We start from the raw sequence: 119,339 nt of genomic DNA, 5'->3' as shown, positions 1-119,339 counted from the left end.
ATGAAATATGCATTGTATGAAAAATGGAGGGACCCACTAAAAAGACAAAGCTTGTGAAGTGCGGTCCCTTCTCCGATTGAAAAAAAAAATCGATGCAAAGATTGATTGAAAACAGCAACAAAGAAACTCTTGAAAAATCTGACTATTCTTTAGCGGAGCGGATCCAGGAATTCCGTAAATGGGGGGGGGGGGGGGGAGGGATCTGTCATGGTGCCACTTCCGGAATTAAAGGGGGCACACACGCCCATTTTCATTTTGTTTTCTTGTTATTTATTTATTTTTATCTTATCAAAAATTAAAGAAGGGGCCCCCTGGAGCTATCACTGCTGTAACATTAATCACTGCGATTGATTGATCTTATGCTAATTATGGTATAAAAGTTGTCAATGAGAATCTCCAATAAGAAAACAAAGGAAAAAATTAAAAAACAAAGAAATACATTTGAAACTCCAAAAACAATTATATACATTAAAAAAATGGCTTTTGGAAGTCCTTTAATGTGTGATGCATATACAGTCTTTAAACATGTAAAAACAGACTTACAAATAATTAAGAAATAGACTCTTAATGCTTTTAATTGGGCTAAAATAAGATGTTGGGCCTAATTTGCACAAATGATTAATTGATGAATTAAAATTAGAAATTGACAATCAAAAAAAATTCTTAAGACATATAAGACATGATTTCGTAGATTACAATGTGGTTGGAACACGTGCCAAATTTCGCTATAACGATCGTAATACTAATGGTCAAGATCGTAATACTAATGGTCAAGATCTTGTGTGTGTGTGTGGGGGGGGGGGGTGAGGCAAAATTCCCTCCCAAAATGCAAATTTTAGCATTTATAGCCAAATAAGCCCGGCCCGTTAAAAATAAGCAAACTAATTAATTCTTTATATATAACAGTTCATTTGTTTTGGAACTAATTCACATTGTGTGTTATCTCATACAAATTCCAAGTACGACCCAAAATATTATACCAGTACGTTCATGTAATAAATGTACAGCCTGTATTTAGTATATGTGTGAATGTGTGTGCTTGTGTGTGTGTGGGTGTGGGTGAGTGCAAACACCCGGTTAGTACTAATACATGTACAATGTATATCCACGAACACAACTGACTTCTTCCCATGCAGTTTAAACCTCATCTACCCAACTGGAAAATGTAACACAAGTTGATTCAAGTTGCACGATCCTTGTTTTGACTTGGTTTCTGTATCGCTCATGAATATTCATGAGAGAGCATCTAACATGCAAAATGAGAGAAAATTGATAAAAGACATAAAAACCCAAAGTATATAGTCTGGGTTTAAACTTTGAAGTATGTTGGGAAATTTCTCTTTTGTTACCAACTATTCTAACTTGCGTTATAACAATGCATATTCATATTTTGATAGGACTAATATTATGTATGACATGTAGTTAGTAACCATGCCTTAAACCTTTTCAGATATCAGCCCATATATAAAGAACTGATACACTAGCAATGTATCTAGGAATACTTGTAGGAAGTATTGACCGATTCTGTGACGCGCTATGTGTATTTTTGGCATGGGCAGCGCCATACTGGGTGTATCAGCCGACCCCCCCTCCGCACTCCCCCCCTCCGCACTCCCCCACCCCTCTCCCTACATTAGCACGCGCGCAGAATGAAAAACTGCTTCAGCCAATGGGCGTCTCGTACTGAGTGCGCGAATGCTTGCTTAGTGCGCGAACCTTTGTTACAAGTGCGTGATAAACATATTGCCCCGGGGTGGGGGAGAGCAGGGGGGGTCGGCTGATACACACCATGGCTGCGCCCTGTGCCGTAAAATGTCTGCTGCCCTCAACGAACCCGAATCGGTCAATACTCTAGGGTACTAGTATACAGATAGGTAGACCTGTGTAGGATGTAGGTCTCGACAATAGTGTAGAAACAGGTGTATGCGATTCGAGGCCATGTTAAGTAGGTAACATACTATTACAGCATGTTGGAAATACACAATCATTAATGTTATTTTTCTTTTCAAATTGTAATATCATGGTAATTTTACCATGGTAATACCATGGTAAAACCATGGTCAAATCACCACAGTACATGGTAAATTCACCTCAGAAATACCATGGTATTGTACCATGGTACCGGTACCATGGTATTTGGTAAGCACAGTAATACCATGGTAATATACCATAGTACATGGTAAGAGCAGTAATACCATGGTATTTTGCCATGGTAATACCATGGTAATGTACCATGGTTTTACTAGGGCAAAATTACCAGGTTTCCATGGTTCATTACCATACCATGGTATTACCATGGTAAAGCCATGGTACTTTTTTGTAAGGGTAGACATAAAGTTTTCGGGTAAAGGATCCGGATGCCTAATTTGCCTAAGTACCACCTCCAATTGTTTCTTGGGAAGAAATGATTATTCAAATAACCATTTTCTTCACAGTTGGCAAATAAAATGAGCAATTGTTAAAAACAGAAGAAGAAAATCATCTATATACCAGAATTGATGAGAACAACTCTTTATTTCGCTCATCAGAACTTATACGGGGTTCAAATAGGGTAATTACCAAGGACCCTTCCCCTGACCCTAATCTTAATCAGTGGCGGATCCGAGAGGGGAGCGCACCGGGCGCGTGCCCCCTCTTTAGGAATAAATATAAAAATGGGGGGGGGGGGGGGCATGTGCGCCTCCCCTTTACGGAATTCCTGAATCCGCCCCTGTTCATCCTAATCCTAACCCTAGCCCAAACTCTATACCCTAAACCTAACCCTAATCTTTACTCTAACATGTATCACTAACTAGTATTTAGCCGGGGGTAATTGCCGTGATGCAGTTCCCGATTGTGTGCCCACCCTATCTTCTTTATGAAAAAAAAAAAATATCAGTAACGACTGGAATCAATGCTAAGTTTCTAACATCGTTCATTATTGATCGTGTTTATGCTGTGCATTCGATGGCTTCAAGGGGATGACCTGTCATGCGTCGGCCAAAGACATTGAAATTGGACGTTAAATCATAGGGATTATGCTTTCGTTGGCAGCTGCTGTACCCCTCACACAGAGACACCCACTATTGATGGAACAAACTGAACTATCGACGGAGTATTTTGACGATCTCAACGCCATTTTAGTCTTGCCTTCGTCTTTAGGCCTTCTCTGATCTACGTGGTGTCCTTCTGCGAATGAGCGTGATATCCGCAGCCGATGGTTCTGGCCCAATCCAGTTTACCAAACCCGTTGCATCAGCCTGACGCTCCAAAACAAGTTGTCCATAAGCCCCTTGCGTGCTACTACGGCCCTGCCCTGCTTGCTAGCTCAGCTGCCTTGAACTGAAGCGTGATTTTATTCGGTCAGATTCGATCGATAGAACCCTTCATTTTAGAATCAGGAGTTTGCCCGCATTTTTAAACGTTTTTGGGCTGATCCTTGACCATGTTGGCGCCGAGATTAATGTTGACAAGGTACGTCGGTTCTATTTAGGTATTTCTACTCGTGTCATGTCAATGGGTCAGGTATCGCGTGCAGCGTGTTGCGTGTGTGCACAGATGCACTTGACCTTGATAAGCTTGCCTTGTGAGCCCTGATACACTAATAAAGTAGTATTATTGTAGTAGTAATGAGGACAAACCCTGGCCTGCGTGGGTTGTGTTCGAATCGCCTTCAATTTGAACAAGTCCCTGTTACCCTGGTGGAATGAGTATAGATTCTACCAATTCTACTTACTTGTTCGATTATAAGAGTAGCCGTAGGCTCATGAGAAATTGTAGCCTGACCAGACACTGTGCTGCGCACAGGGTCTGACATGTGTTAGTGTTTCAACGTTGTAAACGACCGTCACTATTGACGGCAAAATCACATAAAATACCTTTTATTTTGTATGATTTTAAGAGTAATATAATTTGCAACACTTACCTACAGCGTATTTTCCTGATGGTTGAGTTGAATTCGGCGTTTTGTTGGTATCCAGACCTTATTGTTGAATTTTTCGGAGTAGATCGTGCGGTGGCATCTTTTCCTTCGAGAGCTTCACAAAAGCAACAAACTACCACGCATGCGCATTCAGAAGTGGTTGCTTTTTACGTACGCCCGTGCGCCCGTGCGTTTCATGTGTTACGTAAAGCTTGTAGTAGATCCGCGCGTGCTGCACCAGCAATGATTTGAACTTTTTTAGTCGGGGTCATCCGACTATCTCATCACTTCCGCCCCGACTACCTACGTTGTAGTATACGAGAGTGAATGCCATTCATATAACACGCAGATGAGGAGTGAAGCAGTAAGGACGTTTACAGACCTGATTTCAGCCATAGATTTCGGTAAGTTTTAGACGTAATTAAACAAAAAATCGCATACCGGTTATTGAATGATGGTCATAGATTACGATAATTCCTTATATTTTAGTTTTCCACGATTAATAAAGATATTCATGAAGGAAACAGTGAACGATAACAACGTCCGCGAAGGAATAGAGGTGCAGCGCTGTCGCCAGCGCTGCGTGTAGTTAGAGAAATTGTAGATTCACATAAGTTGTTTTGTGTTTAAGAACCTAGTGGCGTTTTCCATTCTCTTTAGATGATTCACCCCAGCTATTAATGAATAAGCCAGTCGATTAATTATCTAAGACAAGTTGTTTTTTTTGGCGCTTCTCAGTCAAACATGACTATCATGACTATTGTGTGCTGAAGTTGTGGTGTAGCTGATGAGATACCCAAAAGCCGAATTATCACTTTACACTTTACACAAAAGCCGAATGATCACTTTAGCTTACACTACAGCTCACAGTAGGCTCTACTGCTGGAGAGATTTTTTTTTTTTGTGTGTGTTTTTTTTTTGCAGATTATGTTTCAAGATTAAAGGACAAGTTCACCTTCATAAACATAAGGATTGAGAGAATGCAACAATATTAGTAGAACACATCAGTGAAAGTTTGAGGAAAATTGGACAATCGATGCAAAAGTTATGAATTTTTAAAATTTTTGTGTTGGAACCGCTGGATGAGGAGACTACTACAGCTTGTGAGTCATATGCGTACAACAGTATAAAGAAAATGTAAAGAAAATTCAACATATTTTCACTTTTTTCGCATAATAAAAGAGCACTTGACTTGCCTCTTTCTGAAGGCAGGGGGAATAATATTACCCATAACATTTGTCGATAACGAGTCTGGGGAATGTGTACTTTTTTCAAAAGATGAAATTTTGTGAAATTCTCTTTATATTTTCCTTATATTGTTGTACGCATGTGACATCTAAGTTATTCACACATTGCAGTAGTCTTCTCATCTAGCGGTTACTGCACAAAAACTTCAAAAATGCATAACTTTTGAACGGATTGTCCGATTTTCCTCAAACTTTCAATGATGTGTTCTACTAATATCGCTACATTCTCTCAATCCTTATGTTTATGAAGGTGAACTTGTCCTTTAAGAGGGACAGTTGACTATTTTTATACAAAAAAATAAAATGTTTAGGGGGCCTAGAGTAAGGGAGGGAGTATTTGGCCACGTAAGCATTTTTTATGATTTAGGTAAAAAGTAAATGACTGAACCAAAGTGATGAATACACAAATAAATAGTGTATAAAATCCCCAAACATAACGTATACTAAACTGAACCTGTGGTAAGATATTACTATGGCAACAGTCTGAATGTGACAAACTTCTTTTGAGGGAGTTTTCGGCCACTATCTACTACTAGTGTATGATAAATTACCTTTCATAGTGACAGTAACAAAATGGCTGTATTTGTTATAAAAAGTTGTATATATTCAATCAATATTCCTCTCTTCTTAATTCATCCACAATTTTTTTTTTTCTGCCAATCTTTTCGTAATGTTGTATTTTTCTTGAGGCTACAACATGTACCCTTTCACACTGTAATACAGCGAAAGTCAAATTGTTTCTCCCTTCTCTCTAACGTTTCTCATATAGTGATGTGGTGATGGTCATTTTCTCTTTTCTGCTTGTGTGTATAATCATTGAAATTCCTGAGATCTATTCCTCATTTATGATAATTTCCCCCTTTTATTTGTCTGATTAGATAATATAGGTCTACTATTCAATAAATTCTATTATTATTATTGATGTCAAAACTTCACTGTTCATATGGGGGGGGGGGCAAAACTCCACCCTCACCCTCTAGAGGCGGGATTGCAGGTTCAAATCCCTGCCACAAAGCTAGCGATAGGTCATGTGCACAATGGTTGTGAGAAAGTTAATATGTGGATCCTAGAGCTTTAGTTTACATTAATTTTTGCCTTAATCCTTATGTATCTCACACATAAATTGTCGCAAGTTTGCACAGTGATTTTTGTTGCTTACATGTCCACTCTCTGTGATGAAGAGAAGAAAAATTCTGTCTGCGCTTTTTGACAGAAATCACATTCTGTTCAAATCATTCGATGTGCAGTGACTCACTGAAGCATGAGTACCAGTGGGTTCGCTGTGGGTTCAATGCAGGGCTGCTGCCACCTATCCGACTCGGCCTGATCCAACTACATTGTCCACAACGCAAATTTATATGAAAGATTTCTGTCAGCGCATTTCTCGCCCGACACATTGTCATGCCTTGATGTATCATCAAAGTGTCTCTAAATTGAATATTTCTTGCACATTGGTTTGATGATATTGTGGACAATGTAGTCATACCGGCTACAAATTCTTATCAAAGCAGCTTGAGAAAAATGTCTGATTGAGAGTTGTTTTTATGATAAATCCGAGCCATGAAATGTGTCTGGCGAGAAAATTCACTGACAGAAATATTTCATATTTGCCTTGTGGACGGTGTATTCATACCCTACATGGAAATAATTGTAAAATGATGTCAGACTTCAGTTTCATGGGGCCGATTCGTGCTTGGAGAGGCGAGAGGCTCAGAAAACAAGGACTGAAAATTTCAAGTCAAATCAGGCCGATAGCTGCGCAGCAACCCTGCATTGAGTGAACCTGCTGGCGCTTGTGCTTAGGGTGGTTGCTGCACATCAGTTGATTAAAACGCAATTTTGTCAAAAAGCGCATACAGATTTTTTTTTCTTCTTTTCATCATGTAGAGTGGACATGTGTGTAGATGTTGTGGATCGAGGGATCATATGACAATTAGAAATCTACTGACCGTACAAAGTGCCAGACAATTAATGCCTAGTTATTGTCAAAGTATTCCTCATAATGAGGTGTATGAAATGAAAGAAACGCTCTCTATTTATACCCCCACTGGTCTTTATTTCTACAAACCATTACCATACCAGGTACTCAAACCTAACTCTGTCCGTAATACCCAGGACTTGGGGTTGCTTACTCAAGAGTAATATCTTCCACAATTTGATAAGGTACAATGTAACTTCTAGTACAGGTGTACATAGGGCCTACGTACAATGTTAAGCAGTGTGTGCAACATGCATGACATATATTTTTTCTTTAATATGTGAATGTACATTTAGAACTCTTACCAAAAAGGTAAGTACTGTAAAAGTTGAAATTTTCGCACATTTCGTGCAACTAGAAACTAGCACGAAAAAGGAAAGAATGCAAATATTTCAGCTTGCCATATATATATTTCAGTAGTTGATGTCTTGATTCCGCGGAATCAAAAACATGCAAAACTCTTCTTACCGGGCCCAGCGCGAAAAATTAGTCGCGCGAAAATATCCACTTTTACAGTAACCCTTTGTCAGTTAGCTGTGGTGAGTGTATGTATTCAAAACTATATAAACAGTGAATGAAGTTATCCTTCAATATGGCATTGGCATGTGTAATCATTGTATCTATGGCATATGTTTATTCATTGTGTCTAGGACATGGCAAACAGGGGTATTACCAATACAGTTTGTTCATGTTAAAGAGGAATTGACAGACTTATAGCCGGTTACTCGTAACCTAGAGTCAACAGTCTATCGGGCAGGAAACGGAAAGTGAGGCAGTAGGAAGATACAGGGTGATTGCTTGTTCAAATGTCAGTGATTAGATTCAGAGTGACTGCATTGTGTTAAAGACAAGGGGTGGTATTCTGAGGTCGTAATTAAGTCTGTAATTAACTTCGTGATTAAGTCGTGAAGTTAATAGGCCCTTAATCATGGACAAAATCGGTATTCTGAGGACGTAATTAAGGTATGATTAAGTCCCCTGTAATTATCTTAGGCCCCTCCCATCTAATTGTTATTCCATCCAATCAGACGCGTTGTTAGAAGCCAAAATGATGACTACACGCGCAAATATGCCCTCAATGCGCGCTCCTGCATGCCCCCTGTAATTACAACCCAAGAGCTCCGTGCGCACACTCCGGTATTTGATTACAACCCCTCACCTACGCACGCGAAGATCTCAACCTCTTTGCTCACATAAAATGACAAAATTCCTCGAAGATCGGCTATATTTCTTTTTTCTCTGAATTCTACGGATACCATGATAACAAGATTCAACCGCTCCTCGGTTACCGAAGACGGTAAGCATCGTTGTGGCAGAGAAAACACGATGTAATGCGTGATATCGGAGTAGTTAATGACTCTCTTTGGTATCATTAAGTTTTCCATTAACTTTCATACTTAATTACACCCTCAGAATACCGATTCGTAATTAACTCTGTGATTAAGTCCTCTCAGATATGCACGCGCATTGATACGCGCAAACGCGCAGGTCCTTCCCGCCAAAACGCTTGTTGTCATGGTAGTTAATAAACCCCCTACTTAATCATGCTCTCAGAATACCAATTCGGTAATTAAGTGCTAATCAGACACTTAATTAGCTCTCAGAATACGGCCCAAGGTATTTGTATCTGTAAGGTGTTCAGCTTATCGAGAATTTCAGTGCTTCAAAATGGAGAAAGCTATAAAATAGAAGCCAGTATAGCACATACATCTGCTGATACATTTCCCCCCCCCCCAATATTGCCAAAGGTCAATTCTTTACTGATGAAGGGAGAAAAATAATACTAAGTATCAACAGTAAAATAACTGATATGCAGTAATGTACAAGACATACAGCCTGTACTATTGTACTGTACGGTAATTATTTGGGAAAAGAGAACAATAGGAATGAGAGTCCTTTGAATAGGAATGAGACAACAGAAGGATACAGTACAACCTTATCAATGCACTTGTATTTGATATCTATTCATTCCATGCAATTCTATGAAGTACAGCTTTTAATTTTTTTTTATACCCCCGCCAAACGAAGTTTGAAGGGGGTATATAGGAATCAGCGGGCGGTCGGGCGGTCGGGCGGTCGGGCGGTCGGTCCGTTGCAAATCTTGCGTCGCGAACTACTTCCTCAGTTTTCAACCGATTCCCATAAAACTTGGCACAGATGTGTGCCTTGGGTTGTAGATGTGCAAGACATATTTTTTGACAGTACCCAAAAGTACGTTGCCATGGTAACGGCATATTATGGGCAAAAATGGGTACAAATCTTGCGTCGCAAACTCCTCCCACAGTTTTTGATCAATTTTTATGAAATTAGGTACAGATGTTCATCTGAATATGTTAATGTGCAAGACACATATTTCCGCAGTGGCAAAAAGTGCGTTGCCATGGTAACGGCATGTTATTGGTAAAATATAGGGCAAAATGCTTCATGGCAAAACTGCTTCTAGTGTTCTTCCAATTCTCATGGAATTCATATTGAATGTTTGTCTTAGGATATAGGTCAGCATGACACATTTCTTGACAGTGACAAAAAGTATGTTGCCATGGTAACAGCTCATATTATGAGCCAAAATGATGGAAAATTTTGTGTTGCAAACTACTTCCTCAGTTTTGCCCAATTTCCATGAAACTTGGTACAGATGTGTGCCTTTGGTTGTAGATGTGCAAGACGCATTTTTCGACAGTACCTGAAAGTACGTTGCCATGGTAACGGCATATTAATGGCAGAAGATCAAGGAAAGATCTTGCGGATTTAATTACTTCCTCAGTTTTTTGACCAAAGCTTATGAAATGTTGTTTGGCGGGGGTATAACCAGTCGCTGTAGCGACATTTCTAGTTTTTTTTTATATATGGTCACCGTATTGGGATATTAAATAACCTGTTAGCAAGTGTTGGGTACTTGGCAAAAAGAGTTTTGAGCAAATTTATACGACAGAAAAGAAGTTATGACTGGAAAAAACTGAAATTAATCCCCCCTAAAAAAAAAAAAAAAAAAAAAAAAAAAAAAAAAAAAAACGTCCTTACTGCACAAATGAGGCTCTTTGATACATCTGTCCAAAAATGTAGAAGGTGGCTAAATGTAACTTGCACTTTGTTACATGTATATTAAATGCAGTTGCTACAACTGTCATGTCGGACCAGATATGTTGCCTACATGTGTTACAGGCTGCACATCCAGGCAGCTACTTTTAAAGGGTGTGTACAGTTCTGGGAGAGGTGTAGATTTAGCATTTAGCGTTTTGCGAGGTATTCAGAAACCACTCTATGAGATGTCAAAGAGCATTCAATTCTAGGGGGTATCAAAAGTTTATTTGATGAAAATCGGTTTTGAAATGGATGAGATATCCAAAAACAAAGTGAAACAAAGAGATCCTAATAAAGTTGTGGCATGTCGCCTTTTACTATTAGCACTTTTTTGGATATCTCAGCCATTTGAAAACCAATTTTCATCAAATAAATGTTGAATCCTTCTCAAAATAAGATGCTCTTTCGTATTTCGTAAGAGGCTTTTCATTATCTCACTTAGGAATGTTCAAAACGAGAATCTCTACTGGTACCTCAACCAGTACTGTACAATCCCTTTAAGCTCGGCATGTTATACAATTTAGAACTGAATATCAGATTATTTGCATCACTTTGTTTGAAATCCCCTGCTGCAGTATTTGTCAGGCCAAAATGGTGAGTCAACATGGCAATTGATAACGGGATGTGCAATGCTGGTGTGAGGGCTGTGGGATGACCATATCACTTGCTAAGCTATTTTGGGCTCAAGATAGTCTCTTCATTGTTCTTTCCATACTGGAGAGTGTATGTAGGGCCTACATTTATGCATTCTCATCTTGTCTGTTGCCCTGTGTGTATCTCTTGCCTAAAGAGCTCATGACATGGTGGGGGCCTAGGAGAGCAAATTTATCCTCAAATATTTTTTCAACCCAGGGTACTTTCACAGATTTATACTTGAATATCCCACCTTATATTGAATGGTTTTATGTTTTAGTATTTATATAAAATGGGGTGGGGGGCTCATGCAGGCATTTAGATAGGTAAACAATGTTCTTTTTTTTTCAGAGAAATACATGAGCCTTGTTTGAACTTAAGCATCAATAGCATTTGTTGTTTATAGCTGTGAGGCCACAGACTTACCTGGGAGGTTCTGCGGTACATCAATGTTTACCCAAACGCCAAAGTGAACACAGATCCACTTATACTGTTGTGTAGTACAGTAATTCATGACTGCTCTTAGAACATATGGTACATGTAGGTGCTGTAGATATAGTACTGAATGTAAAAAGTTAAGTATCGGTACGTCTGGCAGAAGATGTTTAGTTGTATTGAGCAGCTAATCAAAATAATGATAACAACAACAAAGTGTTTAAGTCATCTAAGTGCTGGTACGCCTATAATGTACAGAGGTTATAGTCCAAGTGTGCATTTCAGCTGGAATTTGATACAACCATCGCAGTAATATGGATGAATGGCTTGCAGTAGAGGAATTCACTGCACAAGGTATACAAAACTATCCCCGCTGGCACACTAAATGATACTAAACCTGCTTTAGATATGGCTCATGAGACTGGGTAAGAGAACTCATTAGAACTCTCATTTTCTATCCCCGCTGGCACACTAAATGATACTAAACCTGCTTTAGATATGGCTCATGAGACTGGGTAAGAGAACTCATTTTCATTATTGTATCTTAAGGGAAGCTATACATAGCAGTAATATATGACTTTTTATGTAGACTGCAGTGAAAGATACTTAGTTCATGCACGTCCTCACTGCATTTGTCTGGACTTAGTGTATGGAACAATGTACACCATGTTGGTACACTATCATAGGATGGGTCAAGAAAATTCTGCGATCTCATTGGTAGAGAGCTGTGTTTTGATTTGTATCGGCTGCACGTTGCCCCACTAGCAATAGACACTAGTTACGTTCAGACGACAAGCCTTAACCTCGAGGTTAGAGCTTGTAGTTAGGGCCCGTGAATACGCACTCGTAGTTAGCTAACCTCAAGGTTAGCTTGATGTTTAGAGCCACAAGAAATCTTATGGTTAGTGCTCTAACCACGAGCCGCGGGGGTCCCCACTCGTAGTTAAGCACCGTGTGGACACAAAAATCAACGCACTCAAAGGGGTAGGAATTTAACCTTGAGGTCTCGTAACCTCGAGGTTAAGATTCGTCGTGTGGCCACATGTCGAAGTTAGGGGGCAAGAGCTTAACCTCAAGGTGTCCTAACCTCGAGGTTAGGGCTTGTCGTCTGAACATAACTACTATTATACAAATAATGCACAGGATACACGCCACGAAATAATCCTGTGCATCATTTGTTTTATAGAATGGGTCGAAAATTCGAAAACTAACAGCATTTTTCAGCGTTTTTCACGTACCTTTGTGGGTCAAGATGTCCGAAGATGTTCGTCCCAAACATTTACGCACGTCACACTCGGAAATCCCGCACATACAGTATAAGTATGATGGGGGGTTGGGTTTCCGGACACTTAAGTTCCCGCATGAAAACTTCATACTTGCCAACATTTTGAAATCCTGAAGAGGTAGGTTTTGTGAGGGAGCGAAGTGACCAAGCCCGAGCGCGCTTGCGCGCGAGGGGGGGGGGAGTGTGGGAGGGGAGTGTTCCCCCTCCCGCGGTGTGGACTTTTTTTATTTTTCAATATCAAAATATGAGATTTGGTGCATGATTTTTTACCTTTTTAAAGGGTTCTTGGTATTGATAAAAAACATATAATCCATGTAAATCTATGAACTATTTTGTAGACTATGCATATAAAAATAAAATCAGACATATTGGTAAATAATTTTTGTAGGCTAAGCATATGTGAAAAAGTAATCAAACATATTGGCAAATGATTTATCCCCTTATAGTGTACTTTCCATTGTGGAGCTAGTTTGATGAATAAGACATAATGTTGCCCTCACCAAATCTAAATTAATTAGCAGATGACCTGGCTGTGAGATTCCTGTACGTGGCAGATTTTGCTCTCTTCTGCAGTGTTTGGGAGGGTTTCCATTCGTAGCATTCACTCTTGCAGAACGTGAGCTACCAAAACATTACTATTATGCGTGGTTCTAGCTACACGTACACGTGTACAGTACATTAAGTCTTGCACGCACGTTATGATAGAGACTTGTGCGCCACTGCAGTGTGCATAGTCATGTGTGCATATTAGAAGGCTGAATACGACGTTTTTGAGGAACGAGTTCCTTGACATTATTATCAGTATTCTAATTACTAGCTTATTTTAGGGAATCAACGCACAATGAAGGGAAAATATGACTTCCATTTAATTTTATGGTAGGTTTGCTACAAAATCGGTAGATCAGAAGAGAAAATCGGTAGCCGGTCAAAACCTCTAAAAAGCGGTAGTCTACCGCCCAAAGCGGTAGAGTTGGCAAGTATGAAACTTACTTATTTTACATAGAATATGCACCCTTTACCTTAAAGACTTGATATAGACTCCTCATATAGGCCTACTAGACAACATACTCTGAAAACGGCGTGAGAATTAACCTGCTAAATCGTTGGATTTGCCCTTCAAAGTGACTCCATGTACGCGTCCGGTCCCACAACGCTTGGTCTACTGTACTGTACAAAATGTACGTACATTGTATATAAGAGTATACGTACGCCACACATGTTATGCACAAGGGAAGAAAGGCCGGCCGGCCGGCAGCCCAAACTAAAAGTTGTTTACAGGATTGACAGCGCGTATGCATGCAATTCAAAGGAGCCGCCGCTCGCACAGACGATCGGCAATAGGATTTAACACGCAGTGCAATGGGACTAGAATAAAGGAAGCACATGTGACTCATTTCAGCGCTTCCTATTGGCTACATTCTTGAACACATTTTATAAATACATGTTATTGCACAATAATTGTAGCAAGACTTTGCACACAAAGCAAGCTTTTACCATCTCAGTAAGAAATGCCTACCGGTATTTGCCGTGCAACCGGTAATTATTGGATGCATGGCTTGAAGTACTACATGTACATGCGGTATGTGTCTGTTGTCGAGACAAAATGAAATACATCCTGTAAATTTGCCATCAGGTTGCATAATCAAAAAATGGATTTCTAGCAAGAAAATGATAATAAAAAATAAAAAATGACCCCCTCTCTTTAAAACAGATGATGCACATGTCTTTGTGCATCAGTAGGAAATGTCAGTAGCGTGCAGTAACTATGGAATTTGGTCTACACCCAACTTGGGTTTGCCTTGTGGTCGAACTTTCTTTAGTAACTTTAATAAATGCACACAATTCCTACTGATGCATTCAGACCTATGATGCATCATTAGTACACCAAGACACTCTTTCAGCTTTCAAAGCCTTTGCTACAGTATATTGTTCGTTGTCCATATCTGATGGACTGTTCTTCTCCTTACTTTACACAGCGGCAACACTTAGGCCGTGAGTCATTGGACAGATCACCAGTGCATAGTGCCTACCTGTTAGACAACTGTTTTGCTTCATTACTGAGGGTATTTATTACCAAAGCAGCTTAACTTTCATGCCTACATAATGGTCATATAGGGATGCCATTCCTATTTGATATCTTACTATTTCTTCTTCTTTTTTTTCTTGTTTTTTGTTTGTTTGTTTGTTTGTTTGTTTGTTTGTTTTTAACCTCCTGAGGAGTAGTCCCGAGTATACTTGGGTAGGTGTCAGATGGGAAATCAAATGCGTGTTGTAGCAAAGTCCGTCCGTCTTCAACGGGTTAAGATCTTCAAAATCAAGAATACAAATTTGTTTCTAATACAGTATTTGTGAGAAAGGCAATGAGGGAGGACCTAAACCTTTTTGCTACCTGGTATATCCAATACGAAATTATATCACATGTATCACTATGGTAGATGCATTATAAGAGACCAGATCAGTGGTGTAAATAAATGAATCCCATGTTTTTGTTCTTCTGCTTGGCCTGACACGTATTTGATGAAACAAGACGTTAAAGCTGCATTGTTTGAAGTTCAAGATTCTCATTTAGAAGCATAACTTAAAAAGCCAGGAGCAAAGATTTTGTTTTAACAACTCACATTTGGTTTTGATCACTGATCAGTGAATGGTGCAGGACTAAGAAAACCCAACTATTCCAGGTTTTTAAATACTTCCTCCTCATTCTGGATAAGATTTAACAGGTGAATGATTGGAGTTAAAAATTACTCAGTATGCTAGTGAGCTTGCTGCTATTGTGGATTGAGCATTACACTGCCATAGCCTATTAAGTCTCTGCATGGCTTTACTTGATAGATCATGCATTAAGTTACAAGTGTACTCATAACTCGTGAGGCCTGCACAAAACTCACACGTAACTGAGAGCTTTGTTGAACAGGATACAATTGCATATAGTTATGCATGATTTGGGAACTTACGCATGACTTCAATCTGAACTGATTTCTTTGTAAAAACACCCCCATCAGTGCCTGGTCAAACATCAATCATGCAATCATGCATGAAGCATGCATGGGGGAGATATAGACAATAGTATGATGTAGGCCAAGGCATTCTCTGTGGGCTTTCACCCCATCAGAATTTACTTGACCTGAGAATATTCACACTGATTTAGCAGTTACTGTATAAGCTGTTATTTTCGCATACAGATATTTTTGTGGATGAGAAGGTGACAAGCACATGAGATGTTCTTTTCATGAATTGACTGCGACGCACTCTCCCAAATGGATGTACCTGATGCTTCTGGTAAACGCATCTCCCCTAGCTCAAGGCGACATTTTTTGCAATCCAACTGTGATTCATGAAATGCATGAAAATTAAACCCTTCCCAAAATAACAGCTTATAGAGTGCTGTGACGATGACAACACTTGCCATGGTACTTTGATGATGTTCTACAAATTTGGTTACTCGCTGGGAAGCTTTTTAAAAAACTGCCGATCCATGATGAGGTTGGGTATCTTCAAATTTGACTAGTCTCTCCTGAGAGAGTATGTATTGAGATCAAAGTGCTCAGGTTACTGTAAAAGTGGATATTTTCGCGTGACTAATTTTTCGCGCTTGGCCAAGTAAGAAGAGTTTCACATGTTTTTAATTCCGCGGAATCAAGACATCAACTACTGGGACATATGGCACGCTAAAATTTTCGCGTGTTTTTATTTTCGCGCTAGCTTCTGGTTACGCGAAATGCGCCAAAATTTCAACACTGTGAAAATTTCAACTTTTACAGTAGTGCACATGAGCTGTTCACCTGGGACTGCCTCACATCCCTACAATATGTGCTTGTGCACAGTAGCAACATGGCTTCACACTGTCAGATGTGTAGAACTATACACAACTTACGTATACTTTATCAAACGCTTTCATTAGTCTCTTCTGAAACAAACAATAATTTGACAAATTTACTCAAATGAGAGAAGGACTGTTTTAGTTAAATCACTCAAAACTAAAAAGAGTTGGTATCAAAAAATTTATACGACAACTCAGAAAGGATGCAGGTGGGGTCAAGAAACACAAATTTTGTATATTTACGTCAGTAATGTGAATAGACAATATAGTAAGCACTTTTACCATTTCTTTTGTTTTTAACTTGGCCTGACGTGTAGTTCAAGTTGATGGAAAGAAAACAGTTAAATTGCATAATAAGGAAGGGATATTGAAATAAGTAGAAGGATATATCACCAACATTTGAATCCTGTGAACACAATTTTGATTATTCCTGAAAGTTAAAATAATTACATTTGTGAATTAAAATGAGCAAATGCATGAGGTCAGCTCTGTTTTTTTATTTTGCTTGACATATTACCATGTACTTTCATACGAGGTTGCATTAGATCCACTGTCAGATGCAATGCTGTCATCATTTATCCTTTCAGGTCAAGTTGCAAATGATATATGATAATTTATTTTTATTACAATCTTATGAAACTGAACCTTTCTTCATGAATAGTACTATCTACCAGTATGGGTTTATTGCAACTCCTCTTGATTTGTTGAAATACTGAGAAATTAGAACAATATCTCCTACCTGTTGTGACACCCGAAAGCCTCCAGAAGACAAAATAGAATTGATATGTGTATCTGACAATACATGATGTGTAATATGCAAGGTTAATAATCACACTCATGTGTTATAACTCTTTATCTTGGTGAAGGGCTTCTGTTCAGAGAACTGCCGTTGTCTTACGGCACGTCAGGATGTCGTCGACCACGAGTGCAGAGGAAGATGTCGTTCTGGAGAGAGTGGATTCAGCAGGAGTCATCACACTAAACAGACCAAAGGCCCTCAATGCCCTCAACCTTTCCATGGTGATGAAGATAACTCCAAAACTGAGGGTGAGTCAATTTCCACTGCACTCAAAGGCATAGACCTTGGAGAACTGCTGTGGCTTTGGTGCATCATTGGGTCCTTGATTCAAGTCCCCCTGGCTGCAATGGTTGTGACACCAAGCAAGGCACTTTCTCGTCATTACCCAAATTTGGTCCCCCTATAGGGTTCCCAGAGGGGACTTTTGTTAGTCCTGTGGCTGCTCACATATGAGCATTCATTGCTCATTTAGGAGCTGCATAGAAACAAATAAATTCAATTCCTTTGATTTCAATTCAATTCTTTCTCCATCAGCCCTTTACTCCCCCATTACCACCTCTACTAAATACACTGTATGTTTCCTTTAGACATTACTTGTGTTTAAGATATGTTCCAGTTCTAAATCCTCTTCTCCCACGCTGAGAGCTAGTCAGGTGCTACTGATAACTATCAGTTACGGTATTCATGCTACCTCTGGGACAACCAGATGCTACCTCTGGGACAACCAACGTTTGAAAACTTTCTTTGTCCCCTTCCCAATGGCCTTTATATAGAAATGAACCAATGTTTATCTACAGAATGTGGAGCTGTTGTCTCGGGAAAGTACAAAAGTTTATAACGTATTCAAGTGTGTGCATGTTTCATCCTTACAAACCAACCATTAACCATTTTTCTCACCTGTTGCATATAGATTCAAAGTGATGTTCTTTTGAGCTTTATATCGCTAGGAATGCACTCTTCATGTAGTTGTTATTAGGTCCAGCAAGCCTTCAGCAAGCTGTAGGGTTGTCAGAGGTAAACTTTGTGATGGAAATGTGCATGGAATTTGAAAGCAATTACGAATTTGAAAACAATAGTAATCTGGTCTATTGTATACTTTATAGAATCATCCTTATGCACATTTTTCCAACAATAGAAGTCAATATAGTTAGTAAAGTTAACTGCAGATATGTATGTCTCGTGTAATTTTACATCATAAATATGCTGACATGTATTTGTGTAATATTCCTTCATTTGTTAGGAGTGGTGTGCTGACCCCACAGTGTCTATGGTCATTATGAAGGGGACAGGGGACAAGGCATTCTGTGCAGGAGGAGACATCAAAGGTACTAGTCTTCTTACCTCTACTGTTGACATGCTCCATTCTGAAGTCAAAATGTCACTTTTGTGATGTGTGAACAGAATTGTATGGAAACCAAAGGGTTGTGATAAATAGCAATTTTGCAGTCACCCGTGTACAATCAAGTGTTATTAGTACTTGATTGCTCTTGAATTTAGTCTGGTTTTTTTATGGACAGTGCAATTTTTTTTTCTCCCTCAATCAAATCTGAATGAGAAGAACTGTGTATGTGCTATATTTGTCATGAAAACAGACTTAGCATTAGTACTACAGTTGAGACAACTGACTAGATCAAAGGCACAGGGATACAACACTCCCAGGCTTTAATAGGACAATTCAATACTGGTATCCATTTAAGGATGTTACATGATGCAAATTCAGTGCTGTTACTAATGCATTCTCCAGCATTCCTATGGAGACACATGTTTTGACAGACTTACACCTTCACTTTTGATATTCATTGTGGTGTGGTAGCTCTTTCCTTATAACTGGTGCTGGAAGCAATAACCAAAGAGCAGTCCAGACATGACCATTAAAACATAAGCTGTATATTGAATCAACAATGGATGTTAAAGCATTGCATATCTTCCGTTTGTTTGTTTTTTAATCATAATGTCCATTTTGCACATGAATGTGGACATTTACAGCCTGGCTAGCTTTTGTGTTGAGATAGCAGGATGTATTGACTCTCTTATGATGAAGAAAAAACTTGATTACCTATTCTAAAGTTGTCTCGTGAATGATTTTCTGTGAAAATCTAAACAGCTTCACTTTTGAGTGTTTTCATTTCCATTCATGCACAGCTGTGACAGACGCAGGCAAGGTTGGCGATCCATCAGCTGGCAGCTTCTTCAAGAACGAATATATCTTGAACCACGCCATCGGCACGATGCGGATTCCATACATCGCATTCATCCACGGAATCACAATGGGTGGGGTGAGGGCAGCCTTTCATTGTCAAGCTTCTGATGCAAACATTCTACCCCAAAGTGAATACCAAGTTGTGTCGTATCTCATACCAGAGAATATTTTCTTTACTTTGAAGAAAAATTCACATTGGCTTGTGAGGAAACTTGCGAAGCATTGCAATAGACAACCAAGACCAGGAATGCCCCCAAACTCCACCAACAGACAAGTCTTCTCAAAGCCTTCATCCCAACATGCCAAGTTCATGTTTAAATGTTCATACTTAAGTGCAGTGTTTGTGTAACTCACAACCTGTACATAGTTGTTCCATGCCAGCAGCACTTCTTGTATGTACCCAAACTGAATAGTGTATTCATCTTGCTGGACCTAATGATGGTGAGGAAAAGTAGGAATTAGTCTACTGCCAATGAAATGGAATGAAGACATATTTTAGAATAACAAGTCTGTGTAATTAGCAAGTTTCCTAAAGCAGTGGTCTACGCCTTTCCATCTTTTTTTTTTTTTTTTTTTTTTTTGGGGGGGGGGGAGGAATATAGTCATTATATGTAAAAGGAGAGGAGCACAGTTTCGCCTGTTCACACATTATATAACTTTTGGCATAGATTTAGGCAATGGAAGCCTCCCTGTATAATGTGTTATTGATGGTATTTTCTATGAACAGTATTTCCAGAAGGCACGTGTCGCTTTGTCTTGTCATACACTGCAGTAGATTAGTCTAGATTTATATGTCTACCTCTTGACTTTCTTTTTCCACCATATCTCAAGGGTGTTGGGCTGTCAGTCCACGGCAGGTATCGTGTGGCCACAGAGAAGACACTGTTTGCCATGCCTGAAACTGCCATCGGTCTCTTCCCCGATGTCGGGGGTGGCTACTTCCTCCCCCGCCTGAGTGGCAAGCTGGGGCTCTACCTCTCGCTGACCGGTTACAGGTTGAAAGGCCGTGATGTCTTCCACGCCGGAATCGCCACCCACTTTATAGAAGCTCAGAAGGTGAGGGTTGAATGGGATGGAGACAAGTCTACAAGGTTTTTATAGTCAGCTGAAAGCCAGTGGGTGTGGGCAGGTTTCTCTAAGAAACTGAAAGGCTTTGCTAGCCAAAAAGATATATTCTGCCACCAAAAGACAGGGCACCATACTCAGCTAGCCAGCCCCGGGAACTTTGATTGTGTATACTGATCGGCTCTGATGTGGAATTTATATAAACACACTCAAATAGACCATATTATAGGAGAAAATTTACTATCTGATGTGATGATAGTATTAGGTGGAGTAATATATGCATTGTGATTAGTTAGATGGTATCACTTTTTTGTGAAAAAACTTTGGTATAGTGGCACGGTCATGCCAATGCTTACATCACGCCCACACTGTGTTTATGCAGAGATTCGTGCAGCGAGGAACATAGTAGGACAAGGCCAAACGACATATGCGCGCATAGAGCACTGGACGCAGAAAGCAACAGTTCATTATACGCAAGTCTGCTCAGCAATACGCATATGCAGATGTGCTAGCTGTACGTAAACAAGGTTATCGTTACTCTGCGTGCAACAGTACGGTGAGTTTAATGTTAGATCTAGTACTTCTAAAGCCTAGACCTACATAAAGTCCATGTAGATTGAGGGGCCTGTTTACTGTAACAATTAGGGCATGTTCTATTGATGCATCAGTACTGGACTATAGAACTCCAAATACAGTACTCTCCGCATAATCGGGTAGGCTCGGGCAGAGCGTTTCTTACCCGATTAAGCGGAGTACCCGATTAACAGAAGAACATGTCTCATTCACAATTGACACACACAATGTGTATTTACATGCATTGTACACTGCACCAAACACCACTGTATGCTTAACACGCGTGCTTGCACGGCACATTATACATACCTTACACTTGCTCAGTCACGAGCACTAATTTACACTCTTTTTACGGACAAATTTGTCTTCAGAAAACTTTGTCATTTGACGTATAGACTCCTCGCTAACACGCAGGCGTTTTCCGAAATGAACACGTCTCTTTGCGTGCACTAGTAACGTAGAACGTCGGGTTACTTTTTGAGAAGTGACTGGGGAAAAGCAAAATTATGCATGGAGCTGGTGCATGGCCTAATTTTCGTTTTAAACTTCTCGTATGGTGAATGTTGTTGCGGAGCGAGGGAGGAGCGCAAGTGTGTTCAACTCCTGTCTGTCTATGCAATTGGGAGTGCCCAGGTACATGTATAATGTTCGTTTTCGTGTGGCAAGTCGGTACGTGTACATGTGTTTTCATGTTTAATCACTTCCCAAATGGTCGGTCTTTGCAAATTAAGCAGAGAATGCGATTAGCCGTGGAAATTTTGACACGCATGAATCCTTAAAGTGTTATATCTGCGATAAAATGTGGGTAAAAATTAGATTAGAAGAATATTATTTACCCATTTATGCGGAGAGGAATTTCAATGTGCATTGGAACTGACTCTGACATAACTACCCAATTAAACGGAGTACCCGTTTAAGCGATACCCGATTACGCGGAGAGTACTGTACTAAGTTATCCCTCATACAGTTTTATTTGCCTCGGCCTGCTGTGGCCTTGTTGAAACAAAACAGCACTTTGGATGATTTAGCATTTATCATTCTACAATCTTGCATAGTGCATCATAGAGTGTGCCCTATTTGTATAATGTAAAGAGCATTTTGCTCTGTGGTCAAGTTGACTGTCATGAAGAGAATGAAATCAGAGCAATAAGATGGTTGCAAAATGGTTGCAATGCCATCAAAATTGTACGTGATGGAAGAAAGATATGACATTTTCAGATTTCACATACTTTCATTAATTAGCCATTTTTGTTGCATCAACTTGTGCAAAGTAGCTGGAATGATAACATTTTACTATCACCTCAGAATATTCTACTTGTGTGTGTAAAGAAAAATGTGTCATGAAATCAGTTCCCATTTTTATGATTGCGCAACTCCAACCCATCCCCGTGCCCATTGTCATTGCAAGGTTAAAGTAATACAGCCAAATTATGAAGCAAGGGATGTGAATATTTAGTTTGAGTTCACTTGTAATGGAAATTTATTAAACATTCATTTTTTTTTTCAGCTGTCTGACTTGGAACAAGAGCTACTTAAACTGCCATCACCTCAGGATGCCCAGATCCAAGAAGTTCTACAACGTTATCACCAAGAGGTATTGTCTGTTACTATGAACATAGAATATTTTGTGGTATGAAAATCTTCTCAAGTCATAGGCTCAATGAATCATCAGTAGCATATCAACATTAGTAGAGATATTGAATAAGGTACAAAACTACATATACAGTCCTGACTTCAATTATGTGGCCCACTCTTATCTGGATTTCTCTATCCGGATGCCTTCAAGCACTGAAGACAAAAAAATAAAAATAAAAAAATAAGAAAGTAAGAAAGTAAGAAAAATTTTGATTTTCAAACACAATTGAAATGTCTACAAAACTCAGACAATTTCAGGGTTCGAAATTGGCGATGGTCTGCTGGCCATTGGCCACCCAAAATCACGTCGGACTAGCCAAAAATCATAAAATTCTGAAGTTACTAGTCCGTCTGGCTAGCCAAAATATTGCTTTAGTGTCAAAATTGATTCTAAGTAGTCCGCCTGGCTAGTTAAAAAAAAAGTTAAGTGCGACCCCTGCAATTTACCCATAATGTCCCCTACAGGAGCATGTTATGAATCTTACAGTAAAATGTTTCAATTTCAGGACTATGATTGCAAGTATGCTAGCATAAATTACTCTACTCTTGCAGTGTACATTACGTACATATAGCTACCACCGGGTCAGCCGCCTACTTGTACTTATATATACATAAACATTGTTTCTCCCATATACAGCCACATCGCTCAACCGGACGAGCACCAGTCCCGACATGGCTGGATAACAGGGGGCTAACTGTATAAGCAAAATATTTTTGCATGCAAAGTTAACTGAAATTGGCCTAACACAAAAAATTGAGGGTGCTTAAGTTTCCAATTACAACAGTTTACAGAAGCAGGTTTGACTTTTACTTACCTGTTTGCCTTGGGCAAGTAAAATTGTATTTGGGCAAATGAAAATATTTAAAGGCTTAAGGTCATTTACTTGCCCATATGAGCAAGTCAGATTTTGACTTTGATATGAAAATCAGAAGCTCCTCAAGTCAATGTATACATTGCCGCTTTATTTATTTATTTATTTTTTTTTGGGGGGGGGAAGGGGGGTTAATACTTTTTCTTTTAAGCAAGTAAGAATTTGAAAATTGATGATTTTACTTGGTTGACACACAAGTAGAGGAAAAAGTTGATGTCGGCCCTGTGGAAGTTATGAGTTGGCTCACATAATAGAATGTCTGGCTAACACTGGCGTGTCTTTTGGTGCTAGGCTCAGTAAAACCTCAGTAATCCCTCTGTCACAAGGCAAGATGCTCTTTCTGTTTTTAGAAAGTAAAAGAGCATTTTCTCACTTTATTTCTTGCATATTCTGCATCTTAAAGCTATAATGCTGGCACCACGATGTAGTTCTTGCAATCAATTATTTAGATATAGGAATGCAGGCAGCTAACCATCTTCACTGTAACTCCAGTCGATTTCTCTCAATAAAGTTTCATGGCCAAAACTGCACTGAGCTTTCATTCGTTTGCATGTTCCCTGCAGTGCACAATTGACGTCGACAAGCCATTTTCCCTGGAGCCCCATAGAGAACACATAGATAGGCTGTTTGACGGGGAGTCATTGGAGGAGATCTTTCAGAAATTGGAGCAAGATGGGTCGGAGTGGGCCACAAAACAACTGGAGGTAAGTTTCAGTCACACCCTCAGACTACTGGTGTCATGAATTTTATTTAAAGAAATAGATGTTCAGACATGTCTAATGTGACAGGCCTATCCAATGTATGCATCGTGCAGCAGGTCATTTCAAAGTGAAGCCCACATAGATATTGATTCAAAGAATTTTGAACAGGAAAACTATGGTTCATAAAGAAACGTGATTAGCATTTATATGTAGTTTTTGAAAGCAGTCCCAAATCACACACACAATGAAATTTCACAAGTTTAGCTCATACCTGGTAGTAGAGTTTAGAGTTCATATTATCATTATTATACCCCCGCCAAACGAAGTATGAAGGGGGTATATAGGAATCAGCGGACGGTCGGTCGGGCGGTCGGTCGGGCGGTCGGTCGGGCGGTCGGTCCGTTGCAAATCTTGCGTCGCGAACTACTTCCTCAGTTTTCAACCGATTCCCATAAAACTTGGCACAGATGTGTGCCTTGGGTTGTAGATGTGCAAGACGTATTTTTTGACAGTACCCAAAAGTACGTTGCCATGGTAACGGCATATTATGGGCAAAAATGGGTACAAATCTTGCGTCGCGAACTCCTCCCACAGTTTTTGATCAATTTTTATGAAATTAGGTACAGATGTTCATCTGAGAATATGTTAATGTGCAAGACACATATTTCCGCAGTGGCAAAAAGTGCGTTGCCATGGTAACGGCATGTTATTGGTAAAATATATGGCAAAATGCTTCATGGCAAAACTTCTTCATCAGTGTTCTTCCAATTCTCATGGAATTCATATTGAATGTTTGTCTTAGGATATAGGTCAGCATGACACATTTCTTGACAGTGACAAAAAGTATGTTGCCATGGTAACAGCTCACATATTATGAGCCAAAATGATGGAAAATTTTGTGTTGCAAACTACTTCCTCAGTTTTTGCCCAATTTCCATGAAACTTGGTACAGATGTGTGCCTTTGGTTGTAGATGTGCAAGACGCATTTTTCGACAGTACCCGAAAGTACGTTGCCATGGTAACGGCATATTAATGGCAGAAGATCAAGGAAAGATCTTGCGGATTTAACTACTTCCTCAGTTTTTTGACCAAAGCTTATGAAATGTTGTTTGGGGGGGGGGGGGGGGGGTATAACCAGTCGCTGTAGCGACATTTCTAGTATATCAATGTTGGAGGTCTAGATAACAAAAAATGTTTTTACTAGCATGTGCTGCACATGCTTCCCTTCTTTCAGTATCAGTAGGATTCTCCTGCCTTGTTTGACATAATCCAATATTATTGTGACATTAGTAAGATTTCCTCTCTTTATGCGTGTATGTGTGCATTACTTTTGGAACCATTTGTTGTTGACTATGAAATCCCAATATTTTGTCACACAGCCATAAGGTTATACATCATAGAAAGTCCTCTTATATAGGATTTCAGACAATAATAGCAGAAATAAAAACAAGTCAATTTAATATCAGTCTTAGACGATGACTTCATGGAATTATTGAAGTGAATGTATATGTTGTTGTTGCTTTTTTTAGAGGGATAAGTGCAAATGAGTGAACAGTGAATACTGTATGAACTCATTCTTGGTATAATGTAAACTTGCAGACACTGAAAAAGATGTCACCTACGTCGATGAAGATTACCCACAGACAGCTGATAGAGGGCGGCAAACTCTCCCTGGCTGATGTCCTGTCAATGGAGTACAGAATGGCAGAGGGATGCATTGTAAGTCTTACATGTTAACTCCCTTCCCCTGGTTGGTTTGTATCAGACTCCCACTATCGTGGATTAGTAGGATTGATCATGAGAATTTCATGGTTAAAGCTTCAAAACGATATCTTTTTCTTCCATCAAAAGTCATTTTTGCTGTGTAGCTGTAAAGCTCTTTCCACCCTTAGAGCCTCATAATAATTTCAGTCTTGTTTCTTTTCTTCTTCTTTTTTTTTGGGGCGGGGGGGATGGGATGGGGATGAGAAAGAGTCTTTAGAAGTGAAGTCGGTTTAACAAAAATTTAATGTAATCACAATTTCCCTTCTGGAGATCCTCAATTTTGAATGCGAAGGTAGGAAAGGAGAAAAGAAACACAATTAGCAGTTTTGTGGCAAATTTTGACACTTAAAACCCCCTTGCGAACATTTGCAGATACGAAAAACAAAAACAAATAATAGCTTCAGTGCTTCAAAATGAAGCATAAAATGAGGCTTGAAAATGTTAGTCAGAATAGTCAATGTTATACCCCCGTCACACTAGTTCGGAATCAGCCCGAATCAAGCAGAACCAGCTGGAATTAAGGATTTTCAAAATTCGCGCCACATTCGGGAGAAAAATTCAAATTCTGACAGCTTGGTAGGGAATGCTATTCGAATGCTTGGAATGCACTTCGAACCCTTTTCGAATCATTCTTGCACATTCTGAATGAATTAGCTCTCGAATGCTGCTCGAATGTACTTGGAATGTTGTAGGAATATTCAGAATACTGTTAGAATGCGGTCAGAATTTTTAGAAAGCACTTTGAATGCCGCACGTGCGCGGTTCGATTGCTGCTCGAAGTCTGATGGTCGGAAAGCGCCTCGAATGCAGTACAAACTCGGAAAGCGCCTCGAATGCAGTACAAACTCATTTCGAATGCATTCAGAGCATTCCCGGAATGACTACCAAATATACTTTGAATTTTCACAAATTCAAACAGAATGCAGCCCACAAAATTAGAATACACTTAGAATATACTTAGAATGCAACACGAATGTCCCGTTTGTGTCAAGAATGGTCTCCAATAGCATATAAAATGGTGATTTTCACCAGTCTCAACCCGATCATCCTTGGACCATGTTGCTTTGCTACAGATTGCTGTCCTCCAGCAAGACCTCCTTGACCGAGAGGGCAATTACCCCACACCCTTCCCGTGACGCTAACCCTACTCCTAATCCTAACCCTAAGGGTGGGATTTCACGGAGCACGCGAACGATTTGCGAAGGACGCGAATGACAAAATCCAACATTCGGAAAAGTTTTTCTCCGAATGTTTTCCGACAATGAAGCCGAAAACTATTCTTGCGCAATTTGTGCGAAGTTTCCACGACGTATGTGCGAATGTCGTGTGTATCATTGCTAAAGTACAGCATGTTACGTACACGAAGAACACGCGACGGAAATGCGAACAACGAAAATTTTTCAATAATCATGGGAGAAAATGTACCCAAGGAGAGGTGGAAGCTGTCTTGAGTTGAATTTTTTTCTTTCCTCTATTTCTCCTTTCTTTTTCTTTCATTTTTCTATTGTGTGCTTGCCTATATTTTTTCCTAGGACGTATCTCCACAAGTAAAGCATATGATCTTTTTTTTTTTGCAGTTCCTCCAACACATAATCTCTATACTTTAAATGAAATTTTACATACTTTAGATTAATTCTAACTGTATTTTGCGATTTTTTTTTTTGTAAAACAAACATTTCTTTCTCTTTGCTAGTCTTTAATTTCTTTTGTTACTATAGTTGTTAATAATTGTTTGATGTTTAGGTGTATGCTACGATTTTTATTTGTAGAAAAGTATAGGTCATACATCCCCCAAACGTGCGCTAAACGTTCGCGAGAATGTCTCAAAAGGTACGCGAACAGTTTGCGATTACGTCGTAAAATGATCGGAAAAACTTCGCAAATTTCGCGTAACATACGCGAGACATTCTCCAAAGTTTCGGAGTCTGTTTGGGGTTTCACGAACATTTTGCGAACATCGCGCGTGTCCTGCGAAGGTCTTGCGCATATGACGAGGCTTTAAAGACACTTTCGAGAACAATTCACGAGCAAATCACGACCAAGTGTGCGGAAAAGGTTCGCAGAAAATTTCAAACTTTTTTGAAATTCTCGCCGAAGTAAAAACGACATTCGCGAACATTTGACGACGCTTCCGAACCCTCACGTTCGTTTGGCGATCTTTTGCAGACCAAAATGCGAATGCTGGATTTTGCCATTCGCGTCCTTCGCAAAACGTTCGCGTGCTCCGTGAAATCCCACCCTAACCCAAACTCTAACTCCAAACCTAACCCAACTCTAATCTTTACTCTAGCCTTTTCACTGACCAGTATTTAACTGGAAGTAAATGTACAAGCATTTGAGCATTTGAGATGTTTTGGCAGAATTTGAGGTGCAACACCGTTCCGAAATGAAGTCAGATTGTTTAAAATGCTGTTAGAATGCAGTAGGAATATTTAGAATGTCGTAGGAATATTTAGAATGCCGTAGGAATATTTAGAATGCAATCAGAATCCAATTAGAATACCCTTCGAATGCAGATCGATATTTCTCCACTTCGAATGCTCCTCGAATGTTTTAAGCATGGGTAAAACATTCGGGCTGGCCATAAGAATGGGCCCGAATGTTTGGAACGCACTCAGAAGGTCGTCAGAAATATTAGAATGCACTTCGAATATGCAGGAATGCAGGAAGAATTTTCATTCTAACAGCATTCCGGCTCATTCCGCCTTTAGTGTGACGGGGGTATTAAGTATTGTCAAATATACGAAATGTTAACAATAGTTTTATTAAAAACCATTTCTAGAATAAACCATCTCCATGACGGCTTGTTGAGATGATTAGTGATATCTCCTTATGTTGTGGCTTTATTGCGAAGTTTTTGTACGGTAAGGTGTTTTGTGATGTAGCTGAACTATACATATGTATAAAATGTGATAATTCTTACTTTTGTTTAATCACTCCTTCCAGTGTTAAATAGTGGCTTTAATGGTTCACACCTCTGTCCTTTGAATCCCCAGAGGGGCCACGATTTCTATGAGGGCGTGCGTGCCGTCCTCATCGACAAGGACCACAGCCCAAAGTGGGCCCCCGACACGCTGGAGGGCGTGAAGGAGCAGATTGTAATGAGTCACTTTCAACCGCTTGATGACGAGCTTATTCTTTGATGACCAACGAGGGCGCTGCGCGGTGCCAAAACATTGACAACAATTTATTGTGAATGCTGTGGTGTGCATGGAGCTGGATGGAATTTAAAGTCCAATGTTATGAAGAAAGCTTCTATTTTTTATGTGGTGGCATCAAATTAGCCTGAAATTAATGTCGGTGAATTACAGTGTAGGGACACAAAAGGTGAAATGAAGGAGACATGGTTTGTAAATAAATGTTGATAAAATTTACAGTTATCAAGGTTTTCTATTATGTTGAATAATGAATGACGTACCAGCTTGAGCCTGGCATTGTTCAGACATCCCTTTGTTTCATATTGGGTGAATGCTTGTTTACAGGCATGGGAAGCAAGGGATACTATGATATGAAGTCTGGAAGAGGTTTGATGAGAACATTATTTGTGTCAGTTCATGAGTAAGGTACCATTCAGATTTTTGCTAGTAAAGACTTTTTATCTCTTTCCATTTAATCATGATGTGAAAATCTTCTGTGACAAAGCAATAATGTGATATTGTGCAAGCCGTATCGACCCTACACCATCTCATTCACACCATAGGCACATTTGGTCGTTCAACAAACTCTGGGTCCTGTGTTTATACTGCATGCTCTCCAAGCCAGGGAAAACACTGGAATGTTCATGATTGATGGTCGTATTCAGCGAACAGAGCTTTAGTTTTCAGAAATCGAGAAGTTCAGCTCCCTACCCCTGCCAGGGCATGTTGCTCTACTCTTTCTTTCTTCCACACCTGCACTCTCTCTTGCAGCTGTAGACTATAGAATTCCTTTTAGGACTTCAAAGATGCTGTTTGAATGACTTGCCATCCCCGTAGTTACCCATTCATTTATCTTGTGTCAAGAATTTTCATGACTACCTCTCAAAGCACAACTCGGGACAGAGTGTTCAGGTAACTATGAAAATAAAATGCAATTCAGTCCAGCGATTGGGTTTTTGACAGAAATGCACTGAATTTTTGTGAGGTTCCAAATTTTTGAAAATATTTGGAGTTTCTTGTTACTGTGGACCCCATACTTGGCATCAGAAATGATCCGCTACAACATATATGGGAAGCTCAAGTCTGTTTGTTTGTTTGTTTGTTTGTCTGCTAGTGTGAGTAGTATTTGCAGATGTTCTTGTGCTGTTGTCCTTGTATTGCGCTTATTTGTCACAATAAACGATTTTTGTTCTCTGTCATCATGTCAACAACATGAACAACAACAAAAAAGCTTCTAGTAGCATGTGGTAACCATGTCCAGTCGGCCAAACAGGAAAGCAGATCAGGGGCGTGTAGATTGGAGATTGACTTAAAGTTTTTGTGGTAGTGGTAAGATATGATGCAGGTAATTGGTGAGTCGCTGAGAAGTTGCAGGCAATTTGGAGATTTAGTGTAAGTACTGTCAATTAGTCAATAGGCTGCTGCAGAGAGGATGTTTCCAAGGCAAAATGGAACTGTGCAAGTACAAGTAATATGTCTAATTTTCAGACATTGTTAGGGTAATTAAGCCTCCAACACCATCTATTTCTTGTTCAACCTCGTATTGATGGAGAAGTGTATTATCACTGGTGATGAACACAGAGAACAGTATTGAATGATTGACTCACACTGTAAGAGGAAACAAAATGGTAGGTATTAGGTTTTACATTTTGCTATTTTGGGATCAATTTGTTAATTTGCCAAAGGTCCTTGATGAATTGTGCCAAAAGTTGAACAGTAAAGCATGCACAGACAGCAATGCAACCGCATGGTACATTTTCTAGTATTTATGGGAATGTGACGTGGGAAATCGTGCATCCTGTATGCAGGACATGTGTGGTCAAACAGAGGTGATTTTTTTTTGCCAGGAATATTAAAGGAGTTGACCAAAGATTGAATTTGTATGTGTGGAAACTTGTGTCTATCTCTTTTCAATTTTTTTTTTTAAAATTGAATCGAAAACTATAACAGATGTGACACCAGTGCTAGACAGGTGCGTTTACAGCTTTTTAGATAATGTGGATATTGTAATTCATTCTCGATGTTTAAAAAAAAAAATGTCTGACCGTCACCATATGGTATTTCTTAATTGTTCATACCTGTACATGGCAATATATTGCTGTTCTAGAACTGACTATTCTGGCAACAACAATCTTTGTTCTCTTGTGAGTTCTTAGTGATGTCTGCCAGAAAACTCTTTCCTAAAGGGAGTGCCCAAGTTTGTTTGAACACTGCTTGTAAGTGCGTACATGGGAATAGTCCAAGCGGGTAAAGGGGCAAATCTTGCATAGAAAGAGAATCGTGTTAGTAGTGGTAGCAGAAAGTATATTGATTAGGATGTGAGCTAGATCAGACCAATCTCAACTGGTGTACTGTGAGCTGTATTTCTCGATGGCTGTCTTGAATGTGTAGTACTTGCAAAGCACTGTCCATGGGCTTTACAGTGCGCTATTATCTGCTCAATTACATCAGGTAAGTGGAAGCAGATTTTGCCCAACATGTGAATAAAATTTGAACAATTCTATTCCATCCATTGAAGGTATTTATGAGATCTTTATGACCGTTTATTCAGCTGGAGTAAACCATTGAATGAAACTGCAATATGAGACTACTGTGTACGCAAAATAGGCAAAACAGGACTTTTGATATAATACTCCTTATGGAGAGACTGACTTCTTCAATTCAGGAAGAAAGCGTAAAGACATATTGTCCATAGTATTTGAAATGGTCATAGTGAAGCATATTTCCTGAATGTCAATGCACCAGTGATATAAGACAAAGGAGTACTGTTTCAGCAGAATTACAATTATATGAACTAGTTTTCGGATGTCAAAGAGACACTGTGTTCATTGGCTAATCAAAATGATAAATGTCCATGATCTAAGTATTTTGCCCAGATTTCAGTGAGCTATTAAATGTTGATACACTGCCCTCGTTCAAATGGCATTCTTGTCGGTAAATTCTTCTGTGATGTGGCCGATTACCAGTATTTTTTTCCCCTTATTAAACCTGTTGAAGACGAGTCCCGAGTATACTCGGGCAGGTGTCTATGGGAAATGCATGTTGTAGCAATATCAGCCCGTCCTCAAAGGGTTAATCTCCGTGGAGGCACTTAATTGAATATTAAGGCATGCCTTGTGCTTGTGCATGTCATTGAGCTGTAGCATTTTATTTCTACTTTCTGCTTTCCATTAAAGACAATTTTCTTGTTGGTATCCATTCCTTCATATTATGGCTTTAAAACGATGCCATAGGGGAAAAAACAACAACAAACAAACTCAATGGGAATGTTTTGAATTTGCATGTTCAGTATGCCATAGGGCAAATGCTTTACCTTTTTCAATAAGCTTATGCATATTTATACCTCATAGTGATATTTTTTCTTGTTTGTGATGGTTGCAATGGCAGCAAAGTCCCTTTGGAAGGACATACAGCTTTTAAGTGTGATGCATACAGTGTCAATGCTTTGTTATTTCTGTCATGATCTTGTGGTGTAAGTGTTGACAGTAATTCACCTCTTCTTTGTGAAGCCCTCCAATTTTTGACATATCGTCATATGGAGAGGACATTTACTGCCAAAACAGCACTTTTCTAAGTTGAGTTCAAACTGGCTTCACCAAGAGTGATACCATTACCCGTCTTTCTTTTTTTGTATAACTTGATTGCCTGGTATGTCTTCCGTTTACCCAAAGGCTAGATTTTGACTTCCAATTGACTGTTTTATAGACATATTTACATTGGTGATTGTCGTATTCAGGCTACTCAGAACTTGATCATAATTTCAATTCCCCTCCTCCTCCCCCATTAAAAAAAAAAGAAAAGAAAAAAGAATGCCTTGTAAATTGTGACAACTACATGAAGGCTTTCCTTGCCGTTTATTTGATTTTAAATTGTGTGTGTGTGTGTTCTGATGCAGTGATTTGGATATGGACTAAGATAGCAATCAGTGTGAAAAGGTTAATGTGCTTGTAACACATATCGTCGCTGGGGTGACAAGACCTCGTATCTACAAAATGTCAAATATTCAGGAGAGCAAAAAAACATGGCAGCGAAAGCACTGTATCAAATGGGAGAGCCTTTCCTTTGACATGCCATGGTGGCTTCAGTTTTGGGGTAAGACAGCTAGGATTTGGACAGGACATAACTTAACTGATTATCTGACCAGTAATAAAAAAAAGTCATTTTCACCAAAATGTCAGATACGAGGTCTTGTTGCCCCAGCAACGATATCCTTTGATAAGAAATTATTTCTTATATTAATAATATCTAATATTTCAAATATTAGAAGTGTCTTCATCCATGGGTCCAGTCTATCATTCTACTTTATTGTCAGTTGCATAACTACTGTAGAACAGTCCTTGTGAATCAAGTCAATTTACAGTCCATGCCTCCTTAAATGTGGACATTAAAGGGATGGTATAGTATTGGTGGAGGTAAGGATTGGGCTTATAACTTTTTGTGAGTTACCAGGGAACTACTTTTGAAATAATACAGAGCATACCATTCTATGAGGAATTTAAAGTTTATTAGATGAAAATTGGTTTTGGAATGGCTAAGACATCAAAAAAAAAAAAAAAAAAAAAAAAACCAAAGTAAAACAAAGCGATCCTAATAAAAGGTGGGTCCCACCTTCAACCTTTTATTAGAATTGCTCTGTTTTGGATATCTCAGCCATTTCAAAACCAATTTTTATCAAATAAATGTTGAATCCCTCTCGGATTTACACACTCTTTCATATTTCATGAGAGGTTTCTCATTATTTCACCTAAAATTGTTAGAAAGCTGAAGTTAGGTCTCAACCAAAACTATACAATCCCTTTAAAAAGTTGTACAAAACCTTATTCCTGGTAGAGTTAACTTCTGGGATACTGATCGTATGAAACCATGCTGAAGAATGGATTGCATTTAGTACTGTCACACATTAGCAACTTGATGAGACAGAAGCATGTTCCAAGTATGAAGATGTGTGTATTCTTGTGTTTACTTTTGAGAAACGAGGGTTATAACAAAGTTGTTTTTTTTTCCATGAAAAAGGCAGTCAATCTCTCTAATGCTGCAAGTTTCACAACCAGTGGTTTGGAGATTGGATTTATTTTCATGTGGGCAATAGAAGAGTAGTAAAATGTTATGAGCAAGCAACCATGTTACCTTAGAAATGAGATTGATTTCCTTTTGTAGTGCTACATAGGTTGAAGTGTAAATTTTTTTGTTCTTTGTCAGTATCAGTTGTTCCTCAACAAGCTTGAATATATGCATTCTAATTGTGGTAATTGTCGAAGGGATCAACCATGCAATGTTATAGAGAGCACTCCCATTATAACAAACACTCTTTTAACAAAAGTCTTGCTGCAATGAAGTAAAAATTCAAGTTCCAAAATTATCATTCACATATTTTTGTATAATTTGTTGTTCGGCCATGTGAAAAATAAAAATGTAAAAAAATTCTATGAACCAAAGAAAACTGCTGGTCCAGAGGACTTTGTTATAATGGGAATCTCCTGTACTGTCACTGATTTGGGATCACTCACTGAACAGTGAAGAAAATGTCATTTGTGCTTGGGTATGAATTGAGAAATCCCTCTCAAATACTTTCTCCTCACAGACACATAACCTTGTCTGTATCCCCCTTTTTTTTCCAGTCTTTCATGGTTGATATGTCATCGATTTGTTCTTGCAAAGATCACTGAAATATTACTAATGTGCTCAATCAATTATGTGATTGCAAAAAATAAGGAGTTCATGTCATGATTAATGATTGCATTCTGAATGCATCAAACTGTCACGGAGTGTGAGAGTGTACGCACATTGGTCTTGAATCCTATGATAATAACAATGCATGTTCTTCAATAGCGCCAAGTTACATCTTTGTATGTCGAAACGTGTTCAGCTAACAAAAGGGGACAAAATTGTGTGACAGCATTTCCAGTGGCTGCATGTATGTCCTCACACATCTTGAATATATGTTGATTGTAAAGAATTTACTTGAAGAATGAAATCAAAGAAAGATTTTGTGTTTATATTAAAGAAAACAAGACACTCGAGTCTTCATCACAAAAAGAGTCTTGGTTTGCAGCATTCTTCTTTCATAAGCATATCTCTTAGTTTATTATTTTAGCATTTTGTGAACAATATTTTTTTGTTTACTTTACAATTACGTGGCACAACCAGCATGAGACTGACTACAAAAATAATATCTTATCATGCTAATACAATCTTCCCTGTGTTGAGTTCAATAACTTCAATTTTTTTCCTTCACAATCCTACTGCCCCTGTATCTTCATGCAAATGATCATACCTAGGCTACTTTTAGTCCGAAATAAGTTGAGATCAGTGCACCCATTTATCATACTTCTGGATAATCGCTCTTCTGGAGTGTCTGCATGCAGTCTTGAAAATAACTTTCATTTTCTTTCTCTGATGTCCAGTTAAATTAAACACAGCACATCCTTTGGGTCTCCATGGCAACTACACCTTGCCTACATGATGGCTGATCAGAGGCAGACACAAACACACCAGTCACATGATTGGCCACATCCAATAGTTGTGCTCACGTTGTCATCTTGCCTGGACAAAAACCTCACCTCTGACTCTCACAACTCGTGCTGTTCCGCTGTTAACCTCCACCCATATTGCATTGGTTTCACAGGGCACACCAACATGCCAAACCTTCCACGTCCCCTTCCCCTCCACGAGACTCTCTACTCGCAGAACATAATTACACATACAGTATAAAAAAAAAACGAGCATGCATGTTGCTTCAAACTACATTATTAGCAGCAGGCAAGACTTATTAGGATGGTGCCTTTAAAATATCACATAATTTACAAAATGTGTCATCTTCTCAGCTACTGTCTGTAGACTTTGTATAAAATTCACAACTCGTACAAACTTCATAGAAATTCATTTCATGCACCCGGTAGTGTGAATACATACTTCTTACCATGTGCATACTAATCTGTGCCCATCCTACTTTCCTTTTTGTTCATTCTCTACCTTTGTTCGATTGAAAGAATATACCTTTTCATAGTCTCATTGCCTTTCGGTGTAAAAATATCTTTTTTTTGAAAGCCACATAAATTAAGAAAGAGATTTCAGCATGAAGTCGATGCAAAACATCAATAACAAAATGTTAAAAAGACAGAAGATGTACACTGTTTGAAAAACTCATTGCATAAAATTACATTTGGGTAATTATACAACGGAGAATAATCACAGCAAGACATATAAATAAAACCACTCTGATTACCACAGAAAGCGTGTTATCTTCCAGCCAGCTTTATATCAACCTGACTCCCTGGAATGTGCTAACTCAAGTGTTCAGTAACAGGGACTGTATTCTTATCTCCCTTCTGTTTGCACTTTGGCTCTTTCATTTTTAATCCTGTCTATTTTCACCTGGTCTTTACTTTTTGCCCCCTGTAACTCTGTACCAAATTCTAAGAAATACAAACTGTTACTCAATGACCACAAAAGGTAATCTCATATCCGTGCAGTAGTATTTACTGAATTTAGCCATAATCACCCAGCTGCACTTTGAATATTACTCCAACATGTCAAATTACTCACTACCTACTAAATTACATTTGATGTGACTTTGACGCAAGTATGTGTATCTTCCAAATGTGTTCAGTAATTTATACCACTAACCTAATTTCATAGAAAAATTTGCAATTACTGTTTTGAGTTGCAAAGTTACCAAGGCAACAGTCAGAATGCTCAAGGATGATTGGCTGGTGCCAGGCTACAACCATGGTTACTGTTGCTAAGTGTCATATGGTATGAAGACCTGGATGACAAAGTGGACGCACTAAACAAGGGAGGAGGGGGTCACACTCATGGTGTGGGGACAACATGTCGGAAGACTGGGCCAAGGAGAAGGATTTTTGGAAGAGGACTTCAGAAAAACCAAGACGGAAAGTAATGAATAAATTTTAAAAAAAAAAGATTAAAGAAGATCTTACTTGATTCACACACAGGATTCCTGACCCACATATCATAGAAGCAATTCAGTTGGTGGTAAGATGTTAGATACCAAAATCATTATGCCAATATGTTTAAGCTCTCTACAGGATCTGACAATCTTCCATGATGAATAGTCCATGTGAAAAATAATGTGAGGTGCATATATATATATAAATACACATCCCTATTCCACATGTGCAGTTAGACCCAAAATTTCTCTATTGAAGTGCACCTAACTTTGGATGTTTGAGTGTATGGGATGGTTGGTACATGCTTATCACCCACAGCACCACATCATGCGCCATGGGGCAGCAACGATTAATTACCCACACTGACCTAATACAGCATCTCAGAGAGCCGCCGCCTCTAAAGAAGAAGCACATCGTATGTACAGCCAAAACTGCTACCATGACATAATCTGCATCTTTAGCTGAGATACATTCCATAGGAGTACGGGTAATTGAAGACACAATGGCAAAACCAAACTATTGGTACAAGTCAAGTGTCTCTACACACAAACCTGTGCTGTGTATGCCTGCACTGTGCCCTACTGCCTGTACAAGAAACAATCAACAATATTACCTCTACAACTTAAAAGGAACACTACTCCATACCATGGGTCAAAAAGAGATTGTGAAATGAAAAACCACAATAATTAATCCTCGGAACCTTGGAACTCACACAAAAACTTTAAGTAGAAAATGGAGACATGAAGAAAAAAAAAAGAGGATAAAATGGAGAAACAAAATGGAGGATTTCTTATGTGGAAACACCGTCTTAAAGATTTACTACATTCTGGAAGTTACAGTTTCCACAAAGTGACCTAAAAATTTCAGATGAAAAAGGAAGAGTACACAGTAAACAGAGCTATGACATGAGTTTTCTTGACAACTTTCTTAAGACATTCACAGCAATACAGGGTAAGTTGGCTTGCGCACAACAAATGTACAGCATATTACATGCATAGGTGAGATGCTTGCACTGCACAGCATCTTGTGGACATTTCTTGATTAACGTGATGTAACTATGCACTTTAAAACATTGCCAAATGGTATGATGCTGAGTGTTTGGAACATGTTCATGGTAATGTCTCTCTACGTGCATAACACTCCCCCAAAATGGCACTCAATATGATCTGATTGTGAAAAAAAAAAGGAAGCAAATTGCACCTCTGTTATGTACGGAAATACAGCAGGAATATAAACAGCAAGGATGGTTTTCCTGTTCTATCCTTGGTCGGTCAGGAATGTGTACAATGCCACTTTTATTGAGAGCTATTACAGGGGAAGAATAAACCTTGGAAAAAAGAAAGAATAAAAATTTCCCCACAATGCTGTCAGCACAGGGAATTGGTGTACATATTGTATCTATCAACGATGATAAGGGCTCACATTATTTACTCTATACACATTTCCACCTGGCATTACACAGCATGTGCTTCAAAGGCAACTTTTTTTTTTTCAGCCTGTAGAAATCCATAAAATCTATCGATTACAAACCAAAGAGATATTATATACAATTACTTCAGGACACGTCATGCAAGTAGCTTTACGCCATATTTCCAGTATGTAGAAGCCGAATATAATCACGCATGCTGAACTATACTGTAACAGTAGCACTGGTACTGGATACCACACCACAACAAAAAAACAGATGCCTGGCAAGAGAGAAATTACTGTTACTTGTACACAGATAGAATATATATATTTATATATATATATGACATCTTACACTGATGTAGGTGAGTGCATCAACATATACCACATTAATCAAGTTACCGTATATTTTCACAGTTTGGTAGACACTTGAAATTACAAAACTTGTACCCAGAGTATTTACTTAGAAAGAATTACCACTTTCATGTGACGAATAGACCTTCTCATAATCGAACAAGACAGCGGAACATTACCATTCATCTAAAATCTAACCTTTGACAAATACAGGGGCCTTCTCAAATATCTTCCTATAGCATTATATTCATCTGCAGCCAAATTTGATTTTTCACTTCACATACTTTGTTGAGTTGATAACATTCTATAGTGCATATAAAAAGATATATCAATATGTCTTGTACGAGAAGCAATAAATACGACCTGCCCCAAGAATATATGATCATCCGAAATGGCAAAATAATACATGCACCATACATTTGTATAGAAAATTATATTCTTTCCCAATATAAATAAAATATATACGTTTGTATGTGTGTTCTGGTATACAACAGAGTGCAAATTACATACAGTATACAAGTGCATGGTAGAATGCACTACAATTATGCACATACAATGCACTACAATCATGACTTTTATACTTTCCACAAATGTTATCTACAGCATGTACAATACAAAGTGTATAACAGGTACATTGTACATACAGCATAGACAATGATAAGCATGATTAGGTATGTAGAATATGAACTGCGAGAGACATCAATCGGTTACAGTACAGTTTACATCAACAGCATGAAGATTTTCAGTCAAGAAATACTGTCTCCTTTACTCTATACAAGAGTTCATGAAATGCTGCTGTGTTTGTTTGCGTACAAAATTATCTTAAAAACTGACCAACTACACAAAACATGTAGCTGGAATTTTGTATCGACTTAAACATTTAGAACTTCCTTACATTTCTTTTTTTCCCCCCATTAAATAGTAATTTGAAAATTCGTGAAGCAGAGAGATCAGTCTCTCTGTCGGCATATAAAGGTAAAATATTTTTGTTCTTTTCAAGACTTTCACACGACAAATAGAAGAGGATATCAAATATTTCCTCTACAAGTAGACCCATTAACTATACATGTTGCAGAAGAAATCCTGCATTAAGACGTGCCGTATTCTCAGTTACAGGTGCCGTCAAAATGTCTCTCATCAGCAGCACCCCTGTTGTATAACAACACCCTTTGCCATCATGGATCAATCACACCATTTCACGTTTGTTATTTTCATAAAATCACTGCTAACGGATAAAAGCAATGACTCCCATCCTGATAATCTTAATCTCTGCTCCTGTGTCTGAAACGAACTGAACCCCTTTGCAATATCAAAGCAGAAGATGCCTTCCATACTTGTAGACATCTAGAGTTGGTGTTGGTGTCAACATCCATCAAAAGCCTTCTGGGTGTTCATTACAATTTGTCTGAAGATGTTGTAGGGTACCACAGCAGTGTATTTAAACTTTTACATCGAACATATTTTGGCAGCCCAATATAAAACCATTTATTGCAGCATCTTCTATTTTCTTTGACTGCTTGATAGATCTATTCTTTTTTTAAAGTCCCTTTCACTCGGAATGTCTTAACCCATTACTTATTGCATGATGAGACTACTCCCTTTAAGAATGAGGTTGTCATATTTGTTTTAACCCTTTACAACACCCCCAAATCATAAGAGAGAGTGCCTTTTGTGACTCATATATATACTGTTTGAATTTGACAGGAAATTGTAAACAATCCTTCAGAGATCAAATTGATTATTTGCATTCACTAATCATATTTACACATTCTGTATGCATTCCAACTGACAACTGACCAATGACAGCAAATGTAAATTGCCCTGCTTCATGTTTAGTGCTCCAGAGCAATGTGATAATGTATTCTGCTAATGCCTCTGGGCTAATAGTAATTTACCTGTATATTTATGTTTTTGTTCTCTTGCAATGTTATTGCAATTCAACACCCAAGATTTTTTTTCTAAGCAGTATCTAGTAAGAAAATGTTTTGCATTTCTTGCACTGTACCACAGTTAGAAAAAAAAAAAAAGAATTAAACCCATCATTCCCAAAGTACAGGCTGGCCTTAAATATTAATTTTGGAGAAAATGTAGACAACATTCTGTTTTCCTCCACACAGACAGGACAAACTTGACCATCATCCAGAACTGAGAACATAACTTTGTTACCACTCACTCACACACACACTAAAAACAGCATGCTCACCACAACCTGTAAAACAAACTAACACAAATGCTTAGTCTTTAACATTTGCGTTCACTCTTCCCACTGTCCAAACTCTAGTGTTTAAAACTTCTTGACAGAAAAAAAAAAAAAATGTGAAGAAACAGAAAAATATTTCAAACATTTTTTGCTCTCTCACTCAAGTTAATTGCTCTATGAAATGGAATATGATCTGTCAAACTTGAGTGTCCCTGCAAACTTGTCAACAATTGAAAGCCAATCAGAAAGGGGATCGGCCAACAAGGGCCACAATGAAGAATGTGACCTCGGCGACAAAGACATTGTTGGAATGCCGATACTGTTGGTCTTTAGTGGCTCAACCACTTGAGAGGTATTGGATCTCGGGTGCAATGCCCTTTAGCCTTTAACAGTTGGGAACATAGATGGAACAAATGAAAGGTTTTGATCGCAAAACGAGTTAAGTGTCATATTTAAAAATTTTAAAGAAAGTCCATCATCAGATAGAGCAAAATGAAATATTTCCAATGATACCTCACTTGTCACAGAACAAGGAATAAATATTGTTAATGTTATAATGAACAATATCCCATACTTTCCTATTATTTTCTTTGTTTTTTAGTAGGATTAATCTCAAATACAACAAATTAACAAGAATGGAGTTAACTCCTTTTGCCATTAACTTCTTAAAATATATCGCACACAAAATACGCTTCCCAGAAAACGTGCAGACAGTTAGAACTTTAAAGAGATTATCAGGAAGGAGAGATCGGCACTCCCCCACGGTTGAGTCAGACCAAATAAGGTCTGATGTAATAATGACAAGAAGAAATTGCCTTCATTACAGAATTATCTCCCTGTGTGTCATTATCGGCACAAGGATATCATAGCTAACATATTAATTTGAAGTGCATCAAAAAAACGGATGAACCATGTGGGATTCAAGGTCTAGATAGGAATGTTTGCATGACTCTTTTCTATACTCTGTGATGAAGCTTTGCTGGTTTGGAGTTTTGTTTTGTTTGTTTTGTTTTGTTTTGTTTTGTTTTTTTTGGGGGGTCATTCCACTTCATTTTTGCTTCTGTATTTCTCACAGTTTCTTAATTCAAAGGACGAAACTTTGGCACACATTTACTACAAATTCTCCTGTCACTTTTTCACATCAACTCCATCGAAGAACAAGAGAGGAGATGTAACATTGGGATGACATGAAACAGAGTAGAGTATCTCGATGAAAACTGGGACGGCTTGACAAATAGCGTGTTTGGTCTGGTTGTGTTCCTGTCACACATACACATACTCACACACAAAGAACTGCTTTGGACCCACTTTGTGCATCTTCCGACTGCAATGATTGGCAAAGCACAGGAAGGAATGTCAATGATTACATGGCTATGGGGGGGGGGGGGGGCGTGGTGGAGGAGGGAAGGAGACAGACGGACAGACTGACAGACAGAGAGTGACAGACACAGACAGACAGAGCTCCATGTGTGCTGACTCTGCTCAAAATATGTCCTCTCCCACAATCTGATCCCTGACTCACATCGAAATTCGGAAATATGTCTGTCCCAGTTTTAGTAATTTTTGTGTTCCCGATTGAATTTTGACGGCCAGAATTGCCATTAATCCAATTGAATACCGGTAAGCCTGAATTCGTAGTTCCGATGTCCTCTGTTCATGTAGGTGTTCATTCTTACAAGCTTGTGACCTACTGCAATCATACAGGACTGTTTGACTGGCAAATAAGAAGTGTTAGATGGGGAAAGTCTTTCCTTTATCTAAATAACAGAGGCCACACAAAGCACCAAAAAGAGTGATTCCTATCCAAACAATAAACTGATGTCCTTGGGACTTACTTCCTTCCCAATGAGGCCAAGTCAAAAGAGATTAACTGTCGTCCAACGTTCAAAAATAGCGTTGGCCTTCGCAATATTGAGTGGAGAGCGTAAGCGTCATGTGCTCTCATGAACCCATTCTATGTCACAGACTTATGGACAGTGTGTACAGCGTAATGTGGTTTTCTGTGCTAACCAGCACTTACAACACACACAGGGTTAAGGAACATTACCAAATGGAGCCTAAGATTGTCAATGCAGTTACCATACTCTGTTGCAACCCATCTTCCCTGATTAAAGAAGATCACATTACCGCTATTTTTCCTCTTCTTCATAATCCCTACTCCCAACAGCACATACTGATATTCTAATGAACTTTGTTCTCTGGCCGTGACAGGCAGAGCCTCCAAAACGTTAAATTCCTGTGGACCCACAGAAACAGAAATGTGGTCTCCCCCTAGCAGTAGTGGCGACACATTCCCAACAAGAATCCTCGCCAGGGATGTGTGTGTTTTGACACGTGGCAGCCAACAAAGCATGACTCTGATGCTTGACTGGTTTGAGCCGTCTTGAAGGGTATTATTGCCTTGCGGTCCGAGGGCCAGAATATTGGATGAACTAAACAAGAGTGTGGGTAAGAGGATGTCAGTGTAATACTGTTTTCTCTCGCATATATTGCTATGTCACATAGACATATTATAACACTGTCATGATATTGATTTCTACATCATTCTTACTTTGTATGAAAGGTTATCATATGGTATATGTCACCCCCTCCCCTCATACACCTGAACATACAAAATGTATTATACTTTCCAAGAGATTGTAGATATCCCTTGTCTCTGGTCCAAAATATCATCCCAGCACACAAAACTCCCAGATATCCTAATAACTACAAAGATGAGTAGAAATCTGCGATTGCATACTGCACTTTCCATCTAGCAAAGAGCAGGAGGCACAGCAATACTTTAAAATACTGTTAATGCTACTCATTATCACAGAGCAGACAATGGTACTGGATCAAGGACTTACTCAATTTTACCCTCTTTTGTGTGTATGTGTGTGAGTGTACGTGTGCGATTGTGATAGACATCTTTATCCACTGGTAATATCACTTGCCAGGAAGAGTGTTTTGTGACAGCTTAAGTGGCAAGCATGAATTTAATCTCAACCTACACTTTATCCCATTGGGATAGTTAAGAATGATTGAGCTCAAAGCCATTTTGAGCTTTTACTATATGCAGGACATCACTGCATCAGCAACCAGTTATATGAGGAAATGTAATTTTATCCCTACTACGCTTCTGGAAAAGACTAATTTTAGCACATTTCCGTCTCCCCGTAACATCAAGAAAGTGCCTAGTGACGCAACTCTGTGAAGTAGCGCTGGTGGGATGTGACAATACTCGGGTCCCCTGATGGCCTGCGATGTTGGCAAGCAGCTTCAGGAGTATCCCAGTTAACTGGTCCACCAATCCAAACGGAGGAGCAGCTACCCATCACTGCTGCTGCCCGCTGGCCGTGAAGATCTCCACCTCCGTCTCGCTGGAGTTGGAGAGGATGCGTTGCCGTGCTGCCTGCTTCTTGGCGGCGATGAGCCTCTTGCGGGCCTCCTCCCTCGCCGCCCGCATCTTGGCCGCTCGGCTCTCCTTCGCCTCGTTCTTGTTGGAGTCCTTACCGTCCTTCTCGTCCTTGTCGCGGCTGACCTGGCGACCGTAGGCACGCTTGGCCGGTGTCTTCCTGGGTGCCGTCTGAAAGAATCAATACCAATAGACGAAAAACAAAAGTTGAGTGAAGCTGTTTTCGTGGATCATTCTCATTTACATACCGTTTGAAAAAAAAAAGTGTAGTTTGAGGTTCTTTCCAACACATTGAAACTTTGGGGATTCAAAACATTGATATCAAGACGTTTACCTAGTTTACATTTTCTCAGCTGCTGCAAGATGAAGGATCTTGAGATCACCTAGCGGTGTATGCATCACAATCCAAGAAGAGAAAACACTCCAAGGAATATGCAAAGTCACCATCCCCACTTTGAACAGTTCAGATAGGAGAGAATCTGCATAAATTATATGTGACCTGCTGTCACTTTACCCCCATCAAACTAGCTCACTTCAAGGCTGAGAAAGCCGGTAAGTAAGAAATTTACAGTTTCTCCAAAGGTGAGATTATTTGTCATCTAAATTCCTTCTAAATTCCCCACATCTATGAAGGTTTTGAAATATGAATAAAAAAATTAATTCTTGAGAATGACTTCTCAATTATGGTGAGGTAGAAATAAATGATTTATGGTTTGGCTGCTAAGTAACACAAGTTATGAAAGTTATCTTTTGCATTTACACAGAAATATCTGACTGGCAGTGATGCTATTTGTAAGTTCATCTGTTAAAATGAAAATCTCCAACATTCTCCATTAGACATATTTCACTTGATTTCAGGTTACCAAATATTAAAGACACAAGATTTGAAATCAGTCGGTAGTCAGTCAACGAAATGACACAGATGACAGAACTCTGCCTTTACAGCATGTACCACAGTAAAAAAACCCACTTCTCTTTTCTTTCCCAGTGCAATTTTCATAGCATTCCATTTATTCTTTGGCAATGATGGTTGATGGATGCCCACATTACCGTCTCATGACTCGATAACCAGTAACAGTCAACGCATTATCATTATCAAATACCTGCGGGGACGAGCAAGAAAATGTGGAGAATGCTTAGAACGTGTGAAGTATGTTCCCTGTCAAACCCATCAGGGTAATATGTGCTGAATTCCATTCCAGACACAAGAATCACACCCCCTCCTGGCATTTAAGTAAAGGGTCCTAAGTGTTAGTTGAGAGCTATTAGCCATCTCTCATTCAGACCCAGCCATCAATCTACATCTGGTCCCCCCGCCTCTGCTCTACTCCGAGGAGCTCGACGCAATTTAAAACGGCATCATCAAAAGTGTACATAATGAAGTCAATTATAGAGGTGGGGTGGGATGGGGCGAGGGGGGTGGGGGTGGGTAGCGAAGGAGGCAGATTCACAGGGAATGTTTGAGCTGGATTGGAAGCAATAAGTCACAACATATACTGTGTGAATGGCATGGTACGAAAAGTCACAACATATAAACTGACTGGTGTTCAGAGTGAATGACTTTGTACCTCAGTTGCAACCTACTGATGCAAAGTGTGAATGGCATTGCAAGGGACAAGCACATGCCTGTTCCGTCTTTGCTGTTCTACATCATATCATGAAAGACAAATAATTAAAAATCTGCTGTTTTCAAGTGGTACTGACACTGAAGGTATGATGTGAAAATTACAATTATTAAATGAGCATTCCACTTCTTTTTGTGTAGTATCTGCAGCGGGGAAATATGGTCGACCTGCGACTTCCTCATCGTTCAGTGCATTCACACAACTGCACACAAGTGTGTTATAAGCTGGCTGGGATCAGTTTGTTTCATATTGAGAGTCCATGAAGTTTTCATTACTGTTGTGTTGGCAGCATGCAAGGATGCTCCTTCCAGCATAAAATGTAATTTCTCCAGTGTAACCATGTGATCTGATACAGTGTCTCAGAGTTACTAAGTACTCTCAAACATATGTTTGGGGGAAAAAAAATCATCTCTTCCTTCTGTCTACATAGTTACTCATCAAATGGTTTGACTGTACAGGGGCAGATCCAGGATTTCCGTACAGGGGAGGCGCCTTTACAAAATTAAAGTGGGCGCAAGAGCCCCCACCATTTTTTTAAAAATTTCTTTTGTTTTAACAAAAAATAAAGAGGGGGCACGCGCCCAGGGCACCCCCTCTGGATCCGCCACTGACTGTAGCGATGCTCACAGAACATTAAAGGACAAGTTCACCTTCATAAACATAAGGATTGAGAGAATGTAGCAATATTAGTAGAACACATCATTGAAAGTTTGAGGAAAATCAGACAATCCGTTCAAAAGTTATGAATTTTTGAAGTTTTTGTGCAGTACCCGCTGGATGAGAAGACTACTGCAGTGTATGAATAACTTAGATGTCACATGCGTACAACAATATAAGGAAAATATAAAGAGAATTTCACAAAATTCCATCTTTTGAAAAAAGTACACATTCCCCTGACTCGTAACTGATAAATGTTATGGGTAATATTATTCCCCCTGCCTTTAGAAAGAGGCAAGTCAATTGCTCTTTTATTATGCGAAAAAAGTGAAAATATGTTGAATTTTCTTTTATATTTTCTTTATACTGTTGTACGCATATGACTCACAAGCTGTAGTAGTCTCCTCATCCAGCGGTTCCAACACAAAAATTAAAAAAAATCATAACTTTTGCATTGATTGTCCAATTTTCCTCAAACTTTCACTGATGTGTTCTACTAATATTGTTGCATTTTCTCAATCCTTATGTTTATGAAGGTGAACTTGTCCTTTAAGGAATAGCCATGAGCGGACTGCCATGGCAGCAGATGTTTGATGCGACATATGCCGTCCTAATAATGACAGTCATCATCACTGTGTGAAGGATCAAAGAACTTGAGAGGGGCTCAATGTGGCCATGTACAGCTGTATGTGCAGTATGTATGCACATCCCTGAACCACAGATTTACATTATCTGTGTGTAGACAGGCATCCAAGGCTATCACTGGCCCGAGAGACATCATGATCCACACACGCACATTCATGCACTGCCAAGGGATTCACATGCGTCCTCTCCAATTACAGCAAGCTCTATCACTGCCTACAGTGTAGCTCTATGGCTGTCAACACAGTGCATCCTTCCACACAAACTCATTACAGTCATTAAAAAGCAGGTGATTGTGCATGCGACAGTATTACAGCACATATCCACTCTCAATGTTTCTGATGAAGCGGATTGATTGAGTATCCCTCCTGACACTATCCAGGCAAGTGATGTAATGTATAGATCCCCCAAAAGGGGAAGGGAAAAAATAACAGGAAAATTGTCTTTTATCAGAGGGTTTGCCAAAACACATTTTTTCTTTTTTCTTTATGGGAATGAAAGAATTTATCCAAACATACAAGACCATGCATGATGAAGGCAAGCATATTTTTCTGCGTAAAAAAAAAGAGAGAAAAAGTTTGTTGTTTGAATGTGAGGATTCGTATGGTGAGGTGTGTATTGTATGAGTGTGAAGGAAGTTTGCGGCATCACCTCATGAAAGTCCTCCTGGGGAATGTTGGAATTCTTTCTGGGTACAAACAGCTCTAACAAGAGCTAAGCAAGCTTGAATAAGCTTGACTTATTCTAGGAACCAAGTAGCTGCTCACAGGTTTGTGTTTCAGAGCAGACTGAGTTTTAGAATTTGTGAGACCATTACTGAATTCATTACTTGCTGAGCAGCAGTCATTGCACAGTAGTGTTACTCTACCTATTATTTTCCTCCTTGTTTCTAAAAAAATATAAAATCTCTTTTCTGGACGATTCTGCCCTATTCCATCACTATGTAGGGGTCCTCATCCTCTGGCACCACTCACCACTGTACTCCGCATATTCCACAATACCCTTCTACAAGGAGCTACTATACACCCTTCAACCGGAGAGTTGAAATAGACTATCATCCTGTTTCGGCCTATCCATCTATGTTTCTCTTGCTCGGCATAGAAGGACAGACAGACAGACTGACAACCAAACAGAGACAGACGGAGACAGACAGATTGAATGTTATGCTGATGCATACAGAATATCTGCCATTATGTAGAAGTGAGAACACTAGACAATGCAATCGGTAAGCACTGCACTTGGCTATGTGTGACCTCAATTCTTCTTTCTTTCTTTCTTTTTTTCCCCTTGGCTTGACTTCTTCATTCAGGCAAGTGGGGAGAGTTAACCATTTATAAGGAGAGGCATCAATTTTTCCCTGGAGTGCATGGCTGAAAGAGGGCAAGCAAGGACAACGGACACAGTTGAGTGGACATAAGATAAACTGATCTATCCTCAATACAGTCATCACTGCTTTGTCGGGATGAGTATTCAAGACTTCTACCCCTTTCATAAACTCACATGGGTGGCATCATAAATATGTAGCAGGACCAGAGTAATCTGCACTACACCAATTCCACACTATTATCTGCATCGTGACCAGACTTGGAGTTTGCAGTTGACAAAGACGATTTTACCATTTAACCATCATCTTGTCCTAGCTATGCATTAAAGATAACAAGCCTCAGAGAAATGCCACTGCGATATTGTCCCTTTAAAGCAGTGTTCCTGTCTATCCAAGTTCCGATCAAGCGGCAGGGACTGTACCCTAAAAGTTGCTGGTACATGTAATGCCTATCAAATGTAACTGTTCCAGGTAGGGCCTTTTAAGACAGTGACTTCCGTAAAAAAAAAAAATCCACAAATGAATACATCGAGTCCTTGCCCTGTCTGACTGACAACTCCTGTCTCCTTTATCTACTGTATGACCCCTCGGTGACTTGCTACAGCAGTCATACCTCATTATCATTTTAAATGTCATTTTTCCGCTGGCAAGAAACGTGTCACACAAAGTTCAAATATTATATGACTGCAAAGTGGCATTAAGCATTTGTAACAGTTGAGTGAAATTAGCAGGAATTCTTGTAAAACGGTCCAATGAAAAGTCGCACGGGGTGCGCCACAAACGTGACATTAACTGCACTTGTAGCAGGCACTTGCCTGCATTCTGCGTTGAAATATGCATGGTTAATACTGAAATTGCACTTTCTACCTCAAAAAAACTAACAGCACTTTGATCAAGGGCAACAGTGAGAGATTAGAAAAGCATTAAAAAAAGAAAGAAAGAGAGAGAAAAGAAGAGAGAGACTCTGATGCCAGGAATATACAGCAGTGCTACATGTAGCAAACACCACAACTGTGATCATGTGATCAGCAGTTGGACTGCTCAGTTTTACTCCAGAGCACACACTCTCCTGCTGCACACATAGTTCACATATTCTGCATCTACCGGTGCATACATGCTGTACATCAAGTATTATTGTCTTAATGTGCCAACACTGTAAAAGTTTTCTATTTTACATCCTTATGTAAATAACTTGGTAGCCTAACAAGATTTATTTGGCAAGGCAGGCCAGATGACTACATGCAGACATCCAAAGAAGACTAGACCCGGAATTTGTCAAGACTGACAAATTAGGTGATCCGATCAATGATTCGAGTTTTCACCTGAGATTAGGGACATTGGTCGTGTGATGTTTGGATTCTCATTTTGAAAAGGGAGTCAGACCTGCCATCTTGGGTGCCGAATTCCGTATACACTATCAAAGATGCAGAATGAAGTATATTTGACCTTTGACCCCACTTTGCACCCCCAAGATGGCATCTGAGCAAAAAGTGGTTATTTTGTGAAATGATTCTTGCAACATGGTCTTTGCGTGTGCAAAATATGGGAAAGATAAGACATGTATTCACCAAGATACAGGATGAAACATTTATGACCTTTGACCCTAGTTTACATACCCAAGATGGTGTCTGATCAAGTAGTTGTTATTTTATGAAATAATATACGTAACATTAACTAAACATGTGCAAAATATGGGGTTGATAGGGGCTATTTTTCTTGAGTTATTACAAAGAAAATTGAAAAAAAAAGAAATATGAAAATACATCGAAGATAACCTTTAATTTCAACCACGTTTTTGGACATGATCCCGACACCATATGAAAAACAAAGGGAACACGTACGATAGCGCAAAGTCTCAGCTACAACATATTAAAATCTGGGAGAAATTCACCGAAGGGTAAGTGAGCTAGTGCTCGATAAAGACAATCATGTCAATTTTCACATCTAGAAAAATTCCCTCCCATAGAGATAACACGTCATAACGAAGATAAAGAAAGAAGTACATATGACCTTTGACCCCGATCTGCACAGACAAGATGGCATCTGAGCAAAAAGTGGTTATTTTGTGAAATAATCCTTGTAACACGGTCTTTACGTGCGCAAAATATGGGGAAGATAGAACATGTATTCACCAAGATACAGGATGAAACATTTATGACCTTTGACCCTAATTTACATACCCAAGATGGCGTCTGATGAAGTAGTTGTTATTTTATGAAATAATGTATGTGACATGAACTAAACATGTGCAAAATATGGTGGTGATAGAGTATGTTTTTCTTGAGTTATTGCAAAGAAAGTTGAAAAAGAAAGAAATATGAAAATACATCGAAGATAGGCTTTGATTTCAACCAAGTTTTTGGACGTGATCCAGATACCGTATGAAAAAATAAAGGGCACACTTACGATAGCCCAAAGTCTCAGCTACAACATATTAAAATCTTAGAGAAATTCACCGAAGCATAGGTGAGCTAGTGCTCGAAAAAGATAGTCATGTCAATTTTCATTTCCAGAAAAACTGCACTCCCATTAAGATAACTCGTAAACTGGTCAAATTTGACAAGATTACTTTCAATCCAATATTACGAGGTGATGCTGTCATCTAATCAAAATGTTGTTATTATATTAATGAAAGAGCATTTAGTAAGCTACAACATACTGAAATTTGGGTGTAAATTGGCCAAGGATAAGTGAGATACGCTCGAGTGAACTTGTAATTTGATGACGTCATTTTGAAAATTTACTCTTTTTATTTTATTAAGAAATTTGATATCTTTTAATCATTTTTCCAGCATCGCTAACCCATGAAATGATATGTACAACTCATCAGCTTTCAGAATGTGTAAAGAAAATGGGGGGTCATCGTCCATCCTGACGAGTAAAATCGGATTTAAAATTGGCAGTTTTTTGGCATTGTTGCACTGTATATCGCCATTGACGCGCGCGCGGAATTTCAACTTTGACGGGCCCGTATGACGTCATATTGAGTCGGATTGACTTGAAACTTGGTAGACATATTCCCTGACATTTCAGGCAGGCGATAATTGTGAAAAAACGGGAAATTTCTATTGCATATGAGCTGTGCTTGCGTATATGCGCGTGCGCGTACGCGTTCGTAAAATTTTTTCAATTTTTCAAAAAATGCTCTAAATGGTCTGAAACGTGTGCAAAAAAAATTTGAGCTAGATTTGAGCATACAAATATTTCAACGCGCGCGTACGCGCACGTTTTAGGGTATGGATGAATTCTGAGAATATAAGTAGAATGCGCTTGACTTGAAATATATGTGACGTAAATTTCATTGAAAAATTTCATTCCATTAATGAGATATGATCGAGAATGTGTTTTCATATAATGACGTCATAGTGACGTCACGGTCGACTGATCACTTTGATTTTAGTTCGATTGCCGTCTTTGGGAGACGATATATATATGGTATAAGTTTGAAATTGATAGGAAGAGGACTTTCTGAGCTAATCGATGCACAACTTTTGGGGAGAAATAAGAAGAAAAAGAAGAAGAAGAAGAAGAAAGAATCCGTACAAAAACAGAAGGTGATCCGAGAGGATACTCGGATCACCTAAATATCCTTAAGACGAATTTCCTATTCACTACACACATTGATCTATCCTCACTCTATTTCTAATAAGATGTCTCAATTTTGCCACAACACCAGCTACTGCTACTGCGCAAATTGTCATCATGCTTTGCATGTTCGAGAGTAATGAAATGTATGAAAGAAACCGGTAAACTGATTGAGATAAAACTGGTCAAAGCATTCCCTGTTTCTGGCAATCCTACAAAATAACACCAGGAAATGGCTCCAACACATTCTCAGAAATTGAGCCTGAGCCATTACAGTCAGAACTTCGTCCAAAATCAGCAACATTCCAAGCAACTTCAGCATGTACATGATGAGTCATTTGGCATTGACTCCAGTTTTAAGGTCAGGTAACTGTGTCTGGAAAGAAAAAGTATTTCAGACAAAGCGGGAGAAAACAGCTTGGCGTGATGTATCTGATCTCATTTCTAAAGAGCCCTGTATTACATACTCCAGCAAAGTCAATGTCTTGTTGAGTTTACACTGTTTATCACTCGGTCAATAAAAGCACTCAAAGCAGTGTTTGGTATTTTATTTGCGAGAGACTCAGTCATGTGTCACTAAACAATTCCAATTACTTTGTTACTAATAGTGTACATCACACTTCAGGCAATGGAGCAAATCTGACAGGACAAAGCTATCACGGCCTTGAAGTTGAATTTCACAACAAACCACAGGAAGATGACATGGCTGAAGGCACACAGCACTGTTCTATTTGCAACAGCAAATACACAAACTACGGCAGGAAAGTGAAGGGTAAAAAGTGATCAGGCTTTACATCTGATATACCTGTATATAAATGCTATCTCAGATTTAAAAAGGCTATCAGAACAAACAACCACGAGGATGAGTATACAAAATGAAAATAAAAGGCTATATATCGTTTCCTCTATGTCTGGTAGATCAGTAAGTTCAGTCTCTCTGGACAGCAACATGCTTCATGCACCAAAACAGATTTGCCAGACAGGAGGTTACACAGACAACTCCTTCACAATTGAATGTATATCAGCCACCATTATAATATTAATGAATAGTTGAAGTAGCTACCCCCCCCCCCCAAAAAAAAAGGAATCAAATGAAAAGGCAAAACATAGTAAGGAACTACAAGGGAAACAAGAGAGCAAAACATCAACAAGCTAACCCTGAGCAGCTGTTGTTTACAGACATGAAGGATGGTCCATCAGGGATAACTGCATGTAGTGTGTTCTGGTTAGCACATTTCAAAGGAAGCATTCATACTGAAAAACATTTTGTGTAAATAGGATATCATCATTCATCATTAAACAGTGGCATCAGTATAGGTTAGAAATAGGAAATGACGAACATGCATTTTTAATTCAGGAAATGTCACTTGCCCATGCTTTCAAGTAATACCAATTTCACTGAAATACATTTTGATATGAAATTTATGAGCTTGAATTCACAGACAAAAATATAAAATCTACGAATCACAGATGAACATGTTTCACAGCTTTTTGTTGAATTTGATATGAATAATTCTATCAGAGGTTCTTCGGGAATGTCTACTAATAATGCATGCATTATCCATAAGGCATAATTGTCATGTAACTTCTGTTCCACTGCAATGACATCCCCTAATTGTTGACAGGCCGAAGGACAAGGAATTGATCTCCCCATTGATATACTTTACTGGATTTCTCTTTATTGCGCATCGGACACAATGACGACGGACGGAAAACACTTAGAATGCTCCATAAACTTTCAGACACCCAGGTGATAGAATCCAAGCTAGGATCACCTTTCACAACTCAGTTACTCTAGTTCATTCCCTCTGTGTCCTCAACCGGTGTCAGTGGTAATAGTAGAACCAACCCGCATTTCAGGATATCCCATTTAAGAATGCCAGGAATTCGTCATCGCCTTGTCCATCCATACCTGGATGGCTGAGTGATTTCTACAGGTATCTTGATGGGGGAGGAAGAACCAAGAACTCACGTCGACACGTACCTCACGTATCTACTCAGCAGATCAAAAAGTTGTGGCTAGCTCACTCTCTGGATGCCATTCCCTGACTGTCCATAACATTGATTACTGGCATGATCATGTTTTATTTGAATATCACTGACATCTCTTACCTTTTCTATCTTTATGTCAACCAAAACATCTCTACATCTTTCCCAATTTAAGGGTGTATAGATATCAATTCGCAAATGTCACAAAATTGTGTGTGGTTTAAGAATAATGTCTCCAAACATTGTGTATGAAATCTAAATCTACAATATTCATTGCCCTTCCAAATGTCATGTCATACAATTTGTAAGCTGAATACATTTTTTTTCCCATCAAATCTGAAGATCTGGAGTGTAATTTCAGGAAAAATGAGCAGTAAACCAGCGCCTGCTGACAATTTTTCCCCTCTGCTCAAATTGATGTGTGAAAAAGATCTAAAGCTAAACATGAAAGTCAGTATCAAAAAGTGCTACCCGCACATCCCTGGACAATGGCAAACTTTGAAGGGCTTTAATTGCTATACCACAACGTGTAATGCCAATGGTCTGACTCCAGTAGAGAACACCATTTTACAGAAGGCTTAATTAATGACTTGTACTTTTGCCAAGAAGGAAAAGGATCTGTTCAAAGTCTGGGTTCTGATATCATTTCAATAGATCCGGCTTTCTGTCTGGAACATGAGCTGTTTGCCAGAGTTCAGCCAGATGTGTGTGCTAGCTTCTACATCTGGCTGTGACACGCCCCAGCAATGGCATCTAAACTTAACGATATACACGTTCTATCCCACCCAAATGAAAGAATTGACAAAGAAAATATCAGCAGTTAGGTAGAAACACCTACACACTTTCTCACATGGGGCGATATTCTCAAAAGACTTTCTTCAAAAACCAACCACAAATTACAGTTCTATTCAATATCATCTTGCCAATACTGACTGCATGTCGTGTAATGAGCACCTAAGTACACATTAACATATGATCACTAACCAAGCAATGCTACAATACTTTCTCCTTGAAATACTAGCACTTTAGAAGTGTTATGTTTCCCTCAGTCCAGGAGATGGAGTCTCTTCCATCCTTCATTTAATGAAACATGCTTCTCTTATAAGTCAAAAATCTCCCTCTGTGACCCAATGAAGAGATTTAACGTGAATGTTGTGGATTGCAAATAACCCACACTCAAGAGCCTACGTTCCCAACACTCATACTCCTAGACATCATAATTACTCCTACAGAAATAAACATTTAGAATGCACTGTCCAGAATTCCCTGAGCCATGTCAGACAAACCACAAATCATAATGGCATTGACATCCCAATTAATCTGACTGCCTGAAACTATTATGCATACAATAACTGATCACTGTATGTCCAACAAACAATGTATGTTTGCTTTACTTCAGATGCAAATTATATTATCTAAACATTTGGCAGGGGTAGAACATATTAGCTGATTGGTACTGTCGGTAATTGGTAAGTTTTCGCAGATTACTCTAAGTGCAGTATGCACACACATTTTCCTCTGCTCTAGGGGCCTTGTCAATCTGTAGACTGAATATGATTGCTATTCCTACGGAGCAATGGACTTTCAATGGCCAGTGGCACAAGCAATGGATAAAAAACATGCAGCTCATGCCTTGTAAATTTTTAAGCTAACAAATGCCCGTGACATTTAAAAGAGTTGTCCTAATCGTGAACATTGTCCACTTTAATGCACTGTTACGTGCCAGAATTCTGGCAGTCTCCCTAAAACCCTTTTTTTTCCCATTCGGCCTCTGGTATTATTCATCACTCCGCCCACTTCTCTTCTTCAACTGTCCCCTCAGATCAGAGCAGCATCATCCAGCTCAAGACGTGGATCTCTGGAGCATCTTAGAGCTACATCATCCCTCATCATGCCAACACTACATCACTGGGAGGCATTCTGGGGCATCCAGCTTGCACTTCATGCCAGGGTCTACAATGGACTATCAAAACATATTTGTCAAATCTCAACATAGGGCGGTCACACTAACAGTAAAACAATAAAACAAAACAAAAACACCTAACATTATGGTGTATTAGTGGCTGCCTAATTGTGCCAAGAGCAACTCCAGACATTTTCAATGAAATCACATCCCAGATTGTGATCTTCCAATGTCCCATGACGTTTCCTTCGATAATTTGCAATGTAAAACCTCCTGACGGAAAATTCATCATTACATTACTGTACGTGACTTCCACTTGCAGTTTTACATTACATCTCCTGTTGTCTTCTGTCACTCATGTGCATGAGACTGCAAAGCTAACTGCACATTTGCATAACGGTGGCAAAATGTCCAAATTTTGCCTCATGTGCTCTAACATTGCACTATTTCGTCGTACCAGCACTGCAATATCTCATTTCAAGAAATTTCTGCATGAGAAAGGGACCCTTACACTCACCTCTTTGCCTCCCTAACCCTCCCCCTCCTCCCCCCCCCAAAAAAAAATATCATCTCAAAAAAAAAAAAAAATATCATCAAGAGATGAGCTATATATTCGCACAACCTGATGGCTGAAGTGTAATCTACCAAACAAGCACCTTCCTCTACAAGAATTGTATCTCAGCATGGACACTTTAAATTTCTCCATCTCAAATACACATTATTTGTAGGAAGGTCAAAACATTCAGTACTAGAATTCATCAACAACAAGATTACTACTCTCATTTATCTTTCTTGTTATTTTTTTCTCTTACGCATTACAAAACTGATGCGCATCCATGTTGAATACACAGTCATTCAAGACACAATGTCTGGGAAATTTTTAGTAAACTACCTGGTGTATTCATCACTATCAAATTTATACTGGGCCTTTAAATGCAATATTCAAACCACTGTTTATCAAATATCCTGCCATATGCTCCGTTCAAGGACATAGTCATTTTGGTGGATGTCCACAATATATATTTTGCACTTGAATTTCCATGGGGTGAAAATGATAGCTAGCGCTACAACCAGCAGAAATACAAAATCATCATATCACGAGGTGAAGATCAAAAGGAAACAAAAAACAAAGTATGCCACTGTCTAGGCCTGCCCTGGGAGACGTGGCATCAGCTAGAGGGAATACATCAATACTAGAATACACAACAGAAATATTTGTATCACATTGCACATGAGTGGCAATATTACTCTCGCGTGAAACTCCTGGCGTAAAACTACAGGCGTATAGTGTATACTTCATCATTTTAAAACAATATCATGGTGATCTACATTTCCATTTATCTGCAATGAATAAAGTTGTTTGACTGTCCCTCTCAAACATCTCCCTTTAACCATCCCTCCCCCTAAAAAAAAAAAAAAAAAAAAAAAAAAAAAATATATATATATATATATATATATATATATATATATATATAATAAATGAATTTATGTAATGCTCCTGTATACTAAATTGGCAGAAGTAGCTCTTTGTTCTACCCCTATGGATCTTCAAAAATCATAGCCCAAGCCACTCATGTTTGGTGTAACATGGCCATTACATGCATTACAATACATGCCAGCTAAAAAGCAAATGGACAGCAGCCAAGCCATGGTTTCATCAGGTGGCACGGCTATGGATGAGTGGTAATGTCAGTACTGGGGAACATTGTATCCTTTCCACTGTGAGTCATCTGTGGATGTTACTCGTCACGCTGATGTTGTGCCAACAGGGGCTATAGGAACGAATTCCCCTTCTCTTACTCTTCTACCCCCCCCCCCCAAAAAAAAAAAAAACCACTGTTTGAATAGGTCTGTATGAATATATCGGCCTATACACATACATACACATACACATACCTACTGCATTCTTAACGAGCATTTTTTTTTTTGGGGGGGGGGGATATTGTACTTAACATGTTAGAATTACTGCGGATGGAGGTTCAATAACCATAGAAATTTGTAAGTTTCCTTTGTTGTTGTTTTTTTCAGCAATGACCTTAACTGTGTTAATACACACAAAGTCATCGGGTAATGCATTCTTGGGGTATCCAACACTTTTTTAAACCTTGCGGTGACTATTGCTGGCTGAATCTGAAAGCTAAGTTCCATTCAGTGATATGATTAGAGCACATCAAAAAAAAATGTATATATATATATAAAGAAATAAATGAGAAAAACCACCTCCATATACTGTATCTCAATGGACAAGCCAATCAATCAAACAGTTAGCACCTGCAATCAGCAATGTTTGTTACAATCTCCTGATAGAATCAGATTGGAATTCACCATCAAGTTAAAAAGAAGCTGGCAACAGTAGTACAATCTATGTACATTTTTATGCAAATTCTTTAAAAACAAAAGACTTCCAAATAGTTTGATACTGTAAAGAGGTGTTTTTACAATTCCTTACTTCTGTGATTTCTGTTACTCTCAATTCTATATTTTTTTTTCAGCATTTCACAGTAGCATGTTGCTGCTTTCAAATAAGATTTGTTTCTCTATCAGCGCCACACAACAATCCAAGTAATATTTACTTGCTGCAATCATTTCACTCATTCATGTCATGTTGCCTGCCAGTTCTGCACACTATTCACTGAATAAATACCCTGACTGAAAGTGGGGGAAACTGTTGTATAAACTACATTCATACTTTTATAAACAGCTGTCATGTTTCAGACAGAACAGTTGTATGCAGGTGATAAAATCTTTGGGTGGGGGATGATTCATTGTCAAGGGCAAAGTACACTGACCTTTGTGATCTCATTTGTCACATGATATCATAAAGATCATTCATTCTGATAGCGTACAATAGTAACCTTCTCGACAATATACTAGTATATCGCAAATAAAAGCACAAGCTACGTCTGTTGAATGTTCTGATAGGAAGTTCAGTATAAAAATGATGTTACGTATGCACAAGGCACTTGAAAGTTCACCATATCGTTGAGCCTTACTCTGAAGACAAGAAAAGAAAAGAAAGAATAGAAACGAAAAAATCTTCAGGAAATGACAACGGGGTCAAGGCATGGTACATTAAGAATACTTTCCAAGTTTTATGGGCCAAGGTTAAGATTCATTGTGTCCTCTCACATCTATGATTTAATATGTGGCCTCCCTGTGTCAGTGGCTTTATGCAGGTAGCATAGATTGGCACAGATCTGGGGTGAAATTGCAGACAGACTGTCAAGGCCTACAGGCACTGGAGTCTCCTTTCAGTAGAACGTGGGGTCCAGAGGCCATTTCACACTCAAAGAAGAACTTGTTCGTAACCATGTATCTGCAATGTGTCTCAACACACATATGTTTCTTATGAATAAACTCAGTGTTCAGATACTGGAATTCAGTCTCCTTGCCAGCTGCTACATGCAACAACATTCCATACAGCAACTCTATAATCTGTCAATCAAACATAAAACTCTCCACTTTTACAACTTAAATGCACTTGGTCGAACCTATGTCATGCACATACATGTACACCATGGTTAAGCAACTAGGAGGTCAATCTATACCTGTATGTTCCACTTCCTCATCGTTTTCAGTGGTGATATAGTTAGATTGCACATGTGCAAACCTTTATTATGGAAACACCTCCAGACCACGATTAGCTGGGTAAGATTTAATGACAAGTATAATGGGAGAAATGTGATTCAAGTTTGCTTTTGAGATCTTCCTTACAGGTTCAATGCATACTAACAATATATGCATGATTTGTAAGAAAAATGTTTCTATTACACGTTTACAAAAGAGTCATCTGTAGCCGTGAGAGCCCTTACTTGTGAGACATAGGCCTACATATATGAATATCTGACAGCCAGGGGCCAGATTTACATATACCCGTGGCAGTCAGCCTGATATGCAATTTTGAGTTCAGGACGGCAAACCAGCAAATGTCTCTAAATGGAAGCTGCAGTGTCTGCTGTCATGGTGAAGGCAGAATTATACACAAATGGGCACATGTGGTTAAAATTTTACATGTCATACAAAATGAGAAATTACTGTACACAGCACATTCTCCTTCAGGGAACCTAATTTTTAGAAGAAAAAAAAAGCAAAAAAAAAAAAAAGAAAAGAAAGAGATCACCTTGTGTAATACATCACAAGTTATTGCATTAATTTATTTAGACTTATAAAAGTATAAAAATGAAAAGATTTCTCATCTGAAGAATTCTGGACCGTACAGGAAGTAAATGAAGACTGTTCTTGGGCAAGAAAGTACAAAGAAATTGCTAAATCACCCCCTGAATTTAGGCCACAAAATGTTTCAAGCATGTGACAATGCACACCAAGAAAACATCCCTAACCATATTACAATACAAGTACATATACATAGAATAGTACATTTCCAGCTTTAAGAAAAGACTACCAAAAAACAAAAATTCTGAAATGTCAACTTCTACGATAAAGCACAAACAAAACATAAATTTCCACCAAAGCATCTGTACACACATGTACCATGTCCTCTCTCTTCAGTAATCCCATCCCAAAACGCCCATGACAGCCTGTCTGTGTCTTGCCGATAGTGATGAAACCTAAATCTTGTCTGGGTTAATAACGAGATTGGGCAGGCCCCGAGACTGATGAATCACATGACCAGGAAGTAGGCATGGTAGGTAATTTACCTTGAACGGTGTTTGCTGATGCAGGACCTCCATATAACGCTGGTTGGAATCAAGCAACACATGTTAATGCACTACCTGAGGTCTGTCCCAAGCTAAAAGGGTAAATTATCTAAGACCTCATTTCTACGATGACATGGGATGGGCAATCTTGAAGAAAGAAAAGAAAGGAAAAAATAAAAGATGGATGATCATTTGAACCAACCCCTGTTATTACGTGTTAATCCTGATTTCATCTTAACAAACTACAAAAGCTGTTGACAAAATTTGAGATGCAACTAATCTTAAAGGTTGCATTTATCTAACTTGAGTAGAGAGATTCACGTTTCAAAACATGTTTCGAATGGCATTTACGAACTTGGTTTGAAACGCGATTCTTGGGTTGCCGCGTTTATCTAAACATCATATAATTGCGATTTGAATGTTGTCACTGCGGAGCGGCTTTGTGCTATTCAACCCTGGAGGCAGAGGTCAACTGATGCATGCCCCTTTTTGTAATGGATGCTGTTTTTTTTTTTTTTTAATGGACAGCATATGTATACTGGAAGTTGACCTGAGCAGCTTGGAGATATGAATATGTTTCAAAATGTCACTGCGTTTATCTACTCGCAGAAAAGCGATCAAAGTCTCAAACGCATTTCAAACTGCCCTTTGAATGGCGTTTCAAATCAGCATTTCTAAACAGTTTGAAAACACGGTTGCATTTATTATCACCTGAAAATGCCTAAAACACATTTAGAATCGTGATTCTGCCTCACAATTTTTTTTTTTTTTTTTTTGATAAGCAAACTCGCCATTACAGCCGAGAACTAATAGAAGCTCCGTGGTCTGGCATTTCAGACATGTCTACATACATGAAGACTACAGTTCTTTTTGCTCGACAACAGATAATGTAATCATGTCTGTAATATGTTTAAAGCACTACACTGTGTCAACTTTGTGTCTCGAGACAAGTACACGCCTACACTGCACACGAGGGACCTGACCTCAACTGAATGCACTTTTTGCAATGTATGGATGATGCAACAGACACTTCACTGGAAACAAAAAAAAAATTGATTGTAAAAATCAACAGTTTAATCCTGGTACGCACAAGAGCGTCATTGGCACTTTAACAACAAAAACATACATTAGAAAGAACTCAATAATCTCAACACTGATAACAAAAAAAAAAATGAAATTGAGAGAGCTGTCTTCAAGTGCTTTCCATGCAAAAAGCATCATGAAATTAAAAGCACTAATTTCTGAAATATCATATTACAACCTAACCACTTTGTGCTGTCCTTTACTCCTTATTTCCACGACAATTCAAAAAATATGAGGGTATAAGAATACTGGAGTTTAATATGGCCAAACCTTTCTGAAATGAGAGCACTGCTTGACTTTGCCATGAAGATTTGATATTGAAATGAAACACAATCTTATTGTAAGAAAAAAAAATACCCCCCAAAAGTATTAAAAACATAAAACCCAGCAACTTAGATTGAAAACCAGAAAGCATATACATCATTAGTTCAGTAGAAGAAGGTCATTCGTCATGCACATCAGACGAGTTCAGATTTTATTGCCCTTATACACATATGCATGCATCAGCCTTCAGCGACCACGCCTTGCACTATAAGCAGCGGAGGCAACATTAACTCACGTCTAATCCATCTATCTTCTTTCTTTTTTTTTCTTTCTGGTTTTGTTTTTGCCCGGATACCAGGTTTCGTGCTTGCATTGCTACTGAACACGAGCACCCAGAAATCTGAACTCCGATTCTTATCAAAGAAAATACTGCTGAAAAAATTGTGGCTTCCTGTTCCCCTGGCTTATTGATGGGTATGTGATTTCCTCCTGTGGGTTATTTTCGGGTACGGACGTTTTCTTGTTTTTTCTGGCGATGGAAAAACGGACAGGATTTGACAAATCTCTCGCTGAGACCCAGTTGGGGGTACGGAACATCTTATCAAAGTACACGGACGGGGCACTGAATCCAATGAAACACACTGAATAAGTTTTGCATCAATTACAATGCTGACCACAGAACTATGTTATAGGCCTACCTCAAGAACAAGACTGAAACTTGGTTAACTCTTGCAATTGTTTGTTAATGCCTGGGGAATTGGAGTTCAAGTTTTAACAGGTCAATATGTGATTGTGAATAAAAAAGTAATAACAATATGTGACAGTCCCCTCAGAGAGTGTGGACAATAAATATTTGAATGTCTTGTGCAAGAAGGGGGAATTTCATTCCAATAATACACAGCTCTGTATCTCGTGAACAAAATACAAAACTTGTACATCAAGTCAATAATCTGCAGTCTCCCTTGCAGTAGGTACACATTGTAACGCCTTACATGGTGTACTACCCTTCAGCAAAAAATGCCATATGAATGCTATCCCTACTATGCTGGTTTATACCTCTGCCTCCCATCCACCCTCCCCCCCCCCCCCAAAAAAAAAAAAAAAACAGCAACAACAACAAACAAACAAACAAACAAACAAACAAACAAACAAACAAAAACAAAAAAACAAAAAAACAAAACAAAACAATGACAGCTAAGAAAAAAAATAAACAAATCATCATTAAAATTTCATATTGAAACAGCACTGATTATCTGCCATTAATTTGTTTTGCGTCAACTTACAAGTTGAGCAATAGTAATTTTATTACCTCCTGTGTTCCTACACTATGTAGCATTAAAAAGAACAGATGTATGTTAATTTTGGAGCTTCATAGAAAATGTAAAAGAATATCACTAGGCCTACACTTAGTCCTCAGAGTTCACTGTACTATAAGTCATGCAAGGATTGACTTCAGAGTGCAAGAACAGTATCACTGCTGGGGGGGGGGGGGGGGGAGAAGCTTATTCTGATACAGTCTTTCCTACTACAATATCCTGTAATAGAAATTTTCTGATTTACATTTTGGCTCCTGATATACAAGAAAGAACAAAGAAAAAAAAACAGTACATTCATTCTCAGCAGAGCATGACTTCAACATGTGCAAATCACTGATTAGATGCATTATGCTGGCCAGGGTATGAACCCCTGTGGTGGCTGGGTGAATGCTCCAGTATCACCAGACCAGGAATGGAAGTGCAATGTATCTTTGGCCATGAGACGATGTACATTCCTCGCTGATGAGGTGAGACAGGATTCAAGGCCAAAAAATGTCATTTAAACTGGGCTGCTACTGGGGCATGGTGCCGCCACGCAACAGCTTTCAAGCTTTCGCTGCTCTTTCAGGAGTATCTGACTGAACATCTGAATTGGAACATCCAATGAAATGAGTATGGATTAGAGATGTAATGACTAAAATGAGAGTACCATTGGTTATCACTATAAAAAAAGGGATGCAACAGCAACACAGAAGAGCAGCTGTTCCATACTTGATGTGTGTGATATTCACAGAGAGAAATATAAAAGTAAAGGATACCGTGGGGGCAATATTGCAGTGCAGGAAAAATATCGAGTGGCATAATCTACATACATGTTCAGAAATATCACATAGAGTTCTAGTAACATTCTCTTCATGATTGCCAAAGCTGTCAAATGTAAAATATCACTTTGGGATTTGTTGCTCAGAGCTCTTAGGTTACATCATATGTGGATATCACTCTGGTAGACACAGAGTGATGTGACTTGGACCCATTTCCGATCACGGAACCCAATCCAAAATGTGAAACAGGAAAAATCAACAACAGCCCCTTGTCAGGAAAGCTAGAAAGTACTCTAGCCCACTGTTTTGTTCCAAAGTTAGGAGGATATGCCTGCCCCATTTGAAAGAATTCAGGAAAAATGCAGCTTGTCTTGACACCATCAAACTAATTTCACAAAGCAGGGACATTCCTTTGTAAACTAAACTATTAGAATCAGCGCTGGTTCCAATTCAGGACCATCGGAGCAGAGAGGTTACGTCAGGGCCGGCTTCCACGTCACAAAGGAGACTTAGTCAGCCACTGTCTGTATGGATGGCTGTGAAAGACCTCTCCAAAATAAATTACTATCTTCCATCAACAACAGAAATACATCCAGCGATGTGAAAAAATAAACAAACATGTACAGATTCCTATTCTTTGTTCTCATGCACTATCCTTGATTTACCAACTGCACTTCTGTGCAGTCAAGTTGCTGATTTTATCTCCCCAAAAGGAGAGCCATCGTATAGAATACTTTATAACTGAATGAATATCAGCTAACAATATCTGCATGAACAGGTATAATTGAACAAATAGCAGTAGAAGGTAGCCCCTACTGCGTATGCGAGATCACTGTAAAGTTTTGAAGCATGGTGGCCGCACAACTCACAGCTCAGGTATTTCAAATGGTTCATGTCCAATACCAATCACTGCATTGCAGCGACAGTCACCAACAATTATCGGCAGTCGTATGCACATGTATCCAAACCAAAACGCACAACTACATGCTTTTTGCTGGAAACGTCCAGTCTTGTAACAGATGTTGTTAGGATTACCCTGACAAAACCTGCTGCTCTTAACATACTGCAGTGAAAAAAATATCCTACACATCATCAGAGCACTGTCTGGAAAAAAGACTATTTTAGACGTAGTATAGTTTTTATGCCCCTACTTACTACCTACTTACTTTTCAGACATGTACTTTCCTAGACTACCTCATGGTGCCTCTTTCACATGATCCATTATTAACAGCTTGCTACGCTCATCTTACACAAGACTCTCCTGAATTGAACACTTTGTCAGTACAATCATATGATTCTGATACCGACCTCCTGGTAGCAATGATGAAATTTCAGGAAAAAGAGGTTGAAGTTGTTTGATCATCAACCAATAAACTGATTTTTCATCAGAATTTGAAGCACATAATGTATCAATCACAGAGTTGTGAGGCAAAGACAGCTTTACCTTTTCTACTTTAGCTACAACGAATATCACTATACATTCTAAAAGCGTGTGAAACTTGAAAAGCATCTGTTCTTTTTCTTTAATTCAACCTTTTAAAGGGGAAGTCCGGACAATTCTTATGATTTCACATCATGCAGAACCAAAATCGACAGCTCCATGCTTAGATTTGGGGGAATTTATTGTGGTCCTTGAGCAAAGAAACCAATACTCTGAAAACCCCCCAAATTTCACTGATCAAGGATGATGACATAGGAGGCTCACATATTTCAGAAATGTTGCAATGTATTTCCATTACAATACCACTTGTTTTAACATGTTCACCCATGTAAAATGTATACATGCCCTCTTCTTCTGTTCTGCTTCCTTGAGCCCCCACTTATGGTGAAACTGCCATGTCGTCATCCTTAATATTCATTGTGATTTGTTATAAATTTTGAAAAATTCTTATTCCCCATCCCAAACACTACAAATTTTGAAACTTTGTATGCAGTATAACCAATTTAAAGTTGTTCATATATACATGTAAATATATACATGTAAAAGTCTGAAAGTCGTTAAGAAGTCTCCTTTAACCCCTTGTGCATCAGGGCCTTTGACAGTGTGTACAATGTTACGGGGTTTTCTGTGCCATCTGACAATCAAAAGCATGCAAAGGATAAAGGTGAGTGGACTAACGTCAGGGAGATTCCTCCCTCAGCTCCTTCCACTCCCGTAGTCTCATCACACATCTCATCCTTCATCCAGACACCCACTCACCTTGGTAACGGGAGGAGGAGCTGACACCTTCCAGTTGTTCTCCCTCATGGTCTGGATGTCGGCAAACTTGGAGTTGATGTCATCCACCTGGATCATCACCATGTCCCAGAATCCCGCCAGGTCCGAGGCCAGGGTGCTCTTGCCCGCCCCCGCCGATGGCGTCTAATCGGTGGAAGAAGGTGGGGAAAATACAGATCATCAGTTCATCCTTTAATAGCACATTGCCAGAGATATTCTATGAACTGCATGCTGTCTATATTATATAAAAATGTGAATGAAAGATCTTCCACCTCTAATACAATACCATCTCTTCTCAGTAAAGCAATTCCTTCCTCACCAACAGCAACAAAATTATCAACATATACCTTGTTTTTAAACTCTTTCGTTCCTGCTAAGATTATAATCAGGTTTAGAATTCATTCATCGTGAAAATATCTGCCCCCGTCAGTCACAGCAGCCTGTATCATGAACCATCTAATCATGAAGATTTTAGGGGATGTGAACATCTAAGCGCTTTATACATGTTTAAACACCCTATAACAATGCAAGTTACATAGTACATGGGACTAATCTATTCAAGAGAAAATACAATGAGAGTTTTAAACTGTGTGTGAGCTCCCTTCAGTGTGATTACAAAAGCTAGTACATAGCTCTGGGACAGGCCCAACAGTGTATTAATGTTCATAGGCTTTGCTGAATTTTAAGTAATGTACAGTGTGCATGCAACATATGTTTCTGTCATTTCCTCAACAGTCACTGCCTACAATAATTTGATGTTACCATAACGCGATTAAAATGAATTGTATCAGACTTCTTCTTTACGTCAACATAATATGTTGGTTTAAGTTATCAATATACATTCACTATCTTCCTATCCTCATCACAAGTTGCTGATTATGATGTTTCCTCTCCTAGCAACAACTTCCTGGAGATGGATAAAGTCTTTATGTGTCTGGTCCAACCACAAACAAATACTCGGGACCGGAAGCGGCTGTCTTCAATGCGGAAGTGCAGAATGAAAACACACGAGTCCCACTGTCCATTTCAACTTGCGTACACTTACAAAACACTATGTTCATACAAGGAAGAATGACTATATAGTAGACACTCTGGAATACATGTATACACATAAATGCCACAGTTGGGGGAGAGCACAAGAGCAGCTGCATGAAATATATTTCTTAAAAGATTGCGCCAAAAAGATAATACCTCTTTAAAGCAGACTTGCATAATTATGTTTTTTATTCTTGGAAATTAATTTCATGCTTTAAAATATTTTGATACACAATCCAGGACATCTCAAACTTCACTTGCATTTTTGACGTTTTCAATGTGTTTCAAAACTTGGTATTTTACATTTATACACTACACATACAGTACATGTACCTACAGCAATGCCAAACATATTGTTGGCATTTTAATACATGGGTGAAGCATACAAGGATCAAATCAATTTTTTTTTTTTCTTGCATCATGAATAACACATAATATGCTCCTCTGGCACGGCTTAAAAGGCTGAATATAATCACACAATGTCATGATGATGTCATAATGGATATTGTAGGCAGTCACATGTGTACAGTATGATTAATGCATCCTGCTATTAACTATACAATTTGGACACTGAAGTGAAGAGACATGCTACTTCTCACTGAACCAAAATGTAGCGTGTGCCTAAGAATTCTTGCCATTTATTATTTTAAACCACTTTCGACTACGAACTAGCTGATAAATTTGATGTAAGTGTAAGCATCAATCCTAGCAAATGGTCTTACCAAAATCAAACCTCTTTGCTCCATCAGCAGTTCAGTTACACAGGCAGGTATACAATCATTGAATGTTATGTCTGATTAAACAGAAATGGGGGAGGGGTAACAAAAGCAAGGTTTCCCACCCTAACAAGCACATTACTTACAATGTTTTGTTCACATAGCCCTCGGAACTGCTTAAACTTCTTGCTGGTCAGAAGGTTGGCTTTGCCCAGGGCTGCCCGGCAGATTCCACTGACTGCATAATGTCAAGATCAAAACATGAAATCATATTAGGTGTGGAAGTAGCATGATATTACTGCAAAAAAGGGGGCAGCACTTGTTTTTCATGTTCTTTCAATTGACAATAGGCCAGTAATAAACTGCCTATTGCCTATTGCTCACAAATTGAGCATAATGCAACTAAACATAGTTGCATTAAAAACAAATGGGCAGTCAGAAGAACAAGCATTCATACAAACCCTCCTTTCAGACTGTCCAGGTAGAAACAAAATATAAAATTATACACAGTTATGTTACAGAAACATAAGAAAATATAATAGATGTATTACATAATAAAAATATTTGCACACTGCAAAGTGCAACATACACTGCTTCACTTAGACATAACACACGCACACACACACACACACATACACACACAGATGAGCGGTGCAAACTTATTAATACAGGATGCATGCAGGTGAACCTCATATACACATGTATGTTCACATGCATCATATTAATGACCCTTTAAAAGGGATGGTATAGTTTTGATTGAGAAGGGGATTCATGTATTAACTTCTTGCAAGGAAATAGGAAGAAATATTACATAGCATGCAATTATAAGAGAATTAAAATTTCATTTGATGAAGATTGGTTTTGAAATAGCCGAGATAACCAAAAACAAAGTAAAACAAAGTGGTCCTAATAAAAGGTGGGTCTCACCCTTTATTAGGACTTTGTTTTTGGATACTTCAGTCATTTTAAAACCAATTTTCATCAAATAAACTTTTATTTCCTCTTTGAATTGCATGTTATTTAATATTTCATATCATGAGTAGTTCCCAATTATCTCACAAAGAGTTAAAACCTGAATCTTAATCTCAACTAGAACTATACCCATCCCCATAATAGGAAATGCCTCAAATTTTCCCAGCTGACAAACGGATCTCAGAGCAAAGAACAAAACAGCCCCAGATGTAGATATTATTGCTACCTCCTTACATTACAACGCTGTACACCCTACATGGTACACTGCACAAGACCATGGAGCGTCTGTCCCCACTTCTCTTCCTGTTTCTTAATGCATCAAGAATCATGGCAACTGCTCCACTAATGAAGGCAATTAGAAACCAATTTCACCTTCAAACCAACATGTGCTAGCCACTGATAGCAGTGGACACATTCCCTGTATATTAAGTCATGTATACTTTCATGGGTCAGCATACTTTAGCTTGGATGGGGTGAATTTTTAGTAGAGTAGAACTCATTGTTGTACTGCTTGATGAGATGTGTTTCATAAACACACATCTTATCCCCATTTTTCTGTAAAGATTCAGTGAATTCAGCATCCCTTTTGCCTACCAATCAATGTATTAATCTTCTTTTTTTTTTCTCTCTCGCTCTATCTTAAAACATATCCCCCCCCCCACACACACACCCACCACATACATGTTGTACATGTATCATAAAAGTATGTCATCGCACTTGAATGTTGCTATGTCTACAAAAATCTGGGCCTACTGGGGTACCATTTCATGGGGCACTTGGGTTCACTTGGGTATGGTTTGAATAAACCATTCCTTATTAATGAAGTCATACAGATGTTTACCTATTACAACATGAACACTCTGGTTAATTGGTCTTAAAATTTCTAACTAACCATATCAAATTATTTAAACACAGAAAACTGTGATAAATCAAAGCCATATCAAAAAGACATTTATCCCTAGGGACCTGTGTTTTGCGGCATTGAATAATTCAGTAGCAGACAAGCAATTGCTGCATTTCGTCAGTCTGTCTGTCTGATTTCATTCGACTCTTTGTTTTCACATGTAGGCCTATACACTACGTTCAGTCAATTCATCAAAAAACAAAACAAAACAAAACACATCCCTCCCTTTCCCATTCTGGCCCATGCTCTCATGGTTGTGTATTAGTGTTAGATCATGAGTCTCAGCCATCACACTACACACCAATGATACAAACCAGTAGCCTAAATTCACTTCTTTTTAAAGCATACTGTGAACGGTACACGGCTACAATATAAACACTACCATTACACTTCACATTAAAAACCATCTCATTATAGTATAGAGTCAAAATTTACGAGAATCCTTAGGAGTAGACTCCTACAGTTTAATCATATACAAATGTCATTCATCTCTACAGTACTTTTAAAGAAAAAATCTTTATATTGTGTAGCAATGCAGAAGATCAGAGGTGACAAGAATATAGGTACTGTATGTTTGCACATTTTACTGCGCAAGTTCCTACTGCCTGGCTACATTCATGATAAAAAGGTACACAGCCTGTGTGATAAAAGGATCGGATGCCAAATACCCCCCCCCCCCTGCCTATATATCATCTACAACAACATGTGGTGTCTGCCATTTCCAGCCGTAATATGATCAATCATGGCCACGGTGAAATGCAGGCATTCTGAATTGCAAAGGATATTGTTTTTCAAAGCACAGTTCAGTCTAAATAATGGCAGCTATATGATATGTCTTGTCTGCTTGCATTCCGGGTTAATGGAGCATTGGTACAAGGGGTAGGAGATGCGATCGACCTGCCATTTCAGGCCAGAATATATACTCAGAGACAACACATAAATCTTGTCAGAGAGATAGGATTTGCAATCTTTCCTTGATTGATGGTACTATTATTAATGAGAGGGCATTATAATCCGTTGAGAAAATATTTCCTTTACCATATGTCATGCCATGCAGAGCAAAGAAATGATTCATACTGACAACCTGTATAACAGGTTACTGGAAGAAAGCTAGACACTACTATCCTACTGCTTGTATGTCTGGCTATCCCATACTCTATAGATAAGATGTTATAAAGACTATACCCATACATTTAACAGAAACCACAACAGGGAGAGAACTGTCTCAATGAAGGCAGTGGCAAATTGGCAACACATCAGTGAAAATTTCAGCTAAGCCAGACAAATGCTACTTAGACAATGCGAAAGTTAGGATACCATCTAATCGCACATCCCACAGGCAAATCCAATTACCGTTCTCGATCATATCACCATGCCCTTTGATGTTAGTTCTACACCTCAAGGATGTTTAAGTACACATAAGTTAACAAATTCAAATTCTTGGATCACATGTAGTGAATTTGCTTCACTTCCTCTTGGATGGTGTGTAAAAACAAAATAATCTTGCACACTAACACTTCAGGAAAATAATATAGAAGAGTAGAATTTCACAATATATTATGATATCTTTTGAAATGGCCAAAATTTGTTTAACAAATTATTCTTATTTTTTTTTTATGGTTCCATGCGAGGACATGTAAGACCGCACAGTAACGTTAGAAGTGTCAGAACTTTCTTTTTAGCTGTTCAATTCATTCACACATTTGTGTATATTTTACTTTGTTTCTACATTTTATAGTGCTCAATAAACCTTTTTTTTATTTTTATTTTTTTTTATCTGGGGCAGAGTCTGTATTAATAAATGCATGTTGTCAATTTTCAATATCAAAATGATGCATTCACTCAAAAGAAACCTTTCATTGTGTCTCTGACATTACTATCATCCATTGTTACATGAATGATGGCACAGATCTTTGAAATGGCCTTGAATTATAGCTTTGAATCCAAAGTAATAATACACCATTATCAGCAGTGAAAAGCTCCCATGATTTACTGTACTTCCTTTCCATACATAATATCAACATCAATTCAGCCGTATGACCTTGCTGAATGGCAAGGGGTAGGAAAAAAAATAATCATTGCTACAGCAAGGCATGTGCATCTCTGCTTCCTACATCAAGTGCCTGATTGGATTTGCACACAGGACCAGGCATTGCCGCTGATGTGAATCATGGCCCGACGGCTGGCTGCGAGTGGGGGACACCACGTGGCAGCCATACGATTGATGCCTTTAAAATCCACTGCCAGGATGGAGTAGATTAAAGCGTGTGATTTGCTTGTTCACTACAGTCACAGCAAACGCATGATGTCAATAACACCCTTCACTGGTGCCATGTACACATACAATGACTGCCAAGAAGGGCTGGTTCTTTCATATCCTATAGGTGCACTGATACACACGTGTCTAGGAGAACTGAGAAAATGTAGGGGCACAGGTACACACATTAAAACAGAAAGAGATGGCAAGAAATAAAAGCCTACATAGGAAAAGACAGGAGGGGAAAAAAGGCTCTAAGCAAACAAAGAATGTTATCTCCTTTCAAAAAGATGCCACTGTTCAAGTGCATCCATGTTCTGTTGATTGCACTGCCCTAAAACTGAGGTCAAGGGGCAATAATAGCACTTACAGTTGTAATTACATCAATGTGTTAATACAATGCACATTCTGTATCCCTGAAATTATGTGTGCTTCCCCTGTAATCAAGCTCACTTTATGGAAGTTATTTTAGAGCTTGGGATACAAGGAATTACAGTAGAGTACCCCCATAGAAGTATACAAACTTTGATTATACCAAACACAAAGGAATATGTTGTTGCCAAGAAGTACAGTTAACCTTGATACTGTAATCAGTGATAAGCCCCCCCCCCCCCCCCCCCCCCCCCACTGTCAATCAGGGGTAGCAAATTCATGATCCTTGCAGTCATATCAAATAGTTTTTTCCCACGTTAAAACAAGAGAGAGGAGGGAGCTAGTATACACAGACAATACAATCTCACACTATCTTATCTGGCAAAGTGCAAACTCAGTGAGAGGGGAAGTGATGATGGTTTTCATACTGACCTTCCTCCGGCATGTCGCCCTCTAGGTCCCGCTCGACCAATCGGCACAGGGCTTCTATCCTGGACTGCTCCTCATTGACCACTCGCAGGAAATAGTGGCCATCCTTCTCCCCCATATCTTCCCCGTTTGAGATACCGGCCTTCTCCTTCTCCTTAGCCTTGTCCCTCAACTCATCACTCTTATCCAGGATGTTATTGTCCACATTCTTGAGACTCTGCATGGTCTCGCTGTTGAGCTTGTTGATCTCCTTGGGGTCGGTCAGTCCAAGGAACTCGCTGTATCCTTCCCGACTCTTGAGCTCACTTTCACTGGAGGGCGCCTTGGGCCGGCCACCGAGTAGTTCATCCTCATCGATGAACAGGTGGATCTTACCGTTGTCCGTTTCATCCAAGCCATTGCCTGCGGAGGAGTTGATGTTTGTGACCACACTATCAATTTTGTTCTCCTTGGCTGGCGATATCCTGTGGTTGGTATCCGCGTTTTGGTAAACAGGTTTCACTGGTAGACTGTTGGGTGCATTTGGTTTGCTGCTTGGTAAGGGGACAATCTCCTGCAAGACAGATGGTTTGTCAAGCAGGTTTTCCTCTGGAGTTCTGTTTTGTTCACTGCTGATTACATTATCCCCCTGAGCATTTCCCCGATTTCCCCCACGTCCATTCACCTCGGCTTTGGCCGAAGCACGCGATTCAGCATCAGAACTAGAAGACTTTGTTTTAGGCACTTGTGGGCTAGGGTCTGGTTTGCTATGCAGCGAGGTTGGGGATGTGGGCTTGCTTACCTGGTTTTCATCCAGCTTAGATTTGACTTTTTGCACAGATGCTCCTTTGCCAAATAGCATGCTTTTTCGCTGGGTTACAGTCACTGATTGCTGCATGATTTTAGGAGCGTAATTGGGATCCAAACTGCGCCTGTTGTTGGCCTTTTCTGAAACATTCCCCAAGGGAGGTCTTTTGGTCACAACGGTCACGCGCTCCTCCCAAGCTTGCCTCTGCCGCTGCACAAAGCCACCAAAGCTCTGTCGGTTCTTGGTGCGCTCCACACTTCTGCTGCGCACCTGCGTAGAGGAGACAGTTCCGCATTTGGCAGATGGACTCAAGTCGGCAACGGGCCGCATCATTTCGTTGGAGCGTACCCTGCGTATTGGTCCCACACTCCTCGCTCTCGCTCTCCTCATGGGCTCCACAGATGTGCCGCTGGAAGAACCGTTGAGTTGCGTGTCAACACCGGCCTCGGTTCCCGACCCGGTTCTACTCACGGCAGACCTGGCCCGTCCCTGGATCTTGTCGGCGCTACTAATTGTGTGGGACTGATAGCGGGGCACACCACCCTGCATGGTGAATAATCGTGTTCTATCTCTTGAGTCCGTGCTACTGGCACTGCTGCTCCGTGAGCTCTTAAAATGAACAGATTTGGAAGGTGACTGTGAAGGGGAGCTCTCTTCAGAGCTTGAAGGTGTGGAATTTCCAATTTCTCTGTCGGCATTCTTTCGTGTTATCGTTGGAGTTGATATTTTCTTCTCTAGCGTGATCTCAAGGCAGAGCCTCCCCTTTCCAGAGGAGGGTCTCGCTTCCCCATTAACATCAACCGTCTTTTTCACTTCACTGCCATTTACCCTGATATCCGAATCGAGCTTCCTACCGCTCATGACTTGAGTCTGTGTCTTGGACGTGATCGCTGTTGTCGTTGCTGTACTGCTCTTGCTACATTTCGGCGGCAGCATTTTCCCTAGTGGAGGCTTCGCAGGAATGGCAGGCTTCTCCTTGGGTGAGATGCGTCTCACCACTTCGCCAATGCCTGCTCTGGACTGGCTGTACGGAGAGTTCCCGACGTCATTCGAGTGTCTGGTCTTGGGCTTCACTGACGCCACACCGTTCATGACAGAGTTGCTGTTTGTGGGCGACTCCATGGTTCTCCTTCTGGATTCTGAGTTGACTCGTCGGGGCGGCTGTGCCATGGCTCTCTTTCCAACAAGCTCCTCCTCACACCGGCTGCTCAACCACCTCTCGCAGCTCTATCTGTAGTCAACTCTGAGTTGTATTCCTTTCCAAAGGTACAGTCATTATTGCAGGCGTGCAACCTGTATGGCAAAGGAAGAAAAACATACAATAGATATTGAGTCAGCCCAATTATCCATATTTATCACAATATTCCGCATCATTTGTATTTCAACTGAGGAGTTTCTGACTTTGGACAAATTTAGTTTCACATTTAAGTCAAAAGTTCATATGGAACACATTAAATGTAATGTGTGCGCAAAATACAATTCTGCCGGTCTGAATGATTTAAAAATAGTATCAACATTGTACAGGTCTGGCAGATATGACATCAATTTGATGACAACATGCCCACTAAATCTGATCCATGAAATGTTAAAGCATTTCTCTCAGTAAATAGTTAAATGCATAATAAGAGTACCTTCCTGTCTTCTTTGCAACATAGATTGTATGATATCAACATCCACAATGAACTCGCAAGATATCTTCAGCCTGAATTCTCTTTTAATGGAAGGTACACTGTATCTCTCAGGCAAGCTGATTCTTAGACCTGGCAAAATTCCTCAAAACACTTTGGGGAGCGAGAAAACAACACGAGCTTCAAGGATGAAGGCGAAAAACATCACGAGCTGAACTCATCTCTATTAAACCACAGTATTATGCCTACAGCCAAGAGAAGAATTCTCATCCCCGCAACCGGAAGGTTGCTGTCAATGGCACCCTAATCAATACGGTAAACAGCTGAACGAATTCAAATGCGCACCTCTGAAGCAACTCGGTAGAAAACAACTGCAGCCCACGGGGAGGGGGGAGGGAGGGGGCAGGGGAGGCAAGTGATAAACTCTCCTGCCTGTTGCTGAGATGCTACCGTCTTGCCAAGAAACAAGCAGCAGGGAACATTCCACAGATATTCCACATGTATGTGTCTTCTGCAAGGCACACACGACGACTCCCTCACAAACAACGGGGCAAGCGCAAGATGCCGGTTCCGTCACAGGAAGGTGCCATTAATCCTCAAAACTTGTTGTTCCACTCAGCTTCACACTACAGTGGAAGCTCCCGTGTAATGTAATGAGATACACCTTGCTAGAGACAAGCGTTACCAATGGAAAGTGTTGCTGAATGCAATGTGGGCACTCAGCCATGAATACTCACTGCACTGCATGGGACGTTTATTATTGATTTTAGCAGCCTTTTAAACGCTGACAACCGTGAGAAGAAAGCCACTGGTATGCAAATTATCAGACAGATGACCGGGTCAGGGGGGATCTTCAGAACCCTGGAAATGTTTGTTGTAGTGAGTAGAATACATCACTAACCTAGATCAATTGATCCACTTTTACTGTCTTGTTCACCACCTTACCACCCTAAGTCGGCAAAGGATGGAATTTTGGTTGTAATACCACCTACAGAATACAATGTACTTCAATATATCGGCACAAGTCTTTCTCATACAAGCATACCTTCATGAAAGAGACAAAATAAAAACAAAATTGCATTTTTCACTTTTTTTTTTCATTTGTTTTGTATTTTGACAAGTCAAGATAACAATGCATCAATCCAAGATGTTTTAACGCACTCAAAATGAATATTGACAATAATTCCAAACAAAGTATCAACATGTTTGAATATGTTTTTGTGTGAATATAAACATGTCTGTGCATGCTCATGTGTTAGCGCTTCATGAATATGTCATTCTTCAACAAATTTCGACTGCTTTTTATGCTGTTACCTGCCAACTCCAATCAAATAGCATCCTGCAGTAACTCTTGTTTTATTCCTTTACCTTGTTTTCTCTCACTGCATAGTCACATTTAAAAGTGTTAACAATCTCTAAACTAATTTTCTCCCAGGGGACTTTTCCTGTGTGCCACTTAACAGTCTGACCCCTCACTGCAGTGTTAATTATAGAGAAGGCTCATATGTGTCACCCTCACTCCTGTTGTCATAGCAACCTCTTCACTCAACTTCCTTTGTTAACTCCTCACCTATGCAAAGATTTGGCTGTGCCTCCTGTTCCTTTCCTCTTTTATTTCCCTTGTTACCCCCCTTCGCTCTTCATCTTGTAGAGCAGAGGGTATTTGTTACTGGCAGTGATCAGACAAAGGCGGCTGATCACCAAGTCAAATAGTGCTCCCTGGATGACAGAATACATCTGCCATTCTTACCCATCAGTAAACCACTTTACTACGTGTATTCTCTGTATACACTTCTCTACAGTCCCATTACAAGAGTCCCTCTTGGTAGCATTCAGAATTGGAATGCAGCTGCACAGGGCTGAAGGATTACAAATATGAAAATGATAAAGATGCAAGTATTTAATCAAAGTGAACCTTGTACACAGATACTGCAGGTGATGGCCATCATAAAGACTGTGTACTTCATGAACAATTTATGTTACTGCACGTAGATTATGTATCTACTGTTTTACAATGTCTGGTTTCCATTCCTCAGGACAGAGATTTGAAGGAGATCTAAGACATAGTTTTAACTAGTCTTTAATCAATGTGAAACAGATACATATGTACTTTGTTCACGATATCAAATTCCCCTTTTATATCAAACAATAACAGCTCTGACAACAGTATTGACGATTCTCACTGCTATTCCAAACAATCACTGTCAGTGCTTCAATTTGTAATTTCGTCTGCTGCTTGTGTGCTTGTGTAAAGCACTGTATGATATCACTTTTTCTTCAATACATGTACCTCCTGCTGATATTCTGTACCACTGCTACTGCCACTAATTGCTTCTGCTATTAAATACTAATGCTGTTTTACATTAGTTTTAAAATAAATGACAAAGAACTGCTGCAATAGATAATATCCTCTCTATCTCAACAACTACAGGTACATTTGTACTACTGTACTACTACTACTAACTCTAACTCCCCCTCCTACTACCACTACGGCCACTACTCCTCCTACGACGACGACGACGACAACGACGACTACTACTACTACTACTACTACTGTACTACTTTACTACTTTGACTGCTGCTGCTACTTCTATAACTACAAATGTTATTACTCTTCAACTAGAATGAGTAGAATGATCAGTGTTGAATTATATTCCCCCCCCCCCCCCCCCCCCAAAAAAAGGGAAAAAACAAATCAGGGACAAATATCACACAAAGCATTTAACTTTTCAACCCTACCCTAGGGGTCCTATTACAAAACACTTGACGACAAAGAGCTTTCAACAGGGAGTGGGTCTAGTGACGACGCTGGCATTGAATTGGGAGACTTCTCCCTGAACCTGAGTGCGCAAGGTCACTCGGCTGCCAAGAGAGGTCAAGGCATTCAGAAAAAAAAAAGAATATTCAATAGGCAGCACCATCCATACAGATGAGGAGGCCAGGGTCTGAAAGATGGAAGTTACTGGTAACAACTCACAAAATGAGCCAAACACAGTGACCCACATAGACTGTTAAATCTGGATGAAGAAACTAAGCAGTGTGGTTAAAAACCATGCCTTCTAGCACATAGTGTATGGAAGCAGGGTTTCCCTTTAAACTTGGAATGGCTGCCTAGTAATGATATTCATCACTTTTGATTGGGGGTCGACGACAGACTCAACCCCCCCCCCCACCTTTCAGATGCGAGTTTTTGTATCGATATACGACGTATGAATATAGTAAATTTTTTCTCCGCCTAAATATCTGCATACAGCACGTTTTTCAAAACGATGTTTAGAGCATCATTTCATATGATTATGCTTTATCCATCATTGTGTTTTTTTATCTCTTCTTTTTTTTGCATCTTAAAGCTCTAGTGTATCCATACGTCATTTAAGTTGGTGGGGCTTATTCACAATGCTCGTTTAGGGCCCAACCTCTACTACAGATAGGTCTAGCAAAAAGTATCAGTAGGCATTTTAGGTGATTTTTCAATATGACATTAGGCCAGGATGAATTAGTGTAGAATGAAAGCCCTACTATTCCCATTCACAAATCTTTTTGAATTTTTCAAATCGACCAAGCGGTTGCAAAAATAAGCACAAAGCGCAATGCCAACATCAAGTTCGTACTGCGCAACGGACAGACTCATACATATAGATTGGCTTCCCCATAAAAGTTTAACGGAGCGCAATGTCTGAATGCTCACATATGATTATCAAGTAAGGTGTGTTGCATCTGAATGGACTCATGTCAATATGCTGTTCAGCCATACATCATATGAATGTACAAGAAGTTGATACATCTGAAAGGGCCCCAAGATGTCAAACTGACATCATGACAATTTTCTATTACCTTTCTGGATTGATTTGAATGTCACTATCTTATGTATTACACCTGGTGACATACACATTTAATAGTAACATGCAAATAGACCCACCCTATAGTCAACCGTGTTAGGTCTCAAGTCCATTATTATATGAGTAGCCCACAACCATAACGTAGACAGTCCAGTTATCTTTATAGCTTCTTTACTTTACATGTCATGGTCATAAAAAATATAAAACCGAAAAAATGGATCTTATATAGAGCAAGTATACTGCTTACCATCTGACAATTGGCATGTCCTATGTATTGACTCATAAAAGTGGAACAGCAGAATGTGAAACCAGTTTGGTCCACTTCTACTGATGCTAAGAAAAATGACGACGAATTTTGTTTAGCTTTGTCAATAAATACAAACTATTACAGCACACGTTTTTTTTTTTAATGACAGTACAATCAGGACATCACATATCTTAAGCTCAAACATGTCCTCATTGAAATGAATCTGAATTAGGTAAGGGCTCTTTGCATTATATTTTTAATAGATGCCTGTAAAAAGTATAAGTCTACAAATAAAGTATATTTCATGCCTTCTATTATGTAGCATGCTCTCTCTCCCTGGAGCATTTTCACACTATTTACAAGCAGTGTATATTACACAAGCTATATAATCAATCTCCAGATAGCCAAAGCTATTTGTCTGTATAATTAACACCGCATTTATAAGCCCTTGTAGCAAATATTATGTAATCACCTAGGTTCCCCCACCCCCCCCCCCTTCTATGCAGGGTATCTCTCTCTCTCCCTTTCTAACTGCATTCAGATAAAATTGTAGGCCTATTATTTTTGTCTGCAGTGTAAATACATTTTATGCAACTGTAGTGGTTCTGTCTTTTGAATGAAGAGTCATGGCATACTGCATTTCATTTTTGTTCAATTGCTCTATACAGAAGCTACAATTGTGATCCACTACGCAATTCTGGAGAATGGCTGTAGGAATATTTGGACAAGATCGTGTGAAATCGCTCGTGGGTGTCAGTATTCGCACAGACATTGACCAGCTTTTCTTGATTTACATTAGTAGGAGACCTTGAGACAGAAAATACATTGTACCAACACTATTTGTGGACTGCCTCAAACGGCTCCAGCCTGATGAAAGAACAAAGCTCAACTACCTTTGTACTGTAGACAGACAAGTTGCTTCCATCACAGCATGTACATTTGCTGCTCGAGAAGTATTTTGAACCATCACAATATTGCTATCACCTGATATATATTCTGTCCCAAACGACTGCTGGTTAAAGTGCAACGAGCACTCCATGTTAACATTGGCTTTTGCAAATCAAGTCAAATCAAATAAGCAGTGGACATACAACAGAGCCTTACTCACACAGAAGAAATTCCTACTAAGTCTTCTGATGTCACTAGGGCTCCAACAAAAAGATATGATTTATATCAAACACACAACCGTAACAGGTCATCAAGTAAACAACTAATTCATATCATCATTAATAACAAAGTAGTTGAACACTTGCCTTTGGTTTCAAGAAGTCAGCATATGGCCACATCAACTAGATAATCGCCTGATACCACACAAAACAAAAATGCTCTGAATTCAACCCCACAGAATGTGTATGCCTATCAAACCAAGATCAGGTACAATGTAGCCCAACAGTGAGGTGAGACAGTTAGAGTTTGCAGACAGTCACTACGAACATTTTTTTTTTTTTTTAAATAGCCTATCTTCAGGCATTGTTTTTTTTTTTTCACTGTTCCTTTTATATGATCTACCTATGTGTTTGTGTGTGTACACGAATTGCATACCAGTATTCCTCACAGACGATGGACTCAACAAGTCTGATTCTGAGACCTCTTCCTCTTCCACAGAAAATGGGAAAAAACTTCACACAGGAAGTGTGGTGAGGGGAACATTGTCAAGCGTGACTGTAATGCCCTGTCTTCCTCAAAGAATCGGAATTGACAGGCTATTGACGTCATTATTTCCGATAATAATGCCCCCTGTGATGGTTCTGAAGAGTGGCTAGTCTGATTCCTGTGTACCATGCGAATGACATTCCTGGAAGTATAATGTAATGTTCTTGAAAGTAAACCAAAATCAGAGTCACTCAAATGTTGAGAAAGAAATTCCATGGAGAAAGCACCTTAGTCCTATCTTTTACTTGTTTATTCTTGCTCTTCTTTTCTTTTCTCTTTTTTTGTATCCAGAATGGTCAGCCCTACTGACAGAGCATGTTTTAACATTAAAGCTTGAAATGTCATCATGTAAAAGAAGGCAAGATCAGTCTTTGCTAACACACGCACAAAGACTAATGTCCAGAATAGTCTTCAATTTTATGAAAATTAATTCAAACACCACTTAACAAGACACAGGCACTGCAGATGGAAAATTAGAATTTTATAAAAGCTTGTTCAGTCTGGTGACAGGAAATTCAACTGCATATAAAACACGCACCAGTGCATGCTATCCCACTGGGGCACACATGCAGACAGCCCAAAAATAAACAGATATCATTGATTATTTCCCTCATTTCGTTTGCTAACACGACACACGACACACGACACCCTCGACCATGTAGCCCCCAATCCCCCCCCCCCCCCCCCCAAGCACATGACAACATGGGATGCTTTCTCTACGCATGATGGTCCTGTGGTCATGCTACCAAGAGATCAAAATTTGCAACACTGGTAATCAATTCAGCTCAGGTTCACTGCAATGCATCATGCCGAGATGTTCCGACAGACGATAGATTTTGGTTGAGTCTCCCCGCCCCTCCATCAGTCAGATTTCCTACCCACACCCCCCTCCCCCGCCTCCCTCACGCTGTACACAAAACTAACGAACTACAGTCACGAGCAGCGGCGAGAGTGAGTCACCATCATCTGAATTGCATGGCTCTCCATGGGCAGGGTAGGTGAACAGCCTACGTGGCTGCACGTTGGGCCGAGAGATGGCAAGAGAGGGGAGATGGTGACATCACACATCAGGTCGCAGCAAAGGATCACATCATGGCTTTTACATCACAACAATTATCGGCTCCACGAGACGCATTGGATGCTCATCTCTCTCCTGATTGATGGATCCTTGACAATTACGGTGTGAATTTGCAGAATTCATATAATACGAGTTTATGTTGATTCAGTTTTCTGAACAGCTGTGGCATGCCCAGCAGTATCAACACAAATCAATGCTACATATCTTCCATTCTCTGCTCACAATTCAGTTCAAGTGATAAAAGACAAATCAAGCTTATCTTTCACAACATTCTGTCTCATCATTGTAAGTGACATATACATGTATATGCATTTAATAAACAATGTCTGTACTGCATACAGATTTAGAAAAAAGTTCATCACTGAAAGTAAATTACACAAACATTTGCATTAATTACATGCATCCTGGTCTTTCCCTTTAAATTTTACTCAATGCCCCACATGATCAAACAACATTGATTAATCCAATATCTGTTTCACCCCATGATATATACTTCATGATATTCAAACATATCCACAACTGTTGCATGCCATTTGTTGATCTACACTTAAATGAATAACTGCAACCATTCTTTACCTTTTGCTGTAACATTCTGAATGCAAAGCAGCAGCAGTGAGTACAAAATGGTCGTATCATCTTACCAGCATTATGAACCCAATTCCTCACGAAAAATTCCAATGCGCGTGCCACCTCATCATAACACGGTCAATCATAACTCACAGGTCAGTGATTCAGAGCCACAAATCCCACTTTCCAATAAACATTCTCATCTCCAGACAACAGCACCGCACCATATACCGGTACTCGCTCACTCGCTGTAGTTCTATCTATACCAGGAGGCGAAGTAAACTTATACGGACAAGACGAACTACATATCCACACACACACAAACACAGACACACACACACAAACACAGACACACAGAGGTGCCCAAGAAAATCAAGCCGGGTTCTTACGCATGAAAATATCCAAAGGAATATCCACAGCATAGCAGTAGCGGACGGCTTCCTTGCCACCAGGTTAGAGAACTGGGCTGGTGGAGTGCGCACACACACACACACACACACACAAACATGCATACACACAACGTATGCCGGGCGAAATATGGGTCATCCACAAGACAAGTTGGCCCCTGAGATGGAGAGAGGGAGAACTCGTGGTTGAAGAAAGAGCGTGGTATTTCCCTGCAATATTGCTGTGTGACTCAAATAATAAGCATGACAGGAGTCCCTTGCCGCAGCAGCGCAGCGCCTTTCCTACTTGACCTGCCTACAGCGACGGTCCAATCCGCAGCCGACTGTTCGAGCTCGGTGAATATTTGCTAGCTGTAGCTTCTCTCTTTGCTGCCTACATCACACCTCTTCGGGGAGTGCGGAGAGAAAAAAGCATGAAGCTTGTCACAGCTCCACTTACACTCTGTACACCTCGTCACGGGTACAATTGTCACTTCGACCCTAAAGAGGGAAATGTAAATGCAATGTGGCAATGAGGCAGCAAGAGTGAGGGAAAAAAAAAAGGCTTTTAAAGCAAAAAGCTGAGATTTCATAAATCCCTTCAGAGCCCTTAGCCCACATTGAGATTATCTACACCTTTAAGCAGTGATACTGTCGTCCACAGTATATGTACACACACACAAACATACCCGTACTCCTTTGATTTATCCCCCCCCCCCCCTTCCCCCTGACAGACATGATCAGCGTAATGCATTGAATGCCCATTTTATATTTAGCATCATGCCCTTAGAGAGCGGGAGAGAGAAAGGATGGGTACAGATTCACACAAGCTGCGTATCCTCCTTGCCGGTAGCCAGGCCGCTGACTCATGCGACTCATGCTTCTGTTTATAAATATCCGTCGTCATGGATGAACTACATAAACTCAGTACGAACACTCTCATTAGAGTTTTTTTTCCCCCTATAATGTAGACACAAGATTTATGTGATTTTATAACAAAAGGGGGGGGGGAACTTTAGGCTCTAAAGATGTTGCAAACAACATCAATTTCATGTATGCATCATATCAGAGCTAATGAGATTTACACCAATCTCATGTGCTGGAACACAAGTGATGTTCTTCTGGAACCCAATGGTCCTACAACTTTATCTTTTCTTTTACACCTATCGTCGTGGACAGGCTGACTTTGCTACAACACGCATTTCCCATTACAGACACCTGCCCGAGTATACTCGGGACTCATCTTCAATGGGTTAAATGCCCAGGCCTGTATCCAAAAGAACATACCAATGGCTCTATTATGTAACGACCTATACCAAAAATCAATATCCCGTGGCCACCCCCCCCCCCCCTCAAAACAAAACAAGGAGACGCAAAAACCAAGCAATAAATGATACCAAACAATGCAAAAATGTTCAGCGCTACCTCATGGCACATACTGCATAGTCCCTTACATTGATCAATTAACATGGAAATGTGTCTGTCATATTGAAAAGATACAACTAGCCATGCAAAGATGATATAGATCAGGAATTAGTCCCAGCCCCCCCCCCACCATTATTCTGATCTCATGACGTCTTTCCAGTGGTTATTGCTCATTGAATATACTTTAAACAAATACACAGATCAGATCTACATTTGCATCTAATAAATACAAACAGTCATGCACAATACATCCCAATATCTCCAAACCCTGTCAGACCAGACACTAAAGAGGAAAGAAACCTCTATTCGTATTTAAATTTTCCTCTTGAGGTCCGGACATTCAGCCCCCCACTTGTGAAAATCAATATCAAGCCCTGCCCTTCCTTACAGCTAATATGACACACACACACACACACCTTTGGTCATTGACCTACTGCCCTTTTTGATTTATTAACCCATTGAGGACTAGTCCAGAGTTTACTCAGGCAAGTGCCTATGGGAAAATGCGTGGTGTAGCAAAATCAAACTGTCCTCCACAGTTAAGCCTCTCCCATGTCAATCATAACTGCAACAGCGGGCCTAAAAGAAAGACTTTTTATTTTTATATATACATACAAGATCTCTTTGACACTTGATATCCAATATCACCCCCCCCCCAAAAAAAAGAAACACACACAAACAAACAAACAAACAAACAAACAAACAAACAAACAAACAAACAAAAAAACAACAACAACAACAAACAGACACTATAAGATCACAAAGAAACTATCTGACGATACACAATAACCAAGAATTTGTATTTTTATCTTACGAAGCATCCCACGGCATTTGCGAATATAGACCTAGAATCTATCCCATGAAGAGATACACATCGAATGAACAATATATAAATTTGACAAATTTTCCTGCAACATCAAACTGCTCAATGACATCATCAATGTCTGGAACATTTCCACACATCGATCCTTGGTGTCTCCACAGACCAGCAACCATAGTCGCAATTGCAGATGTTTTTAACATACCCCGTCAAAACAATTTTGAAACAAATGACAAAGATGATAACAATACAAAAAAGTGAAACCAAATTTTAAAAAAAGAGAAAAAACTAGTGACAAAGAAAAATATGGTTCTTGATATTTTCCCTATCAAAATTAACACAACATCTCATGCCCGAGTGGATCAGTATGACTTGCTATTTCTGGCCCCAGTACATCTTCATAGTCCTTGCACGGAAGTTTTTCCGTATCTTGCTTTATCCCCTGCATGCTGTTTTCAGCACTGTAATGAATGTGCATGACATCCTGATGCCAGGACATGTTAGAATGACGTTGACAAAAAAAAAAAAAAAAAAAAAAAAAAATGTATTCCTGGCTTCATCTATCATAACCTTCAACCTACATTAATTTCATGGCAGACTATGTTACAACTTCAGCGCACCAAACATATGCCACGAGTGTGGCGCCCAGCGCCCGACAGAATTTCCCATGATTGACTGTCGGCCTCTTCAGGCTGTGCACAACAACAACAGATACATCTCAATCATGTCGCACAAAATAAAGAATGACAAGCTCCCTGTTTTTTTTTAACTTAAAGGTTGTCAGCCTTCATTGGCATAAAGAAAGATATGGACACATGAATTTATCAATTTGCACTTGTATGTTTCATAGTATCTTTTAACTTATAAATACACAAACTTTTTGCAGATGAAAAGCCACATTTTTCTTTTCAGAATATCAGTAACTTTAAATGAATATTAAATCAGGAAGATGAAACAAAACAAAAATAAAGCATATTGTTACTTTTTTTGTGCTCGTAAAAAAGACACAAAGAATACAGCACATACAATTCTTTGTATTTGTTATGTAATGCCCTTTTTCTACAAAATAGAAACAAACAGAACTCATGCTTCTTAAAAACAATATTTCCAGCTCTGCATTAATAGAGACACTCTACTTACTGGCACTCAAGCAACAAAGAAAATTTGAAATACAGATTATGTACATAGTGATTCTTTCATGGCAAGAAGAGATTTTGTTATAAAGTTTGGTCCAAATCTTTTGAATGGGGTCTCTTCATCAGAGAATGTCAACTACATTGTACCTTTAGATACAAGCAAAGCACAAAGTAGAAGCAAGGCTGAAAAAATGTTGTGTTTCGCTTTTGTTTTCTTTTAAATTTTTTTAATTTTTTTTTTTTTTTCCAGAGGGAGTTGTTTGCTATACAGCATACTAGCAAGACAGGTGCCTAGAAACCCTGGGTACCAGTAATGTAATGCAATCAGTATGCTGTGGTCACAGCAACAGGTGCCTGACTGAACATGGAGGTTTTGAAAAAGGGGCTGCAAAACAGATTGTATGATTCACAGTTCAGCATGCATGGGAAACGCAGATTCAGGGTACACTCCTTTGAGCTGTCAATGAGCAGTGTGCGTTTGCAAGTAACACTCTGTGTGTGGACCTCAGTAATACATCATGTATGATATGCTATGGTCCACAATAAAGTAAGATAAAACATAGCGGGGGGGGGGGGGCAACATAAAATTGACACAACCAAATATGTTATAACTATGATATGGGATATATACAGACCTGTGTATGTTTACAGGGCTTTTTAAACAGAAAAGTGGTGTGCAGAATGGACTTCATTCCATGTTTACAGATAGTAAACGGAGCACCACGGTATGTGGCCATATAAATGGTATCTTTACTGCTAAGAAGCAAATGATACAGCATAGTATTTCATTACATGATTTAACAAGAGCAAGCTTGCATGCAAAACATTAACTTGATATAGAAGATATCAAATTCTGCTAGCTGCATTTATTCGGAGTGTAACTTCACGTTACGTTTCCTTCTGCAGATTACAGCAGAACGGGAAAGAGTCTACGTGTCAGCCTTTCAGCTCAGTTCAGGCATGTTTAAAATGTGATTCGCTGGCACAAACTTGCAGCACAAGTTTCACATCATTTACAGTTTCACATAATTTGTTGAGTGAGGAAGTACAATGTAAGCTTTTATTTTTATGTGAAACTATATCACAGACTAGGGCATACATTGTATTATGTGATGCAATTCTTTTAACTCGGGACTGGTAAAAGATGCGCAAACCCTCGCAGTAAGACTGTGACATATCATTCCAATTCCAATTTGTATCATTAATTCTTGATGGCAATTGTAGTTTGCCAGATCCCTTCTTTGTAATGAAGGATTCAGGTTTCATGTCAACTGGTAGTAAATTTCTTTTGATTGATTACGTATATAATCTACACACTCTCTCTGTATCCTGCATCTAGTCTATTTTATGTTGCAATCTTGTCATAATTAGTTCTAGACTAAAAATGTCCAGTTCCCCTAAAAAAAATGTAAAAAAAAATAATTAAGTAAAAATAAAAAAAATTATATGTAAACTTCAACTTGGCATTATGCTGAGAAATAGCTTAACCCGTTGAGGACGAGTCCCGAGTAAACTCGGGCAAGCGTCTATGGGAAATGCGTGTTGTAGCAAAATCAAACCGTCCTCAATGGGTTAAATTAGGTTGGAAAAAAAAAAAAAAGCTTTCAAGACATAGTACCACAGGGAAACATGGGTATTCAGATCAAATTGATCCACATTCGCTGTTCACCAGAATACATAAAAAAACCAAGAATAGCGCCCGTTAGCCATGTGTCAGCGAATATACATTGACGCATACGCTAATCAATAAGGGTGGACTCCAGTCGAGATTCTTTGGCTGTGTGTGTACTTTTATTGTACATGGAAATCAGCTGTACACAATTCGGTTTAGGGATTCTTGAATTGTATAAATATCCGAGCCGGGCAAGTCTTCGACTCCCTGATACCCCCATGCCAGGTCTATAATCTTATTTTAACATGACCACATCAGCAATAGGAATACAGATCTATGACAACTGAAACTTGCCATGAAGATTGATTGTCAGTGAGGTGATCTGACACGTAATATCTATTTTTAAGAATGTGATTCTGAATTTGTAAGACACCTCCAAGCAGTTTAGATCAGTCTCATATAACTTTGAAGAATGACCCTATAAAACTGGGTTTTTAAAATACACACAGTACTATACTCATCAGCGTTTATCAGCGTTCAAATCTGAATTACACCTCAGAAACTGTAACCATATGTAACCATGATTTGACAAACATTTTTGCTCATACAAATTTACACTTGCATCACACTGGTAACAACATTATGGACAAAATGAAAAAAAAAAGTGTCTTTTTTTTAAGTGTCATTGACGTGTGCGTAAAAAGTATCAGACTTTGGTTAGAACTGCAGACATCTGTGATAATTTAACAGTTGAAACAGGAAACACACTTTGATGTGAGCCCAAATGCATCAAATTGTGCAATGGGGTGCATGCAAGCTTGGCAAGAGGGTCAGCAAAAACATGCTCCTCCCCCCCCCCCCCCCAAAAAAAAAACAAAAAACAAAAAACAAAAACAAAAAACAAAAAAACCCCACTATAAATAGCAAATGTTTGTCTCTTTATCCAGTAATTCCTGGAGGCATGAGTGAACATATCGAACACTGATTCCTACTCATAATGGTACATAAAAAGAGAACATTCACAAATGCTGATCTATTTTCACAGAGAGTAGATTTACATGTAGATGGAAGTCATCAATTTCTAGCAAAAGCCAGCTTTGCAGAATCACTGCATAAAAGACAATTTGTTACTCACCTTTAATATCAAACCTAGTAGTTAATCAAAAAGTGCTAGCTGACTTATTACATGCATCTCAACACTGACGGTGATACAGCATTCAAACCCTATCAATCAACAAGTCACTCTTGTAAAAAGCTGTCAAACACACAGTATCTACCAATGAATATTATTTGTGAGCAGTGATGTGTATGCAATCTAAATAGTCATCTTTCCTCCAATACCCTCCTTATCTATGAGTCACAAAACAAACATATGAGTATGTTTCTTTCTTTTCTCCCCAGCACAAGGTAACTCAAATTTGCAAATAGCAGAACGATACCACACAATAAAGGTTAAGCTGTATATCGCACACCTTTGTCATCCAAGGTCTGATATAGACATTATGTGAATGTTCTTGCTGTTTACGTGCTAATCAGCAAGGCATCATGGGTAATTTCTTAGTGGAGCTTGAACAGTATCTTTGGCCCTGAGCATTTCCACCCCCTCGAGAGAGACCCCGTCCTTGCGGTTTTGGCATCCAGTTGTTTCTGGTTTCAGAATTTACAGCAGCATTTACAATTTAAATAGCATTAATCCAGAAACAAAGAATACTGGCACACACTATTTTACCAATTTCTCCAAACAAAATTTTGCTGTACAAATTCAATGTCACAACTAATACACACATACCAAAACGATAAAGGCAAAAGCATAACAGAAAAAAAAAAATGCTTTCAAACAGCATGACAGCATTGCAGGCCTACTACCTATAATTCACATTTAAATGCAGGGGGATAACTGAACACCATGATATACCATACTTTTCTGTTTTTCAAAACAAGGCATGACAGGCGAGGGATGGAAAGAGGTTGTTCTCTCTGCATTTTCGCTTGTCTGGTTTGCACATCCTACAAAAATTCATGAAATTCAACCCTGCAATGCATCTTAATGCACAGCAACAAGTCACCTGATATTCAACAAGGAAGCATCCTGCGAACGACAACCAATCAGGCAGAAAGATTCCATCTCCAGAGTACCGGTAACTCGCTTCAAGCACTGCAGGTATATATGGCAAGACAATGCCTAGCCTGGCTTTCAGGCAACGAGCCACAATATCGTCTCAACATCATTATAGGTATGTATGCAGGGTTCGAAATTGGCGATGGTCCGCTGGCCATTGGCCACCCAAAATCACGTCGGACTAGCTAAAAATCATAAAATTCTGAAGTTACTAGTCCGTCTGGCTAGCCATAATATTGCTTCAGTGTCAAAATTGATTCTAAGTAGTCCGCCTGGCTAGTTTTTAAAAAAAAAAGTTAAGTGCGACCCCTGGTATGTACATTGTTTTTAAGGAGTAGTCAGGAGGACAGCTCTTCTAGGCTAAACTCAATGGTACTACAGCTAAAAGGAATAGCCTCAACTCAATACCGATACATCCAGTATACATTGTATGTCTACAAACTCTTTGTAATTTATCACGGTTAATATTATATCCATGGCCAAAACAATCCAACAGCCTGTAAGCAAGGCTAGATGTGAAAAAAACACTTAATAGACTGTATTACATTGTATATCTACTGAAACTACGCAACTAAACTTGATCAACAATGTATGAAAACACCGTCTATCTCTAAACCAGCAGTAAAACAAGAGGATAAATCATATTGTACATCATGTTCTGCTACTTCGATATCAGTATCTGTATCACTTCAGGCCTATACTATATTCATAATGCAACAGGTCACGAGTTCTAAATTCACAAGACAAAAGGGAATACTTGCTTTTAAATCTATTGTGTAGAATAGTAGAGTGATCTGAGTTTCATCTTGAAATGAAATACACTGTAAAGTGGGCATAAATGAAATGTTTAGAAGTGGTTCATTATGATAATGCCATTGCAAGCATCCATCAAATAATGATATTAATAGTGAAATGATCATAGGATTCAAGAAATATAGAAAGCTTTAAGAATAGCCAGTGACTGTGACCATGACAAGTGCAGACAACCATTTGAAGGTATCCATCAGAAAGTTTAATACTATGTCACATTTTCTGCATGTCATGAAGAAATGATTTTCTTTGACTCAGATTTCCTGAAATTTCTTGCTTCTTCTGTCAGTTCGGAGACAACCATATACACTGTATACGGTATGTGTGTCCAGAAAGACAAATGAAGTCAGAAAGTTGAATACATAAACTCCATTCATCATATCATGATTATCATCTAGCATTTACTATCTCACAATGCCTAATATAGTTGCTTTCTTACAATAATGATATCCTATTATTCATTTTTTAATTTGTAACATAACACGAGTAGTGGAAGAAATTCCATCGCAATGCCAATACATCATAATACATAACACTACAGTCAAAACAAGCATCTGTAAGAATCACTCAATTATTTTCTTCTCAAAATGCTCTACAATAGCTGATTACTTTTAGGGCAGCACAGTCTTTATAAAAAAATGAGTATTTAAATGCATTTCACTTTGGACAGGGACCTGATCAGAGTGTACTATAATGCAACCTTCTAGCTACAGTATAACTGGCTTGAGTACATAAGCAATGTATATTGACATTTTGGTCTGGACAAATACTAGACAGGCATTTGAAAAGTTTTCGCATCAATCTTATTCCGCGAGACAGATAAACATTCCTCATGCAGATCATTCAAGGTCCACCAACTGTCTTTTCATATCATGCTCATTTAAAGGGGATGGCTAGTAACCGATCAGTGGGAATGCTGAGGGATGATTGTTCCAATCCTTGTGGGATTCATTTAAGAGTACATTATATATCTACTGTTGTGTGAAAATTATTTGCTTCAGAACGGTCTCATATTCAAATAATGTGCAGATTAATGACCCGTCACTGACCAGGGACGCTTACCTGGAAACATTAAACTGCACATTACTTGAATATGAGACCCTTCTGAAGCAAATAATTTTCACACAAGAATAGATATATAATGTACTCTTAAATGAATCCCACAAGTATTGGAACAATCATCCCTCAGCATTGCCACTGATTCCCACTGATCAGTTACTAGTCATCCCCTTTAACACAATGACATTGTTTTTGTTCTGAACACCAAGTATACTAGTGTGTTCTTGTAGCTGAGCACAAACACCAGATGGGACAAGCATTGCAATTAAACAAGTTTGTATTTCCACTTTGCCCATGAGCAGAAAAAGGTCAATTGTACCAACACTGCAGGCATATTGTTTTATAAATTAAGAATGTGGATATACATGCAAATGAGTGAAGTAACCATGTCATAGCCTAACAATTTTCCACTGATCCTGTACAACAAAATAATGAAAATTACACATTTCTGTCATTGAAGTCTGGAAAATGATATTATTCCTGGTTGAATAACTTCAGAATAGTGATCAGTTGGATACATTGCTGTACCAGGATTTGAGTCTCGGGCATAATTGCGTTTGAATGAAAAACTGAAAATGTCAAAATTGTACACATACATGTCAACTGTATGGCAACTTGTGAGGGTATGACATGCTCACTTTCCCATTTGCATAATTCATATTGACCGTTAAAGAGCTGTTTTTAGTAAATTTAGAAAAACTTCAAAATGTCATAACTTCCTTATTTTTCATCTGATTTTGATCAAATTTTTACCGTTGAACTTGTAAGATTTTACTCTTTTTTATCAGACTAACTTAGATTTGGACTGGATTTCCCCTTTAATGCCCTGTCAGTAAACATTTCATTCCTTCTGTTTATTTTATCAAAGAATGCATCATGACATTTTTTAACTCCATCTAAGAGAGGAACAGAGCCAAACACTTCCTTTGCTATAATTTCAAATGCCTCCTGCAGCCTTGGCCAATGATGCTAAAAATACATGGTCCTCTGCTGACACTACTTGCCATACTCCAACCACTTTAAAAAAAAAAAAACAACAACAACTTTAATTCAATGCAGTATCAATACAGTCCAACAATTCTTGTAAAACCATAGAACTACATTGCAGTAGACAATCAAAAGACTGCACTTATAGACTACAAATTTACAAGTTGCTGCATGAATCATAAAAGCCACATAGAACTCCCCTTTTGACATGAGAAGTCTGCAGTGAATCATTGCCAAATGTTTATTGAGTGAATGTATTTGCAGAAGACAATGTGTGAAGGTGTACTTCTATGAGGGTTGAAGGAGCCCACAGAGCATGATTCTCACCCTGTGTGCATACAATTGTGAGGTAGCATCGCTGCCTCACAGTGTGTGTGCATAGTGTACCTTTTGAGGGCCGATCAGGTAATTGTCATTCTTACACAATCATTTCAGCACATGGTACCTGATGTACATTATTGACAAGAGAATGGGCTGTCCGCCGTAATAAGACAGTATAGCATTCTTGTAAGCATGTTTTGAGGTATGTTCAGAGCAGGTCATGTTACCAATACACAGTCTACCCTTACTAGAATACCACAAATACATTGTATACTATGCACAGAAAATAGCGACACAAAAGTAACAGCTTTGGCAAGACAAAAGAGAAAGCATCTAGACTGTCGTTAAAAAACCTGGACGACTAATGGAATACATCTGAGTGTACAGATGTAGGAACTAGACACCATGGTCTAGTATCTAAATATGAAATACTTCTCATTTATTCTATGCATTGACAATATTCTACTTCATTTTATTACTAAAGACTTACATATTTCCCAAAACTTTGCTAATAGAATTTTCACGCCTTGTGTTCTTTCACAGCTTCAGTGACAATGAAGGTCAATTCTTTATTGTATATTGAAGGGCATCGTTTTGGCAAGCTTTGTGCAGAAAGCAAATGGGGAATGCTGAACAAATTACACGACAATCACGATGATGACAAAAGCTTTTAACGTCGCCATAGAAACCCAGCATGTGATTCGAACACTGTTTGACTTTCAAACCCAAGAACCTCCTGCAGTGAGAACCCATCTGGTTTTGCTGTCTGATTTCACATATAACCCTCTATAAAAGCAGCATGGCCTTGTACAGACTGAGAAATGTTATAGACAGACTTCACTTAACATAGCAGACACAATTTTTTGAGTCATCCTTGGAGTACCCTGCAGCCTAACATGAAGTGTACAGGCGTCCACTAGTCCAGCTACACTCTGGCTGACTAGTGACCAGGCAGCCTCATCTCTCTGCTCCTGGCTACAGCAAGACAGCAGAGTCAAATCGATCAGGCCACCTTTTACCATGGTGACATTGGAAGGAAGTGCCAGTTGAGTAACTTTTCCTCTTCAGCTGCTTGTGGGGAGAGAGATGCTGCGTACGAAACTCGCTGCTTTCACCAGCCACCTTATGTCAACCAAAATCAGACACTGGCTGCCTTAAAAAGCCCTGTGCCTGGCATTTAGGCTCCTCTAGATTCATGATTGAAACAAAGTTTAAAGCATCTTTTCAAACTGTTGAATCTCCCATCCTCTTGCTATGCTTGAGTGACATCAACAAACAACTTAGAATTAGTAAAGTCCTAAAAGTTTGCTTACATGTAGATCTCTTTACTCTTGTTACTTTCACTGCTGCTTAAATCAGTCAGTGCCAATAGCCATATTCACACTGTTTTGTCTACTTTGAATTAATGAAAAGTATACAAAATTTTAACATACCTCAAAGAACTCTTAACATCCCTTTCCTGTCGTCACAGCATTGACTGCCTGAAAGATAAAAAAGAAGCCAATAACACATAACTGTGACTCTATGTCATAACACAAAGCTATCAATGAAGTAGATCCATGATTCAACTGATAATCACATTTTCATAAAACAGTACAGCGACATGCCTACACAAATTCACATCAAAACAGCAAAAAGGGGAGATCAGATAGTATGGAACTGATTAGCTAAGTGCAGACAGACATATCAATATCATGGGCAAAGACCATGCATTGCTATGTCATGGCAGTTTTAGCGTTGTGCAAAGAGTTTACACTGTGAAAGCATTGGCCTTTTTTCCTTCCGTCCTTCCTTCCTAGAATCATTCCAACCACAATTAATTATCATTGAGGGTTTGTAGCCTCGTAATTCTGATACAAGTACAAGTCTGCTTGTTGTTTTTTCCCCTCTATCTCGCTTCCTGAAATATTAAACCGACAGATGTTACAGTACAAGAGGGTGAAACCGTGCAGAAATTATCGACATATGATCCATTCACACAACACTGTGGATATCAGCCAATCTTGAAATGATTGAAGTGCCGCCAAGCTATGAAAATAGTTTGTGGTCCATTCAAGGCCTCATACCAGGGAGGTGGGATGTTGCTCTACATCAAAAATATTCCCAGGATACATTAAATCAACAATTACATGTGATGGTATCATTTTCAACATGATTTGGGATTATGGGTGCAATAGTGACACTAAGAAATTGCAGTGTTTGACATTCTATAATATCTCATACTTTAATGAAATACTGTGATATTTTCAGAGAAGTATTGCACACTTTTGCCATCAAACTGTGCAAGTCACATGCAACTGACATGACAATAGCATGCTTGGCTGTTTGTACACATGCATGTGGCAGCCAGGAATAATCTTGATAATAAGTCCAGGTCAATATGATAAAAAAAAGTTTTAAATGGCATGGGTTATCAAGGCAAATCATCAAAGGAAACTATACGAAGTTAAAAAGATCTTGCCTCTGTGTGCACTTTTTGTTTGTTTGTCTTTCCTGGCTGTCTTGAGCCACTTTGGAAAGTCCGTGACAAATTTTCATAATAATGTGTTTATTTTTTGATTTGTGTATGATAGGTTTTGATGTCAGTGTGAGTGGCCCTTGTGACATTGGTGGATCTGCACGTCTGCTTTTATAGACCGATTCTGTGACGCGCTATGTGTATTTTTGGCATGGGCAGCACCATTAACGAGGTGTCTTAGCCAACCCCCCCCCCCTCTCCCCCACCCCCTTCCGAGTGCGGAATGAAAAACTGATGCATGGTCGTTTTAGCCAATAGGCGTCTCGTACTGAGTGCGCGAATGCTTGCTTAGTGCGCGAACCTTTGTTACATGTGCGCGATAAATATGTTGCCCGTGGGGTGGGGGAGAGGAGGGGGGTCGGCTAAGACCCCTCAAAATGAGCTTATGGCTGCGCCCAGTGTCACAAATTGTCTGCTGCCCTCAACGAACCCGAATCGGTCTATAGCACACTGAACTTCAGCATAATTGGTGTACCTGTTGACTGCTCAATGACATGTATTTTGTACAAATGTACTACAGATAAACTACAGAACACTCCCCTGACTAAAGAAAAGCAGTGGGGGGGGGGGGGGGGGTGGAGAAAAAAAAGAAAAGATTAAAGGATATATTCCAATGATTCACAGGGTGATCCCCTTACTTCCCATTGTCAGCACAAGACTTTTATCACACCCTGGAGCTTATCAAAGCCTCAGTACAATGCAGACATTGGCACAATGTAAAATGGGGCAACATAAAGTGGCAGTCCTTTGAAAATATGCTAACAAGAAGGTGTGAAATAGTCCCCACCCCTTGGTGATGCCATATTTCCCAGAATGAGAGACATATGAGTCACCATCACTTTATTACACTACAAAAACCACGTACGAAGGGAATACACAATAAAAAGTGTGAGGAAATTCTGTTGTCCCATAGTCTCCACTGAAAGGGAGGAAATCCACAGAATAAACAAGGACTAGACCAAAGCAGGGAGGTGAGACAAAAGTTAGAAGTGAGTATGTCACACACACAGCACACCAGTACTTCATGTGTTTGATTTTATCCAACTTGACCATTCTGACCAAGTCTAAGTTCAATATTTACAGAAACTACTGGTCAAGGAAGTACTGGACACCACAATAAAAGTTATATTACCATCTGAAGCCAACAAAGTTTTATGAGAAGTTTGTGAACAACAGATAATCTATGCTAACAAGGAAGTTTTGCCTTCTATAAAATACACACCACACTATACGAAACTTGGACAAAATGGAATGTTGTGAAATCTGCTAATGTACGGTCCTGTTGCAAACACCTTGATCAAGTGTTTGTAATGTTGATTAGGTAGCACAAACTTTGAATTGTACTTCACATTCGATGAGACTTTTAAAAAATGTTTTGATATAACTCTCCCTTTGCTTTACTGACTGATAAACTGTATTTGATATGGTAAAGGGTAGGGTTTTATTTCATTAAATTAGTTCTGTGCATTATTAAAAACTCACAAACTCACACCAAATAGCCATTTCTTAATCAGACTCACATGTATTTAGGTGAAAGGGAAATAATAATTTTTACTTTTTTTTCTGCACATACTGTATGTGTACATGTACAGCCTGTATAGTGCACAAGATAGAAAACTGTCATTCATATTGTCTCATTATCAGTATATAGAATATAGAGATTATGACTAAAATATGAACTACATGTAATCAAAGTCCAATCTCCTGGCCTTTCTGATAAGGGCAATCCTCGCTAAACACTAACTGTAACTTATTTCTACAATACACAATGCAAAAATATACTGTGCATCTATCGAGAAACCCGTCATTTGATTTTCCATAGTAACATGGAGATTATGACTATTCTCAGTGACAACAATGCAAGAGATTTGAGCTAATCACAGTCCAGTCTCATGCAATCTTTGCTCACAGTTCCAGTGATCATAAAACATCAAACACAAAGTCAAACCAGGGTGGATCTAAAACATCAAACACCAAAAGTCAAACCACGGTGGATCTAAAACATCAAGGGTCTTAATACACATGAATCATCATCACAGAGAAACCCTATGAAAAGGCATCTTTTAAAAGGCATAGCTCAACAACAGGGAACTCGACCCTGAGTTCCAGGACACTGTGATGACGTCACAGGAGAGAGCTAAAGAAAGAGATTCTTCTGCCATTGTCATTTCTCCAGAGGAGTACTGAAGCATAGCCTCTTCATCAATACAGCTCAATCAATAATCTTCGACCACAGACAGGCCTTTAATGATCTGCTCGATGTATAGGAGGGCAGAAAACCCTGAAAAAAAAAGAAAAAAAAGCCGAGCAGTGCAATTTCATGCAGTGCTCCTCCACGATCTACCAATACAAATGTATATTTTAGTGTACCCAACCAACATGTGGGCTGTTCATTCATTGAAGTTAAATCAGGAAAAGTCAGAGTTGTTATTTATTGGCTCCAAAGTTCTACTTGACAAGGTCAGTCTTCCTTCTTTGACTGTGGACAATGATGTGGTTATTGCTCCATCTAAATCATGTAGAAATCTTGGAGTATTATTTGATTCTATAATATCCATGTCTGTTCAGATCTCTGCTGTCTGTAAATCCGTGAGGTATCAGTTACGCAAATTGGGCATTATTCGCAAGTATTTAACTCGTTCAGCCACAGAAAAAATAGTTCACGCTCTTTCATCGTCCCGACTTGACTTTGGTAATGCACTCCAATTTCTACCACAATCTCAACTTTCACAGTTACAAAAATTGCACAATTCAGCACCTAATATTGTTACCCTTACCCGAAGGAATACTCATAGTAATTTACCCGTTTTGTCCTCATTGCATTGGTTACCCGTTGAATCTCACATTGTATTTAAATTATTACTGTTTGTTTTTCATTGCTTACACTGATCTGCCCCAGAGTAAAATGTTAATTTGATGACATTTTATAATCCTCTCAGATGTTTAAGGTCATCCAATTGTAGATTGCTGGTTGTTCCAAAAACGAAGAAATCATGGGGGGATCAGTCATTTGCACATGCTGGACCTTACCTGTGGAATCAGTTGCCTCAAGCTATCCGTTACATTTCAAATGTTGACTCCTTTAAAGTTGACTTCAAGACTCATTTGTTCGTTATCATTTTCCAGTAGAATTGTGTATTATGATTTTTTTTTTCCATCATCATTATTGTGTCATTCATTTTCATGTGCATGTTTGTGTAATGATTTTTGTACTTCAAAACTCACTTTTTCTACTGCGCCTTGAGCACGTTAGTTATGTGGAATTGGCGCATTATAAGTACCCTGTATTATCATTATTATTATCTATTTTGACTATATGGAAACCTAACTGTTTGTAGATAGCTTCACAAGTGTCACAGTTTTATGGTAGATTTCATTCACATATAAGAGCAAGAAAGATTCCTGGCATGATGAATACACTGTAAATAATTTCAAGAGAACTGTTTCTTACATTGTCTCTATCAAAATATATCATAAGACATTTTTTTTCTATTACTCCAGATACATGATTTCTAAATCTTGTTACCTTCTCACAGACACATGCTGACTTCTAGTAAATTCAATACAATCATCTTGTGATCATTTTATTACCAACTAATAAGTAATTGACAAATACATCACATACATCATAAAAACATCATGAACTCTATAGCTCTATGTACAGCACTGCTGACACAAACTGCTACTAGTGCTAGTTTGAACTCACAGTAAAAAAAAAGAAAAGAAAAGTCGTGTTCAAGAAATATATGTATCTACACTGACATTCATCACAGTTCAAATTTGAACAATTCTGCTTTCCCTGAAACTCTCTGTGATTGGTGGTTACAGCTTCATCTATTTCACTTAATATGATCAATTCAAACAGACATCTTCATACTTTTAATTCCACGCAGGTATTACATCGTGCTATATCGACAGGGAACAAGGTGAATAAGTGGGCTGATGATACAAATTAGTCAGAAGAGGATAGACCTGGAAGCCCGACTGCTGCTACACAGCAATCTTCCAGTATCTTCAGTAAAGGTAAAGGTATTAACAGGTGAATAATGTTGTGCATCCATCCTATCTTGACACTCTGCTCTGGTCAAGAGCTTTTCCTACAGAAGCTATTTGAAATATGCCCCCATTGATGGGCAAGACAACTAAATTACTAGAACCAATCTAACATTATGTGATTTCATTGATAAATGGTAGGCTATTCCATTTCCACATTTACAGGTCAGATTATTAATAATATTATTATAATTTAATATTATCATCATTACTTATTCAGCCAAACGAAAATGACAATTACGGTACATAACAACATATTTGCCGGAAATGGTACAGTTGACATACATAACATACATCATAAATATAAGTTAACACAAGTTGATCTAGTCTAGTACTAATGTAATAGACTTTCAGTTACTAATAATACTACATGTAAAGTTTTAAGTTGTTGATGTATGGACTTCATCCGAGTCTCGGGTCTAGACTATAAGTATATAATTGTGACTGTGACTGTGTATTGAACTTGAAATCATCTACTTCTACGACTTCTACGAAGATACTCAGCAGGATCCATACCAGGAACGGCGCAGTGTTTTCAAAAGTGTGGGGGCCCACTTTCGGGTTTCATGAGCTAACAAAGTGATGACACCTTATGTATTCCTTTGTATGGTGCACAAAAAGTGTGGGGGCCCGAGCCCCCACGGCCCCCACGGCTGCGCCGGCCCTGCATACATCAGTTCGGGAAACCCACTCACAAGGGGGGCCCCTCCTCATAAGTAACCCGTCCCCCTTATAAGTAACCCCGTCCCCCTTATAAGTAACCCCCGGGGCACCCCTTATAAGGAGTCTCCACGCTTTTTTGCAATGCAACGCGAAAATGAAAGGACTGCGGCAATTCGCTTGATTATGTCCATAAAGCTTCACAAGTTTCCTAGTTACTCACGAAATTTGAGCAAAATCGGTTCGAGGCATCATATCTAAAATCATGGATTTAAATGAGATGTCAAACGACCCATGCGAATGCTGAAATGCGAGCGATTACTGGCGTGAGTGTCGCCAGGCGCGGCGGCGCGGCAATGCTTGAGTGCAGACGTGGCGACTGAATGAACGAAAGTCTCCGTACTCAGTCGCCACGTCTGCACTCAAGCATTGCCGCGCCGCCGCGCCTGGCGACACTCACGCCAGTAATCGCTCGCATTTCAGCATTCGCATGGGTCGTTTGACATCGCATTTAAATCCATGATTTTAGATATGATGCCTCGAACCGATTTTGCTCAAATTTTGTGAGTAACTAGGAAACTTGTGAAGCTTTATGGACATAATCAAGCGAATTGCCGCAGTCCTTTTATTTTCGCGTTGCATTGCAAAAAAGCGTGGAGACTCCTTATAAGGGGTGCCCCGGGGGTTACTTATAAGGGGGACGGGGTTACTTATAAGGGGGACGGGTTACTTATAAGGAGGGGCCCCCCTTGTGAGTTGGTTTCCCGAACTGACATAAACTAAGTCAGGATGTAGTGATTGATGTAGTGATATAGATCTGCCGCGTGTCTCATACATAACATAGAAATAGAATACACAAGCTAACCCGAATTCCTTTTATATCTAACGTTACCTCATGATATCTACCTCCAATATAGTGAGAGTTTCTTTTCTATTACTTTAGGTTGTGTTGGATCTATCGAGTATTACATGCATGGGATGAAGAATTCGAATGGAAGCCGGTTGTGAATGCGCCGGCAACATGCTATGTACCGGTACGGTAAAGTGGGCTAGTGCAGTGCAGTGGAAGACCGACCGCGACCGCATTGTTGATGCCCTTCTGCACGAGGAAATCGGAGGCACTTTAAATTATACCACTTATTTTTTTGATTTGAAGAAAGTTTCGTACAATAATGCAGCGTATGAAAAACACATCGATTAATACACACATCGTTACGTGAAATACAGTAAGTTTTACTCACCTTTTCGAATGGTTTCTTCGGGTTTGGGCCTGTCCATACACACGATACACACATAATATCAATGAATGAATGAGCACGAGCGCGCGCGCGCAACTACATCAAAAACATCCGCACTTGGCCAGGCTGTGCGCACTCATCCCCATGTCTACGTTTCCCATTGCGGTACAAGATAAGCAAGCGTTTATTCCCGCACACAGTACAGTTTCTGGATGGGCGTATAAATTATCATTCTGATCGCAGTTTTCAGCTGTAAATCTCTGCTAATCTTCGTGATCGTTTCATTTGGTCGTTTTTCCCCTCATTTTTCGACTGAGTAGGATACATAAAATATGCTGTAAAATCGTGCGTCACTGCTGGTAATCACAATTAATCGCCAAAATGGCAAAACAAACAAACAAACAAACAAATAGACAAACAAAAACAAAACAAAACATATGGAGAGATGGAGCTATCACTGTTATCAGCAGGGTAGGATAAGATGTGTGACGCAAAAATCTGGGAGGCAGCGGTCATATTGTGTAAAAAAGTGCAATTCCCAGCATAGGCCTAAAACAATGCAAAATCTCCTTTTTACTTAGAAGTGCTTATTTTCTATTTTCTTTTGTTTCATTGCTCTACTGTCTTACTGGGGTTTTTTTTCTTCTCTCTTCTCCTCTCTTCTCTTCTTCTCTTTTTTTCTCATTTCTTATTTTCCTTTCTTATATTCCTTTTCTTTTCTTTTTTTCTTTTCATACTTTTAATTTGCCTTGTCTTTTCCTTTCCCTTTTTCTTTTTTTCTTTGTCTTTCTTTCCTTTTGACATAGTTTTTCATGTGTTTTTACTCTTTGTGGAATGAAGTATCTACTAGCAATGTTCACTATAGCTGCATGCTGCATATATTTGCCATTCCAACGCGCAGAGAGAATGGATCATTTTTTTTCCAGACCCCCCCCCCCCCCCCGCCCTGCCGCACATACAAACACATGCTGTACAACCTCCCTGCTGTATGTTACAGGCCTAGAGCAGAGAGGTGGGAAGAGAGGGAGCAAATAAATGTCCACTTTCAAAATAGGAACCGTGTATGATCAAAGTTTTGATAATGAATGGGTCGGCAGCTGACAATTTAATGATTGCTTGCAGTTAATGTTAATTCAGAAGACATCATCATAATGTCATTTTCCTTTGCTAAAAAAAAGGGTAATAACAATGATAATAATAACAATAATGATAACAAGAAAATTAATTGATTAAATCGAAGAAAAAACAAAGGCAATGATAATTACAATAATAATAACAATAATAATGATAATAATAATAATGATGATAATAATAATAATAATAATAATAATAATAATGATAATAATGATAATAATAATAATAATAATAATTATTATTATTATTATTATTATTATTATTATTATTATTATTATAATAAAGATAATAATAATGATAATAAAATCAATTGATTAGATTAAGTGAAAAAAGAACGGGCCTGATAACCGATTTCATAATTTCGTCAACATCATGATGAAGCAGTCTAGATAGAAACGTGTAAAAACAAACAAGCAAAACATTTGAATTAGAAATAATCATGTTGCACCTAAAAACATTCTTCACATCGTGATTTATTGCAGTCTGTCTCATAATTTAGTCGAAGGAATATCAACCGAGGTGATGGCGCTCTTCACAAAGTCCCAAAAGTACTCGATGTGATCCACCTCGTGTGTTAAAGGGATCATACAGTTTTGGTTGAGACCTAATTTCAGGTTTCTAACATTTTTTGGTGAGATAATGAGAAACCTCATGAAATATGAAAGAGCATGTCATTCTATGAGGAATTCAACGTTTATTTGATGAAAATTGGTTTTGAAATGGCTGAGATATCCAAAAAAGAGCGATTCTAGTAAAGTGTGGGACCCACACTTTATTACGATTGCTTTGTTTTACTTTGTTTTTGGATGTTTCAGTCATTCCAAACCCGATTTTCATCAAATAAACTTTGAATTCCTCTTAAAATGGTATGTTCTGTACTATATCATAAGTGTTTTCTTGGTATCTCGCAAAAAGTTAAAAGCCCAATTCTCATCTCCACCAATACTGTACTATCCCTTCAAGAACTTTCTATTGTACGCTGAACGTTTACGGAGGTCATGACATCAATACTGTCGCAGGGGCAGCGGAACCGGGGGAACTGGAGGGGCCCCCACCAGTTCTGTGGGCCCCCACACCCCGTTGGCCTGGAAAAATACTAGTAACAACATTCCGCACTCAGATTCTTCCCGGGGGGAGGGGAGGGTCTTGACCTCGACACCTCCCTCAAATCCGGTCCTGCAGCCCCCCCCCCCCCCCACACACACACACACCAACACACACACACACACACACACACACACACACACACACACACACTGAAAACGTTCCGCGGCTCTTGGGCCGTATTCCCTTACATCATTCAAGAAAAAATGATTCATGTTCGAAATTCAAGGAGTGAACTACTGAGTATGATCGATATTTAAACGCGCACTTATGGATTGACAAATTGCCCTATCACATCAACGTAGATAATAACAGTAGGGCCTATAGGTTCCTATATTTACCACTGACTATCATCATGTGCCATATTTTGAACCAGCTTAAATCCCCATGACGCTTCCCCCACTGAACCACGAATTAAATGAGATTGTGTCGTCAATATTAAAATGCACATGGATTGCACACAGATTGGTACTAGTACTTTAGTTAAAAGGGCTTGTTATCGTATTTCAAATGAAAAATACATCCATGCAATTATTGTCAGAGTTTATGACAAAACGGGATTTTTTTTTACACGGTTTGGTGGATCGCGTGTTTGATTTATTGAAAAATTTTAACATGAAGCGGTTGTCACTCATTTTTAATCTATAAAAGAGTAAGTGAAATATCTAAACATATTTAAAAAAAAAGACCTTTACTAAAGTGAAACCTTTTCAAGTTTCCATATTATCATTTGAATTTGAATTTATGGAATGCAATACTGGAGTAGACTCAAAAATTTGTGCAACTTCATCTCTTTTCAACATAGAACTGTGGAGACTATGATGCCACATCTCAAAGACATAACAGGAATGGTTTGCAAGAACCTTTTTCTACGAGACAAGAAGAAAAAACTTTGGCTCCTCACCGCCCTCCACGACCGACAAGTCACCATCGGCACCGTTGGCAAGAAGGTCGGTGCTCCGAACCTTCGATTTGCTAATGAGTCGATTCTCCTTGAGAAGCTGGGTGTGCGGCAGGGTTGCGTTACTCCGTTTGCACTCATCAACGACAAAGCTGGGGATGTGAGGTTTCTACTGGATTCAGAGATTGCCAAGGGAGGGGAGGTTAAGGTGTATGCTCACCCATTAGCAGGCGCGCCGGAAGCAGTTTTGGATTGGGGGGGCAAACATTGGAGGGGGCTCAAGATTAGACCATGCATATGTTACACAATATACACATACACACACACACACACACACACGCACACACATCTATTATATATATATATATATATATATATATATATATATATATATATATATGTATATATATATATATATATATATATATATATAGATATATATATATATATGTATATATGTAAAGTGGCGTACGGTGGGTCGAAACATGGGGGGAACCATAAAGTAATTTTGACGGTCTGTATGCTTGTGCGTGTGTGCGTGAGCAATAATGGGACTACAATTACGGAATGTGATACATTCAACAACGCAGTCATTGAGGAACATTGTAAGTTTTCCTTACATGGCTTATGGAATGACGGTGTGAAACGATCGACAAATTATATACTGTCAGCAACAGAAGGTGCATGGCATGCATAACAATGAAATGCGAGCGAGCGAAGCGAGCGAACTTGAAAATTTTGATATTCTACAGTTCCAAAACTGGAGTTTTAATTGTAGCTACATATTTCGCTTTGAAATAAATGGGGGCGCATCGGGCGCAACTGCTGGCAATTATTGGCAGCAACATTAGGAGAATGGCATAACGATTCAATGCGAGCGAGCAAAGCGAGAATTTTGACATTTTCCAGTCCCAAAACTCCCGTTTGTAGCTATATCTTTCGCTTTGGAAATTAAGGGGGGGCATCGGACGCAACTGCTGGCAATTACTGGCAGCAACATTAGGAGAGTGGCATAACGATTCAATGCGAGCGAGCGAAGCGAGCGAGCTTGAAAACTTTGACATTTTACAGTCCCCAAACTCCCGTTTGTAGCTATATCTTTCGCTTTGGAAATTAAGGGGGGGCATCGGGCGCAACTACTGGCAATTACTGTCAGCAACATTAGGAGAATGGCATAACGATTCAATGCGAGCGAGCGAAGCGAGCGAGCTTGAAAATTTTGACATTCTAGAGTCCAACAACTGCCGTCGTAGCTATGTTTTTCGCTTTAGAAATTAAGGGGGAGGCGCACCGGGCTCAACTGCTGGATGCGAGCGAGCGAAGCGAGCGAGCTTGAAAATTTTGACATTTTACAGTCCAAAAGCTGCGGTTTGTAGCCATATTTTTTCCCTTTTATTCATATATATATACATATTTATTTTATTTTCTTTGTTTATTCATTTATTTTTATTATTATTATTTTTTTTTTTTTGGGGGGGGGCTTTTTGGGGGGGCAAAAATGCGTTTTGCCCCCCCACGTTTTGGATTGGGGGGGCGGCCGCCCCCCCTGCCCCCCCACTTCCGGCGCCTATGCCCATTAGTCAACTCTGCTTCCACAGCCGTGTCTTCGGAAGACTTCATGAAGTTTGTGCGAGCAACAGGACACGAACCAATTCTTGTGGACTTCAGTGAGATGGACAGTGCCTCTTGATTCTGTTTATCATCTAAATTGTCCTCTGCTGGGCTTTTAATGGTTTCATAATGTTCCTTTTTCTCTTTCTTCTTTCTTTCTATAAAACAACAACAACAACACATGGCATCGAGTGTGAAGATTAATAATAATAATAATAACGAGACATGAAACTCGTCACTTTAAAGACGAGTTAGGTGATACGCTTGGGGTCATCAGATATCGGTTATCCGTGATCGACAAAGAAAAGAATGCAATATAGCACCTGGAAGTTATAATGAGATACTTAGTTGAACTTTTTTGGGCCTACATTATTCAGATCACATTTGTTTTTCTGTCACACAAACTAGGTGGAAATTCTGTGCGTGTGCGACTAAGTTGATTTACGGACTTTTTGAGTACGTACAGTGCATAAACTTAGACCCCGTTAACGGTGCGGGGCTGGGCGGAGCCGCGGCCGCGGCCAACCTCAATTGCGAGGCCGAGCCCCGCAATTTAGTCCGTTTACACTGCCGGACTCGACCGCGCTTTTGATTCAAACCTTTCATTATTTTGTCGTAGTGGCGCTCTACTTGTAAACAAACGCAATTTGGTATTGTCTGGTTTTCAGATCCTTTGCCAACTGAATTCCGTGGCGACGAAGTCGCCGTTCGGGCAAAGGCTTTTGCCGAAGGAGAAAATCCTTTGCAGGACAAAACCACCTTCAACTATACTAGTTTTCGACGTTGCAGTGGTTAATATCCTGAATAGCGAAATAGTACAGGCGAGGGTTTGGAAGCCAGACTAGAATTGGCCGCGCATTTAGCCCAGTTTGCGTTTACACTGAGAAAAAGGCCGGGCGCGACCGCGGCTCGGCCGCGGCCGAGACCACCTCCAGAGCGTGGCCTAATGCGAGGCCAAATTTGGCCCCGCATTTGGCCTTTTGCGCGTTTACACCGAAATGAAGGTGGGCTCGGCGCGGCCGAGCCTCACACTGTAAACGGGGTCCAAGGGATCCTCGGCACGTACAAATAAAACATGACAATTAAGTGTTTATAACCATCCTGGCTTTAACAGTGGCCTTTTAAAACATTACCTTTGACCATTATTTACATAACCAATATGACTCCCTCTAATCTTGCTATCATAATGATCAGTTCAGAGAGCTCTTACAGCTATACAAGCCTGTGAGATTTACCAGCAGTAAAACCAATGAAGCCTCCGATACAAAACAAGGGATACAGAGCAAGTGAGTCTGTTTACATGAGAATGTGATTTATCCTGGACGAAAGTGATACCTCAATTAAAGAGAAAAGGGCAAAAGAAAAACGGGCCAAACGTACGGCTCCAGCGAAAGAGACATCGCCTTTAACCATGTAACTATAGGTCTCCTCCAACTAAGAGTACACTTTGAACGAAAGCTTATACGTGAATGATAATTTATGACGATCTCACGTGATCGACACACATTCAAAGGGGAGAGTTAGAAGTGGAAGGAGTGCTTAATCGTGTCATTAATAATTCCTAATCAATGACACGTTAGGCATATCATAATTTCTCATCTAAAATCAATGGCCTATAGGACTCATGCACCATTGCTTGTATCTTGCATAAACTTTGTTTTTTAAGCTTTGAGTGAAACGTGTCATAACATAACTCTGTAATTCCATCAGCAGTGATTGACATGATAAAGAAGAGAGATATATCACCGTATTGAACGCTTAGAACCTAAGGGGGGGGGGTATTATAGCATGATACTCGGTTCTTTACTGCCCAGATGCCAACAACACCCATCACCCACGGCCACGCATAGAGAAACAACCATGGCGAAAATAAAACTTTCCTTTCTCATAGGCAGAATGACACAGAACCCCGTCAAACACACTTCACTTTTATTGGCAGGGATGGACATGAAAAAATTCATTACTAATACTAAACAGCGTATGCATTCCATTCATGTGGCGCGAGATACCTCTATAGCAACATAAAGCCTGTCTTCAACTCCGTTGGTCGAACAATGACAACTTGAAATTTCAAAGAGATGAGTGAGACGCTATATTCACCTGGCCTAGAGTTAATTTATTCAGTTCTCATTCCTACTTCAAGTTGGGTTATGTTAGTGTAATCATTCCCATCTGCAGTATAACAAAACCAAAGTGAGGGAAAAGGGGAGAGAAAAACGAGAGGTGGCAGAAGTAAAACTGCATGCACAACTGCAATCCATATCATTGCGTGTGACAAGTGAAGCAAAGGTATTAGTTGTTATAGCAGTGTTTTATGAGCATAAACAGGCAAATAGACAGACAATGTCAAATATAAAAACCATCAATTTAATGTCAGAGAAGATGGTAAACAAGATGCATTGAAACTGTAACTAAATCGCTGCTCTTCGACTCGGTCAAGGAACGTCCAACTTTATATTCAACAAAAAAAAATGTTAGGGGAAAGGAACAAATTTAGATATAACATTCGTAAATTAAAAACAAGAAAAAGAAAATGTCCACGTCAGGATTTTAAAAAACGCCGCACGCCGCATTATATTCTAGATGGGAATACGGTGTTGATGCAAAGGTCCAATGATTGTCTCATTACTTTAAAAGCGATCTATGGTTCCCTTCACCAGTACCACACCACAATGACGTCTCTAAAATCAATGGTAGCACATTTATCATTGCATCGTGTATTAACTCCCTTTTCCTAAACTACCAGTGGAACGTGTCATATTTAGATAGTGTGTATTTCGATCAGTAGTGATTGACTTTGAATTGAACGCTTACCACATTGCTTATAGGGCTATTCCAGTTTGGTACTGATCTGTTCTATTCTCCAAGATGCCAGCAAAATATATCACCTATGGCTAACTAGTGAAACAGCCATGACGAAAATAAACGACAGAGAACCCCGTCATAATCACTACACTTGGAAAGGTGTTGCCCGAAATTCCTCATTATGACGCAATATCAAGTCACTTCCTTCCCTGCCTGTCTTTAACTTCGTTATTTGGTCAAACAATAACAACCTGGAATTCCAAAGAGATAAGCGAGACGCCATGCACCTGGACTAGAGTTAATTAATTCAGTTCCCATTCATGTTAGTTATGTAAACGTACACGTTCCTAAATATCCTGCTACAGTATAACAAGAACAAATGAAGAGAAAAGGAAAGAGAAAACGAATGGTGGCAAGCGGGGTACTGTGTCAAGGGGCAATTTACAACATTACGTGTGACAAAATTAATGAAGCAAACCCAACCTCCAAACTCCAATGCAAAACAAGGGAAATAGAGTAGCTGTGTTCATGACATAAGAGTGAAGCTGAACTGCAGAAAAAAAAGAAAAAAAGAAATAAAAGGAAAAAGTCCTGCGGGACTCGATTAACTTCTCTCCTTCCGGTCGGGCATTATAAACACGCAGCGTGCTAAGCGATTCTGCCACACGGAAGATCCGATGATCTTGTGCGAAACTTAAATCTATCTATGTATGCTATACACAACACAAATTTACATTGATATTCAGTTTTTTGGCTATATACGTCAAGTGACTGATAGCGCTATTCAACTTCCCACGAGTGGCCGCGTGGATTCGATCAATATACAGTTACAAAGATAAATCGGGAATCGTTTCAACCAGATTCCATTCTCATTTTCAGTGATCGACAACGAAAATAATGTTAAGTAGCGACTTGAAGTAATATTGAGAAATATTCGTGAAGTCCAATTCTTTATACAGTCCTACATAATTCAGATGAAATTGTTTCTGTCATGCAACTAATTGAAAATTTCGTGTGGTGTCGGCGTGTTCAAGTAAGTTGATTGGAAAGGATATGTGAATGAATATTTACCAATAGGTCTTTATATTGTAAAAAAAAATTAAACATGGCCATGCGGTCTTTTAAGAGTCATCTTCACTTTAACATTTGTAATTTCAAGTCCAAGTTGCCTGTCAAAGCAATGTGGTCTCCAACACAAAACAAAGGGATATTGTGTGTGTCTGTGTGTGTGTGTGTGTACCTGTGTGTGTGTGTGTGTGTACGTTTACATGAAAACGTGATTTCTACATGGACGAAGGTGAATACTCCATAAAAGAAAAAAAGCAAAAGATATAAGTATTTTGTTTCGTGCTCCTTTGGGGTTCGAACCCGTACGTGTGCAACATCACGTCTCTTGTGACGTCGCCTTTATCCTCTCGGCCATGTACGTCTTGACGAGAAAATTTGAGGAACGTAAGCTTATAATGTGAAAGATGATTCAGGAATCGTTTGGTCCACATCCCATTCTCATTTTCAGTTTTTAGCTGCAAAATTATCAACCTGATGAGGAGATTTGAAAAAATAAAATGCATGATTACTGCAGCTTATTGTCTGAGCTACCACATACTTAAGTTTGAGAGGAAATGGAGCAAAATCAGCTGAAATAAAGGTGCTTAAACGTTGTCAAGTCAATGCATGGTTTAAAAAAAAATCACCTCCCATAGACATAACACGTCAACTTGTCTGATTTTGAGTCTTTACCTTTAATCACAATTTGAAGTATGATGGTAAGTCTTCTCGAACTAAGAGTGTGGAACGGAAGCTTCTACGTGAAAGACGAATCATGACGATCACCCGTGACCGACACATCTTCAAAGGGATCAGTTATTAGAGGTGGAAGCCCTCGTGCCAAGATATTGTCTCAGCAATTCCAAAGCAATGATACCCTTACATTTAGGTATACCATAATTTCCCTCTGAAATCATTGGTATTATTCATGTACAATTGCTTGCCTTGTCTATAAACTTTGCTTTACAAACTTTCGGTGAAAGGTGTCATAACATAATTCTGTAACTCCATTAGCAGTGATTGACTACATAAATAAAGATATATCAAATTGAACGCTTAGCGCGTATAACTAAGGGGATTTTAGCCTGATGCTGTGCTATTCACTGCTCAGATACCGACAATACTCATCACCTACGGTTACGTATAGAGAAATAGCCATGACGAAAATAAGGTTTTCCTTTTCTTTGGCAGATAGACACACAACCCCTTTGAACACACTATAATTGACAAGGAGGGACATGAAAAGTTCATTACTACTACTAAACAGTGATGCCTTCTACTCATGTGGCACAAGATACCTCTATAGCAACATAAAACCTGTCTACAATTCCGTTATTGGGTCAAACAATAACAACTTGAATTTGAAAGAGACGAGCGAGACGCCATACACCTGGCCTAGAGTTAATTTATTCAGTTGCCATTCCTGCTCCGGTTGTGTTATGTAAATTATTTTCCGACCTGTCTTGTGCAGTGTAACAGGAACAAACGTAGAGAAAAGGAAAGAGAAAACGAAAGGTGGCAAGCGGGGCACTGTATACCAAGGGCAATTTACAACATTACGTATGATAAATGAAGCAAATCCAACCTCCAGCCTCCGACAAAAAAAAAGGGGAACTTGAGTGACTGTGTGTCGTGGGGTAATGACATCGGAATGAAGCTGAACTGCCAAAAGAAAAACAAAGAAAGAGAGAGAAAAAAAAATAATAGCGTCCTGCGGGTCTCAAACATCTCGTCCTAAGGTGGTGTGTAATGACCATGCAGCGCGCCAAGTGACTATAAAGCCACACGGCTGTCCCGAAGATTGGATGTGAAATTTATATCTTTATACCATATACAACATGAAAAAGTTCATTACTACCACTAAACAGTGATGCCTTCCACTCATGTGGCACAAGATACCTCTATAGTAACATAAAACCTGTCTACAACTCCGTTATTAGGTCAAACAATAACAATCTGGAATTTCAAAGAGATGAGCGAGACGCCATACACCTGGACTAGAGTTAATCAATTCAGCTCCCATTCCTGCAAGTTATTTAAACGTACATGTTCCTACCTATCCTGTTACAGTATAACAATAACCAATGAAGAGAAAAGGAAAGAGCAAACGAAAGGTGGCAAGCGGGACACTGTAACAAGGGGCAATTTACAACATTAAGTGTGACAAAATTAATGAAGCAAACCCAATCTCCAAACTCCAATACAAAACAAGGGAAATAGAGCAGCCGTGTTCACGGGTTACGTACACTTGATAAAATAATATGATAAATGACATCGGAGTAAAGCTGAACTGCCGAAAAAAAAAAAAGAAAAAGAAAGAACGGGAAAAGTCCTGCGGGAGTCGAACTTCTCTCCTTCCGGTATGGCGTTATGAACACCCAGCGCGCTAAGCGATTACGCCATACGGCTGTCCTGAAGATCGAATGAGAAACTTAAATGTATAATAACACTGTCGTTATAGCGTTGACTTGTGATGGCGCTATTCAACTTCCCACAAGTGGCCGCGTGGATTCGACCAATATCCAGTTGCAAAGAACAATCGGGAATTGTTCCGTACAGATTGCATTCTCATTTTCAGTTTTTAACTACAAAATTGTCGACCTAATGAGGAGATTTGAAAATATAAAATACATGATGACTGCAGCTTATTGTCTGAGCTACAACATACTTAAGTTTCAGAGGAAATGGAGCAAAATCAGCTGAGATAAAGGTGCTTAAACGTTGTCAAGTCAATGCATGGTTTAAAAAAAAATCACCTCCCATAGACATAACACGTAAACTTGTCCGATTTTGTGTCTTTACTTTTAATCACAATTTAAAGTATGATGACGTCATCAAATTTTAAAACCATGACATGGACTTGAAAGGTAAATGTTCAAAGTAAAACATATCTGAATTTGGGGTAATATTAAGCTTAAACAACAGAGATACGAGTAAATGAATGTCAGAAACAGTACCTCAAAAAAATTAATTCCACTTTTTTGATTTCAGATGATGATATGATGACGTCATGAGTTTTCCTGGCAATATTGGTACTTGAAACGTTATTTCCAATTCATATGCTTTTGTAATATGCAATAGAAATATAGGGTCAATGGACGATTTAAAGAGCTATGGCGACATAAACAAAAACATGTTTTTTCACTATATTTGCAGAAAGACGCGCGCGCGGAATTTCAACTTTGACGCCAGTGCATTCCTTTGTTATAGGTCAAAATCGATCGGAAATCAATGGATATTGTTACTCAAAGTATCAGAAATCCAAATCAGTCAAAAAAAATACATTTTCATGTTGCTTACGCCCTCTGCGCGCGAAATTGCGCGGACGGACGCGCACGCGAGAAAATGTTTGAAACGCTTAAAATTGTCTGAAACTTCGAGATTTCCCATTGGGAAGTCGTTTTGAGCCTTTTAAAATTTTGACGCGCGCAAACGCGCGCGTAATGATGACCTGGGTAACTAGCGTTAAAATGTTAGATAGAGCGTGACCTGAACTTTATGTCCACCGAAAATGATACAGAAATGATATCTAGTTATGAAGTTATGATCGATCATGTGACAAGGTCCGAAAATCACAAAATGGCGCCTAGATGACGTCATAGATATGTTACTGTCATGAAAACCTTATTGTGGCTAGATTTTGTTATGAGACATGTTGACTGAAAATGTCATGTTATTCCGTAATGTCATTGTTGAGATATTGACGACACAAAATGTGGCAGAAAGAAAGAAGAATAAAAAACGAGATGTGAAACTCGTCACACTGAAGACGAGTTAGGTGATACGCTTGGGGTCATCAGATGTCGGTCATCCGTGATCGACAAAGAAAAGAATGTAATACAGAACCTTGAAGTTCTAATGAGATACTTAGTTGAACTTTTTTGGGCCTACATTATTCAGATCACATTTGTTTTTCTGTCACACAAACTAAGTGGAAATTCTGTGCGTGTGCGACTAAGTCGATTTACGGACTTTTTGAGTACTTACAGTGCATAAACTTAGACCCCGTTTACGGTGCGGGGCTGGGCCGAGCCGCGGCCGAGCTGCAATCAAGGACAACCTCAATTGCGAGGCCGAGCCCCGCAATTTAGTCCGTTTACACTGCCGGGCTCGGCCGCGCTTTTGATTCGAACCTTTCAATATTTTGTCGTAGTGGCGCTCTACCCTTTTAAACAAACGCAATTTGGTATTGTCTGGTTTTCAGATCCTTTGCCAACTGAATTCCGTGGCGACGAAGTCGCCGTTCGGGCAAAGGCCTTTGTCGAAGGAGAAAATCCTTTGCAGGACAAAACCACCTTAAACTATACTAGTTTTCGACGTTGAAGTAGTTAATATCCTGAATAGCGAAATAGTACAGGCGAGGGTTTGGAAGCCAGACTAAAATTGGCCGCGCATTTAGCCCAGTTTGCGCTTACACTGAGAAAAAGGCCGGGCGCGACCGCGGCTCGGCCGCGGCCGAGACCACCTCCAGAGCGTGGCCTAATGCGAGGCCAATTTTGGCCCCGCATTTGGCCTTTTGCGCGTTTACACCGAACGCGGCCGAGCCTCGCACTGTAAACGGGGTCCAAGTGATCCTCGGCACGTACAAATAAAACATGACAATTAAGTGTTTATAACCATCCTGGCTTTAACAGTGGCCTTTTAAAACATGACCTTTGACCATTATTTACATAACCAATATGACTCCCTCTAATCTTGCTATCACAATGATCAGTTCAGAGAGCTCTTACAACTATATACAAGCCTGTGAGATTTACCAGCAGTAAAACCAATGAAGCCTCCGATACAAAACAGGGGATATAGAGCAAGTGAGTCTGTTTACATGAGAATGTGATTTATCCTGGACGAAAGTGATACCTCAATTAAAGAGAAAAGGGCAAAACATCACCTTTAACCATGTAACTATAGGTCTCCTCCAACTAAGAGTACACTTTGAACGTAAGCTTATACGTGAATGATAATTTATGACGATCTCACGTGATCGACACACATTCAAAGGGGACAGTTAGAAGTGGAAGGAGTGCTTAATCGTGTCATTAATTCCTAATCAATGACACCACTACTTTAGGCATATCATAATTTTTCATCTAAAATCAATGGCCTATAGGACTCATGCACCATTACTTGTATCGTGCATAAACTTTGTTTTTTAAGCTTTGAGTGAAACGTGTCATAACATAATTCTGTAATTCCATCAGCAGTGATCGATATAATAAAGAAGAAAGATATATCACCGTATTGAACGCTTAGAACCTAACGGGGGGGGGGGGTATTATAGCATGATACTCGGTTCTTTACTGCCCAGATGCCAACAACACCCATCACCCACGGCTACGCATAGAGAAACAGCCATGGCGAAAATAAAACTTTGCTTTCTCGTAGGCAGAATGACACAGAACCCCGTCAAACACACTTTTATTGGCAGGGATGGGCATGAAAAAGTGTATTACTAATACTAAACAGCGTATGCATTCCATTCATGTGGCGCGAGATACCTCTATAGCAACATAAAGCCTGTCTTCAACTCCGTTGGTCGAACAATGGCAACCTGAAATTTCAAAGAGATGAGCGAGACGCTATATACACCTGGCCTAGAGTTAATTTATTCAGTTCTCATTCCTACTTCAAGTTGGGTTATGCTATTGTAATCATTCCCATCTGCAGTATAACAAAACCAAAGTGAGGGAAAAGGGGAGAGAAAAACGAGAGGTGGCAAAAGGAAAACTGCATGCACAACTGCAATCCATGTCATTGCGTGTGACAGGTGAAGCAAAGGTATTAGTTGTTTAGCAGTGTTTTATGAGCATAAACAGGCAAATAGACAGACAATGTCAAATATAAAAACCATCAATTTAATGTCAGAGAAGATGGTAAACAAGATGCATTGAAACTGTAACTAAATCGCTGCTCTTCGACTCGGTCAAGGAACGTCCAACTTTATATTCAACAAAAAAAAAATGTTAGGGGAAAGAAACAAATTTAGATATAACATTCGTAAATTAAAAACAAGAAAAAGAAAATGTCCACGTCAGGATTTTAAAAAACGCCGCACGCCGCATTATATTCTAGATGGGAATACGGTGTTGATGCAAAGGTCCAATGATTGTCTCATTACTTTAAAAGCAATCTATGGTTCCCTTACCATCACCAGTACCACACCACAATGACGTCTCTAAAATCAATGGTAGCACATTTATCATTGCATCGTGTATTAACTCCCTTTTCCTAAACTACCAGTGGAACGTGTCATATTATAGTGTGTATTTCGATCAGTAGTGATTGACTTTAAAGAAGAAAGATAATGCAAAAAATTGAACGCTTACCACATTGCTTATAGGGCTATTCCAGTTTGGTACTGATCTGTTCTATTCTCCAAGATGCCAGCAACATATATCACCTATGGCTAACTAGTGAAACAGCCATGACGAAAATAAACGACAGAGAACCCCGTCATAATCACTACACTTGGAAAGGTGTTGCCCGAAATTCCTCATTATGAAGCAATATCAAGTCACTTCCTTCCCTGCCTGTCTTTAACTTCGTTATTTGGTCAAACAATAACAACCTGGAATTCCAAAGAGATAAGCGAGACGCCATGCACCTGGACTAGAGTTAATTAATTCAGTTCCCATTCATGTTAGTTATGTAAACGTACACGTTCCTAAATATCCTGCTACAGTATAACAAGAACAAATGAAGAGAAAAGGAAAGAGAAAACGAATGGTGGCAAGCGGGGTACTGTGTCAAGGGGCAATTTACAACATTACGTGTGACAAAATTAATGAAGCAAACCCAACCTCCAAACTCCAATGCAAAACAAGGGAAATAGAGTAGCTGTGTTCATGACATAAGAGTGAAGCTGAACTGCAGAAAAAAAAGAAAAAAAAAGAAATAAAAGGGAAAAGTCCTGCGGGACTCGATTAACTTCTCTCCTTCCGGTCGGGCATTATAAACACGCAGCGTGCTAAGCGATTCTGCCACACGGAAGATCCGATGATCTTGTGCGAAACTTAAATCTATCTATGTATGCTATACACAACACAAATTTACATTGATATTCAGTTTTTTGGCTATATACGTCAAGTGACTGATAGCGCTATTCAACTTCCCACGAGTGGCCGCGTGGATTCGATCAATATACAGTTACAAAGATAAATCGGGAATCGTTTCAACCAGATTCCATTCTCATTTTCAGTGATCGACAACGAAAATAATGTTAAGTAGCGACTTGAAGTAATATTGAGAAATATTCGTGAAGTCCAATTCTTTATACAGTCCTACATAATTCAGATGAAATTGTTTCTGTCATGCAACTAATTGAAAATTTCGTGTGGTGTCGGCGTGTTCAAGTAAGTTGATTGGAAAGGATATGTGAATAAATATTTACCAATAGGTCTTTATATTGTAAAAAAAAAAATCAAACATGGCCATGCGGTCTTTTAAGAGTCATCTTCACTTTAACATTTGTAATTTCAAGTCCAAGTTGCCTGTCAAAGCAATGTGGTCTCCAACACAAAACAAAGGGATACTGTGTGTGTCTGTGTGTGTGTGTGTACGTTTACATGAAAACGTGATTTCTACATGGACGAAGGTGAATACTCCATAAAAGAAAAAAAGCAAAAGATATAAGTATTTTGTTTCGTGCTCCTTTGGGGTTCGAACCCGTACGTGTGCAACATCACGTCTCTTGTGACGTCGCCTTTATCCTCTCGGCCATGTACGTCTTGACGAGAAAATTTGAGGAACGTAAGCTTATAATGTGAAAGATGATTCAGGAATCGTTTGGTCCACATTCCATTCTCATTTTCAGTTTTTAGCTGCAAAATTATCAACCTGATGAGGAGATTTGAAAAAATAAAATGCATGATTACTGCAGCTTATTGTCTGAGCTACCACATACTTAAGTTTGAGAGGAAATGGAGCAAAATCAGCTGAAATAAAGGTGCTTAAACGTTGTCAAGTCAATGCATGGTTTAAAAAAAAATCACCTCCCATAGACATAACACGTCAACTTGTCTGATTTTGAGTCTTTACCTTTAATCACAATTTGAAGTATGATGGTAAGTCTTCTCGAACTAAGAGTGTGGAACGGAAGCTTCTACGTGAAAGACGAATCATGACGATCACCCGTGACCGACACATCTTCAAAGGGATCAGTTATTAGAGGTGGAAGCCCTCGTGCCAAGATATTGTCTCAGCAATTCCAAAGCAATGATACCCTTACATTTAGGTATACCATAATTTCCCTCTGAAATCATTGGTATTATTCATGTACAATTGCTTGCCTTGTCTATAAACTTTGCTTTACAAACTTTCGGTGAAAGGTGTCATAACATAATTCTGTAACTCCATTAGCAGTGATTGACTACATAAATAAAGATATATCAAATTGAACGCTTAGCGCGTATAACTAAGGGGGATTTTAGCCTGATGCTGTGCTATTCACTGCTCAGATACCAACAATACTCATCACCTACGGTTACGTATAGAGAAATAGCCATGACGAAAATAAGGTTTTCCTTTTCTTTGGCAGATAGACACACAACCCCTTTGAACACACTATAATTGACAAGGAGGGACATGAAAAGTTCATTACTACTACTAAACAGTGATGCCTTCTACTCATGTGGCACAAGATACCTCTATAGCAACATAAAACCTGTCTACAATTCCGTTATTGGGTCAAACAATA

General features: G+C 39.2%; 2 protein-coding genes across 3 annotated transcripts; one reads left to right on the top strand and one right to left on the bottom strand.

The window, feature by feature from the left end:
• The first annotated feature begins 3,314 nt into the window (after positions 1-3,314).
• On the top strand, positions 3,315-29,454 carry LOC139735557 (3-hydroxyisobutyryl-CoA hydrolase, mitochondrial-like). Its single transcript, XM_071646315.1, has 9 exons — positions 3,315-3,453; positions 17,247-17,427; positions 18,420-18,504; positions 19,322-19,455; positions 20,211-20,435; positions 22,525-22,611; positions 24,088-24,228; positions 25,826-25,945; positions 28,987-29,454. Exons 1-9 carry the CDS (start codon positions 3,425-3,427, stop codon positions 29,131-29,133), a joined length of 1,149 nt encoding a protein of 382 aa, XP_071502416.1. The 5' UTR covers positions 3,315-3,424; the 3' UTR covers positions 29,134-29,454.
• Positions 29,455-43,780: 14,326 nt separating this feature from the next.
• Positions 43,781-102,092, bottom strand: LOC139735554 (uncharacterized). Of its 2 annotated transcripts, XM_071646311.1 has the most exons (6): positions 102,049-102,092; positions 95,010-95,057; positions 73,106-75,182; positions 68,315-68,406; positions 66,400-66,561; positions 43,781-44,563 (listed from the first exon to the last, which is right to left on the bottom strand). In XM_071646311.1, exons 3-6 carry the CDS (start codon positions 75,057-75,059, stop codon positions 44,312-44,314), a joined length of 2,460 nt encoding a protein of 819 aa, XP_071502412.1. In that variant the 5' UTR covers positions 75,060-75,182; positions 95,010-95,057; positions 102,049-102,092; the 3' UTR covers positions 43,781-44,311. The 2 variants fall into 2 exon arrangements, with proteins under 2 accessions (XP_071502412.1, XP_071502413.1); XM_071646312.1 differs by lacking the exons at positions 95,010-95,057; positions 102,049-102,092 and adding an exon at positions 83,291-83,358.
• Positions 102,093-119,339: the final 17,247 nt, after the last annotated feature.

The sequence above is a fragment of the Diadema antillarum genome, unplaced genomic scaffold, assembly GCF_040938485.1.
Source record: "Diadema antillarum isolate AM-2024a unplaced genomic scaffold, OU_Dant_1.0 seq00000585_RagTag, whole genome shotgun sequence".
In the NCBI taxonomy this organism is placed as follows: domain Eukaryota; kingdom Metazoa; phylum Echinodermata; class Echinoidea; order Diadematoida; family Diadematidae; genus Diadema; species Diadema antillarum.
This window is presented reverse-complemented; position numbering and strand designations above follow the sequence as displayed.

What these genes read in the sequence shown, in the direction of transcription:
- LOC139735557 (XM_071646315.1), top strand. Translation starts at nt 3,425, where the DNA reads ATGTTGGCGCCGAGATTAATGTTGACAAG. An exon ending in ACTTTATAGAAGCTCAGAAG is followed by an intron (nt 20,436 to 22,524) that starts GTGAGGGTTGAA and finishes TTTTTTTTTCAG; the next exon opens with CTGTCTGACTTGGAACAAGA. An exon ending in TACAACGTTATCACCAAGAG is followed by an intron (nt 22,612 to 24,087) that starts GTATTGTCTGTT and finishes TGTTCCCTGCAG; the next exon opens with TGCACAATTGACGTCGACAA.
- LOC139735554 (XM_071646311.1), bottom strand. Translation starts at nt 75,059, where the DNA reads ATGGCACAGCCGCCCCGACGAGTCAACTCAGAATCCAGAAGGAGAACC. An exon ending in GGGCGACATGCCGGAGGAAG is followed by an intron (nt 68,407 to 73,105) that starts GTCAGTATGAAA and finishes GACATTATGCAG; the next exon opens with TCAGTGGAATCTGCCGGGCA. An exon ending in GGCTATGTGAACAAAACATT is followed by an intron (nt 66,562 to 68,314) that starts GTAAGTAATGTG and finishes TCCACCGATTAG; the next exon opens with ACGCCATCGGCGGGGGCGGG.